Source organism: Schistosoma haematobium, chromosome 1, assembly GCF_000699445.3.
Source record: "Schistosoma haematobium chromosome 1, whole genome shotgun sequence".
Lineage (NCBI taxonomy): Eukaryota > Metazoa > Platyhelminthes > Trematoda > Strigeidida > Schistosomatidae > Schistosoma > Schistosoma haematobium.
The window spans coordinates 60484274-60590932 of NC_067196.1; the positions used below are offsets into that span (position 1 = coordinate 60484274).

Here is a 106659-nt window from a genome sequence, read left to right on the forward strand (position 1 = left end):
CGAGCACTTAACCACTAGACAACTGCTGAGAAGTGTCACAATAGGACGAAACGGTTGTCCAGTGCTTCCAGGTTTTCTATGGTGGTCTAGCTTTAATTGACTCATGATATCAACTATCGAAATTTTTTATTTCTTCAAGAGATTTCCGCTTAAATCTAAAGATAAAATAATTCAAAACAATCTATATTCTATAGCATTAATAACGAGGGTTCGACAAATCTTAAGGATTTTGAAACGCATAGATAATTACAATGTCATATTATAATAACAATAAGAGTTGATTTCTAGGTTTTATTGGAAGAAGGTACATTAGTGAATAACATGGTACTCCTTCTAACTAATTGCACAAAACAACCAGTTTTTATTTTAAATACGTTCGTAAATATAAACAAAGTATATTAGATTGCTTTTAATAATCTGAAACTCACGTCATAAATAAGATTTACTACTTATCAACTTATTATCATTATTATATTCGTTTTTAAGATGATTTTAGTGTTTATTACAATCTCTTTTTTTCCTCTTGATATAACATCTTGAGTAGCAAATTACTCATAGATTAAACTAAACTAGTCGCTTTGATTTCAGTCTAATAAAATACTTTGAAGTAAAAACAAAATAGCTATCATAATAAGTAAATGCAAACTATCTGTGCACACTTAAAAGTACAGCACTAGTATATAATCATTTTGCAATATTGTTTCCAATCAATAGTCAGAGTAACCATGGTTATTAGATCACTAACGCTTCTTAATTAATTTTTTCATCGATAACATCATAAAAGTATATTTCTTTATATACATAAATATTTAATATGAAAATGATTGTATAGTTTGAAAAATAAACTCGAATAGATTATTATAAGACCTACCAGGAATATTTCAATAAAGTATTTTGGTTTGGGCATAATTTTTATCATAAATGAACTCATTGTCAATAAATTAACCTAAGTAAACAACTCATTCCACTGAAACGATGGTGATGAGGATGGTAATAATAATGATAATAATAATAATAACGATTTTAAATCCATTAATTATGTAATTTAATAGTTGAATTCATGAATCATTTGAAGCTAGACCATCATTGGAAAACCTGGGGGCACTGGACAATCATTTCATCCTAGTATGAAAATCCTCAGCGGTGCGCACCCATGATCCTGCCCCGTGAGATTCAAACCCAAGATTTATCAGTCCCGTGCTTAACCTCTAGACCACTGAGCCGGCAACAAATTATTGAAAATTAGCTGGATTTGATGAGTGAATTTAAATTTTCGTAGCATTATTACCATTTAAAAATAATGAACTTTTCTACATAAAACCTTAATAGTATATATGACAAATTTCATGAAAGTACAAGATCAAATAAATGAGCTAAATGACACTCGAGTTTTTTATCAATCAATATAAGAGAGGATAAGTGGTTGTTTTTTTTTTCCTTAAAAAACTACCATACTTTCAACGAGTTGTAAACTACGTTCAAAAATTCTTTTAGTGTTTCACGGTATTATGTGCTCAGTCCAGTGATACTTTCCCTAAAACAAGAAAAAAAAAGAAATTAAACTATGATTAATAACTATATGTACACTTAGGTAATTATGTTCAATAAATTATGCTGATGATGCCTATAAACTCGAGGCCAAATGATTCAGATGTGTTTTTATGGTACACTATGTATCTTTGAATTTATCATATTTTGAATTGTTGCTAACAGTAAAATTCAGGATCCGTTTCTCATCTTATTTGGGAGCCATTCGCTTGATTTACCCGAATGTCAGTGTTAATATTTATACTGCAACTCAAATTCATTTAGAATCGCTTCAAAGGCAGCTCATTATCCACTAAGCTAATCACAAACCTCCACTAATCTGTTCAGTAAATATCGTATCTAGTATTAATCTCGTAAGTTGTGTTCTTATTGATATTCTAGATGGAAGTACATCAGTCTGAAAGATGCGAATGCGGGACAGAACGTGTGTTCTAGATTCTACTACTTGTCATAATCTAAAATATAATACAGTTTTGCCAACAAGTATGAGCAAACAGAAATCCATGACATTTCTACATATACTTTCAAACTTATCGACAATGAACAATCACCACTTTACTAGCAAGAACTTAAGTAATTGGGTCATTGTAGAAATACAAATTTTTTTTTGGTTTAATAATGCCCCCGAATGCCCTGATGCGGCCGAGGGTGGGGAAAGTCCATTCTCCCTCTCGAAATGTTCTCACACGGCCACGCGTATACAGCATCTGCCAGGGAAGTCCTACTCACTGCCTTCTCGTGGCGGGGGTGTTTCTCACGAAACTGAGAGGACGAAAAGCGAACGTCCGGCGCTTTAACCGGGTTGGTGGACATGGAGAGTCCACCTAGGGGAGTTGGAAAACCCTGATTCCAAACCAATGGTGCACATGGGCTCCAGTACCCTGAGGGAAAAAATGGCGTGTGAACAAATCGTTGGTTACCGGATACCATGGGGCTTCATCTCCTTACGATGCTCCACTGCCTTGTGGATCAGACCTTTAGGTCGAAGGCTCCGTGTGTGGCCCCCTAAGAAAACCACCTGCTTCGGTTTTGGCACCCGGGCAGTACCACAGCCCTCACACATATCAAATGAGATTTGTGTGGCGCATATGTATCTGGTGTCTCCTTGTACCAGTATTCATGTGTTCAAACAAATAAATAAATTTTTGATAATAATATGACAATCGACAGTTAGTTTATCACAGTCTATTAATGTCATTAAATTCAAAAACCTCTTGAAACAATACCCTATCAGAGTACAACTAATCACTAGCAGTAAAAATAATATTATTAATGATTGAAATAAATGACAACAATTTTGTTTTAACAAAATGTTCTCTTTTACTTTTAATAAAGATGACCCATATTTTGTTCATTATTAATACAGAGAACGAAGAAATAAAGAGATCATCAGAAGATTGTCTTTTTCTAGTTGTGTCTAAATTCTAGTTAACCACTTATGATGGTAATCATAATATGAATAATCATAATTAATACCTAATATGAAAGATAGTAATATAATTAGACAATGAATTAGCCAATGTTTAACATATACTTCGATTTAAATACACATCTAGTGTTCATTGGTTAATTTACACAATAACAGATAATTGATCGAATTTAAGTGTATCTGTAAGTAACAATAATAACAGTAATATTCATTTTCTGATTCATGAAAAACGAAAAAGTGTTATCAACCCTATTCACGTTTGAAAACAAAGCTTGATTGTATCACATAATGAAATACTGAACGATTTGCTTTTAAGTACATATTATTTAAGCTTTAGAATTATACTGTTGCTATGTTACCAATCAAAAAATCAATAGTAATATATATTAATGATTAAGGTGGATATTGATCTAGTACAACAAATAGACAAAATGTTCTAGAATGAAAGCAACTTATTATTATTGTCATTGTTACTGACATACATATAAAACATTTAATCAATAAATAAATATGTAAGATGATGAAATATAATAAACCTTAACAGTGATTTATATCATAATGTTTAATTCTTAATGGTGAATCTAATGTAATCACTGGTTTAAGTGATTCAACATCATAGTGTACTTTGATTTTAGGTTGATAAAGGTAGCTGGAAGATAACTAACACGTTCTACAATTAGTTATTTCAGGAAATTTCTTCTGATCATGCATTAAATTTACACTAATTATTGTAGTGGTGTTCAATCAGATTGACATGACACTTACAGTCAATTATTTTGATACTGACTAACAGATAAACTTCTCTTTACTCAAAATTATGAAGTAGAAATGAGCAAAAGTAACTAAGACTAGGGAAATAAATGTCTGATTTATAAACGAAATAAGATTACCTGATATGTCAATTTGTATGTTAGATTATATGTATTAATTAAAGTTATATTATTTGTTCCGTATGCATTACAATACTTTGAATTTCTGGTTTCATAACTGCTCTTTTCTCAGATATTTTATCCCTATTCCACTTAAGTAGTTCATATAAGTTCTTTCATTAACTAACTAAGCAGGATAGTATGTATTAACACATGATATAAGAAAGAGTACTATATTACCAGTGAATTCACATTTAAAAAAAGATTAACTGATATATATCAGGCTGTTAATGAATGAGGTCTCAACATGTAAATACGATGGAGAAATCGGTCATACATTTGATTTAATTTAAAGACTTTAACATAAACTGGTATAAAATATTTTAATCACTGAATTGAAGGTGTTAGCAATATCCTTTGGAGAGATTAAATTATTATGTTCAGTAACACTTTCCGCTTAAGAATTCTGGTCAATAAATCCTATTAGGTATTCGTTTCCCTTCAGTACTCTTCGATGTTTATCTAATTCACTTTCAGACATATTCTTTATTAAAATTTCCTTTCTACTTAAAGAAACTGACTGAGGTAAACTTCCTCTTTTTTTGTAGTGAATTCAACTTTGAAAGTTGAAAAACTATCCTTTGTCTCAGTAGATGGTTATTTAACTAAAATAATTATTCTCAAAATTAAGCATCCTTTTATTATTGAAAAATTTCAAATCCATTTATGTTCTAAGATATTCAAGTGTTAAAAAAACTTATGAAATAGTTAATAATCATCTAAATAAGCCTCGATAAAATTGTTAGGATTGCCAACAGTTTAAACTTTATAGATGGAACTACTGATTGTAATTTAAGTTTTACAGTTTAAATGAAATCAACTGATCATTATATATATAATATCGAGGAATCTAACAAAAAAAGATTCATAATTGTATAAAGAACAGGCTCCCAATTTGGCCCAAATTGATATACATCCATCAGTTTACTTTCTCATATGGAACAGGTTAGACTGGCCGCACAAAGTGATTACTTTCGAAATACATCTCCGAACATAACCCTGCCTAACTTTTTAAAGGACTGCAAAAGTCAATCAATATCTAGTTAATTCTGGTCACTACTTTATCAAAATCCTTCAAAAATATTCATAGTCAGAAAACTTGCTTCTAAAGGAATATGGATGCAAAACATATGTGCACCAGAGGGTATGTCTGTCTGTCAACTAACTCAACTCTAACGTTTGTATACAAAAACAATATATTCAATCCTCCCTATCATAGTCTTGACCTTCTTTTCTATCTTCTGCCTTTTTTATTTTCTTCGTTTGATCCTTTTCAGTCACATCATAGATATTAATTAGACATTATTAAAACTTTAAATTACTTTGTTTTTGATAACTATCATATGAATAATTATTTTTACCTTCATGTTTCCACTCACCGTTGAATTATTACATAACTTCCTTTCAACATCAAACCTTTGTAAACAATTTACAACATGATATCAATTCAAGTTTCCTTTTTAATTACTCAACATCATACTATTTTAATACAGACTACTACTTTTGTCAAGTAAATTAATTTAAGAAGGAGTTTTGTGGAGATTGTAGTAATTTAAACAGTTTGAGATCATGAGTCAATTGAAGCTAGACGACCATGGAAAACCTGGAAGCACTGGACGGCCGTTTCGTCCAATTGTGGGAATCCTCAGCAGAGCGCATGCACGCCCCCGCCCCGCGGGATTCGAACCCAGGACCTATCAGCCTCGCGCCAGGCGCTTAACCGACCAGACCACTGAGCAGGCGGGGTCGTGGATGAGCACTGCTGAGGAGTCCCACAATAGGACGAAACGGTCGTCCAGTGCTTCCAGGTTTTCCATGGTCGTTTAGCTTCAACTGACTCATGATCTCAAACTGTTTAAAGTAAATGAATTATCAATATAACTGTGTAGCTTAAGTAAATTAAACCATTAAAAAGACTTTCTTCGCTGACTTTCTTCTGTTCTCCTTCTTCTTCTTCAACGAAACAATGGTTCTTTTCCCAGCATTTGAAGAAGAAATTGTTTATTTCAAAGTGGTTAATATGTTATTATAGCTTGATAATGTCTTCTATTAGATTTATGTTAAATTACAATTATTTTATAGAATTTAAAATGATACGTAATTTGTTAACAAAATAAAACTCATATTCTAATGTAAATTTATAAATTATTTGGTAATTCAATATACTTATCATCAATTAAAGATAACCATCCATTTAGTCAAGTCTCTATATAACGTAATGTAATTACAAAAAGTACATTCAGTAAGTGCAAAAAAAGTGCCTATTATTATTATTATTATTATTATTATTATTATTAGTAGTAGTAGTAGTAGTAGTAGTAGTAGTAGTATTGACAAAAATTAGTTCTAGTTTATTTTAGGATTGATTTTGTGGAACTTACTGAGTAGTTGCCAATATAATATCATAATGTCAATTAAGTAATTTTAATGATAATTATGTTAACTATATGAAACAATGTTTTTTTTCAAAGGATATTCTGCTCAAATTTTGTTAGTCACCAACGTTTTTTTATAAAAAAACATGTATTTTATTCGTCAAGACACTTGATTTATTAAATCATTACTAAATTCAAAGTTGAAGTTTTCTGGTTTGATCAGGTCGATCGATATTTTTGTATCTTTCTAAATGATAACAATAGACATTTTTTATAAGCAAAGATGGATAGTGTCTAGTAGTAGGATCCAGGACTCGCGTTTCGTACTATCTTGAGACTCGTCAGCCGAATGTGCCTGGATTCCAGAACTAATGTTCACTCTGAGACTCGGACCCAGTACCATTCGCTTCGAACGCCATCACGTTATCTACTTAGCTCCTGAGTCCTGATGGCCACCTGCATGTGCAACAGGGTGAAGTTTAAATTCACCGGGTGTTGTTTTACTTTTATCTTTCCATCGTTATTTAGGACTGTAATTGATCAGCACGGTACTGAGTTTGAGTCCCGGAGTGAGCATCAACTCTGGGATGCAGGTACATCCAGCTGACGAGTCCCAAATAGGACGAAACACGCGTCATGGATCCTATCGCTAGACGCTATCCATCTTTGCTTATAAAGCTTGTAACTTCAGGCAATATCGAGGCAGTCCGCACAGGAAGCACATATGCCAACAAGAGACTGATCAATTGCAGTCCTAAATAACAATGGGAAGATACAAGTAAAGAACACTAAGTGAAAATAGACATTCTGTCTATTACCTAACAGATAATTGGTAGTATCTTGTTATGGAGAGTAATGTTCTTTTGTTGTTGACAATATCACAAGTGAAGGAGCTGATTCATATATTTTATCTCATAAAATACAATTACTTGTGTAACAATATTTAATGTACCTACCAATCAATCTAATAATTCTTTATAAGCAACAAAAAGTCTCTCCTAATTGGTCGGTGTACAATCAGTTTACTTTCATCAGGTACTTTAAACTCGCCTTTAATATTACCAATCGTTTTAACATCATTATTATGAAAAATCCAAAGTTTGGTTCTCTATTAAATAGTCCCTATTGGTTTTGCAGAGAAGAAACTGTTATGGTTACCAATTCTTATTAGTGAATCTAAGGGAGCATTTATTTTTGATAGGTACTTTTTCTGGTTCCTTCAATTTACCGTTGGTTGTACGACCAGACCAATTCAATTATACTGTCAAGAATAACAAGTGATTTATGTTCCGTTTTATACTTACTAAAGCATAAATTCAGAAATACCAGAGTAAACTGTTGTCTGAATATTCTAACCTAGATTTTTCCTAACAAAGTATCTAGAAAGTGAAATTCCTAGTCACTCCCCAATTCTAGTATAAATTTTGTCGGCATATAATACTTAAGGGACTCAAGAATAATAATACAATTGCAGCTTTAACAATCACAGATAATGAGAACATTACTCATAGACCTCATGTATAGATGAGATCACTCAATCACAAAAATAAAGTACGGTATGCTTAGATTTAATTATGAAGTAGTTTACTAACAGAAACCCTTATGACTAGCCTATTGCTCTTTCTCGTGTAAATTCTTTACTAAATCTGAATTAAATGTTGAAATCACGGGTCGAATTGTTCAAAATAGTACGGTTTACCTTTTACACAAAAAGTTTACTGTTTTCTTGAAATAAGCATTTGTAAGGAGTGAAATAGCGTTGAATGTAAAAATTGTATTTGAAATAATCTCAGAAATTAAAATAGCGTTCAAATAAATCATTCAGCCCCTCCTTCCAGTCTAGTTAACACTGATTATCGAAGTAATAAAAAATTAAATATTTCGAACAGGCTGTAGTTGTTTTGAGTGATTATAGGATTTTAGTTAGCTTTTTGAAGTTGTAATAGTATGAATTTTTTGATATTCAGTGTTTTTTTTTAGTTTTGTACCATGTTTCTAAAGTACTTGTATCTAATTCAAAAAAGTTTGTTTTAACCCTAGAGTAATCGAACCTTCATGCATTTGAATAGGATAAAAGTAATATCATACATCCATGGCTATACTATTTATCACACCATTTTATTCTCTATCGATTAGGCATGATTTACCAAGAAACACTCCCAAAATACATCATATGGAACAGTTAAAAGTTGCAATTAAAGGGACTGCAATTCTTTGTTATCATAGGTCATTTTATCTGGTGATCAAGGGAGCGATATCTGTGAAATTATCAGTCAGGAGCAAATGCTACACTAAGCTGTGACTATTAAGTAAGGACATTTCCAAAATCCAACCATTATCTACAACTTTCATGTCTACGCTATGAATGAAATATCAATGATTACACTATTTTTAATAATAACTGTTTAGAGTTACTAATAATATTTGATTTCTTAGTGTTATATGAAATCAGATTATCATTCTTTATAATATGACACTTCTATGACTTAAAATTATAAATTATTACATACCTGTTTGGGTCAACTAAATTTAGAAGAATAATTAAACATAAAAATTGATATTGAGGGGGTTTATTTTAGGTCGTAAATAGATCAACTGATTTTAAAGTGAACAAGGAAGGAACTTAGTTGCAAACAAGGCTACTTTAGGTGCTGTTAAAGATATGATGGCGATTGTCACTTCCTGACCGCTCACACCGTTGAAAGGAACTTTGTCCCAGAGGATTTGAAAAGGAAATCAGTTTAGTAGTGGTGTCGGAAACATGAGAGCTTCACCGTGGTGCTCAAGGGACAGTTGACCGCAACTGACCATATATGGTACTTCTATAAGTAGGTTTTAATTTGTTACCTCCGTGGGCGATGGGGATTCACGAAGCAAAGTGAGGTGTGTCTTTATTAGAACTGAAAGTTTCCATCTCCCTTAGCTGTAAGAAGCACTGCCGTAGATGCTCGCTATCTGAAACGAAAGGTTCACTGCTATCACACTCCAGTACGGCTGACAGGAGGACTTTGCTGATGTCATCAGTTTTCACACCTGCTAGCCAACGTCTACGGCATTGTCGACCCGAATAAACGGGGTTTTCAGCCCACATATTTGAACTGGGTGGCCATAACAGATATATTTGAACACCAAACCAAGACGGTGTGAATAATTTGCACAGATGGCCGTGTGATGCAAAAATGTCCAAGGGATCAAAAATGAGTCTGTTTTTCAGCAACATAAGGAAAAGAAAAGGGAGTGGTTTTATTCCATATACTGGGATATAAACCTATATAATTATTTGATACTCTTACGTTTATTCAAGAAGCATTATTCAATATGCAAAGAGGTTAACAAGAGTGCATAGCATTCAAAATTTCTTTGCGGTTCTCTAGAGTTTGAATATACTGAATCAAATATAAGATGAATTTAATAAAGTTTATATATTTTCGAGGTTTTATTGATCAAGTTCTTAAGTTATAATTACAATCACTTCCTCTTAGTTAACAAGGTTCCTATGTTCACCAAATGACTTGCAACGATGAATGAAAAGCATCTAGCCAAAGATAAGGCATTACATGTACTCAGTAGCTGTGGATTTCTATTAGTTCTTTAATATTTTGCCGATGTTATAAACTATGTACGAAAACAACTAGGAGTAATCCAAATAAATGTTTTCACACTTTCATCTTACTGTTACTTAGTATGTCTATTTTCGGCGATATATGTTCTAAGGGACAAAAACATTTCAAAAATAGATTGACACTACAATTATGTGTATCAACATTCAATCCAAGGTGTTATCTGCGATTTTCATAATTATAATCAACACGATAAGTGAACAGACACGAAAATCAGACATTCTGTACTGAGCACTGCACATACATACATCCACTAACTTTATGAAAAGAGGGAAGTAATCTTACTAGTTTTTATTTCCAAATAATAAAATAAACATAAATAAGTACATCTGATTGGTAAACTAGTCTGGAGTAGATATAAACTTTTTCTACTCACTAAAGTGTATTTAAATGGAAAATATATCTGATAGTTGGTTCACAATTGCCATGAAATGTTCAAAATAAACGGCATGTAGGAAATGGAATAGCTTGGTAGATTGGTCCAACGGTTTTATCTCATATAGTAAGTGTTATAAATAACTAGTCAACTATTCACAACCGAATAAAATTATATTCTCAGAGTTAGTATAATCAAAAATATAAATGCAACTGAGCCTTCAAAATCTTCCCAATTGAACCATTTACTTGTCGATAGGTTAGAAAAATGGAACTATTTTGGAGCTTTATAGAGATTATGCATTAATATACAATAAATGTTTCAATCTACTTTATAAAAAATCTATAGCTTTAAGCCGCTCCTTACTGGTACTTGATAATTACTTCAGTTCTGGATTCCAGCTAGATATTCCAATACCCATCTGAGTGATAGTATTATTTGTTCTAGGCTACTTTGTTATAAACTACTGTCTTGGAAATTGAGAAATGATGTTAGGCACTTTGCGTAGAAAATAGGTATTCAATAGTAGATATTTTTAGACATTGATTACTTGTGGTGAAAGACATGAGTAAGGTGCACTTTAAAATTAAAAACGCAGGTAACGAAATGGGAGCATGAACCCTCAATGAGTCATTCATTTGAAAAATGTAACAGTCTAAATAACAGTTTATCCTAATTTGGAACGTCTGTTATGACGTTATTGGAAGCAAAAACCAGCTAATAGGATATTAAACTAGGCATATGAAGTTCATTTATATTAGGTTAACACACATGAGTTTTCCGTTTACTGTATAAAGCATATAATGAATCGATTCCTGGAAAGACTATTAAAAAAAACCAAAAAATATCTTAACCGGTCGTACTTATCCCCTTTTGTATCATATAGAATAATAAATTTCGTGTTATTTCAAATCCACGAGTCAGCTACATTATCTCTTTATATTTATTAGTATCTGAGTTCTTCACTACTCCACATTAAATTCCTCATTGACCATTTATGTTTATATCCCTGTCCGTTTCTATGAATTCTTCCTTTTCGACTTCGCTTTTCGTGCTGTTTCAAATTCTTGTATCATGAAATAACGTATGGTACACTTATAAATGTTAGTTCTTACAAAAAATAGAAGCACAAAGTCGATTATAATATCAAAAGCCAGGAAAAATAACACTCAATATACCTGAACAGCTTAAGTTCGAATTAGTTAAAAGTCGAAATGCAGTCAAAGACAATATGTTTTCAACAAATATATTATTATCAAAATAGTCCAAAAATTAGTATATAAATTCCATCTTTTTATATACCGTGTATTGTGCGTTTTAGTCATGATTCAATAAATTCAGGTCGCTCGTAAACTACTTTTGGAGAAAGAACCTTTGGTTAGATAAAATATATCAGTAGAACACAAATAAGTAATAAAAAGCTTATTTTACTTAGAGGAGTTATTAGAGAAAAAGTGTACAAAGGAAATGTATGAAAATACATTACGATAAAGTGATCTTTGAAAATCAATAGGTACTTGTTCCTGAGATGATTTGAGTAGAGTTCTCGACCAACAAGCATCAAAATGGTCCCACAGAAATTTGAACCTTCTTTTATTAGATATGCAACTGGTTTTACTGGTATTTTCACAATCGACATCAAGATGAGACTCGTTTTTCTGAATTCCATCGATCCATCTATTTACATTGTCGATGTACCATACTCCGGGCTTTATACTTTCATGAAGTGACAACAAACATTCTTGTTTTGGAAACACTTCAACAAATGATTCAGCTCCACGCGGTATACACTGGTTTATTACAGTAACCAGACCATCATTGTCTCTTAATGGGTCCACATCGGTGCTTATTTTCTGTATCTTATATATTGCTTCCTTTGTATGATCATCAAGACAGTTGTCATTAGTTTTATCTAAAAGGCTAGCAGAAAATGGCCATAATATCGGCGACATTTCAGAGGGTATGTAAAGAGTAGACGACATAGTTGCACTGGAAAATAGAGAAAGATAAAATGTATCATTGTAGATGAAATCCGGAACACACTTCAAGGAGCCCTTAATATTCGATGAATTGTGGAGAATTTCTTGAAGCTTTAAAATACCCTCCGGCGTCTGGTCATAAATTATGTTATCACCCGAACTAAACATTCCACACTTCAAACTAGAATTCAACTTGTTCAAAACTTCCTCCCCAGACAGAAATTGAAGACTATTACTAGTATCAGAAACCCAGTGATCTATGGACCAGTTTAAAGCTCGATTAAGTTGTTCAGAGTCTAGTTTTAGTTTTGACATGGCTGCCCATATGACACCTCGACGAAGTATTTTTGCTGCCTTCTGAACCTTTATATGAATACAAGCTGAACATCCAAGATTTTTGCATTCTTTGCACAAAAATTTTCCGTTAATCAGACGTAAAATTTCTTTGTTAATCACATCTGATAGAGCACATTCATTGAGTGCACCATTAATGGACGTAATTGACAAAATCCACTTAGCACTGGTTCCTTTATTCCAAAAATCGATTTCGAGAAGCCTTTGAAGAACTCTGGCTGTATTTATAGCAGTAGAATGACACACAAGGTGAACGGGATTTGAAGGCCCCCATTCTAAGTACACTGGAGGTATTTTACTATAATCCTTACCCCAGCGGGAATGTCCGAAAAATTGTGAATGTCCTGATCCATAATCCACCAACGTACCGGTTATCTGCGCAAATATTTCACAAGCTCTGTCGTGATGGGAAGCTATAGGACTTGGGTCAACAGACGAAACTGAAAGACTAGTGGGGAAAATGGAACTGTCTAGTGCACTTTCCCAGTACCCGTCAGTCAAGCCCCAACCTGGTAATCCTGGTATCAATATTACTTTGCCTTTATCCATGGGCTATCTTTGACATCAGAAGTTTGGTTAAACAGTGAAATTAGACGTATTTTTATATTATGACAGAATGTTGTTGGGAATGATGCTAATAATATTATATCTGACAAAATACTTTGCACGTCAATAAACTAGATTTTCATAATTGACAGGTATATATTGCACTGTTACAATCATTCCATGAGATGGTTAGAAAACAGTAACCAGCAAAATAATCGAATTCGTGCCTCGTCAATAGAGTTCTGCCTCAATATTCAATGTCTCAAGCTTCTTACTTCCAAACTTTATATAACAGTAAACGCGAAGTGTATGCTCCATGGGATCTGCATCTTTATTAGAAGAGAGCGTTCTTAATGATGAGAAAATATGATTCTTACTATGCTTCTCTTGTTACTGAAGGGGAAAACCTAGTCAATAAATTGTAAAGATGAACACCCCCAGTACCTACAGAACTAAAGTAAACATTGAACTTTCCTTTTAAAAACTTTCTTAAAGACGAAATCGCAGTCATTTCTGGTAAGAAATTGCGAAGTTGATTTATTACGGAAACGAAGTGTTTGCACGGATTTTGTACGGGCTATTTCGTGTTTTGGAATAAATAGAAGTCTTCATAAGTACAAATTAGTACTAAAATGCATAACCGATCTTTCGTGATGAAAAAGATTGTCAGTGGTACGACACATAACGTTTATATCTCCTTAATCCTTCTGTGTTTCACAAATTGCAAATATAAAGCTTTCAGACGAGGTATGTATACTTTATTTTTTGATTCCAACACCTTACTTTCCATTCTTTAAACACGTTTCAAGAAGGCAATCTCGTTCTCAAGGTTGGAAGATATTGTGCAGATGTGCTTCTCCGGGTGAGCTATCGAGTAAACAATGAAAGCCGTTCTAAATGCTACGTAATATTCTGGGAAGAAACCCCAGTTTATGGTATACTTTGTTGCTTCATGATACCAGTGGGAAGAGGCACCTGGAATACAACACAGAGCGAGGTCCGCTCCCTTTCTAGAAACTGAAATTATGGTACTGTTATCATATAGAAACTATGGGATGAGTAGAGCATCACTGATGTTTACTATTCGCACCCTACATTTGCCAATATTGAGAGGGAGAAGGTTTCTACTGTGTCCAGCCTCATATCCTATTCGAGTTTTTCTGACGAGACAAGATATTAATTGGAATTAGTGCCTATCTCCAAACCTTCGGATCACATCCACATAGCAGAGTTTGGGAGTCTATAGTACAAGGTAACTTATTAAGAAATAATTAGAATATGAGCGGTCCAAGGATTTACACTTACAACATCCCACTTTTTATTGAGATCGAAATCATACAGAATAAGATGAACTCTGGTGGCTTGTGGTTTCGTTCATAGATATCCCGCAAGCCATATCATCGAAGGCTGAATAATAGCTTCTAGGTTGAGCTTTGGTCAGGGAATCTCATAATAATTCTAGGAGGCCTATCTGAACAGAATACCTAAGACCCATTTATAGGCCCGACAATTCCAGACAGTTAATAGGTTTGTATTACATGATCCAAATAGAAAAAGTGTATATCATGATTCGGAAGATTTACTGAGCATTCAACCATGAAGAGATCTTTTTCGAACTCTGTGAGTCCGAACATGATAACATGTTTGTTATTCGGCTGCTGTTAGCTCTGAGCTGGGCCGTCAGTCTTTATCAAGAAGGGTAATAGTCTGATTGATCCGCACTAGCTCTGCAGCAGCAATCAGTGCAAAGATGTAGTTTCTACTTTATTCAATCAAGTGATAATATAAACAATACTTATTCTGATTAGAAAATACAATCGCTAAACACAGCATGAGAAAGTGGATTATGATGTGCCTATACTTGACAGAGATATTCGAAACCCTTTGTTGATTTACATATTCTGATGAATAGGAGAATACGTAGTGGCGCTGGTTCTTAAGCACACGATCTTTTAAGCCGAACATACAATTAATGAGAAGATTTACATTCGACGTGTAACGTTGAGAAAAGGTGAAAGATGAAGCGAGAACACTAATTCGATGTGGCATTGCTCAGCCTTACAGGAGTGGTCACTATATGTAGCTTAGTACTATTCGCATTAAATATATTATTCTATCCCTAGCCCAAATGTGCTCTTTGGAAGTATTGAACATCATATTGCTGATTATCACTAGGACGAGTCAGTATAGACGACGACATGACTTCCACGTAAGATCTCATGGATTAGATAGTCCCATAATAACAAATCTACAATTTCGAGATGAGGCTTATTATTATAGTAGCAAAGATAAATGTACTACTGTCTAACCAGATCATAATTCTACAGTTCAGAACAATGAAGGCTGCATTTGCTTCGCCAATCAGTGCTTTCACACCTGCTATATATCTTCCTTGTTTACCAATGATGCTGACTGGGTACGTGAAAGCTTCCATCTCTTCCAGAGCTTCTCCGTTAAGTTTTAATAGGTTGGTATTCTCATTGTTGAATTCCAGGATGGTGGTTTACCCTTGTGTATATTGTAGCCTACTAACTATAATATATTTCTGCGAGGGCAGGTACATGCTATTTTTAGGCATGCAGAGGTTTCTGCCACACTGGTTGCTTCGACCTGCATTTGTTGATGTGTATGGGATAGAAGGGACAGGTCATCCACAAAGTCAAAATTGTCTAGTTGCTTCCATGCTGTCCATTGCACTCCGTGCTTCACGTCAAATGTCGAGGTTTTCATAATTCGGTCAACCACCAGAAAGAAGAGAAATTGGGAGAGTGAGCAACATTGTCAAACACCGCCCTTCACTTGAAATGAGTCTGTCAGCTGTCCTTCATGCACAACCTTGAAGTGTAATCCGTCATCTGAATTCCTTACCTGACCCGTCTTTCTAGCTTACAATATTTCCCTGATAATTTCTTCGTTGTGTCACACAGATATCTCATATTTCCTTCTGTTGCAGCTTTTTCCGATGTCGTTGCTAGGTCTTCCACGTATTTCTGCCTGTTGGCTCTAATGCTCTTCTTCACTTGCTTGTTTGTTCCTTTGTATTCGATCTGTGCCTTGACTTTCTCTGTCCTCGTTCGGCTGTTGTTGAGTGCTGTCTTTCTGTTCTTCCTTTCTTGAATCCTGTCCACAGTTTCGATGGAGATCCATTCCTTATGACGATATTTCTTGACGCCGAACACTTCCAGACACGTTGAATTTTATGCTTGTTTGATCTCTTTCCGATTGTCATCCATAGTAGTTTCTTCTCCTTTGACTGGATCTTGTAAGGCTTAGAACATTTTGTTGGGAAGTATCTTGAATTGGTTGAGTTTATCAGTGCATCGAAGGAAAGCTGTATTAGTCTTTTGCAATGCTCCTTCTTGTTGTTAGAAATGGTATCAGTCTCATGTCTTCCGAAGAATCTCAGCCTCCACCATGAGACTTTAGAATTATGGTCTACTATGATATTAGTACTGCTAATAATAGACCTAATCCTAAATTTGTACATTTGTCATGATATAACTGCCTAATCTATAAGATCTTACGTGGAAGTCACACCATCGACTACACCAACTCACTGTATCGTATCAATTACCAATACATGATGTAGAACAAGGTTAGGCTAGAGAAAGAACAATATATTTATTACGAATAGAAGATATAAGGTAATATTCAGAGGGTTCACGCCTGCATGGCCGAGCCATGCCACTCGATCAACTCCAGTACATTCAATTCATTGTTCGCGCCTCCTCCATTGTTAGGTATCCCTCCGCGTTAAATATTGAATATCTATTTTCTGAGTAGTCTCGTGTTCACAGCTTTGTGGATTGTGTGGCTATTGTCCAATCCACTACACTACTCTCCCACCAGAATCAACGTGATGTTGGTTCGATACCGAATTGGATGGGATCGTCGCGCGCCGGAGGTTACCAAGGATAATAAGAATCCTCCGGGTATTGGTAAGCTGAAAGATAAATCAAAAGAAAGCGGCAGCATCTGGTCGGGAAATACATGTAATAATTTTAAAATATCTACCTTCATGCTTAAAACGCTTGAAATGAAAATTTGGGTGAAGATTATTTGAGCTATAAAAAACGGGATTACAATAATAATAATAATAATAATAATAATAATAATAATAATAATAATAATAAAACGATGCGTGTTAATAGCCGTTGGTTAATAACTTAACGTATAGGTAGTAAGTATTTTGTGTTTAGAAATATTAAAGTAATGAATATTGTAAAAATGTTAATATTGGTATTAGTTTTGGTCTAAATTATGAAACCAATTAACAATTATGCCGGCAACCCGTCCATATGTGATCTCCAATTGCATCTGTATTAGTAGGCTAACTGAAAGAACAAAAGTATTACCATGGAAAAGAATTCCAACTAGTGTTCCAGTTAGTTTGATACGGTTTATTTAGTTACGGGGAGATTTTCTCAACCTCGTTTTTACTTGACCGTGATAGAATTTAGTAATACTACTAATACACATGAATGGTTATCAAAACAAAATTTAAATACGTGAGTGATAATTATATGAATTTCGGACAGATAGCTAAGAACAAATCGTTAAACATGAGTGTATTCGTAAGAGACATGCTCTAGACTCACTGTTCTGATTTGCCATAGACTATTTATATTTATACCTCCCGGCTGATGGTGCATACACGTTAGTTGCAAGTACGCAGTTTATCATAAGGCGGAATACGATTTAATTGAGATATAGTGGTTATAAGTTATTGAAATCAGTTAAGCCTATGTGTCATATTACTAGGTGATGTGGTGCTGCAGGATGTATTCGGCTAAATAAGCTTTTACAAGATGATTAATAGTGAGTGATGCTCATGTGATTATCAGGGAGTACATAAGTTGTAACCAAGGGGAGTACACTCCCAACTCATGTCTATGATAATGGCTTGAACCTTAGTCAGTGTTGGGGTAAATTCGACATTGATGTTTTCAGTTTGCAGGAGATTTGCTCGACTGCTTATATTGATTATTTGCATTCATGATTGTGTCGCTAAACCATCAATTAGACTGACAAGGTTTTGAGATATTTACTGAATAAGCAACTGATAGAGAAACATACTGTAATCATCTGTAGTGAATGAAGATAAAAGAAAAACAACACTAGTGATAATTATAAGTCAATTTGCTGACCGATTTCATCAATTTCATCAATCATATTACGTGATTGTCAAGTCATGACAATGCTTTATGACGATATCCTGAAACTATTAAATTTAACTAGTTATAGTGTTGATTGAGGATTAGTCAGTGGAAAAATAGGTATTGTTGCTTTAGGTGATTCGAAATTATCAGAAATCTATAACGTTAAAGAATCCGAGACGCCTAATTTAATTATAAATTACATTTCAGAAATATTCGTTTAGTGTTAATCCTAGTAGGCTACGGAGTTTTGATTTTAAACGTTTGTTTAGCCAACAGCTACCTGAGGATTTAGTTATTTTACTAGTGCAGTTGATAGTACCTAAATTTTTAATCTTATTATCTAAACTATGTTCTCATTTTAAACTGCTAATATGATAAACCAGTCCATAAACCCTAATACGATTAGCAACAACGACTATGATGGGTTTATTGATAAATGTTAAAGGCGATTCAGATGATTCCTAAATTTAGAAGACATGAAGATATAGTGTAAAGTATGTGTGGGCCAGGGTAACATGCAGGTAGATTGTTGACGTATATGACAATTTAAAAATAATGAACATGACCAGATAAATAATTTTAAAGTTAAGACTGCTTATGAAACTTCAGGCAGGAATATGATGCGTTATAAACCTTCCATAAGAAGTTACTGCATTTAGCTTGGTGACACTTACAAATATATGGCAAAAGCAACTGGAAGACATATACATCTTAAGTACAAAAAAATCATCCAGTAAAATAGTTGAACTCGCCTTGATTATTTTTGAAAATTAGATTATTCAGTGGACGACATATATAACGCCATTCGTGAGGAGTAGTATTGATCCAAAAGCATCCAGAATAAAACATGCAGTATGGCAATTAATTCCAGCGTGCTTGATGCTGTTGAGGTTTTTGCCACTCGCTCGGATCAGAACAATCGAATGAACCCAGATATTTGTGTGGTTATCATTGAACGAACCATCTAAAAATGCCCTTATGATTGCAGAAAACTTATAGCTGAAACTCACCGTATGTTTTTGGAGAAGTGTCATCCTTGTTGTTTGGCAATGGAACTCGAAAATATGAAATTAGGCAGGCAGTGGTCGGAAGAAAAGATATTACAGGACAGTGCTTAGTTTGAAACAGGTTGAGGTATTAAGTGAAGGAACACTGAGAATTAGATCCAGATAACTATTTAGTCCTTGATTGCATTGCTAGTCAATGTATATTTACTCTATTTACAGGTTATATTTGCAAGAGCTTGATGTTTAAACAAGTCTATGTCGCTGAAGCAGGTAAATGCTATTACAGCTTGTTAACGAACCATCAAAGCTAATTAGTTGATATAGATGATCAACTTTTATTATCGATTGAGCTAGTAAGTTATATGAACTAACAGATATAACATTACGATAATATATGTGACCATTAATCAAAGGACTATTAGAATACTAAGTTTACAGAAATAAAAACCGATTGAGAAGGTTAAGGTGGAAATAAGGATTAACAATAATGGTTGCGTTTCTTTAGTTGGGCTCACCAATGTAGAATTATGGTCTACTATGATATTAGTACTGCTAATAATAGACCTAATCCTAAATTTGTACATTTGTCATGATATAACTGCCTAATCTATAAGATCTTACGTGGAAGTCACACCATCGACTACACCAACTCACTGTATCGTATCAATTACCAATACATGATGTAGAACAAGGTTAGGCTAGAGAAAGAACAATATATTTATTACGAATAGAAGATATAAGGTAATATTCAGAGGGTTCACGCCTGCATGGCCGAGCCATGCCACTCGATCAACTCCAGTACATTCAATTCATTGTTCGCGCCTCCTCCATTGTTAGGTATCCCTCCGCGTTAAATATTGAATATCTATTTTCTGAGTAGTCTCGTGTTCACAGCTTTGTGGATTGTGTGGCTATTGTCCAATCCACTACACTACTCTCCCACCAGAATCAACGTGATGTTGGTTCGATACCGAATTGGATGGGATCGTCGCGCGCCGGAGGTTACCAAGGATAATAAGAATCCTCCGGGTATTGGTAAGCTGAAAGATAAATCAAAAAGAAAGCGGCAGCATCTGGTCGGGAAATACATGTAATAATTTTAAAATATCTACCTTCATGCTTAAAACGCTTGAAATGAAAATTTGGGTGAAGATTATTTGAGCTATAAAAAACGGGATTACAATAATAATAATAATAATAATAATAATAATAATAATAATAATAATAATAATAAAACGATGCGTGTTAATAGCCGTTGGTTAATAACTTAACGTATAGGTAGTAAGTATTTTGTGTTTAGAAATATTAAAGTAATGAATATTGTAAAAATGTTAATATTGGTATTAGTTTTGGTCTAAATTATGAAACCAATTAACAATTATGCCGGCAACCCGTCCATATGTGATCTCCAATTGCATCTGTATTAGTAGGCTAACTGAAAGAACAAAAGTATTACCATGGAAAAGAATTCCAACTAGTGTTCCAGTTAGTTTGATACGGTTTATTTAGTTACGGGGAGATTTTCTCAACCTCGTTTTTACTTGACCGTGATAGAATTTAGTAATACTACTAATACACATGAATGGTTATCAAAACAAAATTTAAATACGTGAGTGATAATTATATGAATTTCGGACAGATAGCTAAGAACAAATCGTTAAACATGAGTGTATTCGTAAGAGACATGCTCTAGACTCACTGTTCTGATTTGCCATAGACTACTTATATTTATACCTCCCGGCTGATGGTGCATACACGTTAGTTGCAAGTACGCAGTTTATCATAAGGCGGAATACGATTTAATTGAGATATAGTGGTTATAAGTTATTGAAATCAGTTAAGCCTATGTGTCATATTACTAGGTGATGTGGTGCTGCAGGATGTATTCGGCTAAATAAGCTTTTACAAGATGATTAATAGTGAGTGATGCTCATGTGATTATCAGGGAGTACATAAGTTGTAACCAAGGGAGTACACTCCCAACTCATGTCTATGATAATGGCTTGAACCTTAGTCAGTGTTGGGGTAAATTCGACATTGATGTTTTCAGTTTGCAGGAGATTTGCTCGACTGCTTATATTGATTATTTGCATTCATGATTGTGTCGCTAAACCATCAATTAGACTGACAAGGTTTTGAGATATTTACTGAATAAGCAACTGATAGAGAAACATACTGTAATCATCTGTAGTGAATGAAGATAAAAGAAAAACAACACTAGTGATAATTATAAGTCAATTTGCTGACCGATTTCATCAATTTCATCAATCATATTACGTGATTGTCAAGTCATGACAATGCTTTATGACGATATCCTGAAACTATTAAATTTAACTAGTTATAGTGTTGATTGAGGATTAGTCAGTGGAAAAATAGGTATTGTTGCTTTAGGTGATTCGAAATTATCAGAAATCTATAACGTTAAAGAATCCGAGACGCCTAATTTAATTATAAATTACATTTCAGAAATATTCGTTTAGTGTTAATCCTAGTAGGCTACGGAGTTTTGATTTTAAACGTTTGTTTAGCCAACAGCTACCTGAGGATTTAGTTATTTTACTAGTGCAGTTGATAGTACCTAAATTTTTAATCTTATTATCTAAACTATGTTCTCATTTTAAACTGCTAATATGATAAACCAGTCCATAAACCCTAATACGATTAGCAACAACGACTATGATGGGTTTATTGATAAATGTTAAAGGCGATTCAGATGATTCCTAAATTTAGAAGACATGAAGATATAGTGTAAAGTATGTGTGGGCCAGGGTAACATGCAGGTAGATTGTTGACGTATATGACAATTTAAAAATAATGAACATGACCAGATAAATAATTTTAAAGTTAAGACTGCTTATGAAACTTCAGGCAGGAATATGATGCGTTATAAACCTTCCATAAGAAGTTACTGCATTTAGCTTGGTGACACTTACAAATATATGGCAAAAGCAACTGGAAGACATATACATCTTAAGTACAAAAAATCATCCAGTAAAATAGTTGAACTCGCCTTGATTATTTTTGAAAATTAGATTATTCAGTGGACGACATATATAACGCCATTCGTGAGGAGTAGTATTGATCCAAAAGCATCCAGAATAAAACATGCAGTATGGCAATTAATTCCAGCGTGCTTGATGCTGTTGAGGTTTTTGCCACTCGCTCGGATCAGAACAATCGAATGAACCCAGATATTTGTGTGGTTGTCATTGAACGAACCATCTAAAAATGCCCTTATGATTGCAGAAAACTTATAGCTGAAACTCACCGTATGTTTTTGGAGAAGTGTCATCCTTGTTGTTTGGCAATGGAACTCGAAAATATGAAATTAGGCAGGCAGTGGTCGGAAGAAAAGATATTACAGGACAGTGCTTAGTTTGAAACAGGTTGAGGTATTAAGTGAAGGAACACTGAGAATTAGATCCAGATAACTATTTAGTCCTTGATTGCATTGCTAGTCAATGTATATTTACTCTATTTACAGGTTATATTTGCAAGAGCTTGATGTTTAAACAAGTCTATGTCGCTGAAGCAGGTAAATGCTATTACAGCTTGTTAACGAACCATCAAAGCTAATTAGTTGATATAGATGATCAACTTTTATTATCGATTGAGCTAGTAAGTTATATGAACTAACAGATATAACATTACGATAATATATGTGACCATTAATCAAAGGACTATTAGAATACTAAGTTTACAGAAATAAAAACCGATTGAGAAGGTTAAGGTGGAAATAAGGATTAACAATAATGGTTGCGTTTCTTTAGTTGGGCTCACCAATGTAGAATTATGGTCTACTATGATATTAGTACTGCTAATAATAGACCTAATCCTAAATTTGTACATTTGTCATGATATAACTGCCTAATCTATAAGATCTTACGTGGAAGTCACACCATCGACTACACCAACTCACTGTATCGTATCAATTACCAATACATGATGTAGAACAAGGTTAGGCTAGAGAAAGAACAATATATTTATTACGAATAGAAGATATAAGGTAATATTCAGAGGGTTCACGCCTGCATGGCCGAGCCATGCCACTCGATCAACTCCAGTACATTCAATTCATTGTTCGCGCCTCCTCCATTGTTAGGTATCCCTCCGCGTTAAATATTGAATATCTATTTTCTGAGTAGTCTCGTGTTCACAGCTTTGTGGATTGTGTGGCTATTGTCCAATCCACTACACTACTCTCCCACCAGAATCAACGTGATGTTGGTTCGATACCGAATTGGATGGGATCGTCGCGCGCCGGAGGTTACCAAGGATAATAAGAATCCTCCGGGTATTGGTAAGCTGAAAGATAAATCAAAAAGAAAGCGGCAGCATCTGGTCGGGAAATACATGTAATAATTTTAAAATATCTACCTTCATGCTTAAAACGCTTGAAATGAAAATTTGGGTGAAGATTATTTGAGCTATAAAAACGGGATTACAATAATAATAATAATAATAATAATAATAATAATAATAATAATAATAAAACGATGCGTGTTAATAGCCGTTGGTTAATAACTTAACGTATAGGTAGTAAGTATTTTGTGTTTAGAAATATTAAAGTAATGAATATTGTAAAAATGTTAATATTGGTATTAGTTTTGGTCTAAATTATGAAACCAATTAACAATTATGCCGGCAACCCGTCCATATGTGATCTCCAATTGCATCTGTATTAGTAGGCTAACTGAAAGAACAAAAGTATTACCATGGAAAAGAATTCCAACTAGTGTTCCAGTTAGTTTGATACGGTTTATTTAGTTACGGGGAGATTTTCTCAACCTCGTTTTTACTTGACCGTGATAGAATTTAGTAATACTACTAATACACATGAATGGTTATCAAAACAAAATTTAAATACGTGAGTGATAATTATATGAATTTCGGACAGATAGCTAAGAACAAATCGTTAAACATGAGTGTATTCGTAAGAGACATGCTCTAGACTCACTGTTCTGATTTGCCATAGACTACTTATATTTATACCTCCCGGCTGATGGTGCATACACGTTAGTTGCAAGTACGCAGTTTATCATAAGGCGGAATACGATTTAATTGAGATATAGTGGTTATAAGTTATTGAAATCAGTTAAGCCTATGTGTCATATTACTAGGTGATGTGGTGCTGCAGGATGTATTCGGCTAAATAAGCTTTTACAAGATGATTAATAGTGAGTGATGCTCATGTGATTATCAGGGAGTACATAAGTTGTAACCAAGGGAGTACACTCCCAACTCATGTCTATGATAATGGCTTGAACCTTAGTCAGTGTTGGGGTAAATTCGACATTGATGTTTTCAGTTTGCAGGAGATTTGCTCGACTGCTTATATTGATTATTTGCATTCATGATTGTGTCGCTAAACCATCAATTAGACTGACAAGGTTTTGAGATATTTACTGAATAAGCAACTGATAGAGAAACATACTGTAATCATCTGTAGTGAATGAAGATAAAAGAAAAACAACACTAGTGATAATTATAAGTCAATTTGCTGACCGATTTCATCAATTTCATCAATCATATTACGTGATTGTCAAGTCATGACAATGCTTTATGACGATATCCTGAAACTATTAAATTTAACTAGTTATAGTGTTGATTGAGGATTAGTCAGTGGAAAAATAGGTATTGTTGCTTTAGGTGATTCGAAATTATCAGAAATCTATAACGTTAAAGAATCCGAGACGCCTAATTTAATTATAAATTACATTTCAGAAATATTCGTTTAGTGTTAATCCTAGTAGGCTACGGAGTTTTGATTTTAAACGTTTGTTTAGCCAACAGCTACCTGAGGATTTAGTTATTTTACTAGTGCAGTTGATAGTACCTAAATTTTTAATCTTATTATCTAAACTATGTTCTCATTTTAAACTGCTAATATGATAAACCAGTCCATAAACCCTAATACGATTAGCAACAACGACTATGATGGGTTTATTGATAAATGTTAAAGGCGATTCAGATGATTCCTAAATTTAGAAGACATGAAGATATAGTGTAAAGTATGTGTGGGCCAGGGTAACATGCAGGTAGATTGTTGACGTATATGACAATTTAAAAATAATGAACATGACCAGATAAATAATTTTAAAGTTAAGACTGCTTATGAAACTTCAGGCAGGAATATGATGCGTTATAAACCTTCCATAAGAAGTTACTGCATTTAGCTTGGTGACACTTACAAATATATGGCAAAAGCAACTGGAAGACATATACATCTTAAGTACAAAAAATCATCCAGTAAAATAGTTGAACTCGCCTTGATTATTTTTGAAAATTAGATTATTCAGTGGACGACATATATAACGCCATTCGTGAGGAGTAGTATTGATCCAAAAGCATCCAGAATAAAACATGCAGTATGGCAATTAATTCCAGCGTGCTTGATGCTGTTGAGGTTTTTGCCACTCGCTCGGATCAGAACAATCGAATGAACCCAGATATTTGTGTGGTTGTCATTGAACGAACCATCTAAAAATGCCCTTATGATTGCAGAAAACTTATAGCTGAAACTCACCGTATGTTTTTGGAGAAGTGTCATCCTTGTTGTTTGGCAATGGAACTCGAAAATATGAAATTAGGCAGGCAGTGGTCGGAAGAAAAGATATTACAGGACAGTGCTTAGTTTGAAACAGGTTGAGGTATTAAGTGAAGGAACACTGAGAATTAGATCCAGATAACTATTTAGTCCTTGATTGCATTGCTAGTCAATGTATATTTACTCTATTTACAGGTTATATTTGCAAGAGCTTGATGTTTAAACAAGTCTATGTCGCTGAAGCAGGTAAATGCTATTACAGCTTGTTAACGAACCATCAAAGCTAATTAGTTGATATAGATGATCAACTTTTATTATCGATTGAGCTAGTAAGTTATATGAACTAACAGATATAACATTACGATAATATATGTGACCATTAATCAAAGGACTATTAGAATACTAAGTTTACAGAAATAAAAACCGATTGAGAAGGTTAAGGTGGAAATAAGGATTAACAATAATGGTTGCGTTTCTTTAGTTGGGCTCACCAATGTAGAATTATGGTCTACTATGATATTAGTACTGCTAATAATAGACCTAATCCTAAATTTGTACATTTGTCATGATATAACTGCCTAATCTATAAGATCTTACGTGGAAGTCACACCATCGACTACACCAACTCACTGTATCGTATCAATTACCAATACATGATGTAGAACAAGGTTAGGCTAGAGAAAGAACAATATATTTATTACGAATAGAAGACATAAGGTAATATTCAGAGGGTTCACGCCTGCATGGCCGAGCCATGCCACTCGATCAACTCCAGTACATTCAATTCATTGTTCGCGCCTCCTCCATTGTTAGGTATCCCTCCGCGTTAAATATTGAATATCTATTTTCTGAGTAGTCTCGTGTTCACAGCTTTGTGGATTGTGTGGCTATTGTCCAATCCACTACACTACTCTCCCACCAGAATCAACGTGATGTTGGTTCGATACCGAATTGGATGGGATCGTCGCGCGCCGGAGGTTACCAAGGATAATAAGAATCCTCCGGGTATTGGTAAGCTGAAAGATAAATCAAAAGAAAGCGGCAGCATCTGGTCGGGAAATACATGTAATAATTTTAAAATATCTACCTTCATGCTTAAAACGCTTGAAATGAAAATTTGGGTGAAGATTATTTGAGCTATAAAAAACGGGATTACAATAATAATAATAATAATAATAATAATAATAATAATAAAACGATGCGTGTTAATAGCCGTTGGTTAATAACTTAACGTATAGGTAGTAAGTATTTTGTGTTTAGAAATATTAAAGTAATGAATATTGTAAAAATGTTAATATTGGTATTAGTTTTGGTCTAAATTATGAAACCAATTAACAATTATGCCGGCAACCCGTCCATATGTGATCTCCAATTGCATCTGTATTAGTAGGCTAACTGAAAGAACAAAAGTATTACCATGGAAAAGAATTCCAACTAGTGTTCCAGTTAGTTTGATACGGTTTATTTAGTTACGGGGAGATTTTCTCAACCTCGTTTTTACTTGACCGTGATAGAATTTAGTAATACTACTAATACACATGAATGGTTATCAAAACAAAATTTAAATACGTGAGTGATAATTATATGAATTTCGGACAGATAGCTAAGAACAAATCGTTAAACATGAGTGTATTCGTAAGAGACATGCTCTAGACTCACTGTTCTGATTTGCCATAGACTACTTATATTTATACCTCCCGGCTGATGGTGCATACACGTTAGTTGCAAGTACGCAGTTTATCATAAGGCGGAATACGATTTAATTGAGATATAGTGGTTATAAGTTATTGAAATCAGTTAAGCCTATGTGTCATATTACTAGGTGATGTGGTGCTGCAGGATGTATTCGGCTAAATAAGCTTTTACAAGATGATTAATAGTGAGTGATGCTCATGTGATTATCAGGGAGTACATAAGTTGTAACCAAGGGGAGTACACTCCCAACTCATGTCTATGATAATGGCTTGAACCTTAGTCAGTGTTGGGGTAAATTCGACATTGATGTTTTCAGTTTGCAGGAGATTTGCTCGACTGCTTATATTGATTATTTGCATTCATGATTGTGTCGCTAAACCATCAATTAGACTGACAAGGTTTTGAGATATTTACTGAATAAGCAACTGATAGAGAAACATACTGTAATCATCTGTAGTGAATGAAGATAAAAGAAAAACAACACTAGTGATAATTATAAGTCAATTTGCTGACCGATTTCATCAATTTCATCAATCATATTACGTGATTGTCAAGTCATGACAATGCTTTATGACGATATCCTGAAACTATTAAATTTAACTAGTTATAGTGTTGATTGAGGATTAGTCAGTGGAAAAATAGGTATTGTTGCTTTAGGTGATTCGAAATTATCAGAAATCTATAACGTTAAAGAATCCGAGACGCCTAATTTAATTATAAATTACATTTCAGAAATATTCGTTTAGTGTTAATCCTAGTAGGCTACGGAGTTTTGATTTTAAACGTTTGTTTAGCCAACAGCTACCTGAGGATTTAGTTATTTTACTAGTGCAGTTGATAGTACCTAAATTTTTAATCTTATTATCTAAACTATGTTCTCATTTTAAACTGCTAATATGATAAACCAGTCCATAAACCCTAATACGATTAGCAACAACGACTATGATGGGTTTATTGATAAATGTTAAAGGCGATTCAGATGATTCCTAAATTTAGAAGACATGAAGATATAGTGTAAAGTATGTGTGGGCCAGGGTAACATGCAGGTAGATTGTTGACGTATATGACAATTTAAAAATAATGAACATGATCAGATAAATAATTTTAAAGTTAAGACTGCTTATGAAACTTCAGGCAGGAATATGATGCGTTATAAACCTTCCATAAGAAGTTACTGCATTTAGCTTGGTGACACTTACAAATATATGGCAAAAGCAACTGGAAGACATATACATCTTAAGTACAAAAAAATCATCCAGTAAAATAGTTGAACTCGCCTTGATTATTTTTGAAAATTAGATTATTCAGTGGACGACATATATAACGCCATTCGTGAGGAGTAGTATTGATCCAAAAGCATCCAGAATAAAACATGCAGTATGGCAATTAATTCCAGCGTGCTTGATGCTGTTGAGGTTTTTGCCACTCGCTCGGATCAGAACAATCGAATGAACCCAGATATTTGTGTGGTTGTCATTGAACGAACCATCTAAAAATGCCCTTATGATTGCAGAAAACTTATAGCTGAAACTCACCGTATGTTTTTGGAGAAGTGTCATCCTTGTTGTTTGGCAATGGAACTCGAAAATATGAAATTAGGCAGGCAGTGGTCGGAAGAAAAGATATTACAGGACAGTGCTTAGTTTGAAACAGGTTGAGGTATTAAGTGAAGGAACACTGAGAATTAGATCCAGATAACTATTTAGTCCTTGATTGCATTGCTAGTCAATGTATATTTACTCTATTTACAGGTTATATTTGCAAGAGCTTGATGTTTAAACAAGTCTATGTCGCTGAAGCAGGTAAATGCTATTACAGCTTGTTAACGAACCATCAAAGCTAATTAGTTGATATAGATGATCAACTTTTATTATCGATTGAGCTAGTAAGTTATATGAACTAACAGATATAACATTACGATAATATATGTGACCATTAATCAAAGGACTATTAGAATACTAAGTTTACAGAAATAAAAACCGATTGAGAAGGTTAAGGTGGAAATAAGGATTAACAATAATGGTTGCGTTTCTTTAGTTGGGCTCACCAATGTAGAATTATGGTCTACTATGATATTAGTACTGCTAATAATAGACCTAATCCTAAATTTGTACATTTGTCATGATATAACTGCCTAATCTATAAGATCTTACGTGGAAGTCACACCATCGACTACACCAACTCACTGTATCGTATCAATTACCAATACATGATGTAGAACAAGGTTAGGCTAGAGAAAGAACAATATATTTATTACGAATAGAAGATATAAGGTAATATTCAGAGGGTTCACGCCTGCATGGCCGAGCCATGCCACTCGATCAACTCCAGTACATTCAATTCATTGTTCGCGCCTCCTCCATTGTTAGGTATCCCTCCGCGTTAAATATTGAATATCTATTTTCTGAGTAGTCTCGTGTTCACAGCTTTGTGGATTGTGTGGCTATTGTCCAATGCCACCACAAGACCTCATTATGATTCTGAACAAAGATCCTTAAACTCCCGGAGTATAGCTTAAATTGTTTAATTTGTTCATCATGGCCAGCATTTTATTAGCAAGGGTGTTTTCCAAGAGGGTCCACGACGTTCACCGGGACATGAATCTGGCGAGCGCTTGCTGGCAGTATATCGACATGTCAGCGTGGCTTGTTGATCAAAGGTTCCGTCTCATTAATCTTGCCAAAGCCCAGTTCAGTGCGGGTAACTTGACTGAGATGCTGCATCGAGTTGTGCTAGAGTCTTTGTTTGGTGATGACTGCACATAGTGACCATCCATTATCCACATGTTTAACGAACGTCCGATAATTATATTTTGTTTAGGGAATATGGTGACATACTTTCATAAGACGGATCCTAATGACCAAAGAAAACTTAAGAGAGTTAACCAATCAAATTTATAGTAGATTACCTTTCTGATTTCGCCTTTTTTCCACAAGGAAGTGATGCCACCAACTTCAAAACTTTGCACTTCGTTCAAAATAACCAAAAAGCATACAAGCGAACCAGCGCTTTGCGGAACGACCATTGTCTATGGTTTTCCGTCCACATATGTTGTTCAACGTAAAGAGAAACCCGATCTAGAACGGCTTGGTGCAAACAAATGAGTAAATCTATTCGTAACACACGTTGTCAAACACGTTTTTGGATTTGTAAATAATATGTCTACGGAACCTATTATCTTGAATCCTCACTGTTCTGTTTCTATAAGAAGAGTTGATAAGTGTGAAACTGCACTATTTAGATGCCAGTAGACTGTGCGTCACTGTGTAATTGGATGATTAATCCTGATGAGGTAAATGTCAATCAATCTATGATATAGATTGTCTTCCTACGCTCACCGCTCAGACTCAAGTTTCCAAGTCTATGCTGGATTGGCTATTCTTCTAAGACAACCTATAACATGCTAATTCGGACTTTTTACACTAGGATTGTGTGGCTGGCATCAGATGGACAAAAAAAGGAAAAGAAAAAGGAAAAAATAGACAATAAAAGATATAGTTATTAGTATTCTTAACACTTCACCCTCTCTATGCACACTCCCTTCTAATGAACCGCTTTTCTTGTACCCACCTTGAATTCCCTTCCTTCATGTGAGCTTACTCTAACGTGTTAAACTTTACAACTCATTTTTCTTTAATACTACTTTCTATTATATGGAGTCTCTGACTTCATTTCACTCTAACAAGAGATACTATGAATTTACTCTAATTCATTATACCTCTGTCTGTTCTACTACAAAATGTTAAGCAACGTTTGGCGTTTTGTATCCAAGTGCCTTGCTGCTCTTCTGTTTCTCTTTTTTCTCTCTTCAGAATCTTGCTCCAAGGGCACAGCTGTAGAACTTCTGACGTCTGAAACAAACTTGACGTACGTGTCTCCTCGAGGCCATAGTTTACATCAAGCGCTCTACGAGTCTACTTTACAGCAATTATAAACTTAATAAGTTGGGAAGTATGCTGTGAGTCAACAAATGTTGTAATTTGTAGATCCTACCTTTAAAAATGGCATGTACCTGTTCATGAGAAAATATATTATTATTATTATTACTAGTGAAGCCTACAAATGACAATTGTGATAAGAAATCTCAATGTTATCTGAAAAACGTGGCTAGTTTCAGGTTTCCTTTCATTCATATTATTGGTAAGAAAGAACGAAGGTAATAACCTCTTCATCAACTATATTCCACCAATAAATATATCACAGTCATACTAAATTTTATAGAGGCAAGATATTTACGTAATTGGTGTGCTCTGTTTTCCGAAACTATTTAAGCGTCGGTGGGTGCATGAGAGACAATTGCTGGAGTTAAATTGGATAGAATATTGAAAATACCGGTCTCATTAAGCTTGTACTTGGGAAGTAAATGGTTTAACGCTAACATTTCGTATGAAGTGAGATTAATCTACCCAATATTAAGCATTCAGATACTAATTCACTTTTTCAAATGTAGTGCAGGCTGACGGTCGAACATGACTTATCAATCGTGAGCTTATTATTCATGTGCGGTAACTTGCAATGAAGTGGTTGTCAGGGAATTTGTTGTGTTTAAGTTGTCACACATTAGAAGACAGTCCACAGAATCAAAATTTGTTTTCATATACGTTAACAAGGTGTATTCGTTGAAATGTGGCAAACTGGGTTAGTATAGTATCACTTGATTATTTATATAGGTCTTAGCGATCTGTAGAAACTAGGACAACAAAAGGAGAAGGTGAAACAACTTAGGTTTGGCTGTTAACAGTTGGCCGAAACCATCTCAAATATCTATCTACGCCATTATCTTGTGTGGGTACTTTATTTCCCACTGTCCTATATTGAATGTTGGGGACTTTGTGTGTTTGAAAAGAGAATGTCGTGCTCCAACAATTCTGTTTAGTAATCGAGATAAAACCTACTGCGAATACCAGTCTATCTTCTATATATAAGACGAGGGGTAACTCCTGGCACTAAATGAGTTACCTTCTGCAACCTGTCAGTAACAATCATAATCCCTCGAAAAACGAGAGGTTACTCAAAGATTATTATTGGCAAGGCATTTATGTATCTTCTAAGCCAAGCTGATCTATGCCCTAATTTATCCCCACCTACATTAAACGTCCTTAATATACACTTGACGCCAAGTCTGTATAACTTAAAGCAATAGCTCGGGTTTTGTCGCTTGTATTCATTCCTTCTCTCTGCTGATATCATGCAGTAGGCGGTTAGTAGAATGGAATTAAGGGGGTCACATTGCCATTTTCAGAGCCTTATATCTGAGACGGCCGAAGGCTTGAGTAAAGCCAAATTGTCAGACTTGGATCTATTTAAGTGTGTGCTACTTACACAGACAAATATAAGTAGTATGTGTCGAGATTTTAGAGTAAGATTCTTATTGATAGAAGAAGAACGTGAGGAGAAGAGAAAGCATAGCAGAAGCAGATTGAATAATGACAGGAATGAATGAGTGACGTAGATTGTTAGAGATGCTTTAAGGAAGAAGTAAGATTGATATATTCAGTGTTTTTTCTTCATATTTTATTAATGCAGTGTGTGATTTCGCTTACCCTACTGTTTCCTTTTATTACACTATCACTACTTAAAAGGTGTTAAGTGGAATACAATTAGGCACTGCGCGACAAATAGCAAATAAAATTGCTTATCACTCGATTTAATGACGGACCAAGTCATATGAGTGAAGGAGATGCCTAGGTCTACGTAAATTACAATTATCTATTCTTAAAAAATATCGAATGTACCTGGACAGAAGTTACAGTGATGAAGATAAGCAATTTGGTAAATGGCCAAGGCGAACTATTGTTGTCAGTCGGCATGACTGAGAAACATACTGGAAACTAGAATACGAAAAATCTTTTACCTATTCGCTTTGAGACACAACAAAACCGGCTGAATGCGTCAATCTCTTGATCGAAGACCCCTAGCAGGTGTTTAATTATAAACCTGCGGTACAATAATGTTGAATATTGCCTGCAGCTACATGAGTCACTAAGTTTCAGGCATTTACGCATTACTGCTCAGTAACACTGGTCATTTGAAGTTGGAATAGAATTTTTCAGAAAGCCAAGGTGGAAGCTCAGTCGAAAATCACTACCGAAATTACAAAACGTGATGAAGTTATTAGCAAAGTTTCAATATAATGTATAATTACAAAGCTGACTTTCTGAGATATATGGGATAATCGCATCCTATTTTTTTATGACACATACCAACTGAAAATCTAGTGCTGTTAATTAAGAACCTTAAAGACTTGAAACTTGCAAAAAAGTATAAGGATAATGAGTATAAAAACATGTGTCGTTTTGGTGGCTCTGTATCTGATTTCAACTGGATCGTGTGAATGATTGCTATCGAAATGTATATCCCGGCGACCCTCGTATATAATCATCGACTTAACTTGCGCTAGTCGATAGCGAAGTTAAATGAGCCGAATAGAAGAGTAGATGTTGAATAGGCATATTTCATACAATCGCTGATCCACACAAACGATCAGAGAAACGAAGCAAAGAAATTTAAGCGAAACGGATTGGAGAAGGCATGTGAGCCAACTCAATTTCATCAGGCGTTACTCAATATTTATGGTCGTAGCAAAAAATAAGATACAGACACTCGATAAATAGGTCAAGCAATTAACACACATACTATAATATGAAAACAGTCAAGGTTGATAGGCGAATAATTGACAAGGCAAAAATATAACTTGAGAAGAATCAATAACTTAGTCTGTCCGGAAGATAGAATGGTTTGTGTGGACTCAACAAAGTACTACACACTACGTTGTTTTACTGACCAGTATATTTTCGTCAGAATATAGAATACGATCCATCAAACTACACTCAGCTTTACAGAATAGAATCAATGTGTTCTTTTGCACAGACCACAAAACTTCCTTGATCCCGTATATAACCAGTATTGGTGGTGAGGCTATTCGAGTAAGATGAAAATTGTATGATCTCCTATCATATGTCAGTCTTACCTGTCGGTCAGTACCTGACCTGGGTTACTCCAACATGGTATTCAAGTAGGGCAGCTACTTTTCTGATTCCATAGAACAGATTTATTCTTACCAGAACAGTAAAGTAAATTAGTAAGAAAGGATTAGAGAAGTATGCAGCAAGGAAACCGCATCATAGACCAGCTGATGATGTGGAACTGTTTATCGAGAGTTGGTCATTCCTGACCTTTGTAAAAATCAGTAAGTTGTTCAGTGTTCTGTAATTCACAAAGGAACATTGAAATAGTTTAGCATGTTGAACACTAGAGTCATACCCTAGTGATATTTTGTTGGACCTACCGTAATGACCGAACCCTTATTACTTGGTATGAACACAGATTTTTTCGATGACTGAAGTTTAAAGCGCCCTTCTGTGCGGTGTGTGGGGTTCTGAATACCGTGAAACACAAAGGATGACATGACAAAGTATATTATTTAGAGAGGTTAGAGAGTTGACAAGCGAAAGTGTGACAACCACCTCATGCACAAATCCATAGTGTGAGATTAACTGATGCATGGTGGTTGTCCTCAACCTTGAGGGGGATCGATGAGCCGTTCGACGGCTGCTGTCATCTCTTACGGACAGTATTTCAATACCACTCGCGAAACTCTTCAACATGTCTCTTTCACTCACCCAACTCCCTAGAGATTGGAAAGACGCTATAGTCATTCCTGTATTTAAGAATGGTCAGAGACAGATCGTATCTAACTACCGGCCTGTCAGTCTAACTAGCATTGTCGTTAAGTTACTTGAAAAGATAATTCGGGTTAGGTTGCTAAGCCACATAGATTCACACAATCTGTTAGCTCCTGAGCAACATGGATTTCGTAACAGGTGTTCATGCCTGACTAACTTGTTGCGAGAGGGGATTGGACAGCAGCCTTAGATAAAGGTCTGTCTGTCGATGTGATATTCATAGATTTTAGCAGAGCATTTGACAAGGTTTTATGCAGAAGCTCACGAGCTTCGGAACAATAGGTATTGTACAGGAGTGGATAGGAAACTTCTTATGTGACCACAGACAGAGTAAGGGTCAACGGAACGCTATCCGATTGGAAGCCGGTCAAAAGTGGTGTACCTCAAGGCACCATCTTAGACACTCTGCTCTTCCGCTGTTGCTCAGGTCGTCGACATTAATGTTTGCGGATGATGTAAAGATCTGTAGAACAATAAAAAGTGAAGCTGATCATCTGAATCTTCAAACTGACTTAGACGATTTAGTTAGATGAGCTCGAGGTTGGGGTTTAGAAAGAAATTCTATGAAGAGTATGCTTATGCACATCGGTCACGGTAATAGTTACCATTATACTATTGACGGTAAACCTCTTCCATGAGTTCGAGAACATAAAGACTTGGGAGTAATAATAAGCCATGACTTAAAAACAACTGCGCATTGCAAAGCAGCCGCTGTCGAAGTTTTTCGTGCGTTATGGTCACGTCGCCGAGCGTTCAAATCTTTTGACATGGAAATGTTTAGAATTTTATATCCTACCTATGTAAGACCATATTTAGAGTACTGTACCCAAGCAGCTAGCCCACGCCTGGTAACGGATACTAACTCACTTGAGCGTGTCCAGCGTGTGGGAACAAAATTAGCGAAGGGTCTTTCTAGACTCCTTTACGATGAGCGTTTAAAACGCCTAAACCTTTTCCCCTTGTCGTATTGTAGGACGCGAGGTGACCTTATACTGGCATTTCGTATCTTTAACTATGATTTGAGTGTTAATGTTTCTTATCTTTTTGCTCCCTCCAGCACTAATAATTTCCGAGGTCACAGCAAGAAGGTTCACAAACCGCGACCTAATCAACGTAAAGTGGGGTCCCCTTTTTCTGATCTAGTAATCAATCATTGGAACGCCTTACCCGAACAAGTGGTATCAGCCCCATCAGTGAATATTTTCAAGGAGAAACTGGAACTTCACTGGAAGGAAATCTGTCAGGATTAACACAGGCTCACCAACCTGCTATCCTTATTGCTGAAGACTGACATTCACTGACCCAACTGATGGGTGATATGGCCAGGACTCAGTGATATTTCACTGACCTCACAACCTGAATAATCGAAGTATGCCAACTCAGTCAAATCACAATTCACAAATGTAGGTATACTCGGAAAGCTATCGACATGTGGAGAAACATTTAATCTGAGCTGGTTAGTGGGTACAAAGAATGAGTAGCAAGGCATTCCCGCTCGAGACCCGGTGTTGATGTGTGACCGAGTACCTTCAGCTAGGTGTGTTCAGCGAAGCTAATGAGGTCAGCATCAATGTCAGAGACTTACAGAACCATAAATCTTAGGGATTTATTCAACGCTACGATGGTGATTGAGAATTGCTTCTATATGGTTGGGGATGAAGAGTGAGTGGGTTGTAAAGTGTTTCTTAAGTCTAAATTTAAAAGAAATATTTATTTTGACGTGCGTAAATAAGTTCAATTTTCAGCAAAACAGATGCTTATTATACCAAACTTTGTATGTATTACTGTGAATCGACCTAAAGTATATTGGACCAATCGGAACATAGTCTTTGTGATCAATTTCGTTTCTCAGTTTATTTCCGAAGGTCGTGTGCTTTTTGTAAGTTCAGTGGTTTGACTGTACGTTCGTTACTGAATTTTGATAGTTACATCATTATCTATCTATACTAAAATTTAAGTGCATATGTCAGCCCTCAACTGTTTTTGTCGTAACTGTGTTATGCTACATACCACTTGACTTGATTAACTTTACCATAAAATTCCCCAAATGTAAAACTAAAAGTAGACATCTACTGATTTTGAAAACAGGTTAAATTCAGTGTATCTTTCATGACAACCGAGAGAGCATAACCACATAATGCAAACTCAATACATTCACTATGGTGCCTCAAAATACAAATTATAATTATAATTCTAATTTGTATATTAGGCTTGTTACATATATGTTCTGCGTCTTTCATAGAGCATGGATAATTTTAGGATTGTTTTCTACGGAAACAATGACATGTCCATTTTGAGACTCAATTAACTTCCCTGTAGAATGTCATTATTTTTCTTGTGAATCTACAACACCTATCTTTTCAGCTCGCTTTAGTTTTTCTTTGTTTACTGTCAGTTACAAATCCACATTATGGACACAAACTCCTTACCGTCAGACATCAGACCAACCAGTACAGTCGTTTCTACAAACGAATTTACCGATGGAGGTCAGGTGATAAGAAATATTAATTTTGGAGATACAGTCGCTTCCATATGTTCTATAAAGACTGAAAACGAAAGTACGTGACTTTCATTTGTTTCTGTTTATTGCTTTTATATCCACATTTAAAGTGATATATCTTGACTGAAAGCAGTGGTGCTCAGTGTTGATATTCAAAATCCATTCTTTTCTGGTTCTTTACAAAATTTACAAATCTGAGTTTCCAAGAATATAAGGTGTATGAGTGTGGAAAATTTAATCGTCACTCTTAATGCCAGTTCACGAAGATGAAAGTTACAAAAGTCACCAATATTTTGTCAAAAGTACTTAATATTCACTTAGGAGAACTAGCGTTAGCACATGACCATCATATTTCATCACTTTCATTTGCAAACTCGCAAGTTTCGGACTTCATTATTACGGTTTACAAGGTTTTGTAGGCTATAAATTGCTGTCATCTAATAAGTGTTGCTGGTATTCTGGGAAACAAGATTAACAATCAGATCAATATTGCCAGTTGTTTAATTTGATGGCGAGACAGTCGTTTTCAAGTACTCTTTTCATCAAACTTAGTCCGAGGTTTCATTGATAGCACCCTAGTAGACGACCTAAATTCAAGTCATTTTTTGTCCTTCCAGGAGAAATCAATTTGAAATTCTCCTGAAGCTTAAAATGGTGGCTTAGTATAAGACTGATAACTTTACAACTAAATCTCAGAAAACAAAATTCATGAATAGTCATCTTCCTGAGACGTGAATCTTTCTCGTTATATAGATGTATTTTACTAGGCTTTCTTGTGCTACAAATGACATGTAAGATTACCTTCGTTTACTTAGTTAAGGACTGTTGAATAAAATTCGAACTCGTAGCTGATTGCTAGAAATAAAGTCTTTAGAACCCATGAGTAACTAGTAAAAGTCTCCTATCCAACTATCTAGCCTTTAAGGAAAAAAATCAGCTTTAATCAAGACAGGATTTGGTTATCAATATAACATAGAGTCTGACTCAATCTACGGTAAACATATTTTTGGTTTACCTAGTCCGACCAGACCAAGGAGTTAGTAAAATTGAATGAATTCCGATTAACTTATTTTGGCTACAAATCTTACATACCCGTAGGGTATTATTGATAGAAAGATAAATATACCTTCGCAACCATTTATTTGAGACTATGTAGTTAATTTTTTTGATCAAAAGCGACTATTATTACTATACTAAACATAAAGTTACCTTACAGACCCACAGTTTCATGTTTGATTGTGAAGTATTCTAAATGAACTTCGTGAAAATGATTTTCTGTTAGACTAATTGTTTTGTAACTTGATGGGTATATTAGATTTCGATGGAAATATTCAGTTAAGATATTGTTTTCAAATTTGTTTTGGAAACTACTTGATCGCTCTTCAATTAACTCTCAGCATTGGATGGAACACCCTAAATATCTGTGTGAAATATAACTGAATACAGATAGACTATTGTTATAAGTATTCTTGGGATCGTAACCTGAAATATAAGCTGTTAGGAAGCATTTGGGTCAGTACTTAAATTTTTAAGATAAAAGGAACAATATTTGACAGGTTGCGTTAAAAGATAATTCATCTGTTTATTTGTAGTCATGACTTTACTGATAGATTTCCCGCACCTAATCCTGCCCACCATAGGAAATCATGATGCACGGTGATCAGGCATACACAACACATCACAATCACTTAAATGGATGGAATATCACAGCTTCGTTGTGATACATGCTCTAATTGCTTTTATATTTACATAAATTCGTGTACTTCAGCTAGAATTTACAATCCACGTCGTTTATCTCATTTGTCATTCCCTTTTTTCCACTTGTAATTTATAAATCCTTTCGCTAAAATTATTCTTTCTCTTATACATAATTTGTGATGTGGTTGGCTACTTTCCACTTCTTACGAATGACCCAGACTTCACGAAATTTATCCATAGTCATTTAATCCTTTGTGTTCCGAGTATACGGAGCTCTCTAAGTAATTATTTTTCATTGTTTAATTTACTTGACCTGTTCATCGATCCTTGTTTAAGTATGTAGATCACTTTGGGTTCCTTGTGTTTGACGAATTCTTTGGTAGGAAAGGACATAACTACAGGCTGTTAATATATTAATCTCAATGTATTTATACTTAAAGTTTCGTATTTATGACATTCGGGAACCATTTCGTAACCTTGAGAATGCATTAGGAACGTTCTTGTTTGGGATTTTGTTTCAAATTAGTATTGTTTTGTCTTATTTGTGTTCAGGATATCAATAAGTTTTTTTCTATTAGTCCGGACGTAATTGACATTCATCAACCAATTAACTGTTATCATGTAATACCCTAAGATGAACTTCAGTATCACTCACCATAAGCGTTATTTTTTACTAAACGGAACTATGACATCTGAATACTCAAAGTTGATTAAAATTTTTCCAGGTAGATCAGTCATGATGAAAGGATCACGTCTAAGAGTATCTATCTATAACAAAATAAGGTAAGCAAATAATGAAAGTAACTCCAATGAAATCTTTGTTGAGTAGACAACTCACAGTATATCTCAATTTGTCATAAACAATAAGGAATCCAGCGCAAATGTGTATAGAGTTAAGTCTTTTCATCTCACCAACGTAGAAGAAAAATTAACAATCTCCACAACACAGTAGTAGAGTGATAGTGTTGATAATAATAAAAAGCTAAACATAGAAAATATGGCTCTAAAAGGCTGAAAAAGGTAGAGGAATAGAGTGATATTTGAGTTCAATAACTAAAAGAAAGTGGTCAATGAATGTGTAAATTCACCGCAACTGATTGTAAGCTGTGTTACCTAGGTTATGCATCCACTAAATATAATTATCATGTGGGCTTCAATCAAGTAGTTAACACACCAAAATATCTTAAAGCGATAGCCAATGACTTCATGAACTGATGAAATGTCTCGGTTTAGCTTCTGTTAGCTCTCTTCAAACATCCCAATTCTAATATATTTTAATTACTGAGTCAGGGGCGGCGACCTAAAATGCACACCACATACCACACTCACTTCGGTCGATAAAGAATTATAGTAGTCATTAATCATTTAGTTAGTGAATGTACAGCCATACTATAACCATTGGTGGTGTTTGCCTTCGTTTTAGGCCACATAGAAACATCACCTAACTGTTAGAACTAACCAAGAATAACCAACATAGTCTTGACTATACTCACAAAATTAATTTTTATCTAAAAATTTTATATCGAGTTGTTTATCCACTGAATAGCATTATAGGTGGATAAAACAAATCGATTCCACCAACGAATTATAGTTTGATTTATCCATGTCCCTAGTTAGTTTTACCAGACAAAAGTCATGTGATTATTTCTAGGCCATTTCTGACTGCTTAATGGCCGAATTTTAAGTGTGACAGTGGTAATGATCTTTGTATTGTACGTAACATAATAAAATAAAGCGATATCCATTAATCTAGGGGTTTTATAACTAGTATTTATATCACATGATTTCCAGCATTTTATTGTCCAATCGTAATATCGAAAAGCAGACTAATTACAAACGGTTAACCAATTAAATTATTCTATGCAATGGATTTTTTCGGTAATCTAAGTTGAAGGTAAAGTTCGAACTGAAAGATGTTACTACAGATTACCGTAATAGTACACTCGGACTAATTTATTATGACTTGGTTATCATTCGACTGATACATCAGTTGAGCTATTTTTACAGATATTTGCTATGGTCAAAGTATGTTTTACTTGTTTCGTTTATTTTGTTCTAGTTAACGGATCAATATATCAGGAGCAACTCACATGTTTATTTTATTTGTGTGTATATTTCTATTTTTATTGTCATATATCCCTTGAATATGATGACTGTAAATTTCATACAACCTCTAGTTTGATAGAAATATGATCACAAGATTCTCCTCAATGTTGCTCTGATCTGCTACAATCTATCCATCTACGTAAATAAAAGTCGACCGTTTATGTATTTATTTTGCAAAGCCAATATGACAATTAACCGAAATTTTCTGTAATATTGACTCATCAGGTTTACTCTATTAATATAAGCTATCTAGTGAATTTTATGCCTATTAAGATTTATTCGTTGAGGATGTGAATATTGTAAAAATTTGTTGATCTTTTTTTCTGCTTATTTCGATTGTGAATACAATTATTTCTGCTTTTCTATAATTTTTAGACTCTCCACTCTGTAAAGACAATGTCTGTTTTGCCGATACAACTCCCAAGTCAGTACTAAATGCTCCAACTCTATCTACATGTTATGATGACAACAACAACAGTTCTTTGTGCCTAATACAATCGGCATCTAAATTAGATTTAACTTCACATACAGATCAGTTACCTTCTCACTGGCGAAGACTAAAAAAGCGTACTTCGGACATACTTGTAATGCAAAATAAGAATCCAACAACTTCAAGCACTCTCGAATCTCAAATCTCTTCTTTCTCTATAGCTACTTGTAACTCTGAAACTAGCTCATTTCTTCCAACTACTACAAATACTGTCAGCACTTGCGGCATTAGTGGTTATAACAATGTAGAGATGTCAAATTCTGATATGGAGTTGAACAAAAATTGCTTGTACCAAAGTTCTCCATCTTCAACTTCCGCTATTATCCCGTTGGCTAATGCATCTCTTTTGTTAAATCCCGGAAAATTCTATCCACCCAATTCTAAGTGGATTTCACCCGGTGCAAGTGGGTCTTCGATTGCAGCCGCATTGACAGCTGTAAATATACAACAAAGATTTAAGAAAGTAAGCCCGAATTTTTCATCATAAATAACTCCTGTAAGTTTTGATAGTTTGATAGTAGCTTGCTAGATGAAGATACTCACTGTCAGTTCTGCACACTTAGTATTTCTTGCCAATATCTAGTAATCTTTAAGGTTACTAAAAATGATGACTATTAGACCATATGTGAACGCATCGACGTTGAACACTAAAAAAAACTATGGGTTTAAGCAAACACACTTCGTATCATAAACAGTAAGTATTTGAGTCAAAAGACGAGGGTATACGTTAAATATCAGAATGTTCAAGCTCATAAAGACAGTACATTTGACCCCTTCACAATCAATTCAGAGCCCTTCCATATAGGGTCTTTTATATCTAATTCTTATCATTCCGACGATTCTGTCTGATAAAAATCTCATCCAGATGATTTACACCAAATGTTGTTGAGCTTATGAACCACTTTGGTCTTGTTACATGTAGCTTCTCTAAACTCAACCCCACCTTAAAAGGCATCTCATTGAGTTAGGTAGTGATTAAAGATACTCAACACAAAACATTCATCAATCAGCATAGATTCACGACCCCGTTGACCCAAATATCATCGTAGTTTAGGACTCAAAACACTACCAGTCCTTCACCTTGTGGTGGTGGACACGGAGAGTCCACCTAGAGGAGTCGGAAAACCCTTATTCCAAATCAATGATGCACATGGGCTCCAGTACCCTGAGGGAAAAATGGCGTATGAACAAATCGTTGGTCACCGGATACCATGGGGCTTCATCTCCTTACGATGCTCCACTGCCTTGTGGATCAGACCTTTAGGTCGAAGGCTCCGTGTGTGGCCCCCTAAGAAAACCACCTGCTTCGGTTTTGGCACCCGGGCAGTACCACACCCCTCACACATATCAAATGAGATTTGTGTGGCGCATATGTATCTGGTGCCTCCTTGTACCAGTATTTATGTTTTCAAATAAATAAATAAATAAAAACTTAGACCGATACACAACGTTTTTTAGGTTTTCCGTCCCTGACTTACTTTTACCTATCTTACTGTTAGTTTAAAACTCCTCTCACCTTTGATTTGGTAACACTGTATTAACTAACCCGTGCTTACTGTGTTGACTTATATAGAATTTACTTATCAACGAATAATAACCTCTAATAATAATAGTATCTCTCCAAACTATCACTTTTATTACTGTCGCTTTTTGCCTTTTTGGAAACAAATTGTCTTTAGAAAGTGTGATGATAGTTTTGATTAATTAACTACTGGAACGATTATTTAGTTAATGGTTGGTCGTTTACAAGTTGTATCGACGTTTGCACAGATTTTTCCTGATAAGAAACTTCTATTTTTCTGTGAAACCATCATTTTATATTTTACTGTGACTGATTAAGTTCAAGACCATGTTTTTTCTCTTCGCCAAGCACTTTCACGTTACTATAACTATTCCAGATCAACAATCATCAAATTTTTTGACATTCAGTCTACATTTAATTTACTGCGCAGTACAATGATCTAGATTAAATAATGCATCTGGAAGTTTTGTTTATATTCCAAAAAGCTCTATGTACGAACTCTTTAGGGTAAAACACGGACACACTACCACTTAATTTCATTGTTTAAAATTAGCTGTGGTGTTAAGTAGGGTTGCCAAATATAATCATTGTTCTCCAATTTTACCATCAATGTTGTTTTGGAAGTTCCTTGGTGCTCCATTGTACCGAACGTTTTCCTCACCGGATTTTAATTCTATGATATCGTCAAAACTTTTACTTGTTAACAATATGGTAATTGTCAATGTAGTCGGTGTTTTTTTTTCGAATAAAAAACCTCAATCTCTTAAAATGCTTCTACGTGATTAGTATATGTGCTGTTTTGATCATATATAGGTTCTGTTACTATTCTTAAACTTATTATGGGTAACTGCTGTTCTAAATTAAAAAGGCTACTTGTTCTTGGCTCTAGCATTTAAAGATTCTGTCTAACCTAGTTTTTGTATGAGTCAGTCAACTCAGATGTCTCATTTTTGAAAATTACGACCACAATTTCACGAACATTTATAATATTCGTAATAATAACAAGAATAATTTTAGAATGTGTTACGTTTTACCTACAGACATTAGACGATTTCACAACTACCGTACCACAAATGATGGTCAGTAATTTAAGAAAATCTAATGTCTATAAATGACACATTGTAATATGTTTTCACTTGTGTACTCACTGCATACCCCCAAATGTCCTGGTACGGCCGAGGGTGTGGAGAGTTAGCTCTCCCTATCTAAATACTCTCAAATGGCCACGCGTATACAGTCGCTACCAGGTAAGTCCTACTCACTGCCTTCTCGTGGCGGGGATGTTGTTTACGGAATTAAGAGGATGGAAAGCGAATGGCCGGCGTTTTAACCGGGTTGGTGAATACGTAGGATCCACCTAGGGGAGTTGGAAAACAATGATTACAAGCCATTGGTGTACACGGGCACCAGGATCCTAAGGAAACATGGCGTATGAATCTATTTTTGGTAACCGGCTACCATAGGACTGCATCTCCTGACGTTGCTCCATTGCCTTGTGGATTAGACCTTCAGGTCAAAGGTTCAGGGTGTGGCCCTCTAAGAAAACGACCTGCTCCGGTTCAGGAACCCGGACACCATCCCGGCCCTCACATAAGTCGAATGACTTATGTGGCGCATATCTATTCGGTACCTCTTTGTACTAATGTTTATGTTTACATAAATAAATAAAACTCGGTCTACAGAGTTAAATGCTGGATTTCGGTCAAGAAAAACTATAATTGTTGAGCGCCGATAAGAATGCCTGTGTTCCAGAACCTGACGAATGGTGAATATGTGGCCAACGCAGCCATGACCAGGTCTGAAGCCAGCTTGATTCTCTCGTGTTTGCAGTTCACGAGTCTTAGTTAGGCGTCCGACAACAATTGAGGCTAGTATTTTGGATGCTATGTTAGTCAAACTAATCCCTCTATGGTTATCACAGGATGATTTTAACCCTTTCTTATATATTTGGACGATAAGTGATTGTGACCAGTAAGATGGGATTACGTCCAACTCCCAGATTTTAGCTAAAGTATTAGTCAACCTAATCGCTAAAATTGGACCACCATCCTTGAAGACTTCTGACGCCAATCCATCTGGACCAGCTGCCCTTCCTCGTTTCAGATTAATTATAGCCTTTTGAACTTCAGCAAGAATTGAGGGACCTACTTCAATGTTCCATTCACGCTGTCTGGGAATGGAGGGTAGTTGTAGAGTAGCCAAAGGCCAGATGAACTGCTCCTTAAAATGTTCCGCCCATCGTTCTAAACGTCTAAACTGGGAGCAGATAAGAGTGTCATCTTCTTCCGAGATAGTCTCACTCACACTTGAATTATTAATTCCAGTTTCTTTCATTGGTCTGTAGAGCTGTATTGTGTTGCCTGCTAGCCGCCACCTTTTCCATCTAGTTGGCTATTAGTGCCATCCACTTCTCACGGTCGTTCCTTAGACTTTGGCTTAACATAGATCTGATCTGTTTTCGCTCTTCATCATGTTGCCAGATTTTAGCTAAATATTGACAGAAACGACGAAAATGCAATGACATGTGTCCCTATCTTTCCGAGTTCTTACAGAGCCTTTTTGCTAATCAGTACATTAGCGACTGTTAACAGGGATCCAGTCTAATAGTGCTTGTTATGCCCTCGTACTTAGTGCTATGCCTACATCTAGCCATCGGGGCGCCAGATACGCGGAGGATGTATCTCGTTGGCTCTCCGTTTTGCCGAGATGAGGTCAAGTAAATGACCACACTAGGATCTTGTATGCGTGTTTCGGAGAAACAGCATACATCAATGGTACGAGATTCTAGGGTTTTAGCCAAGGAGACCTGCTGACCGTTTTGAAATAGGGTGCATACGTTGAGGGCTTCAATGCTTAGTTCCGAGTGATGTTTCAATAGACTTGGGACAGTGTTTCGCTCACTAGAATCGTTGGTCATAGTGACACTTGAGGGGGAAGTCAAAAGAGGAAGTTTAGAGTCGAAAGTTGACGTGGGAGAAATAATAGGAATTGAAGAGGGAGGTTGATTATGAATACTGATACGTCTTGTCGATGAAACGCTATATACGATTCCTAAGCTATCTGGTAACCCGCAGACTAGAACTACACAGCGACTTGAACACCAGAGAGAAGATGTAAGTATGAGAGGAAAAACACTTTATTCCAAGGTTCATTTTTCTTCAGAAAATCATGGGTATTTATAGATGCTGGCGTCTATTAAATCAACAGCATATTTCAGCCAATCCGTTAACGACATATTATGCTACCGACCAATAGTAGCACGCTACGTCGGAGTTCTATCGTGCGCTGATTGGCCAGGACTCTTCGGCTCCTTTTGGGCCTCTGGAGGCTCCGTTGAAGTTCTCCGAAAGCCGACTCAACAAATACAGTGATCTTAAGTGCTGTTAGAGGTATGAGGGCGGTTATCACTTCCCATGGAGGTACCTGAGAAGAAAATCGGTTTAGATGTAGTCATAATGACGGTCACATACGACTTTTTTGTGGGTAGTTTTTGTGTTAGCTCCGTACTTGTTGGGACCTTACCGCCGGAGACGAAAATCTATCGAATGAGGCAAAATGTGTCTTTTTAGGGTCCGCTTTTCTAACCCCACCCTTTCTTGTAGGAAGGCAGCATCACTGTTATGCTGGTTGTCTGAGGGGAACACCTTATTGCCGTCACACCTCTGTACAGCCAGCAGTTCGACTTCGCCCTCGGACCTTGAGTTTGCTGCGTTTAGTCTTACCGCTCTTCAACTGCCCTGCCTGGCATAGCAGAACCTTGAGGAACGATTGTTCCAGCCAGTATAGCTCGATTGGTTCATTACGATAGGCAAGCCCGACCACCACGTCAAGGTAGCAGCAACGATCGGGAGATAATTCCTTTTCCGTTTTGTCATACTTTTCCTATGTGCTTTAAGATTTCAATTAGGTCATAAGGCTAAGTTTGAAATGAAGAAACATTAAACAGAGTGAATATTAACGAAGTTGACTTCTAAGCATTGTAGTGAAAATTCCCATTTTGTCATTTGGTAAATAAAGAAGGAACGAATTGAGCGAAGAAATTTCTACTCGATGAGTATTATATTATTATTGTAAACCATATATATATTAGTGTAGAGCCATGATGAAAAACTAATTGAAAAGAAATTTCTTCGCTCAATTCGTTCCTTCTTTATAAGCAATGTATTGCATGGTTCGGCTCCCCACACACGCTTGATATGATTAATAGCCATAGTGCAAATAAAGTATAGCACAAAGCTGACCACACAATTGTGTCACTAGATAGAATGAGTTGTATGAGATCTAATATATCAGTTGAAACACTTGATAACTTAAAATAAGTAGTATTAGTGTTTAGTTTGAAGTCCACTTTGACACGAGTTATAATCATAAGCAGATTTGAATGGCTATTAGCTGTGGAATCCAGGACCCGCGTTCCTTCTTGTGTAAGACTTATCAGTTAGATGTCCCTGAATCCCCGGTTGGTGTTCACTCCGGGGTTCGAACATTGTATTGTGTAGCTCGATTGGTTCATCATGATAGGAAAGCCCGACCACCGCGTCATGGTAACAGCAACAGTCGGGCAATTGATGCGATTCCGGGACACTTACATTCATAACCAGTCAAAGTTAGAAGGTCGTCTTCACCAGTGATTTTTAAAAGATTTCTATATTTTGTTGATGATCAGCGCAAGTAAATCCTAAACAATTAATTGGACTAAATAGCAGTCGATAATATATAAGACAAAGTACACTTCGTAAAATTCAATAGGGAAAATTAAACAATTTACTAATATGATTAATTTTTTATTGATTACATTCACCTAATCAGATAAAAGTTAATTCTGAGTAAATTAAATGGAAAATAAGTGATAACGATAAGTACTATCTAATAATATTTAACAATAATCATCATAAATTGAATAAATTATATTTGGTCTACTATCGATAACTTCCTTCATCTTATCTATTTCTAACTTGTGCAATTTTAAGGGAGATGTAGTCAAAACACCTAATGGTGTAAGGAAAAAATTCAATGGAAAACAGTGGCGCCGTTTATGTAGTCGCGAGGGTTGTACCAAAGAATCTCAACGACGTGGATTTTGTTCACGTCATCTTTCAATGAAAGTAAGACTTTCTTTCATAAAATTAAATGCATACATACACATAATTACCTGTACTGCCTGAGAAATTTTCATTTCTGGTTTTAATGTGCCGGTGAAAATAAACAAATTTTCTTGTTTAGTTATTTGGCGCCCGTGGGATCGAACTATAAGACAAGAGAGCAGTCGTATTGATCTAGTCCGAGCATTAATTAGGTCGCCTAGATTGCCTATCTAATTAGTACCAATGACCAGCTACTCAATGGCACGATAAATGTAAGATAACAGTCGAGAGTAACATTAATGACTATTGGTCCATAATGCAGTTACCGACACTCACTCCGTCGCTCGATTACCAGAATCGAAAACAACCTAGTAAGCGGATAGCGTCTAATTATACAGTTCGGATTTATGAATCACTCATACGATAATCTAGAGCAAAATCTTGATCACATATCAGCAGACTTAAGGAATTACAATATTGGCTGAATGATAGGCCCGTAATAAAATAACAATAATTTGGAAAAGGTAAAACATTCAACAATAGTCTATGCATCAAACAAAAGCTTACAAGTAGAGGAATACAAAAATATAATAGTCTAAGTATTTAATAAAACTATACAACATAAATATGAACAATAAATTCAAATAGGGCTGTTCCGAAATTTCAACTGCTTAATATTTATCCTGACAGCAGGTTTACTTAAATTTATCGTTTTAGATTAATGAAATAGCCGTCAGTGTTAATTGCTGAGTTGTTTTACAACTCATCTAATTTAGTTGGAAATCGCATATATTTGCACTATATGCTACTATTATTTGTCTACTTAGATTTTTTACTGACTAACTGGTTATTCAAAGCTCTGATAACCCCGATTAGCAAGCTGACATTCTTTGAGTTAATGGTTGAAATTGAAAAGAAACCTGAGTTCCACCATGGTATGGAAATCACATTCAGATCGATATTAGTGTTTTCATTTGGGTTATGTGAAATATATTACTCCAGATTTCAGTTTGTCTTTATTAACAAAATATAGACATTATGCTGTAAAATTATACAAAAACCCCCAATTAGTAGATTTTGTATCATGAAATGAAGGTCGTAATTCGATTAGGAGGATTATGCGACTTCATTATCTTTTGTATATCCATTACGCCTACAGGAATAACCCTCTGTGGTTCATTTGATTCGTTATGTTTTGTTGGATCACCATTGTGCGATTTTCTGTGACCTTTTTGTTTGGAAAAGATCAAATGAAGAAATCATTGATCAATCAAAACGCGTCTCTTTTGCTTGTAATTTAAATATGTTAATTTATTAACATGGAGTTACACAGAATGATATGTAAGCTACCTCTTACGCTACACATTAAGTTCTCAGTCAACCATAATTTTTCGGGTCCCACATATCATTAAATCGATTGAGTTCCTCGTCTAAATATAACAAACATAAACGTCAGATATTTGATAAAAATATATTACCGTACGTTTTATTTTCTTAATATACACGTACGTGTTATATTGTGTTGCAACTGGTATGGTACAACGACTGTTGGCGTTTCAATTTGATGGATATTATTTATTAGTAGATTTCACGTAGCAGTTAACTAACAGTTTACCTTATTCATGTCAAAATCCACTTAGTTATTTTTTTTTGAGTTTGAATGCTTTTTGTGTAAGTATTAGCATAGATTAGTGGATGCTTTTAACATAGTAAAAAGTTGAACCAATCTCCCTGTAATACAAAGATGAACACTAAAGAGTTTGTTTCCACAGCTAAGCTGTATTCATCATGTCAATCATCCGTTTTTTTAAGTCCTAAGACGTACTTGCCAAAATACTACTAGTTGTTTGGATAACCACTATCATAGTATGTGTTCAGTGAAATTTTAAAATCTACATACGAGTATAAAGATCATAGTTCTTACAAATTTTACATAGTTCAGTTTTCTATTCCTTTTCCCAGTGTGGTTAAATGGGTTTTGTGTTCATTGAGCACTGATTACATCGTTTACTATCCTCTCCTTAGCTTCATATTGAGGTGTTGACATTGAAACAAGAATCATTTTGAATCTTTTGATTATACCTACCGCTCCTGTACAGTAATTATCACTATGCAATAGCAAAGTAAACACCTTACAAATGAATGTTAACACCAATAAAAAGTTACATGGGTTACCTACTGGGTCCTATCTGTAAATAATTTGACATTTACAAGTATTTTTAAGCAATAAATACGGTTTAGAAAACCACTTATTAATAGTAATTCCAGAATTCGGCTGCTGTCTAACCAATACTAGGACCAAAAATTCATCCGAATTAAAAAGCTGTACGACGTAAACGTGTTGCATGAAAAAATCAATGAAACTGATCCTTTAGAAAAATGTATATATATATATATATATATATATATATATATATATATATATATATATATATATATAATATTTAGTCTTCATCTACAAATTTATCCTAACTTTAGGGGAAGGAAATGCGTGTAATGGGATATGCTGCTGCTGTAGCGGCTTTGAATTCTTCCGAATCGAAATACAGCACATCAGGTATCCCTAGAGAACATGGATCAAACCGTAATAAGATGAATTCATTCACACCTACCGGATTATTATCTTCATCAACACCATCACTACTTCTCACTCCTTCCATTTTCGCGCCCTACAAACTAACTCCTTTTCTGTCAACAAGTAAGTCAGCATCTATAACAACTGAGATGGGTTCCTCTACGAGTGCAACACAAACGGTCATATCTTCTACAACTACGGAACTGCTGACGACGACAACGTCGAACATTTCACAACAATCAGTGTTCTCGCTTCCACTGACTTCAATTCATTTTAGTGATCGCTATGATTCAAGCATTATACCTACCACTGTTGGCGCACAAGTTACTTCAATGCCTATTCCGAGTAAGTTTCATATATACCTTTTAGCTGACTTTTTACTATTTCACTGTGCAGTAATTTCTTCATGATTTTCTTATATGTATATGGTACATTTTTTATACTAAACATGACTACGAAAAATGCTACAGTTAACGATATTCAATCATTGAAAGGAACCCAATAATCCACACCTTATTATTCCATTATTGTTTGTAATATAACCCGTTCCTTATTCAGTAAAGCCACTAAATTGCTGTTTCATCCTCAAATTTGTTAACTATACAGGTTGGCGGTTCCTATTAGAACTGATGAAATCATCCTAAACACGGAATGATAGTCAGCTGATAGATAAGTATAACTAGATAATGACATACCGTCGTTATATAAGATTATTAACTGTATGTCTAAGCCATGTGGAGCCAGTCGGTTTAGATAATGAGATTGTTAGAAACCAATGACTCCAGAGTAGTAATCACAACTTTAAATCTATAGATGTACTCATTATTTGTGTTACTCCACATCTTGATACCTTTGTAGCCGAATTCTTCACTTACGTCTTGTATTCTGTCCATCTTTCTGTATCCTTAAAAATTACAAACTCTATATTGTTAACTTTACTTCCTACCTCTCATATCTTGCTATAAACACTTTAGAATGTTAACGATTTAGCTACCTGAATTTATTGCTTTCGTGAACTAGTGATTAATATTTTATATTTTCAGTATCAGTTGGATGTTTTTAATTATCAAAGTTTCAAAAAAGTTTATACAATATACTCCGAATTTCACTTTTAGATACTTCATTCGCACCGTTACTATTTAATACTTCCGTTGGACAAATGTCTCCAATTTCTACTCCTCTTGCTTTACTTCCTATTCTCACGGATAGTATTTCTGTAGGCGAACCCTCTTTAAGAAAACAAGATGCACCAAGATTTAGTTCAAATAATTCATCGGACTTTTGGGATAATCCAACTACAACTGAAAACGAAAATAGTAATTTTAACAAAGGTCACAGTAGTGGTAATCAGTACTGTGATAATAGTCACAAAAGTCCTGGTCATCGTGAATCAGACAGTGACCAATGTTCAACACCGTTATTAAGTCAAGTCTGCAATCTTGTAGATATTGAAAAGTCTGATCAATCTGCTGAAACAGGTGAGTAGTTTTTGAAACGATTCGATTTTGCGATTTCCTATCATTAATTTGTAAAAGCGAATCGTTATATCCGTGTTTTCTATACAAATTTCCTTCACAAATGCTGAGATACTTCAAATACGATATCAAATTACAAGTAAACTCAATAGAGAAGCATTACATACAAAAAACATGTACACATCAGATATCACCGACAAAGTATTCGATTCTCTAGTAAAAATCTTATACATTTTGCATATTTCATACACATAGTTCCCTTTATCATCTTGAAGAGAGCAAGAACAAAGATTTTAGCAAAATGGCATGAATTCATCCTATTTCGTTTGGTTCTCGTCAGCTGGTTACAACTTGTGGTAATTAAAAATGATAATTACAGAATGGGTTTAAATCACTTACATCAAAGAGTTTAGTTGGAAGTTATGTTGAAAACACATTAGTATAGCAAGAGTTTAAATACATTTAATAGATTGAATAAAATACTGTAAATATACACCTTATATAAAAGAACATTCTACAACATTGATTGTAACAAGAGTGCAAAAGACTAGAAACAAGCGATTACGTTATGAGTAAACGCTGATATTGAGTAAAGCTCAATTATTAAAATAAGATTACTAATATAGAAGACAGTCTAAATAAAATGACGAAATGATGTAATTAGTTAGAAGAAGAAGGACTGTATGATGTAATGAAATAACATTTGTCACCAAATCAAAGAAAATTAATAATCATCTTTCGAACACATAAATTACGTTTTTGAATCCTAATAGCAATGGCTTCAGCAAATTCAGAAGACTGGAGCTTGGCTGTTTATTAATCACCTTGAAAGATTGAAAGATAGCGATCTAATATCCTGTGTCCAAGACATGTTTAATATTTACACTTTAAAGCCGTTCTTTCTCTTGTTCTAAGGCTTGTTGGACTGTGTTCAAAAAATCTAAGATATGCCCTCCTTTCTGTTTGGCCAATGTAGCCTGTTTTCGCAGGTACACGTAAATTTATAAACACAGCGTTAACGTGAAAGATGTGCTTTTCAACCTTTGATTAGGTTGTTGAACATTTCGTTTTATACACGATTAATAGATTGGCTGCCGGGTAAGTTCTGGCTAATGCAGTATTAAGCCTCCTGCTGTTTGTGGTTACAACGTTATCACCTTTGAAGTTGAGATTTATAGATATTGGTTTGTTACTTGACTAGTCACACCCATCTTATTTTACATAGATGTTTTACATGTTTCAACAAATTTCTGTTGGCGGCAGTTGTCTCTTATGTATTTTTCAACGTTCATCAATTCTTCCAGTTTGTCAGTGGTACATATACTTTTTATCCCATAAAGTAATAGTGTTTTGACCAACGGTTTCTTGTAACTGGTTGGACAAAAAATGCTTAAATTCAGGTAAAGACTATTTCAAGTACTTTTTCAATAAATCGAACATTGAGCTGTCCCATCTTCTCTCAGTTGTATGGCAATAATAAGAAAGTGGAATATGTTATTCTTTTCGTGTTCCATAGTAAATTGTATGTTGGGATGAGCATCATTTTATCGTCATAACAGGTGGATTACATGCTGTTTACTGTTGCAGACAATAAACGTATCGTCAACATATCTGGAGTATTCCGTCGTTTCACTAATCGCTTGTTTAAGCACCATGCTTTCAAGACACCTCGTAAAAATATATTGAAGTCATTTTGTTGGTGTGTCATAAATGCCTAATTTATTACGTAACCTGATGTACACATAGATTATTTCTTCAACAAACATAAAGTTAACCAGACCAATAAATATCATCAAACTTCAAAAATACTTAACTCTTATCTATATCTGGTGCTTACTAGGATTTTGAGAATAATGAGACATTAGATATGACTTGAAACCTATTCTAATAAAGTAAATACATTCTTTTTTTGCCTTAATGCAAGTAATAAAGAGTGTATTACTTCGGACTTGACCATCACACTTTTTCCTTTTCACAGTTGTTTGATTAGCTTCACTTTTAAAAAAACTCATAGAATCCTTGGACACGATGAAGACAACACCCTTCTATCTTATTATAAATGTTTTCACTAACTGATAGCTACATTGTTAAATTGACTCATCATCATCTATTGGTTATTGATTTTATGTTTTATTGTATAACCTATATATTAGTCCTAGTAAGGAACTGATTGTATTTCTAAACTGCTATGTGTAAAATAATTATAAATACAATTACACAGCTTTACTAAATGACGTCGAAAATAAAATTGCCTTCTTCAAACTGTACTTTGCTTAATTTCAGTTATGGCGTCTTCATTCTCTTAATCAATTTGTCTCTTTCAAAATTCCCAACTGTGACAATTTGAATTATTATTATTATTATTATTATTATTATTATTATTATTATTATTATTATTATTAGTAGTAGTAGTAGTAGTAGTAGTAGTAGTAGTAGTACTGTTATGCTTTTTATCGTTTTAACTATTCCAATATGAGTCTAAAGTATGACAACATGAACTGGTACACATTCAAACTGGATCCTTTGTCGTTAATAGTTATTTTTTCTTCTAAACTATAATAGAACGTTTTATAAAATTTAGATTAATTTGGTTATCAGTCACCAGTTTTAACATTTTTGATTGGTTAATCTCTTATTTGTTTATTAGAATTGTTAACACATAAACAAATGATATAAACAACCCTAACGATTTTTAATTTTTCTAATAATCACCTTTACACTTCTCACCATTATTATTATTGTCTAGATTGTATCGAAAATTCCGAGGAGACCTGTAAGCAATTGTCACGTGAGACGTCCAGTTCAGTAGTAAGTGTATTATTGAGAGTATATATCTATAAAATAATTACTTTTTTTCATGAATATATGTCTGTTTAAAACCTTTGTAGTCGACTGAAAACTTACGATTAGCATTAACTTCCATGCTGGGTAAAATTTGTAGCTCAAATTGATATTTCTGTTGGTATTGAATTCTCCGAGCTAGATGGTCTGATTACATATCTTTCTTTGTTATTCTGGACACCATCTTCAGCGCCGGGTTCACCTTCCTCATAGAACTCACTACTGAAAGTTCCACGTCTTAATGATAATCTTGAGCCTGTTTCTCTTATCTCACTCCAAGATATGACATCTAATCTTACAAAATGCATTTCATTTCGATATAATTCGCGGTCTGATTTAGCCACTGCCTACTCTTCTAATACTTGAGTAATTGAACTAGTGAAAAAAGAAGGGATACTGTAATAGGGAGCTGAATGATCTTACTCACGTTGGACACTTTTACAGTGATCATTGTTAACCGAATAATCTATTTATAAAATTTAGAATCATAGAATATTTAATAGAATTGTTTTTAAAGAACATATATTCACCTATGAAAATAGATTATAGTTCCATTTAAATAGGGAATTTTCAGAGGTTTGATTTAGCAAAATAACTTCAAAATAAATTGAAGTCGACATCAATCAATCCTTAGTTTGTAGTGGCTTATTAATTGATTTTTCAATGATAATATGTCATTTACTCCACATTCGATTTATATATATATATATTTCATGTTCTAATGTAAGTCATCTGATCATGGGAACTCGTATTTATGCTATCCATAATTACTCTCATATATATTCATTGAAATAATTACATAGCTATTGTCAACATCATTTATAAGATATGATATCTAAATATTCTGAAGAAAATAGTTTCAAAATAATAGGAGAACATTTTGTTTCATTTTACTTTTGTAATAAATTTCATGTAAATAGTTCAATTTGGAAAAACTAAATGACCTCCGTTCATGAAATTACAAATAAATAAGAAAATGTAAAGTATAAAAGAATCTTTTAATCTAATTAATTAGCCACGCTGTAAGAAGTTATTCATACTTACTTGATAAATAAAATATATGGACTGACTCGATATCTGATAATATATTCAAGACATACATTTCTTTTCTTAACTTATTCAAGATCAATTTCAGTTTTAAAAATATCGAGATATTTGTATAAAGATGATTACTTAATCTGTAATAACCTTTGTCACTATCTAATCTTAAGTTGAAATCACTGAATCACCGCTCTAATTCTGCTATATATGAACTAAAAGACTCCACTAATAATCAACTTCCAGTTTTGTTCTAGTCACTATGTTCTATATGCTCCCGTTGTAATTGAAAAATAAACTGAAGATCATAGAAAAATACCAATTGTTTTATTGTACCAACATATATAAGACTTACAGGTTTGAATATGGACTTATTATTGTTGAATCATTGGTTGCTTGTATTATTCACCTTGTTACTCAAATAGTCTTTAATAGGAATTGTTTAGAATGTTAACTAGACTATCTACAATATCTCTTATCGATCTTTTTTCGTTCCTCTTATGACTTCCCAATTATTTTGATTGGTAAAGAAATAAATCATTATAAATTTTGCCAAATTTATGAAATAAGTAATATAATATAAATACTCATTATGTTAAAAGAATAATTCAAGAAGAAAACAAGTTTTAAAACATCATCTCCCGATATCAATAAATAAACAGACTAACAAAAATACTCGACCTATTTTGTCAGTGAATTATTTATCATTTAATCACAACAAACTACTTACCGTACATATCAACTTTTGTTTAGATATTAGATTTGTTTCCTTTTTCCTATTCTGTCTATCTTCTAACATTTTTCTTATCTATGAATAAATAAGATATAAACTTTTCAATTTCACCCATTCAATGACTCATATAGAATTTGTCAATAATGAAAATATAGCATTTCTTTTTATTTATTATAAAGAATATAAATGAATTCTTGTTCCTAGAGGTATCTATTTAATCAGTATTATTTTATAAAGACTATCCAATCATTTAATAATGAAATTTTTCTTCTGTTCTCCAATCTATTCATTCTCACATCTATTATTTTATCCCTTGGAAAATATATATATGAATTCTGATATCCATTTAATTGAGTGAATAACACATAGCGTGAAGCTATAAACATAATGAAGTAAAATAAATTAGATTCTTACAACTAAATTTAACTTCTTTAAATATTCTATTTATTGTATTCATGTGAATCAATTTCTTTTTTCAAATAGATTTTTTCAGTTAAAGAAAATTTCTAATTTATAGTCACTATTTATTCTTGTATTGATTGTTTGAATTGTCTCATTGTTGTTTCGGACTATAATTGATCAGTTTCCTTTTTGGCATATATGTGTATCCTGTGCGGATTACCTCGATACTGCCAATAAATCATAAGCATTCTAAATAGAGATAAAATGGTGGCTAGCAGTGAAATCCAAGACGAGCGTCTTGTCCGATTTGGAACTTGTCAATTAGATGTACACCTACATCACAGAGTTGATTTTCACTCCGGGACAGGAAACCAGTACATATGCCAATAAGAGACTGACTAATTTCTGGGTGGAGTTTTGTTCTCTGAGCTGGATGGAGCCTTCATTGTTCTTCTGAACAACATAATTAGCACAAACTTCAGGTCCATTTTCCGCCAACAGGTGTAAGATACAGACCTCCAACCAACTGCTCAGTGAGATGGAGGATAGCTGAGTAAAGCGGAAGAAAAATGTTACGCTTAGTGATAACTGATGCACACTACAGGATCCACAAATGCCAACACGCCATGGATGACCAATAAAGGAAGCCAGAGAGGAGGACACATCAGAACATTTGGTAATTTTGACAACGGCGATCAAGATATCAGGCAGACGACATAGAGAACAAAGAAAAAACACCCTCAAGAAAAAAAAGCTAGTCAAGATTCCAAAACCACCCACGGAAGAAAACATAAACAACTGCGTGGTTAACCTGTCAAAGCAACCCCTGTCAGACATAGAAAAACACCTACTCCGAAAAGGATTAAACTACAATACAAACGATGCCTCAAAACTGCCGGAATAAGTAAAAAAGCTCAATGGGAAATAAACCGTAGTACCGTCAACTTAACGGAAGAAAGACAACATTTAAATGCCTCACAAGGATGAAAAGTCTTAAAGAAACCCGAAATTGCGTGTTCAGTTTTTCATCTTCCCGAGTGGCCGAGTTCACAATACACCTAATCCATAATATTCTGAACTTTTACGCCTGGTGCTATCAACAGGGGCTATTTTCGACCCACTGAATAGAAATAATGTGTCACCATACAATCTCAGATTACTCCATTCGGCTAATGAGGTATAGCAACCTGGACCGATATATATATATATATATATATATATATATATATATATGCCTGGTCCTACGTTGTAACTGAATGGCTGACCATTTGGTACAAAGACGGCGCGTTGCTGAGATGATCTTTTAACTCTTCCACCGATGGCTTGCTATTTTCATGTAGTTTTCTTTGGTAAATAAGCTGCAGATCGGGGTTCACCGCCTGCGGAGACGACCAATCGATCTCAGGAGCTGTGCTAACATATACGGGATAGAGAATCAGCATTGTATATCGGCTTCCAGGTCGGTACTTGCACATAAAATCGAACTCTTACATCTAATCCTGCCAGCGCACCACTTAATCTTCTGGCTTGCGAAACGAACAAAGCCACTGGAGTGCATGATAGACTGGGTGTACACTAAAAGGGCGTCACAGGAGGTGGTGAGGAAAATGTTGCAAACATTTTAACAGAGCCAGCATCTCTCGGCGCGTTGTAGAATATCTCGTTCCCCTCTTATCTAGCTGTCGATTAGTGTAGGCTATGACCCGCTCCTGTCTATCTTATTTGAGACAGGACTGTTCCGATAGCTGACGAGCTAGCATCTTTGTTAAGAACTAACTCATCTCCATTAGTGGAAGTATTCATAAAAGCTAGTACGGATGGAGCAGTAAGACATTACTTCAAAGTGCTGGTAAATACAATTTCTGATTAATGAGTTCAGCAGTACAGGAAAATATAGATTTCTCGGCTAAATCTCCTCAGGTATCTAAAATTACTGACTATAATTACAAGATGAATAAGGCGGAAGTTAGTCACAATAAAATAAATATATCCACTCTTTCTACATTTGTTCAGTCTATTCATGCATTCCTTCTAGTCTGCTTGAAAATTTCCTACTTTCATCGAATTTTTATTTCCTGTAGGAAAAATAACGTGCATATTAAAATGCTGTATTTTACTCAATTATTCCTAATGGATTTTTTCTTAGTATTCAGTTTATTTTCAAAAGCCTCTGATCATCAATTAAAACAACAGTAGACTGTATTAGTATCAACCTAAAGATTGGATTATCAAATACCCCTACTATTCAATGTACTATGTATAGAGAACTTTAAATTAAATTATAAGTAGAGAATATTTTCCCTTTATTACTTTTAAGTGCTAATATTTTATTTATGTATTCGTTTACAGTGAAATTCAGTCAACCTTTCTTTTTCTTTCATAGATGTTAATTCATTGATTGTAGTCTTTGTTTCATTGAATCAAATTTCTTTTTTTCTTAAAATATAATATTTTAAAGCAATACAACAAAGTAGCATATACATAGATATTATTTCATCGTACCCTTATGATAATCTTTTAATAGATTTATCATAAAAAGGTATATTTCTTTTGGTCTTAATAAAAAATATGAACGAAATTTTTTAAAATCATTTATTCGTCTTACTAATAATTCTTTTCTTTGATTTTTCAAAGTTGACTCAAAATCGTAGCGGCAGCGTTAATGATGATGATGGCGGCGGCGATCATCACAGTCATGATTATGATAATCAACTTAATATTACTACTCCTGTAATTAATTTAAACATTTCTAAAACTGATAATACTCAAGTATTCAATGAATGTTCAATAAATAAAAAATTAAAACTGTCTACAATATTAAATAAAACTAATCAAGATAAAAAACATGTACGTCGTCCAATGAATGCTTTTATTATATTTTCTATGAGACATCGTAGTGAAGTACATCGTCTTTATCCAAATAAAGATAATCGTGTGGCAAGTCAAATTTTAGGTGATTGGTGGTATCATTTAGATGCATCAGAAAAAGCACCTTATCAACAATTAGCTCGTGAAGTAAGCAGATCATATTATGAATTATCTTTATTTATCTTTTTTTTTAGAATAATAATAATAATCTTTATTTGATGATTTTGTTTTATTGTGAGAGGACAGATATCCAAAAGATTTATTTTACTCTTAAGTGTTATGAATATTATTCTAACTAAATAATGTACTAATTCTGTGAACGATTTATCGTGTCTATTATTTCTAGTTGCTTAAAACAAAATTTGACAGATTTATAGGCACGGGATAAATCCGTAAAAGTTATCATATATTTTTCCTGTAGTGCTAATCGATTATCAATATTTGGGTTTCAAATCGGTGTCGTAAAATAGAAAAAGGATTGTTGTTGATGGTTTTCTAACTTTCAGTATAGTGAAAGATTTTACCTCCTTGATATACCAAATAGAGCAACAAATATGACCCCAAAATTAAATAAACATCTATATTGTTTTAGGAAATTTCTGATTTTATAGAGATGTTCTTACATCTAATAAACTTTCTCACAATTTTTGTAAGCAGTCTAGCTCCATGATATCTTGAAGCGTAACTTTTACATCGTACTTGGATTTACTATCCCAACTGTCATTCAATAAAGTAGACAAACCACTTGATTTCAATTTTTTCGCTTTTCGGCTAACCTTCTCATCTTGATAGAACTACAAAGAGCAAGCTTCTTAGCGTGTAAAGATCACAAATAAACGCTATTACTTCAAAGTAAAAGGGCATAGTCATATGAAACGAGATTTGAGCTAGGAACTTAAGAGTTCAGAATTACTACTGTAGATCATTATTCTATAATACCATATAAACACTTGTGCTATTTGTTATTCTGATATCCATTCAATTTTTCCGAAAAAAGCTTTTTTAACAACATTGGAATTTTTCAGCAAACTTCATATTTGAAGTTCCTAAAACTGTCTTTATTAATGAATAAATTGTCCTTAGATGTAATATTTCCCATTTTTTAATAAATTTGTAACATATAAATTTATAGCTGTTTGAAAAATATATGTTCAGATTTTGACTAGCGGTAGAGACTTGGAGTAACGTTTCATTTTATCCGAGATTCGTCGATAGGATTTACCTAAATCTCAATTTTGGCGTTTACATTGAGACTTAAAGCCAGTAACTAAATTGTAACTTACAATGAATCGACTCAGGATTCATATATGTCAATCTAGATTTTTCAATTGCAGTTCTTAATATCTATGGATATTTACGTAATATTTAGATCGTTACTTCCGATTTTGATGTACCTCAATAAACATTTTTATGAATTGAAATGTTTGTTTCACGTTAAGCTCAGATATCTAACCATATTATTACGGCGATCATGATTAAGCTGTGAATATCATTGAATAGACCAAAATAAAGCGATAAACAAACTGAATAAATTGAGATACATAAATTGAATTTAACCTGTAGTAACTTTGTATACAGTCCCTAAAATAAAGGAAATGTTCATACGATAATTATAATCAATTTATCGAATGATTACTAACCGACTGAGTAAACTTTGATTTACAATCTTGCTGATTTTAATATGATAGTGTTTCGTATTATATCACTTTTTTTATCTCCCTTTCATATTTAGCTAAAAGCTGCGCATTTTCAATTATTTCCCAATTGGAAATGGTCTTCTAAACAAAGACTTAGGTCAGAAAGTGGAAACATTAAAAAACGATTCCTAACTGATTGTAATTCACATCCCAAAACGCATACATCACTGACTGATTCTAGCAATTTATTGGTGAATAAGTCTTTATCAGATGAAAATAAACTTATTACACATTCATGTACCAGTAACCAGACCAATGAATCTGACAGTATTTTGGCGAATTCAGCTTTAAACGAGTTATCATTGAATAATGAATCACCTATAAGTAAGTTTTTAGTTTCTTTCAATAGATTTTATGAATTGTATAGTCTATCATCAAGTTCATGTGATGTTATATAGTTTTGTTTAATCTGTAGTTCTAATCGAATCCTATCGACCAAGTTACAATGTACCCACCACCCAAAATGACTAAACATTTTCATCACTATTTTCCGATAATTGATGGTTGGAGGTAGTCTCAGTAGGTTGTCCTAGAAATAAGTTTCGTGCTCATCATCAGCAAGGCATATCTGCAATCTTGAAAAAACTGTTACTCTTCGTGAGGTTCGAATTTATGTTAAACTAGTTGTTGAGGATGCTAGATCCTCAGAAATCGATTGGTGAACTTCTTATTTTTGTAATTTAATTTTTAGGATTTGAATTCTTCATTTCCGCGCCAAAAGTGCCCATTTTTACTTTAAGTTTGTATTGCCCACCTGGAAGGACCCTAAAAGTAATCGGTTCGTTTTCTCTTTTGTGACGCTTTCCAAGGATGTATTTTGTATTATTTATATTACACATGAACTGAGTGGTTTTTATTCGTTCTTCTGGATTGCTTGTGGAATTATATATTTTCCCAGGTGAATCTGGTTTTCTTCCTTTAGTTAACAAAGCTAGGGCGCAGAGGAATAGCTTAGCTTGTCCTGTTGCTGCATTACTGATTTTCCTTTTATTCATCGGTCTAAGGTGGCACCATACATCCCTGAATATAACACTAATAGTAGAGATTTTTATAGTATTTTTAATGATTATACTGTATTTGGGATTAATTTGATGTTGTTTTGAAAAGTGGTATTTCAAAAAATATATGTGATACTTTTGTAGTTTACATATCACCTGACATTTACATGAATGTTTATACCATTGTTTACACTGAACAAGTACATTGTGATAGCATCGTAAAGTTTATATAAAAGATTAAGTTGTATTTCATGATATTTTATTTTTGTAAATTTATATAAGTCCAGTGGTAATATCTTCATCAAATAACAATCCTTTCGAATTGCGTAATACACATATACATAATCAAAACGTCTTAAAACAAACTTGTTCAAAAACAATACATTTATCTGTAGATATTAGTACAATATCTGTCTACTTAAGTAAGTTGTGCAACTGTTTAAAGGTTGAAAAAAAACAAAGAGTAGATGGTAAACAGTTTCAATTAAAAAATAACGTCTCACATCCATTTTATTGGTATACAAAATTTATATAAATTTATAAGAGTAGATCATGAAGACAAAGTTTTTGAAAACGATTATTCTGTCAAGTGTTCTTTGTTGTTTCTCATTCTTACAATATATTCTATGAATGCATTAAGACACTTGATAAATATTTACTTTAAAACAGAAATCATTCCCGTCACCGGTAGACAACAGAACACTTGGAATAAATTTTTCTTCTGAAACCAAATTACTTCTGTTACCCATAGTGGAGGAGCATAGGCTGCACATCAACATTCTCCATCCAACTTTGTCCTGAGCAATCCTTTCCAGTTGTTATCCATCCTTTTGATGTCTGTTTCCGATTCCCAACTCAATTTGTTCCTAGGTCTTCCTCTTTTCCGTTTCCCTTTCAGATTAGAAGTTAGTGTTTGCCTCATGATACAGTTTTGTTATTTTCACAATGTATTTCCTATCCACTCCTAACATCTTTCCCTAATTCCCTCAACTGGTTTGTTATCTCCCAGAGTAGGCTGTTGCTGATGGTATCCGGTCAACAGAAATTGAGTATCTTACGTAGACAATTGTTTTTAATTACTTGTACTATTTTGAACTTTTTTTAGTGATACAAATATGATATACAGAGATTTGATTGGTCCTCCCGGTCTCTCACATTTTTCGGACATTCCATGTACCTATATTAATCAATGGTTATTCTTGTTGTTGGAAAGGGCATCGGCCTCGTGACTTCCGAAGAATATCGGATTTCACCATAAGGTGTCATGATTGTTCGATGGGAAGATCCCTCAACTGGGAGTGTAGATTTGAAATGGTTCAAATTGTTTACATATGTTATCATTCTTTTTAGTAATGTCGCTATTTACGGGATGGGGTTAATAATCCCATTCCCAACCCTTTTCCTTTGTGTGGGCTTGGGACCGGCAGTAGCTCCAGAAACGCTACTGGCGGGGTTCTGCAGCTAGATCACTATATCCCGACCGTAACTTTATGCAAATGCTATTTATCGTCACATTGCATGTTTAACTACCTAGATTTATTTCCATTTGTTTCATGAGATTTTATAATATAAGAATTAATTTTCTTTTATTACATTCACAGCTTTATCACAATCGAATCTCATAGCTGAAAATATCACTCAACATAACTGTTATGATAATCATAGTTCATTCGAAGTAAAATCCTCTGTTATTGAGAATGATCTGTATGGATTAAATGGTTTAGACCTATTATTACACGCCGTTCAATATTTGGATAAAGAAAATAACTTATTTAATGATGCTTTAATACAACCTCCACCACTTGTTATTGAGGACCTTGATACTGATTCTAAAAACGTTCAAGTCAACATTGACAAATCCAATACATCCTGTAGTGATAATTTTGAAACTATTAATAATTCCAACGAGGAATTAACAGAGCACAATTTTGAAGGTAATTATTTATTCATTTACATACGAATTACTTTTCATGTTTAAATATGCACTTACTCTTCTCATTGCAAATCGGAATAAGTAAAAGTTTATAAACTGATTATTTACGACCTATTCACTGGTACTTTGTCTAATTTACCAATTTACGTTTACTTTCTCAAACATATATATGTATATATACAACTAAAATAGTCTTTCTAGTTCATAAAAGCCTATCGAAAAGTTGTTTTTTAATTACAAATTGGGTTTATCTGCGGTAATTAGTTCATCATAGAAAAACTGTTTACCATTTTTACTCCATTAGTTTTACTGGTTTGTAATAAATTCATCTTTCTAAATAGCCGTTTCATAATGACTGAATTCTTGAGAGATACGTGTATTCCCCCTTACTTACTTACTTACTTACTTACTTACGCCTGTTACTCCTCGTGAAGGAGCATAGGCCGCTCACCAGCATTCTCCATCCAACCCTGTCCTGAGCAATCCTTTCTAGCTCCGTCCAGTTGTAATTCATCGCTTTCATATCTGCTTATATTATCCGACGCAATGTGTTCTTTGGCCTTCCTCTTTTTCGCTTCCCTTTGGGATTACAAGTTAGGGCTTGCCTCGTGATGCAGTTCGACGATTTGCGTAATGTATGTCCTATCCATTTCCATCGTCTTTTCCTAATTTCTTCTTCAGCTGGAAGTTGGTTTGTTCTCTCCCACAGAAGGCTATTGCTGATGTTATCCGGCCAATGGATGTTGAGTATCTTGCGTAGACAGCTATTTATAAATACTTGTACTTTCTTGATTGTGGTTGTTGTAGTTCTCCAAGTTTCAGCTCCATACAGTAGAACTGCCTTGACGTTCGTATTGAAGATTCTCACTTTGATATAGGTTGAAAGTTGTTTTGAGTTCCATATGTTCTTCAATTGTAGGAATGCGACCCTTGCTTTGCCGATCCTCACCTTTACGTCTGCATCGGATCCTCCTTGTTCATCGATGATGCTTCCTAGGTATGTGAAGGACTCTACATCTTCCAGAGTTTCGCCATCAAGTGTGATTGGATTGCTGTTTTCCGCTTTGAATTTGAGGACTTTGGTTTTCCCTTTGTGTATGCTGAGGCCTATTGATGCAGAGACTGCTGCTACACTGGCTGTCTTCATCTGCATCTGTTCGTGTGTACGTGATAGGAGGGCTAGGTCATCTGCGAAGTCCAAATCGTCTAATTGATTCTGAGCTGTCCATTGTATTCCGTGTTTTCCTTCAGATGTCGAGGTCTTCATAATCCAGTCGACCACCAGAAGAAAGAGGAAGGGAGAGAGTAGACAGTCTTGTCTGACTTCCGGTCCTTACTTGGAATGCATCTGTCAGCTGTCCTCCATGCACTACTTTGCACTGTAGTCCGTCGTATGAGTTCCGGATAATATTGACAATCTTCTCAGGAACTCTGTAGTGTCGAAGAAGTTTCCATAATGTCCTCCTATCTACACTGTCAAATGCCTTTTCATAATCAATGAAGTTGATGTATAGTGATGAGTTCCACTCAACTGATTGTTCGACGATGATCCGTAGTGTTGCAATTTGGTCCGTGCACGACCGATCCTTACGGAATCCAGCTTGTTGATCTCGAAGTTGGGCGTCTACTGCATCCTTCATCCGGTTCAGCAACAATCTGTTGAAGACTTTCCCTGGTATTGACGTGTATTCCCCCTGGTTACATTAATGTTAATAAAGGTTGTACGATCATAGAAATCAGTATGATTTCGCTCTAAAATTTCAATTATAACATTCATTGTCTCTAATCATTTGCTAACACTTCTCAATGAAGAACTCTAGCCTCAGATCAACAATTATATCACTCAAAAACAGAGACAATATCTCACTGAGCTACAATGTAACATTGTTTACGGCTGCCATATTTCAAGACACTATTATTGAAAAGAACTGGAATTAGCACAATGACAGTCAAACATGAAATAGTTTATTAATAAGCTACATTTTATGAAAAGACAAATACTAGTTTATGTAATTCTGGGTTCTACCTTCCCATAAAAGTATCTAAGCGTTTGGAATTTTAGTTTCAGAAGTAAATTATAGAAACTTATAGGAGCGATAACCCTTATACCCAGAGCAGTTATTTACGAACTAGAAAAGAAGGCCCAGGACAGAGTGGGTTGGAGAATGCTGGTCTGTGGCCTATGCTCCATTGAGAGTAACAGGCATAAGTAAGTAAGTTATTTACGAAAAATCTACTTATAACCGATCTCCAGTGGGGTTGTCTTCTGGATTCTGCGACCACATCTAACTACATCTTACTCGTCACAAATTCTCTTTATCATTTCTTAAAGTCATTTTCTGATAATCAACCTTTTCACGAGAACTTTAATCTCTCATGAGTATGTAGCTCGTGTTAGCAGTTCGATCGTATGAAACCTCTTGAAATGTTTTTAACTATTTCCTAAAGCTAACAACATTTACATCCTTATATTGAGTACTAAACATTTATCATTAGTTGAAACTTTGAAACCCTATGGATTCACATATCCTGTGTCTATTAAATTCTCATACACGACCATAGAATGGTTATTCAGTTGGCCTTACCTATTTAGTAAGATAACTCCATACTATTCACTCTTCACATACATATAGCTTTAACAACTATTACCTGTGGTCTACAAGTTGTACGTATGATATTCAGTTTGAAAGTAGTACGAGAGCTTATCGACCAAATCTCAGTGAAAGATCTCTTATGTGTAGTTTGATTCAGTGGGACTGTGTGAACTAAAAATCATCTAAATACGCCATGTTACTTATATTATTCCTTACCCCTCCCACTAACTGAAGTTCCAGAAGGAGGAAGGATCAGTGAATTTCGAGAGCATAAATCCAAAGGGAATTGAAACTATATATGTGAAACCATGCAGGAATAACTTCAGTATTCTATATTTTTAGTGCAGTGTTTCTACAACCTGCCAGTCAGTCAATCACAACGTGGAACCTAATACGTATGTACATCGTTTCAAGTTGCTTTACCCCGTTAGCACAGAGATGGAATTGTCAGGCCACATTCCAGAATAGTAGAGTGAGTAGGCTGTAGTTAAGTTTCTGTTATAACTTGTGCCCTGTGTCCTATTAGTGTATCACGTGATGATACAGCCAATTAGAGAACAGTCAATTATCTATCGGACCAATGACGCGTAAAAGCCCGTACGAACAGTCTAGAGTCCTTATCGGTCCTGCTTCCCGCCTAGCCCAGCCTGTTAAGTCCAGAACACCTATCTCAGCCTCTGCGATATGAATCACTTATTTCAAACATACGGAGTTTATATACCAATCAAACAGACCACATCGTACCATAAAATAGGAAACAACATTTGTACAAGACTTAGCCAAATGTGGCTGTGAATAAGAGAGATAGTAATTGATAGACAGGGGATAACTCAAGAATGATAAATCGTATAATAACAGTCCGTAGGTCAAAATGAAGCTTATGATAAGAGGAACACGAATATGAATAGTTTAGTTAATTAAAAATTACACGATGAAAATTTACGCATAGTATTGATCCATAAATGGGTCCCAAAAGTTACCATCCATTATTCTCATGGGAATATGACAGTTTTACTTCCTTATTTCGTCGAAAATTCTCATAATGCTAAGTTTTAAAATAAGCGAATTGTCGATATTAATATCATTTCAATGTTATCTGTTATGCTTCGGTAAATTTTATATAACTCATTAGTTAATTGTACATATATATGGTCATTGTTGTTTCTTTGTTGAACTCCCATTGAATTGCTGTATTTGATGGAATAAACATAAATTGTCTGTCCCTGTCAACTTTTGGATCTTATGAAGATACGACAGTAACTCCTGATCAAGAGTCAACCTCACTGAGTGGTTCAATAAAAAATCTTTTAATAGATTCTAGCGTAACTACTTCTACATGTAATTCAACTAGTCAATTAGTTCTCGAACAATCGTCAAAGTAAGCTACCATTATGTCTATTACATAAGATGATGAATAATATAAATTTTCTTTTTTAATGGTAAACCCAATTTATATGTGATTTACTGATGTTCTGTAAAATAAGAAGCAAAGTAATACCATTCTTTGTTCTATACAATGTATTGGTTCATCAAGCGTTTTAGTACCTGTATAGTTGCGCTGCATGATTGGGCTGTACTGTCCAGATCGTGTTAAAACCTTTATGGGTACCTGGTTCTCCTGAAAACCAATGTAAAATTACCCACTTTCAGGTTATATTTGTAATTGTGCAATAATAATGCCTGAAGAGAAAATTAGGGCGAATTTAACGTTACAATATCACCATTTTTACTATTAAAATTAACTCCACTAGTTTATTATTATTATTATTATTATTATTATATTTATGTGTGCATACTAGTTGTAAAATTCTTTATAACTAAATAATTCATCCAGTTCTTATGAATGAATATGGGAAAACGTACTACCTAAAAACGATAATGACCTCATAATGCATAATAAAAACTGATTGTACAGTAGGTTTGATGAAAATTAGGAAATTTATGGACGAAAGTTATCTACTGTATTATTCTCTAAATCAACAAAAATGATTTACGGATAGACCAAGCCAAGTAAATATCCAATCTGTTAGTTTAAATGTAAGGTTCATTGAAACCATGAACTGATCGATGTCGATCACCATGGAAAATCTGGTAGTACTGGATCTCCGTTTCATCCTAATACAAGACTCCAGAGCAGTGCGCATCCACGGTTGCTCACGCGTAACTCGAACCCAGAACCTTTGGTCTCGTCCGAACTCTTAACCTCTAGACCACTGAGCCGACCAGAATTCAATTGTGTTAAATTTACGTTGTTAGTAATCTTGTCTACAATAGAATTTTCGATAATCTACTTTCCCTGTATTGGTTGTTTGAATTTATTTTACTCTTAACTTCATTTAAGCAAATTTATTAATTCGTTTTTATCAATCTTAATATCACCAACACGTAAGTATTCTTTTCACTCTTAATGAAGTCAATATAAATAATCACAGTCTATACATATAGTCACTTTAACTTTCTCAAGGGCTATTGTAATGACAATTTCGTTTTCTTCCCTTATCTCTGTCTACCTGTCAAGCAATTATTCAATTTTGTTGTTAATATTTAATAAATCTTACCTACCACCTAGTGATTTCTTAATTGTCATAACGACTGGATATTTACATTTACATTCTGATTGTTTTGTCTAAATATAATAAGTTCATTGTCTCCAACTGACATTATTTTTAATTTCAGTATTGGTCAACATTTTAAGTTTAATACTTTTTTTTTCTTTGTTTACGTTCACTTGTTTACTCTGTCTTTGTCTATCCATTTCATCTTTCTTTCTTTTAATCAACTGATACACATCTCACATATCATGTGACTTTGGGGAAAATTTTCTTTTCACGAAAATATTTTAATTTGTCAACAGTAAATCCTATCAATAATCATTGTTTTTCCATTCAACTACTGTTTTCTAAAAATATAAATTTCTTTAACTCATCAATAGAATAATTAGAGAGTATGTAACACTTTCAAGTAACAACTATAAATAATATGACTAGTCTAATGTATAAAATCAGTCCATAATGATTGGTTGGTTATCTACAGACATTGTAAACAATTAGAGACTAGTTCAGGTTCATATTGTAGTCAAGATCAATAATGGTTTATAACTTCAGATTTTGTCGCTAAAAGTCTGTTTTGGTAGCAAAGATAAACTCATTCTCTATTTTAATATCAGTTATAGACATTTTGTTAATTTTTCTTTCTTACTTCACATGTCTTCTTTGTTCCCTTGTAGATCTGCTGGGTTTTTTTGTTGATATGGATATTTACATGCACTTTATATAATGCTTTTCTGTATGTTTACTTTTCTTTCAAAAACATCTAGGGAGAAAAGTTGAGTTTTGTACCATATTATACATAATCTCTTTTTTGCATATTCATTGAATCTATGCATTTGTTTATGAGATACTAGACTTTTGTCTATTAGGCTTGATACTCAAATTCATCATTTCTAATTTGTCTTGTACAATTACACCGTTGTAATTTCGTACTATCTGTTCTCTTTAGAAATGCTAATATAAATCTCAAATATCATATTTAGCAGAATAGAATCAGTTCACTGTATTTCACCAACCTCATTACAGACTGCAAATAAGTATTTAAAATGAAAAAATAGACAAGGTGAATTACAATCTGTATCACTGTTTATGTATAAACCACTGATTTTCGTATAAATGACCTAGTGTTGAATATTAAATAAAAGTTCTTGAAATTATTTACTCCTTTTCCTATATTTATTCCATATTTGAGTTATCCTGTCTAGTTGATATATACTATAGAAATGATTTCGTTCATTTATGATTGTCATTAACTAGGATATTTTGTATCTAATTTTTATTAAACACTGAAGAAAACAAATTCATTTAAAAATCGAACGGGGTTAATTTTTTGTTATATTGTTCTCTTTTCTTTGAAAAACCAAATAAACAAACATTACATTCTCAGTTCTGGTACTTTCGAAAACTCTGATAATTGTCTACAAAACCAATCATTAAGCGATAGCAACAAATCCAATTCAATTACAGACCTATCTCATCCTACATTTATGCTACCACAAGTTGCGGTTTGTCCCAATACATTACTAATTGAAGTGGCAGAAAATCCTCTCCTGTGTCCACTATCAATTAATATTAAACCAACGTTATTGTCGTCACCATTATCATCATCGTCTTCTTTGTCGTCCAATTGTTCATCTACAGGTATGTTTTCTATGTATACATTTTCATTTTTCTTTATTCTATGGGATACTTGTACTGTTCATTTCGTTTGTATAGTGTTAATATCGAGTGATATTATGGTGTGTGTTACTAATATTGACATAAGTAGTATATGATGTTAGTCGTGAACAGAAGGTCTGGTAGCAGAGAGACAAGAGGATCGAACAGTAATGAATGGAAACAGAATGCAATTTGTATGAAAATGCAAGAACAATGAGGTCTGAGTCATTTTGAGACGATTGGTGAACATTTTGCAAATTAAGCATTTACTTTATGATTGTTAGATTTTATTAACAAGTACTGTAATTTTGTGCTTAATACATTCGATTGTCCCCACTGGTGTTCTTGTTCACTACATTTGGTGTCGCTGCCAACCAGGAGGGGAGAGGTGCTGTTATGCGAACGCCACAAGTTTTTAGATTTTCTTGATTTATAAATGCATTTAATTTGTATCTTTCGTTGATGCTTCTTATTAAGAAAAAACGAATGAAAGAAGAAATCGAAAGAAGGGGGAATCATAAAATTTCGAATATTTTCAGTTAGATTCTTAAAAAATCACAAGTTTCACCCATCATTTCAAGTTTGTAATAATCGAGCGTTCTCACACTTTTTTTTCTAGAAAGAATTAATAGTTACTTCATGATTCCGTGCTCAGTTCTCACACAACACTCTGTTATCCCTTCTCTCTAATTAAGAATGTGAGTTAATATTACACTTGAATAAGTATACCATCTCGATCAATACATCTTTATTGTTATTTTGTTTATCTAAAACTATTTAGTTGGCTTGATCCCTAATCTTTCACAAGGTTTTACTACTCTATTGACGGTTCGATTTGATCGACTGACAAAAACATGTAATATTCTATTGTCTGTTTGTATCAACCACATTTAACAATTAGATTATGAATGAGAAAACGTCACAATGCTGTTTAATGAGCTTCCTAAATATAATCGATATTTCTACACTAAATAACTTATAGTTTCGCTCTTAGGTACAGAACTAAACAGATTACAACTATTAGAAAAGAGTTCTAAAGACTACGGGAGCAGTGTATCACTTATTTTCTAACTTTTGCTTTCAATATTCACTAACTTGGATTATAACATGTAGTTACAATTGTACTCAATCTTTATTACTTATTATTCCATTTTAGAATTGAACAACTCTTTACTTGAAATCAATCAACAATCTATAAAAAATACTTGTGAAACATCAAAATCTAATCAAATCAATGAAATTTCTTTAGAAAATAATATTGATACTCACATACCTAACCAACAGAATTCTACAATTGTAAGTTTGATTAATATATTTATTGTCAATTATTCTACGTTGTTAATTTGGATTTACAACTATTAGAATGATTTGCAAATTGACTGACTTATTGTCATTAGAATAATTTGAAATGTAAAATACTTCAGTGTTTTTTTACAAAATTGTTTATTTTAAATCTATATGTTGATAGTTTCTTTTCTGTAACTGTAGTAAGAAAATGATGACTGTAGTAATAAATGAAAGACAAAATGTATTTTCTTTTGGTTTCAAAGATTTATGGAAGTCGATAGTTTATGAGAGGTCAGTCTCGTTTTCTTCAGTTGCTACTGATTTTGAAGGAATAAATATTATTATACTTATTTCAGAAGATAATTATAGCATCCAAACAAATTCTACCGACTGTTAACAAATATTACAAGAAATACTGATTTGTAGTGCGTATCAACATTTTCAAGATATTTGTATGTATATAAGTGGATACTAACAGTCTTAACGGACTGTGAGATTATACTAAAGTATTATCTGCTAGACAAAATGCCATCATTTAAATCTCAGTGGTCACCTTAACCCTGATATACAATCGAACTATCGATCCTTATCATTTTGATTGAGTTGACTGATACTTCTGCATTTTCTTAACACTTAGATTAGTAATCACTTGATCAAATTATTCGTAATGTTTCTAGTCGGTACTTCAGACTTGTAATTCTTACTTCGTTTCTAAGATATCACCGTTTGATGTTAACAAGATATGCTTTATATTAAAAGTAATTTTATCCTTTTTCATATTCGAAAGCAGCCGATAAATAACTCATACCATCAACCTGTTTCTTTTAAAGAAGAGAATTGTGTAATCTATAATTGTGAGAATAAATTTCAATCATCTACCAATGAAAATTCTCAGAATCAACAAACTGTTTCTTCTAAATCAAAACCTCCTCCATTGAAATTACATGATGTATTTAATTCCAGGATCATAAACAAAAATATTGAACAATCTGATAGATCGGTTGAAAAAACTCGTGCTCCATTCTCAGCTGATGCAGCTAATCGATGTTTTAAACGGAAATTTGATGAAACTACAGAAAAGTGAGTTGTGATAATGTCTTTTTTTCACTAATAACTATTGCATGTGTATGAAGACGGTTCAGCGAATAGACTGTTCCTTTCAATAATCTCATTTATCAAAGCTGTACAACGGTATTTATTACTAGTCTTTACACATAACAGCCTTCAATGAAAAGAGACGGGTGTCACATAATTCTTTGAAGTTACCAAAAAGTAATCAAATATTAAGATATTGAATATGTAATTGTCTTCAATGTAATATTAAATAACATTTTATCAAAGAAATGCTACAGATAATCATACTTTTGATAAACATGAAGAAGATTTAAATGAAACAAACAGTTGGTGATAACAACTTTTCAAATAAGTAATCAAGCACATCTTTTTTGAATAGAGATCAAGCTTGAAATAGTAAACTATGAAACCTTAAGTCGTGCACAAATTTATAATCTAAATCCCTTTTGAGTTAGTTCTCTGACTGTATAAATGATACAAAATTATGCAAATAGCGGTCCGTGACTATAGTTCAAGGGCTGAACTATTGATTGACTTGGATCTCTTTTTAAATACACATACAGGTTAATCCTCGAAAATACGTCTGGAAAGTACATGTTTCATGTAGCCAGTATAATCTCCTTTACAAGAACAAGAGAACCGATTAAATGTACATATATAATTATTGATTAATCGGCTAGAAACAAATAAACAGATAAAATACTTTACGTTGTTGGATTGATCAAAGTTGTTTGTTTGTTTTTATACATTGATTTTCATAATATTGAATTCAAGTGATTTATCAAATATTGTTTACTAATTATAATTTGGATATAAACTAAGTGTCTGGTAATCTAATTATGATACCGTAAAACCCATACCAGACCACTTAATCCTTTTAAATAATACAAGCTCAATTAAATTAGGTGTCAATAATTATAGTAATTTTATCCAGAAATAATAATGTTCTGTTTGATATTTAGAAGATAAAGAAAAATATATATTTAAGTCTTGAACATTCATGCCTTTAAGTCTTAACCAAATGGGCTGGAGAGAGGTTAAATTAAAAGTAACCGAATTATAATCCGGACGATTTGGACTTCGCAGATGACCTAGCCCTCCTATCACGTACACACGAACAGATGCAGATGAAGACAGCCAGTGTAGCAGCAGTCTCTGAATCAGTAGGCCTCAGCATACACAAAGGGAAAACCAAAGTCCTCAAATTCAAAGCGGAAAACAGCAATCCAATCACACTTGATGGCGAAACTCTGGAAGATGTAGAGTCCTTCACATACCTAGGAAGCATCATCGATGAACAAGGAGGATCCGATGCAGACGTAAAGGTGAGGATCGGCAAAGCAAGGGTCGCATTCCTACAATTGAAGAACATATGGAACTCAAAACAACTTTCAACCTATATCAAAGTGAGAATCTTCAATACGAACGTCAAGGCAGTTCTACTGTATGGAGCTGAAACTTGGAGAACTACAACAACCACAATCAAGAAAGTACAAGTATTTATAAATAGCTGTCTACGCAAGATACTCAACATCCATTGGCCGGATAACATCAGCAATAGCCTTCTGTGGGAGAGAACAAACCAACTTCCAGCTGAAGAAGAAATTAGGAAAAGACGATGGAAATGGATAGGACATACATTACGCAAATCGTCGAACTGCATCACGAGGCAAGCCCTAACTTGTAATCCCAAAGGGAAGCGAAAAAGAGGAAGGCCAAAGAACACATTGCGTCGGATAATATAAGCAGATATGAAAGCGATGAATTACAACTGGACGGAGCTAGAAAGGATTGCCCAGGACAGGGTTGGATGGAGAATGCTGGTGAGCGGCCTATGCTCCTTCACGAGGAGTAACAGGCGTAAGTAAGTAAGTAAGAATTATAATCCGAGGGTGAAGTTTTATTTTTGACTTCACTGGGGTCTGTTCACTGTAAGATGTTTCCCTCAGACAACCAGAATCTTCAGTAGGTTAGCTCTAAAAGTAGCAACCCTCTTCTTGCCACGGGTTTCCAACGCCCACAGTAAGGTCCAACACTCTAAAAACTACTCACAGAAACACCGTATATGTTTGGTCTCAACCAATTATCCCTTGGGTCCTTCAGTGATGCTCCCAAGTAGTCAATACCATTTATGATCTAATACGTTTTTTGGGTCCTTCTTGAAATATCCCTTCACATCCGGGAATCGCCAACTGCCTTCATACCTCTAAGAACTTCAAGACTGATTATATCAATCTCTTGTTAACTATAGAGAGCGAGGTAATCGGAAGTTTTGATACTTCACCTAGTTTGAAGTATCCGTCACCTTTCCCTGGTTGGTTTTTGGGTTAAAAAAATCTCAAGCGTAAGCCACTATTGACGCAAGTAAAATGTGCATTCCCGATTCGAAGAACCAGCTAAGTGCTCAGTAGCTCTCTGTACATTGTTTCGAAGCTGTGAAATATGACTAGCATCTTCTTTCAAGTCAAATTCTGACCAACATAGGTATTGATCATAAAAAGTAAGGAGTGGTAACTAAACGAAACCACTGAGTCACCAAATGCTGAACTGGACTAGATGAAAGACACAAACTCCCCCTATTTAGTGTCCCCGGTCATTGACTACTATAAATAGTTGGAGATATTAACTGATAGATCAAAATCAGTTTCAGTAAAGTAATTTCATTTATTTCTTATCTTCCTATAAATCCCGAGTTTTATCTTATTCGATCTTGTTTGTTCTTTTAGATCCATAGTTAGTTAGTTTATTTTTCCAATTTGTTAATTTCCTCACATGCACTATCCTAATGTAAAATGTACTAACTAGGTTGATACATATTGGTATCAGGTCATATCACCGTTGATAACTGACTGTCAGTACGTTCAGTTTTGAGACATATCAGCTAATCAATTGTAGCTAATACACTTTTATTTTAAACGAGAGTTAAATGAAATGTAATCGCCTACAATTAAATTAGTGTGATTACATGTGACCATTTTTATATCGAAATTCTCTTTTTTTGCGTTATTTCCTCGTTATAACATCAACTATTGTTTAGATTGACAAACTTTTACTATTATTCACAGACCATCTTTTTTTCTTTAAATTATCATTAGTATTTTAGCTCAAATCAACTTTCGGCGTCGATTTTCTTATCTACCGAAATTTAACCCTAATACCGTCTCATCTACACAAAACTTGTCATCACCAACATCTATCGATCAATTAACCATACGTTCTTCAGGGCCTTGTTTTTACTCAGAAACTAGTCAGAGTAAGTTGTTAAAAACAAGTTTCAATCGAATAATAATAGAAGTTTTCTTGTAATTCAGAAAAAAAAAACAATGTATTTCTATAGTTTCATGTAATCGATCCTTATCATTGTCACGTTCATTTTGTACAGGTTATTGATAACTATCCTAATCTTTAAACTCTTTTAATCTTTTGATTATTAAAATTTAATTGCCTAAATCAATAAAAATGTGTGTTGACGAGTCCATTCTGTTTTAAAAATTAAAAAAGCAAACAAATAAACACTAATATGATTGATTGATTGGTTGATTGTATACAAAGATTTAATTATAAACATTTGTTTCATAAAATGTTTCCACAATTGATCCAAACAGTTTATCATCTCTATATGAGCAGTAACAACAATTGAAATTAACTTATTCGACTTTTAAAGTAATTAGTCCCTTTTGATAAATTTCGATAATGTAATAAATAGACGAAGATTATCAGAACTGTGTGATATATATGAGCGTAATATATTTCAAACAACCTGATGTATTGCGTTAATATATTACATAGTTCTGATAATCTTCGTCTACTTATTACATTATAGAAACTTATTCAACTGTTTACTACATTATTTCTATATGATTTCCTATAATAAAAATTCTCAATATAAAGATTAATGTTTATTGATAGAACTGAAACTCATTAGCATTTATTCACAATGACATGTATATTAATGAAAAGTTTTGGAATATCAACATTGTGATCGTTACAAAATGATCATATGAAATGAGATCTAGCATCTACATGATAAAATAATGAAATATTGGTGAATTCTAATTTTAAATGAATTAAATTGATCATTTAAGAAGGAAAATAAGATCTCATCCTAAATTTCTTAAATCATGATTTTTGTGAACTATTTTTTGTGTTTGTCTTAGAGGTGAACAGTTTTAGAGGGAGTAAAAAGAAGAAAAAACCTGTTAACATCTGAATCATTATTTAAGATATGAAATGTTAATATTAAGTAGCGTTCTACTATAAGGCGGAAAAATTGAAATATTTTAATACTTCGTCCTTAGAGAGATTGGAAATGCCAGTCACTAGCTTAGTAACCCTATGTTGAAAATCCTCAAGCTTGTCAGGTTTTATACCTGCTAGATCTGATTTTATCCATATCTTAAGATGGAAGGTGAAGAATGTCAAGGCTAGAAGTCGATTTCTGTATTTAATTCTAGATTGTGTAGTTGTAAATCTGCTGCATTTATGGTGGTTTAGTTATATGTTGAACAAACCAAGAAAATATGAAATAGGATATGGCATTAGTTTGAGAAGTGAATGATTGTTTTTTTCCTATCCAAGTACTTAACGTAAGTACAATTTTTCTAGTTTTAGTCCCTAAAATGTAAGAAAGCAATACTTGGTGACCCTAGATGATATGACTGTAAATGAAGTATAGCGGTCTAGATACATTCACTGAGTGATATCTCTAGATTCTGATCGTCTTGTAACTTTTCACTTATATGTTTCTTCTTGCCTTTACAAATACTTTATTGAAATTTTACTATTTTTATACAGAAATAAAGCGTGGCAAGTTAAGCGACTATACCATTTAAGACGTTCCACACTGTTTAGTCTCGTTTACTCATCCATTTATCTGTCAAATCCATGCTAGTTTTTTTTAGAAGCGAAATCTACAAATCAGTAGTTAACTTCCTTTTCTTTGATTATATGCTATATTTAACGTACAATTCTATGCTGTTTGGTTACTGACTAGTAACCAGTGTTACTTTTACGGAGTCTTTAACTCTGATTTCATTCTAAGGATCAAGTTCCAATGTAGTCACTAGGTTACGTGAATCTACATCACATACGCGAAATGTTATGTTATATGGTTGGCATGAATCTGCTCCTTATTAGTTGTATATACACTTTACTGACGATATATTTGTTCAGAACTTGCTACCTGATCTCTTTCAACCATTTAACACTAAACTATAATTTCCTGGCAATTCGTTTTTTAAACATTCATATTATTCTATTTTTCAATCTTTTTTTTCTAAATTTATTTGTTTTAGCTGGTTCAGTTACTCCAACACTTAATATAGACACTAGTCAACAATTATGTACGCTTACTTCTCCAAGTTCTCATCTTAGTGATTCGGAAAATATTCATCAAAATTTATCACCCAAAAAACTTGTAAGTAGATTTTGGTTTCTTAATTGTTTTTATTCTATTTTTAAATATTTTATATGTTGTATAATGATAATTGTTTATTGTTAAAAATTGGTAGTAACTATTTTAAGGATTTTGGTATTTAAAGCAATTAGTCCTTTTAACAAGTTTTGATAATGCGATGAGAAGACGAAGGCTATCAGAATTATGTGGTATATATCGAACAATATGCTCATACATATACTTGTTAAGACATTATATATGAAAAACAAAAAGTCAACTAAACAAATTAAAAGGTAATAGGAAACAAGGATAATCAAGAAAATAATGTGAAAACCGTACTGGATGGTATGAAAGCCGACATGGATTGTGCAATATCTTAGTTTCGATAGCCACTGTACAAACGGGGATCAATAAAGGACTTAAATAATAGCAATCGTATTTGTACTAGTGATACTATTGTGGGAAACCCAAACATTGGTGAATAATGGTTGTTCACCAATTTTTTTTAAATCCTAGGAAAGGTAACAATATGACTGGACCTACTACGTGTTTGTTACCCGAAAAACTAGTCTATATTAACCTATCACTCAGAGGTGACTCAAACAGTCTCATGTTGAAACGAAGGTTTAAATTAGCTAATAATAGGAAATTTTATACAGCCCAACTCATCATTATCGGAAAGTCAAGGTCTATGTTTCAGGAAAAACCCAAACAGCATATCAGCGATTGTGTCACATCCAACTGTATCTATCAATCTACATGTATGTACGGAAACATGTACACATATACTAATGTTTATTGAAGCCTTGGCTATACGAAAACTGAAACCCTCTTTATGTGTTTAAAAACTATTTATTCTTGTGCTTAACGTACCCTTTTAATACAGATCTATTATTCAGAGTGGTTTTCACGTTATCTTTGTCTCACTGACCTTTTATTTTTCACATATGATATCATAACAAGTATATATGTGATCATGTTGTTCGAAACGTATTACACAAATATATCACGCAATTCTGATCTTATTTCATGATCTTGGTATTATTCCGTTTATTATTATTATAACCATGTAAGATGAATTATCTTCTATCTCTTTATCACCATTTCTTTTTGCTAACAATTTTTTTCAGAATTATTAAAATGTTTGGTTCGGACTGAAAATTCAAGGCGAGAAACAAATCGAGAAAACGGGAATATAAATATGTATATAGTCCTTTCGTTGAATAATGACAGTATATATGACTGACTGGTCAAAAACTGTCGTACAGTATAGCAAAATTAATATGTATAATTCTGGAAATAAGGACTACAGAATACTTTCGTCACAGAGTTGTTAGTGACGTGGAGCATAAGACGTGAGAAAACTGCATGATCAGCGATGGCATTACTTTACGATGCAGTACTGTTTTCGGAAATGCACCATATTGTTTATTAGTATTGTAGGCATAGAGTTTTGTTTATCAAATTACCATATAAACAAAATCTAAATTCGCCAAGTGGGTGACATAAACACAACATAGTGCATGTTTTAAAATGATAGATATCATATCTTTTCAATCGAGGCTAAACTAAGTAGTGTATTCTCTACCCTACAGCTTGATACTTCGCAACACATTTGCATTCATTACTAACTGACAGACATTTTTTACTGTTTCGGACTATATTCAACTGAAGGATTGTATAATGCGTCCACATTTTTGATGATAACCGAGTTTAGTGAAGTGACGCAAATGTGACTGCAATGAGCCAATGGGTCCGTTGCATCCTACACAAATATTTAACTGTTTTTTTTTAATTTTTAGTAGTCAGTGCAGCTCATTGTCTACATATTCACCATGTAAGGTTGCATATATATATATATATATATATATATAGGGTTATTCTAATGATAAACGGAATTTAAAAAGAACTATTTATAATCACTCTACACATTTTTTGTATCTCCATAATCCTACAGTTGATTAAACTCAAAACCTTCAGATTTTAATAGTAAGCTCCATATTACTGAATCATTAAATTGAAATTTAATCATTCACAGATATCATTACCAAGGTTTGACTTGATAATTTCGAATAAACTGAGCATTGAGTAGATTGTTATAAATAAATCAATATATTTGTAATATCCCAATGAGTAGAAAAATTAGATTTTCTAACGTTTCGTGACTCAGTGTAGGCCACTTCTTCAGAGAGGAAATAACCAAATTAAAATTAATCCAAGTTTAAAGAGTACAACGGAACAACAAGAAGAAGTGGCTTACACTGAGTCACGAAACGTCAGGAAATCTAATTTTTCTACTCATTGGGATATTACAAATTTATTCAGTCATTCACATTTTCGTAACTACAGTGAGTTTTGATTACAATAGAACTCTTATTTGGTATCATTCAATTTGGTTAACTGTAAAAGTCACAAATATTTACTTGAATTAAATAAAAAATCTATTTTTAAAGTTACTCTTCGGTGAGTATATAATTATTACTATGTTTGATTAGGCTCTATGAAAATTCTGCCTTATTTCAGGAAAAATCTTCATGATTAACTGATGTCAGCTTCGAATTTTTTTCCTCGCACTTAAAATGTTGAAAACGACTATCTCCCTATTCACAATAATACTCAATTACTTACGCATGTTACCCTTCATGGAAGAGCATAAACCGCTTATCAGCATTCTCCATCCATCACAATAATAACATTTATCAGTTCTAAAAGTTATACGATATTATATCCAACTCTTTATGTATTGAAAATTTTCATTTTTGTTTGTTTTATTTAAACTAAACAGAATATGGATAAATCAAATAAATGTTTAGAAGATAATGTATTTTTTGGTGCAAACTTTCCAAATATCAAAGAATTTAAGTGGACTACTGATTCATTGAATTCACCTTTACGTATTTCTTCATATGGTCGTTTATCTAAAAATCATCCAATTGCTCCAAAAATTATTCATCATCAAACAAGTGAAAATTCATCATTGATAACTCTTTCTCATTTGTCTGAAGCAAATGGAATTAAGTCAAGATCTGTTTTACATATACGTCGTAAACTAGTTTTACAATTGTTTCAAGAATATGGTTTGTTTCCATCAAGTATGTGAATTGTATTTATGAAACAAGTATAGTGTGTATGTAATCATAACCATATATATTTATAAACAGAGATGAATGATGGCTAGCAGTGGAATCCAGAACGCGCGTTTCGTCCTATTTGGGACTCACTAGCTAGATGTATCTGCATCCTAGAGTTGGTGTTCATTCATACATATTTATTGTACATCATAAATTCTTAAGAGAAAGAAAAGTGATAATCTAATGAAAATGATTATTTTCATATAATTGTAAAAGTGCTTTTACGTTCGTTGAGCTGGTATTAGCTCTATAATGAACTTTTTTCATAGACGATGGTCAGTTTTAACGACTGGGACTTCTGTGTTGAAGTTGAATTCCATCACGAACTGATGTCAGCTAGAAACCACTTATAAACAGTTGGTTATTGAGTCTACCAGATTTTCACATTCTGTAGGCATGTCATAAAATTTAATGGTACTACATCAGAAACATGTAACACTTATTCTTGTTTAACTGATCGTCGACTTAAAATCCTGAGCATTCGGAAACATATTTTTTCATGTGTGTTCATATGTTATTGTTTTCTAACTTAACTTCCCACTCCTTTTTCTTGTTTTTATTTAACTTTTACATCCAGTTCCTGTGATTACACATTTTCAACAATGTTATGCTTGTTACTTCCCTAGTCGTCAAGCTTTACAATTGAAAATACGTGAAATTCGTCGACGAATTATGCAAGCCGATTCTCATCTATTTCAAAAAACTATCATCAAAGATAATTATGATTATTTAAATAATAAAAAGAATGTTGATAATGATGATAAGATTGAATTAACAAAAATAGAATGTTCATTAAGAACTATTTCAAAACATTCTATGCCTATTGTTAAATCAACTAATACCTTACATGAATATGCGAATAGATGTTATAATGATAATAACAATACTAATACTAATTCATCTTTATCAAATCCATTAGCAGTTTAATACTGTTTATGTTCTTTACATTGAAATCTATCATTATTATTATTATTTGATTTGTCTTATCATCTTCTTTTCATTGATTAAATCTTTCATCAATTTCATACATTCTTCATTAGGGTTAATTTTTAATCATTAATTTATTGACTAATATTGTTCCAGTGAATTTTAACTTGTCATTTTATGTTTTTATTTTATTTATTTATTTATATGTTCTAATATTTATTTATTCACTTTCATAGTATCTATCCATATATATATATATATATATATATATATATATATATATATATATATATATATATATACTAATTTCATATTATGCTTTAAATGACCACTCTAGTTAACATACACAAATCATGATCTTATTTCACTTTCTTTCTTTTTGTTGATCATCTCTCTTTTTCGTTCTTCTTCGATTTCTGTTTTCTCGTTATATGCTGTTCCATTTTTAATTAGCTTAAATTTTCTATGCTTATTATACCAAAGCTCTGGTCATTCACATGTGTGCAATTCAATTATCTTTATAAAATGCCTTGTTCTTTTCTTTTTATTAATTAAACGTATTTCCTGTAATACACTGCTTTGTTTAATTATATATATATATATATATATATATATATATATATATATATATATATATATATATATATATATATATATATATATATATATATAATGGGGATTTTCATTAATTTAAACTTTCTTTTTCTCATTTTATTGTTATTTATAAAAATATGTATTTGGTATCTGTTGTGAGTTGAATGTTCGGCGGCCTGCTTAAGCATCTGGGCTACCTGTTCCTGCCATCTAGATATTTCAACAAGTTATCTATTTTTGTTTGTTTTATTATATCATTATGTCTATTAATCGCATAACTTATCCGGATGCATTTCTGAAAAGTGTACAACCTTTCGTTGTCAAAGTTACAAAAAGCCCAATAAGAGATAATGTGGTCGCTGGAAATATGCAGAGAAAAGAATATACATTATTCAGATGTTCATTTACTGGACTGCTAACATCTAACTGGCGATCACTCAATATTTATCGTCAGGATCGACCAAGAAGAAAGAAACGGAAACTTATTGAAATACTTTGTGCTGAGAATTCTATATTGTACCAAAAATACAATATTGAATAAAGCTCAATAATAATAAATAAAATAATTAGTGACTCAAATGAATCGAACTAAATAACTAATATTTTCTGGTTAACGTTTTTTTAGCGAGTTAGTTTTTCACAGGATGGGTTCTCTAACCCCATGCCCAACCCTCCTCCTTTATCCGGGCTTGAGACCGGCAGTAGCCCCAGAGGGGCTCCATGCGGAGTTAAATAACCAATATACCATTTCTAAAATCCAACTAAATAAGCTGAAGGCAACAATTTGTAGAAATGTTTCTAATAAAGTTTAAGCATAAAGAAAACAACAATAACAGAAACGATTTTAATCAAAAATAGTGATTCGTGCTGTAAGTTTGCACTATAAGATTATCAATCAATTAGTCACATAACACTTTTTTTACCTAGTTGTGCTGTTCTGTCCTAATCTATGATCAACTTTATTTACTAAGTGATAACAATTGGTGATCGGAAATAAAACGGAAGATTCCCAGAGTTGATCAACTAACCGAAAGAGCTACATCTAGAATAATTATGACCGAGTTATGAATACGAATTAATCACATAATATGCGAAATCAGAATTCAAGAAAAGAAAATATAATCTTAAGTATTATAGCCTTTTGTTGTTTAAAAGCTCCCACTTTTATTTTTTTTTTTTTACGAAATTTCAAAATCGAGAGTGATACACTTTCCAAAAATAAAACTCGATTGTAAGTTACATACTAACACCTGTTACCCCACGTCGTGAAGGAGCATAGGCCACCCATCAGCATTCTCCATCCAACTCTGTCCTGAGCAATCCTTTCCAGTTGTTATCCATCCTTTTGATGTCTGTTCCTGACTCCCAACTCAATGTGTTCCTAGGTCTTCCTCTTTTCCGTTTCCCTTTCAGATTAGAAGTTAGTGTTTGCCTCATGATGCAGTTTTGTTATTTTCACAATGTATTTCCTATCCACTCCTAACATCTTTCCCTAATTCCCTCAACTGGTTTGTTATCTCCCAGAGTAGGCTGTTGCTGATGGTATCCGGTCAACAGAAATTGAGTATCTTACGTAGACAATTGTTTTTAATTACTTGTACTATTTTGAACTTTTTTTAGTGATACAAATATGATATACAGAGATTTGATTGGTCCTCCCGGTCTCTCACATTTTTCGGACATTCCATGTACCTATATTAATCAATGGTTATTCTTGTTGTTGGAAAGGGCATCGGCCTCGTGACTTCCGAAGAATATCGGATTTCACCATAAGGTGTCATGATTGTTCGATGGGAAGATCCCTCAACTGGGAGTGTAGATTTGAAATGGTTCAAATTGTTTACATATGTTATCATTCTTTTTAGTAATGTCGCTATTTACGGGATGGGGTTAATAATCCCATTCCCAACCCTTTTCCTTTGTGTCGGCCTTGGCCCGGCAGTAACCCTAGAAGAGCTACAGTCGGAGTTCAATTATAGGTCAGCTGGTTGATATATTGCCATATGGCTTTAGTTTACCTTGATAAACTAACAAAAAGAGTATAAAAAAGCTCTGGCTACATAATTGACCAGATTTCTAATAGCAACATTATCTATTATCTTTATCATCACTTCTTAAATATTTGAGAAAAGTTTCTTTAGGCAGTGATCGCCTATATATTGCATTGAAAATGGAAAGATCTTTCCCCTCTAAATCTCACCAAGATTATTTAAAAAACATTGTTTCCTTCCTTTTCGATTCATATTCATGACAAACCAAGTACATACTCATTTGAACAAACGGCAACAACTTTCTCAAAAATACATTTCTTGACTTAAATTTGTACTTTTTGATAGTTATAATATACTTATAGATATTTTCCCCTTCAATTTCTTTGGGATAAAATTTATTTCAGTCATAATGTTCCATTGAGACAAAATGACTCTACTTTTATCTTTAAAAGATAGAAGCTCTCAAGGGGTATATTATATTTTAGCCGGACAGTAAAGAATCAGGTTGGTTATCACACTAGTGAAGAAATCATGTTGATCTAATTCACAATGTTGTCAGTAATCTAAGTGATCCCATTTTATATTACACTATGTGTAACGTTCGGAGTTAAACATCTTGAAACATTGAATTTGTGTCTTGTGTCCATGAGAATCATTCTTATTGAGTTGCTATATTCTCTCGAAAACCAGATCACCAGGGTGCCGAGTGCCACTTTTAGATATATCAAATCATTTGTGCTGAAACTTGCTGTTCTCATTAACAGTTTATCTTAATCTCATATAACAAATAATTTGACAATTATATGCTCAAGGGGTCTTTGTAAAAAGAAGTGGGATATTACAGGCAATAGATTGTCCACCAGTAATGGTTTAGTACTTTCAACAGTATCGAATTTATACATATCAGTTAAGTGATTTCATATTTTATTTTAAATAAAAGACTGTTTATGATGTCAAATGTGTTATTTCAAATATAATTAATTCTAGATTATGGTTTACTACGTGAACCGAAACAATTCCTGAAAATACATCCTCAAAATAACACCTAAAGAAATCATGAAACAACCGGATCTCTGACACATTTTTGAATATCTGTATTTTAGTAACTTCAAATCCAGTGTATATTAATTCATTTCTACCGGTGGCATAAAGTTGTTTGGCAATTGTTGTTAAACCACGTTTGAATTGCCTCAGAAGTCAGTGAATATCAATAAGTGACTACTCTTATTTATTGAAATCAACTTTTTATACGTTAGCATTCCTGAGTTTTATAAGTGATTACGGCACCACATCTGAGTTTTCTGTATTATAAGGAATATGAATGTAATGTAATCAGGCGTCCGCCGTATGTTTTTTGCCAAGCACCATGACCTAAATTTGTAGATGGTTTTTGAATACACTCAATAGTATTGTAGTTGACTTCGAGTCGCGGTTGACTATGATCAAAGCTACAAATCGACTACGTGCCAGTTACCAGGTTAGACCTCCCCGTAGGGTAAATATCAGAAGGCGGTTGAAGGCTGTGGTTAAGATGTATTTGTTGGCGATCTCGTGATATCGAAAGAATACCGAGATCGTGCCAAAATCTACAAGCGAGACTACTGGGCGTACGAGACTTCATGCAAAGTCACAAACAACGTAAGACTGTTTTTAGTACACTTAAACAAATACGTACAGTAAAACAATCACCAGTACAGTTTCTTCTCAACAGAGTTAATAAAGCACTTTTGACTGTACTGTTTTGACTCCAAAACTACTTCGGGTAAGTCCTCATCGTTCCCTGGTCGCGATAGATAATCTGAGACCACATTTTATCTCCCCGATGTGTGATCAGTCGTAAAGTTGTAGTGACCTACTTTTATCAAGAGAACGCGATTGGTATAATGGAAATAATTATTATTATAACCAATGTACCAGTGGTTGTTTCACTGTACGTGTTTGTTTAAGTGTACTAAAAACAGTCTTACGTTGTTTGTGACTTTGCATGAAGTCTCGTACGCCCAGTAGTCTCGCTTGTAGATTTTGGCACGATCTCGGTATTCTTTCGATATCACGAGATCGCCAACAAATACATCTTAACCACAGCCTTCAACCGCCTTCTGATATTTAGCCTACGGGGAGGTCTAACCTGGTAACTGGCACGTAGTCGATTTGTAGCTTTGATCATAGTCAACCGCGACCCGACGCCACACCGCACAGTCATGCTCCTTCGAGCTCAACGTCCATCGTGACATTTTCCCAAAGGGTCTTTCATTGTCTTTACCCACCGTAGTGGCTTATGATCACCCTCATTGTGGAGAATTTGACCAAGTAGATACTCTTCATTTTTCTACCGCTAAAACGATCACAGAACGCTCTTATCTGATGCTCAAGTACTTCCGTTCACCTTGCGTTAAAACGTAGCTGGCGTATTCGACATCTTCATCGTTTTGCTTAGCAACCGCCCATGTGCCCTAATCACTGGCGTCCATTGTTACTGTAAATGGTTAGCCGGGGATCGATAATTTCAGAGTCAGATGTTTGTCATTTAACAGCTTTTTGATTCGATCAAACACTTTTTCCGCCCATCCATATTTTTCGTTACTCAGAATTCTGTAGAGTTCTCATGAAGCGACTATAAGATGCTTCACTCTCCATGAACTGTCGCAACTTCCTTTTAGAGATGTGTTCTGCTATGTTATTGATTGTGAGGATTTTCTTGAGAAGAAACTTTATTCCTTATACTCCAACTTTATATCCTAATAGGGTAACATCTGGGATTTTTCTTCTAAGTACGTGTCACGTCATGCGGCCCACCAATTATCACGTAACAAAATCACCCATAAGAATATCGACTGCTACGACCTTGTTTTTGTGCTAAACCAACGATATGTCAATCAGCACTGGCAGCTTTGAATTAAATTTAAATCCTTATCGATCCTCGATATAGTAGCTTTTCATCTAGCCCACCTTTTTCAGTTCAGAACACAATTATCAGTCTCCATTATACGAATCACACATACTTGGTTTATATACAAGCAGACCGGATCTCATCACATCATAAAAAAAGAAATAATAGTTATACTAAATCATGTTGAAAATGTCTGTGAGTATAGAAGACTAACTAAATGACTGGGAAAAAGTCAAGAACAGTGAATTGAATGACAGCAGTTAGTGAGTCAAATGAAAACTTATGGTAAAAGATATATATATGACTTGGGTATCTAATAAATATACGACAATAATAATTATAACAGTAGTCTATAAACCGTTCCTGTAAGTAACCACTCATTTATTTTTCGTTCGAACATAACAATACGTAGACAAATCTCTTTGATTCACTTCAGGACCACTTTCAAGTGTTTCATGTGGTCTTTCGATGAACGGATGTTATCACAATTGATTGATCACTGGGTGGTGATCAATCACATGTGTTTCAAGTCCTTATTAGTGCAGATCGAATCCTATCGACCAATTTGCAATGTGGCTACTAGTCTAGGTGACTCGACATTGCATTCACTATGTTGAGATAAGATGGTGGTTGGAGGTAGTCAACTGGAAACCCTGGACCCGGGTTTCGTGCTTCTTGGCACTCGTCAGCAAGGTGTACCAGTAATCTCTAGGGGACTGGCGCTTCGTGATAGATTCGATCCCGTGTTATACAGCTTCACAGTCAGAAACGTTGCTGCTGGACTATCCGGGCCGCGGCCGACCTCCTGTAGGATTGAGATGCAATCACAATTGATCGATCACTGGGTGGTGATCAATGTCATGTGTGTCAAGTCCTTCTTAGTATGGACGTTAGCTCTCAGTTTGTACTGCTAGGGTGAACAGCCTAATCTTTTGAAAGTACCCTTCATCAGCTAACGATATCGTCGCGCCTGTGTCAACCAAGTGAACCAGCGTTTTCTAATTCACTCCTATTCTCATGTAAATTAAACCCCCATTGACCACCTCGACAACCCCACCCATCGTCTTAAGAGCAAAAGGCATGTTACATTTAAATGGGTTCTTCCACTTTGTGAAGCAATCTTTCCTATAATCTCCGACCTTCCCGCACTCAAAGTGTTAACATTCCTCTTCGTGTCCACTCATATCCACACTACTTTTTGCTGTAGACCTCCAATCTGCTCCTTCTTGGGGACTAATGTCTTACATCTGTTCGTGATCAATGATACACTCATCCGTTGTTTGTCTGATCCAGCCCTTTTCGAGGTACCCCTTGACTGTATGGGATGTCACTCTGAAGGCACTTTTGAGGAATTATGATGCCATAAACTTTTCTCTTGATTCATCATCTGGTGCAGCCAGTGCATGTTGAGGTAGGTTGGCTGACATAGATGACTATACAGGCGGGTCTGCCTAGTGTGAAACCCATAACCCTAAGCTGCTGTTGCACCGCCTGTTGGTCAGCCGAGCTGTCAAACTCCATCAGCATTCAAGAAACAGGACTACCCTCGTCCTCAGGAGCGCCTACTTCGCTCTGTTGTGTAGTAGTGTCCCAGATTCTTTCATTTCTCGCCGCTTCCTTATATCGATCAGCCCCGTTCTGGACTCGAACTGCCTCTGTTAGCTCCTGGCGTCTCCGTTTTCAAATGCTCCGGCCAAGTCACTTTCATCCTGATCCTGACAGTGATACCATATGCAGAATGATGCAGTGTTTGTTATGGAGAATCACAGTGTTTATATAATATGTATACATAGCGTTTGGACATCTATCAGCTTCTTGTGATGTGTTCTGCAATCCTAACTGTCTTTTCGTTTGGTCCTTAAGTGTTCTGCCTGGATTTTTCTTTAACGCACTGCAACTCTTCTCTCTGTCTTACAACTATAACGGCTTCGACGCCACACCCCACTGCATAATACTTACGAGTAATCTTGTTAGTAATAGTCACTACACCAGTACTGATAAGAGACTGTCTTCGGGTATTCACATAACTCCAAGACACTGAAGCAATGTGTTTGAAATCAGTTAGGACTGGTACTGAATGGAAATAACCCTGAATATTTAGTAAAACCTATAGCCTTACAAGATATGACTGCCATTCTCATGGCTTTATGATGAAATTACTTCCGACTCAGTTTGCTTACTACTGATTTTAGACTGATATGTCCTCTAATTGAACGCTAGATTCTGTTCATAAGCTCTTCTAGTAACCCCCAGACTAAATCTACACAGCAACTTGAACTCCAGAGAAAAGGATCGAAATATGAAGGAACCGCTTTACTCCAAGGTTCGTTTATGCACAAAAAATCTAGGACTTTATACTATTTTGGACGGCCTTGGGTTTCCGGAAAATTCCGGAACGCTGCTAAACATAATAGCAGTAAGGGTTATCATCCAACCAGAAGCTCGAGATGTGACTTTTCACTTTCTAGATGTTTCTGTCAAAACTTCTAGTGAATGCAGACTAAATAAGATGCTTCTCAGAGTCTCCAGAGCCCTTTTTGGTTTTTTTAGTTTTGTGGGTCTCCCCAACATAGTGCACCAGTTATCAAGATGGATAACATAAAACTCAAACTTTGTTGTGGCCACCATCATATCATGCGTTAGGTCTAACTGTCCGTTTTTCCAATTAAAACATACGTTCGGTCAGCCACGTACAGACAAAGAGTGTGCAGAAGACTTGCTGCGGCCACATAAAGTCGATGCTAACACTTTAAGACGGAGCTGCAGGCCTAAATGTTCCTTAGCCTCCAATCTTTTTCAGCCTGTACTCATCTACTCTTTAAATGTCGTCTTTCTATATCTACACTTCATATGCCGAATATCATTCATGATATTGGCATCTCCACCAATTTCTTTTCTATAACTAATAGAATTTCAACTAAGAATCCCACCACAAGAATCCCAACGTTAAATCCGACGTTTGTTGGAAACCCCAAACTAAGCGTTGAGATGCATCTCGGGATGATGCATATTGTGTTGGCCACATTACTTAGACATCGAGTGTGAATGCTTTACTGAACAACTACGATTCTATTCTATCCCATGTTTCTCTCTGGTGTTAACTGTAAGTGACAAAAGGACAGCATTAACTTGTCTTCAAGAACATCAAGTGCTGGAGAGGAAATCGAATGTACGTAATGCTTTATACTAGTTACAGCAAGCTACTCGACATTGCAGTTGGGTCTTTTTTGTCACGTCAATGCAGCAATCAAGCAGTACCACAGAATCATGATGAACGTCTCATGCCCTTGGTTCTGGCCTACATTGCCTTATGGTGTAGAAAGCATTCCTTAATTAGACATATTAGTGTGAAATACGAGGCCCAACAAACAACACCAAAGTCATTATGATCACGTTACCAGAACAAGTGACAAAGGAACTACCAGAAATGTGACCACAGATATCAGTACCGAAATACCGGCCATAACTCGAATGAATTAGTACGCGGAACAAATTCACTGAAAGCCTCATACCCATCGGTTGCAAACAATGACGTGGAGTACTGAAGGACTGTTAGGAGCAATGGTAACTAAAGAGCAACCACCACATCAATACTTTGGGATCATGTAGAGAACATCAAACAAGATTGCCAGACTTTTCAACGCTTCTGTAACTGAGAACAATCTACTGAAAAGTAGGAAAGCTTTCTGTAGGCAGCAGTGAGATAAATACTTTAACTTGCTTGTTCAAGGAATTATTCCAGCTCAATTCAGCCTGCAAACTCGGAGCCAAAGCTTTATAAAGAGTATCCATCCTACACTTGTCGGGATAAGAACTCATAATGTATCAGAAACTAAACATAAAAGTGGTCTATGAAAATCAGAATCTTACACAAACCGTGCACTACATGAACTCAGATTTTTCGGTAATGAGAGATAGGAACCATCACTCCAACGTTTACCTTATATGCTACAGTCCAATCACTTACAAATTCTTACTCAGAGCCTTTCACTCAGCGAACAGCTACATTTGAACTCTCTAAATGCCGTACTTATTTATTATTTATTTGAACACATAAGTATCGTTACAAATGCGCCAAATACATATGCGCCGAACAATAATAATAACAGATAGGACATGTTCAGCATACTAAAAAAAGGAGAACGACAACGAACAGAAAGTGGTGTATGAGAGTAAAATAACCAGATTCAGGCAGTTCATATAGGTAGAATACAGCCAGAAGGAATTCTTTCAGTTAAAGAAGTTACGTTCATTTTATATGAAGAAAGTGAGAGAAAATTACAGCAGCATAGTCACTGGCTTCCATTCTGATCAATATCTGATAAGATCTCAAGCCACTGCGCCGCACCATCTCCAATTTCTCTAACCAATCTCAGCCTCGGCAAATGAGGCACATCATGGGATTCTCTGAGATGACATTCGTGCGACATGTCCAAGCCACTGAAGTCTATGTTCCAAAATAGTGACACTAATTGAATTATCGTCACCGTTCCCGAACACACAACCTCTACATCACTAATATGGTGTTGCCACTTGATGTCATTAATCCTTAGGATGATCAAATACACAGAGACGTCTAAAAGTCTCAACTCCGAGAGGTCAGATTTCACAAACAGAGCAAAACTGCTCTCATCAACGCATTGTTTATCCGACCCTCTACATTCTGACTAGCATCACAAATACTCTAAAGGTAGTCTCCATTGGCATATGCCGCTCTGGCTTTCCACTAAAAGTGAGTTGATCTCATCACTCACGCCACCACCAGCACTTACACAGCTACTTAGGTATACGAACTCCTCAACTACTTCTATCCGCTGACTACCCAGGGTGTTTGCGGCATTAGGGTCCTGTTAAAGTACTCTGCACTTGGAAGGTATAAAGTACACACCATACCTAAAGACGCCGATTGCCAACTGATTAAATGCAGAGTGCATGGCCTGGGTATCATGGCATAGCATCACCACTGTGTCGTCAGAATCAACTTGACGCTGATTTGATACTAAATCGGGTAAGACTCGCGTACCCAAGGTTAACAGAAGAATAATTTAGAATTCTTTGGGTATTGACAAACTGAAAGATGATTCAAAAAGAAGGCGGCCTAAACTGATCAGGAAATACGTATAATAATTCCGAGATGTTTGGTCTAATTTTTAACACCCTAGAAAGTTAAAATCTACATGAATATTATTTAAGAGTTGAACAGAGTGGGATTATCACAATGAATAATTATTTAATACAGGTGTATTAAACACGTCACAATAAAATGCGTAGCAACAACCGTTGGTTAAGAGCTTCAATAAGCTTGTGTACGACAAATATAGATGACATGATGTTGTACGATGGTTTCGACTACACCAAGCTTTACAAGATGATAAACAGTGGGTGCTGCTCGCGTGATTATCAGGGAGACCATAGGTTGTAATCAAGGGGTTGTAACTCACAAGCCATCGCTCTGATAATGGCATGAACCTCTGTCAGATAGCCACGAGAAAACCCTATTTAATGATAATTACAAGGCAGTCTGTCGTCCGAGATTGTGCAAATGGTTTCATTAAATTTATCAACCATGTTATTTGATTGTCAAGTCGTGAAGATATCCAGAAACAATTATGAATAACTAGTTATAGTAGTGAATGAAGATTAGATAATCAGAAATGGGTATTGTTATTTTAGGTGAGTCGCGTTTGACTATGATCACCACCACAAGAAGATTGCGTACCAGAACAAGCTAAACATTTGAGTAAACCAGAAATCAGGAGGTGATTGAAGGTTGTAATGAGACATATTTGTTGGCAATCTCGTGGTATCGAAATAGTACCGAGATCCTGCCAAAGGAGTACAAGCGGAACTACTGAGCAAACGTAAGTTCGTGCAAGGTCACAATCAATGGAAGGAAGAATGTCTTTAGTACAGTTAAACAACCAAGTACAGTAAAACAATCACTAGTACAATTGGTCATAATAACCATTGTTTCCATCAAACCAATCGCGTTCTGTTGGTAAAAGTAGGTCACCACAAATGGATTCGAGGTACAGTATATATATTACAAATTTCCATCCAGAAATATTTTTACTCAGTGGTAATTTTAATGGTAGGCCTGTAGCGTGGCGTCGAGTCTAGATTGACTATGAACACCGCTACAAAGGAACGCGTGCCAGGATATCTATAAAATCCCCCGGAAGCCAAATATCAGAAGGCAGTTAATGGACCAAGTCGAGATATATTCGCTGGCGATCTCGTGGTATCGAGAGAATACCGAGATCGTGCCAGGATACAAGCTTGGTTACAGAGCGTAAGCGAATCCGCACGAGTTCACAATCAATGTGTAAGAATAATGGATGCTTTTTAGCACAGTTAAACAAAAGCACGTTAAAACAAGCACTGGTACAGTTGGTTATAATAATGATTGTTTTCATTAAACCAGTCGTGTTCTCGTGATAAAAGTGAGTCACCACAGGCTGCTGATTTTCATTTCAAACTCTTGCTTGACTAACAACTTTGTGATAGTTTAGTTATTATGCCAGCGTAGCACAATGGGGTGACTTTTTTATCTGAACCATGTTAAACGTCTTTTCAGGTAACTTATAAGATTTCTCAATTTATAAGCCCAAATACGCATAGCAAAAACGACTATGATGTGTTTAGCGGAAAATGCTAAAATGAGTTTAAATCACCGTTAAATTCAAATGGCATAAAGGTAATATAATGCAACCCATGTAAAGGCCAGACTATCGTTCACGTTGATGAAGAATATAACAATTACAAGAAAGATGCTTGACAGTTAAGAACGTGACGGATGTAACATGGAATTTTCACGTGTGGTTGCAATAGTTAGCCCAGAAGCATTCATAAATATGTAGTAATGATAGTCAGAACTATGTCATGTCAAACCAACGTCGAATCTATTATGGTTCTCTTGAAAAAAACACAATTTTTCATGATAGTATCACTAAATATATCCTACCCCATAAACGGTCTTGGAAGTAGTTAATATGAAATATAAATAACTAGTCTAAGTGAAAATACATACATGTTAATAAGTAGCAAAAGCATGGAAGATCATTCAGCGGAATAGTTTAAATTGCCCGGCTTATTTTAGAAATATAGATCTTCCAAACTAACCGTGACGAAAAGTGTAGATCCGAAATGAAACCAGAATAAACGTGAAGTGTTGCGACTGATTCCTTATGCTGTTGACTTTGTCACTCGGATGACTCAATACAAATCCAAGAGTTCAGGTAAATGCGTGGATCTCACCGTATGAGCAATCTTAAATTAACTTAAGATTACAGAAAATGTACAGCTTAAACACACCTTAAGTTTCTGGAACATCGTCATGGTTGTTTGGCAATGGAACTCCAGAATTGGAAGTCGGGCAGGCACTGGTCAAAATAAGAGATATTATAAGACAGCCCATAGTTTAAACTATAGCGAAATGTTAAGTAAAGAGACAAGATGAAGAATTAGATTCAGATTACTATCCAGCCCTTGTTTAAATTGCTAGCTAATACGTATTCACGTCGATTAAGGAACATATTTGTTAGTGATTGATGTTTAAAAAGTTTATTTCACTGAATTACGTAAATGCTACTAAAGCCTGGCAATGAACCATCATAGCCAATCATAAATACAGTCGATCAGTAATTAGTATCGAAAGAGTTATCAAGCTGACTATGTATAATAATCAATAAATGTGGAGATAACTCAAGAGACTAGTTGAATGGTGGATTAACGTATTACTATTATTCACAAACATCTTATGGGTACATAAGTGTTGTGAAGAAACCATTTCGGGTTTCTTCAAAAGTGCAATAATACACAAGTTTCAATAACGTTAGCATTATATTTGCCATATTTGAACAAAGAGAGTAATAATAATAGAATAATAATAATAAGTCGGGTTCTGTGTAATTGAGAAGAATATTGAATTGAGTTTAAAGAAGGAAAGGAAGAAAATAGGGGAATAGAAATAAAGGAGACATGAAATACGCAAATAGTTTAATAGGCATGTTTATGAACACAAAACAAGAATAAACAACTATGTATGCATCGTCAAGTTAGTAACAAAAATAAAATAGAAAACAAGAAAAAATGACTTATTATTGCAGTAAGATGTGACGCTGGAATAAATGTTTGTGCAGTCATAGTTTGGAGTGATGCTATGAAAGTCTCAATTAAGTAAAAAGGATAACGAAATATCAATGTGTATGAGTCATATATGCATAGTCAAGATAAAAAGAGTCTGAGAAGCCGATTTAGTTGTAACACAAGTTACTGTCTTAATTACAAACTTCGTTAACTTAAGAATAATATTTATTGAAAAGGATAAAAGAGAGAGAAAAAATGTGGACACCTAGTGAAAAGGTTCAACCATGATAATAATAATTGTGTAATGAATATCGACCTCTGAAGTAAACCAACAATTTAGAAAAACAAAATATATAAAACTCAATCGACCAAGTTAAGGTAAATATCAGAAATAATAACAGGCTGTTTCTTTATTCGGTCTTACCAATGTGGCTTTATGGTCTTATTCGATATTAGTAAATTTATCTTGGTTACTACAATAACAAACATAATCATAACGCTGTGGATTTTTCATGACGTGACTACCTAATTTATATCATCTTACATAGAAGTCACATTGTTGCTCATACTGACTCGTCCTGCGTAACAACCAGCAATGTGATGTTTATTACTTCTGAAGTACACATTTCGGCCGAGGATAAAATGATATATTTCGTGTGGGAAGGTATGAGTTACATAGAATGACCACGCCTGAAAGGCTAAGCCACGCCATACCAATAAATTGCTTCCGTGTTCACCATATTTGACATTCCTTCAGTGTTACATGTTAAATGCATAGCGGTAAATAAATCCCGAAAATAAATAGCTATGTAAGTTTCAACATTGGATGCTGACCACACTAGTTTTAATGGACTTGTAGTGGCATTGGACCATAATCACACAATCCTCAAAGCTGAACACGAGACTACTCGGAAAATAGATATTCAATATTTAACGCGGAGAAATACCTAACGATGGGGAAGGCGAGAACAAGGAATCGAATGAATTGAAGTTAATCGGATGGCATGGCTCAGCCATGCAGGCGTGAACCCTCTGAATATTACCTTATATCTCTTATTCATATTAAATATATTGTTCTTTCTCTAGCCTAAGCTTGTTCTACATCATGTATTGGTAGTTGTTACGATACAGTGAGTTGATGTAGACGATGATGTGACTTCCACGTAAGATCTTATAGATTAGGCAGTTATATCATGACAAATCTACAATTTTAGGATTAGGTCTATTATTAGAGCAGTACTAATATCATAGCAGACCATAATTCTACATTGGTAAGCCCGACTAAAGAAACGCGACCTATTACCAATAATCCTTATTTCCACTTTAACCTTCTCGATCGATTTTATATTTATGTTAATCCAGTATTCTAATAGTCCTCTGATTAATGTTCACATGTATTATCGTAATGTTATATTGATTATTACTCATAACATACTAACTCAATCGATACCAATAACTGGCTATCTATATCAATTAGCTTTGATGGTTCATTAACAAGCTTTAATAGCATTTACATGCTTCTGCGGAATAAACTTGTTTAAACATCTAGCTCTATCTAAAAATAACGTGAATATACATCGACTAACAATGCAATCAAGGACTAGATAGTTATCTGGATCTAATTCTTAGTGTTCCTTCACTTAACACCTCATCCTGTTTTTAAACTATGCACTATCCTGTAATATCTTTTCTTCCGACCACTGCCTGCCTTATTTCATATTCTCGAGTTCCATTGTCAAACAACAGGGACACTACTCCAAAAACATACGGTGAGTTTCAGCTATAAGTTTTCTGCAATCATTTTGGATGACTCACTCAATGGCAACCACACAATTATCTGGATTCATTCCATTGTTCTGATCCGAGCGAGTGGCAAAAACGTCAACGGCATCAAGCACCCTGGAAGTGATTGCCATACTGCATGTTTTATTCTGGATGCTTTTGGATCATTACTACTCCTCACGAATGGCGTTATATATGTCGTTCATTGAATAATCTAATTTTGAAAAATAACCCAGGCGAGTTCAACTATTTTACTGGATGATTTTTTTGTACTTAACATGTATATATTTTCCAGTTGCTTTTGACACATATTTGTAAATGTCCCTAGGCTAAATGCAGTAACTTCTTATGGAATGTTTATAACGCGTCATATTCCTGCCTGAAGTTTCATAAGCAGTCTTAACTTTAAAATTATTTCTCAGGTGATGCTCATTATTTTTAAATTGTCATATACGTCAACAATCTACCTGCATGTTAACCTGGCCCGTACATACGTTGCACTATATCTTCATGTCTTTTAAATTTAGAAATCATCTGAATCGCCTTTAACATTTATCAATAAACCCATCATAGTCGTTGTTGTTAATCGTATTAGGGTTTATGGATTGGTTTATCATATTAGCAGCCTAAAATGCGGACATAGTTTAGATAATAAAATTAGAAATTTAGAGACTATGAACTACACTAGTCAAATAATTAAATTCTCATGTAGTTTTTGGCTAAATAGATGTTTAACATCAAAACTCTGGAGCCTACTAAAATTAACGCTTGACGAATACTTTCGAATTAAAATTTATAATATAGTAAGGTAGCTCTGATTCTTTAACGCTAAAAATTTCTGATAATTTCGAATCACCTAAAGCAACAATACCTATTTTCCCACTGGCTAATCCTCAATCAACACTATAACTAGTCAAACATAATAGTTTCAGGATTTCGTCATAAACCATTGTCATGACTTGACAAACACGTAATATGATTGATGAAATTGATGAAATCGGTCAGCAAATTGACTTATAATTATCACTAGTGTTGTTTTTCTTTTATCTTCATTCACTACAGATGATTACAGTATGTTTCTCTATAAGTTGTTCATTCAGTAAATATCTCAAAACCTTGTCAGTCTAATTGATGGTTTAGCGACACAATCATGCATGCAAATAATCAGTATAAGCAGTCGAGCAAATCTCCTGCAAACTGAAAACATCAATGTCGAATTTACCCCAACACTGACTAAGGTTCAAGTCATTATCATGGACATGAGTTGGGAGTGTACTCCCCTTGGTTACAACTTGTTTCCTCCCTGATAATCACATGAGCGTCACTCACTGTTAATTATCTTGTAAAAACTTATTTAGCTGAATACATCTTGCAGCACATCACCTAGTAATGCAGTATATAGACTTGACTGATTTCAGTAACTTATAATCATTATATCTCAATTGAATCGTATTCCGCCTTATGATAAACTGCATACTTGCAACTAACTTGTATGCATCATCAGCGGTCAGGTATAAATATGTATGAATAGACTATGGCAACTCAGAACATTGAGTCTAGAGTATGTCTCTTACGAATACACTCATGTTTAACGATTTGTTCTTAGCTATCTGTCCGAAATTCATATAATTATCACTCACGTATTTAAATTTTGTTTTGATAACCATTCATGTGTATTAGTAGTATTACTAAATTCTATCACGGTCAAGTAAAAATGAGGTCTAGAAAATCCCCCCGTGACTAAATAAAACTTATCAAACTAACTGGAACACTAGTTGGAATTCTCCTCCACGGTAATACTTTTGTTCCTTCAGTTAGCCTACTAATACAAATGCAATTGAAAATCAACTCATGGACAACTTACTAGCATGAACGTTATTTGATTTTATAATTTAAACCAAAACTAATACTAATATTAACATTTCTACAATATTGATTACTTTAATATTTCTAAACACAAAATACATACCATGTATGAGTTAAGTTATTAACCCAACGGCTATTAACACGCATTGTTTTATTATTACTATTGTAATCCCATTTTCTATAGCTCAAATAATCTCCACCCAAATTTTCATTTTAAGCGTGTTAAGCATGAAGGCAGGTATTTTAAAACTATTACAAATATTTCCCGACCAGATGCTGCCGCCTTCTTTTTGATTTATCTTTCAGCTTATCATTACCCGGAGGATTCTTACTAGTCTTGGTAACCTTCAGCGCACGACAATTCCATCCAATTCGGTATCGAACCAACATCACGTTGATTCTGGTGGGAGAGTAGTGTAGTGGCATTGGACCATAATCACACAATCCTCAAAGCTGAACACGAGACTACTCGGAAAATAGATATTCAATATTTAACGCGGAGAAATACCTAACGATGGGGAAGGCGAGAACAAGGAATCGAATGAATTGAAGTTAATCGGATGGCATGGCTCAGCCATGCAGGCGTGAACCCTCTGAATATTACCTTATATCTCTTATTCATATTAAATATATTGTTCTTTCTCTAGCCTAAGCTTGTTCTACATCATGTATTGGTAGTTGTTACGATACAGTGAGTTGATGTAGACGATGATGTGACTTCCACGTAAGATCTTATAGATTAGGCAGTTATATCATGACAAATCTACAATTTTAGGATTAGGTCTATTATTAGAGCAGTACTAATATCATAGTAGACCATAATTCTACAGACTCACCTAGCTGAAGGCGCTCGGTCATGCATCCGCACCAGATCACGAGTAGGAACGCCGTGCTCGACAACCCCTGCGATCGTTAGCCAGATTAGATCAGACGATCCTCGATATATTGATAGCTTATCAAATATGTCTTCGAACCTCCTCACTTCTGTCTTTTGATTTCATTTTTGTGGGTACGCTTCATAAAAGGTGTTACTGGTTAAAGCGTTGTCAAACTCTGAATACCTAAGGCATCTTCATTGGTGAGCCCGACGTAAACATTCTCAGTAATCATATGCTCGGGTTCGAAGATCGAGTAGTTAAGAACTAATACGGCTACAAACTCACCCTACATTGTTTATCTCATCATTATTGTGTGACACATATGTATTTGAAGCCCTTATAATATTAAGGTTCGTGTTCAAATAAATAAATAAAATTCGGACTTCTACATTATACTCGTGTGAAAAACTGAGAACAATTAAAAATAACAAATAATGAAAGTTAATGTTATTAGCGATTCTGAACACTACTTCATTTTGGTGCACTTTATATTACAATAAGCAGATTTCTTGAATCAAACTCTAACTCTCTCTAAATCATTTGAACACACTTTCCCTTGCTATGTATTGCGACTAATTGCCCTTCACTACTGAGTTCTATTATCTGAAGACTCTATTAAAACGTTATCCTAGTAACAGCAGCTAGTATGAATTTTATCTATTAATTTAACATAGCTTCGTCTGTTCTGCTTCAAAACTTTGAACATTGTTAACGTTTTATATTAAAATGCCTTTCTGGTCCTTTGTTTCTCTTTTTTCAACACCACGTTACTAGTTCACGTTTATAGGAATTTCTATGCCATGGGCAAACTTAACGCATGTGTTTCTTATAAGTTCATCATAAACTCATCGCCTGGATCAAGAGAAATAAATCACAACAATGTGTATGTGAAGTGATTTTCATACACAAAACTTGCACAACGCGTCTTTTTTTAATTAGCGTTAATGAAAACAGACAAGTTTTCAGACCATAATAAGGAAATTTTAGAATAATATTAACGCCATTAGAAGGAAAGACATCAGAATTAAGACTACGTAGATGAATCTCGGAGTAAGACCAGTTTGTATTTGCCATCACTATCTGAAAATCCAAGACTAACACATCCACTATGTGTTTGAGGATTATATGGGAGGATCAAACCTAGTAGGCTGGCTTTATTAGTGAGCTTACTTACTAACTGTGTCCGGCTGTTTGTTTCTATTACTTTTTCTATTATATCAAAATGAGAGGTACCACTTAATAGATTCCCAGTAACAGACAGAAAACTAAAGTCGCCACCTGTTAACGTAGCTATAGGTAATGACGATAAGTATGAGAATACTTAGCTTAGATATGTATCCATTGTAGTGTTTAGTCCTAAGCCAAGCTCATATGCGTTCTTCTAGATTTCTGACACACAAGTTGATCCACTTTTCTGAAGTCTCACTTGACCCTGTAATTTGATCACTTATTAACCCTGACTGTTTTTATATGAGCGTTTTTGTGTTCATTGCTTGTCCTACTCATCACATGTCTGTAACCTAATTCTGTTTGACTATGAATATTGAGTCACGCCTGATCGAATGAAGTTAGCCCATTTGCCTTCGCTCCACTTAACTCCGTTTCTCCCTCTCTTCACTCCTCTTTGCCGCTTCTTATTCTGATTTTCCGTCCAGAGCAAAGAGTGTACGAAATATACGTATTCAAAACTCATTCTCATACCTGATTTATTTTATCCCGTTATTCTCTAACGTGAATTAGGTCAGTAGTTATGTACGAGGGTAAACGTGACGTATATTTTGAAAACTCCATCGATAATATGAACATGCGGTCGAACCAGAGTCAGATATCGGGCCAGAAAACCATTTCATGAACGGCACTCTATGGTCTGTAGATGCGATTGATTATAAAATGGGGATATAAGTATAGATATCTGCAGTGACGAACACAGCATCATCTAACAGCGCATATATACTAAGTAAAATGGTAAACCTAACCTAAAATGATGGATCTACTATGACGTGACTACGTAATCTATCAGACCTTACTTGGAAGTCACGTTACTACCTACACCGTGGTAGTCAGCGGTTACTAGTAGGATATTCTGAAGAACACACTCGGAATAGAGCTAGAACGACATATTTAATACTAAAACTTATGAAGCTACATAGAGTGACCACACATACATGGCCGAGCTATGTCGACTCGATCACGTCCCCTAGCATTCACCATCTCTGACTTCCGGGTGTTCGGTGTTCTATGTGACTCTTATCAGCTATCGTATTTTCGGCTTCAAAGATCGTGTGATTGAGGACCAGTATCACTTCGAGTTAAGGACACTGAAACCTAACATGCTGCTGAGATGCAACTGTACATTCGATAAACTCCCGAGAGTATGAGGAGAAATCTTTAAATAAAGTACAGAAAATTAACTAGAGGACGGAAAAAATGAGCCAACGACTCCATTATCGTACATGACAAGCACGAAGGATCATGATTGGCGAATAAACAAGGCATAGTCATACAAAGTCAAAGAGAGCCAATATGGTGGTGAGAGCTTAATGCTGTAATTGGTGGGTTCGTTTACCGATTACGCATCGCACCCCAAAAATTCCAGCTTTCAGAATAGCGAAAAGCGAAAGGTTTCATCCGAATTTCAATGGAAAAACTGGGGTACTACTTCTGGTATTGCATTAAGTATTGAAAAACCTGGAGAATGACCCGACAGTAAAGTCCATTGAAAAAATTACCCCCTTCATTGATTATGGTGTGTTAATTTGGGACAGTTGGACAAGCTTTTGTGGTCGATAGTACCTTTGCATGAACTATTTCTGATACTGCCGCGCATTGTTCTACTGGATATGACAACAAGAATAGAGATTATAAATCGATTCTTTTCCTGTTTAAGAAACTATCTACCGGTCCGAGAGTTCTGCACCACAGTTAATAGCGTGTGTTCGAACTGGACAGCGTCAACGCATAAGGCATCACAAGGAGGCATACTAGCCCACTCATCGTTTTCATGTTCGTTGAAAGCCTCTGAAGAAACTGTATCTCACATGTGCGGAGTATATCAAACCACGTGGAGCAATAAAGCGCGAAGGTGGCTCAAAAGAACCGGTCGGTCGGCTACCCTGTAGCGTGATGGCTGCTGGCCCTCGTAACCCCAATGGCCTGGGGCAAACACATTCATTTATATCCAAAACACATGGAACTTTAAACAACTGTCAAATTGGATTGGTGTGGTTAATTGGATAGAATATCCACACTAGACGACATCAAGAAGTGAGCTCAGAAAAATCAGTTACTTTATACTGGCCCGTCACAAGGATATTGGACAGTGAACATTATTACGGAGGTAATGGAAAGTTTCCTGCAGTTGCGAGACGTATACCGAAGGTATTACAAAATATACGTGAAACGGTTGTGGAGCACTCACGGAGCTTTTCTGAGAAAAGGCGTACTTAAGTAACAGGACCCGGGTGATCTGTAGGGTTAATACACCACACAACGTCCACTCCACCGCATGTAACTCATCAGCCTCATACAACGTTCCTGGCCCTAGAAAACCTAGATACTGCAGGCATAAAGGACAGTGCTTTTCATCAAGGGGGGGGCTATGTGATACACTTAAGATCTTACTCTCAAAACCTCTAGTTTTACTTGTCGAATTTTATTGATCTTACGTTTGTGTTACTAGTGATTTTTATCGGTTGTTTCCATTAGTAAATGGAAAGGCATGCTATGTGCTTCCTGAGTCATTGGCTCACTTTTTCTTTTATTCTTTTCAAAATTCTCCACAGGTTCCATCCGCAAACGGCACTGTTGGGCGGAATACAAACGAACTAATAACGATGGAGCGTATAGGCAATACAAACATATCAGGAACACATGCACGAAGGCTATAAGAGAAGACAGGCTTCAGTACCAAACAAAGCTTATGGACAAATTCGCCTCTAACCCTAGAAGCCTATTCCGTTATGCAGCCTCTCTTCGTCAAGCCAAAACAGGAGTTTCTCAACTGCTAGGTCTTAACGGCCCGACCAACAACGATGGCGACGCCGCTAACCTTCTGGCGGCCCATTACTCTCAAACATTTCAACCGGCTGACATCAACTTTATTGACGACAGTCTCATCTCCAACTCCACAGGACTTTCTGAAGTGGACCTAAGCGCTGACTCGGTGTTCCGGAAATTGCAGCACTTAAGACTTGACACTTCTCCTGGCCCGGATATGGTTCATCCTGCCATACTGAGGGAGGCAGCCTCAATCCTGGCAACGCCGCTTAGCGTGATGTTTTCACACTCGCTTAGCCGAGGCAAATTACCGGAAAACTGGAAGTTGGCTCACATCACACCAATTTTCAAAGGTGGTCGACGCAATGAACCTTCAAGTTATCGGCCGGTGGCTCTTCTGTCATTACCTTCAAAACTCATGGAGTCCCTGATATGCGACGGTTTAAATGACTATCTACTGTCCTTAAATTTCTTCTCACCCCAACAGCATGGTTTCAGAAAGCGTTACTCTTGTATAACCAACCTGCTGACTGCGGTGGACAGATGGACAAGCATCCTCGATTGCAAGGGAAAGGTTGATGTCATTTACCTTGATTTCTCAAAAGCTTTTGATAAGGTTAACCACTTGTGTCTTATCAACAAGCTCAAACGACTAGGTATCAAACCACCTCTAATCGATTGGCTTACTTCATACCTAAAAATCGACACTTTAAGGTTAGGGTTAATTTCACTTTATCTCAGGCTATGGA

The 106659-nt window shown here is 34.6% G+C and overlaps 2 protein-coding genes across 2 annotated transcripts in view; one reads left to right on the top strand and one right to left on the bottom strand.

Annotated features, from left to right (window-relative positions):
- The window catches only part of MS3_00001765 (uncharacterized protein), a 19037-nt gene extending 4719 nt beyond the window's left edge, over positions 1–14318 (bottom strand). Inside the window, exons 1-2 of the mRNA XM_051209249.1 lie at positions 5837–14318; positions 1456–1534 (exon numbers count right to left, since the gene is read on the bottom strand). Of these exons, the coding sequence (XP_051074691.1) occupies positions 11705–13159 (1455 nt within the window). The 5' untranslated portion in view covers positions 13160–14318 and the 3' untranslated portion in view covers positions 1456–1534; positions 5837–11704. The remainder of the gene's footprint in view (positions 1–1455; positions 1535–5836) is intronic.
- A 22703-nt stretch (positions 14319–37021) lies between these two features.
- Positions 37022–84413, top strand: MS3_00000872 (uncharacterized protein). The gene is made up of 17 exons (XM_051208467.1): positions 37022–37807; positions 41929–42506; positions 48536–48670; positions 51128–51569; positions 52340–52702; positions 55446–55507; positions 60348–60728; positions 62314–62602; positions 64878–65210; positions 69052–69181; positions 71740–71993; positions 73168–73307; positions 74089–74378; positions 77468–77625; positions 79667–79788; positions 82553–82859; positions 83476–84413. Exons 1-17 carry the CDS (start codon positions 37660–37662, stop codon positions 83823–83825), a joined length of 4482 nt encoding a protein of 1493 aa, XP_051074692.1. The 5' UTR covers positions 37022–37659; the 3' UTR covers positions 83826–84413.
- Positions 84414–106659: the final 22246 nt, after the last annotated feature.

What these genes read in the sequence shown, in the direction of transcription:
- MS3_00000872 (XM_051208467.1), top strand. Translation starts at nt 37,660, where the DNA reads ATGGACACAAACTCCTTACCGTCAGACATCAGACCAACCAGTACAGTC. An exon ending in AACAGAGCACAATTTTGAAG is followed by an intron (nt 65,211 to 69,051) that starts GTAATTATTTAT and finishes GATCTTATGAAG; the next exon opens with ATACGACAGTAACTCCTGAT. An exon ending in GTTCTCGAACAATCGTCAAA is followed by an intron (nt 69,182 to 71,739) that starts GTAAGCTACCAT and finishes TTACATTCTCAG; the next exon opens with TTCTGGTACTTTCGAAAACT.